Source organism: Lygodium microphyllum, chromosome 17 (assembly GCF_053477565.2).
Source record: "Lygodium microphyllum isolate KBCC chromosome 17, Lygodium_microphyllum_v1.1.10, whole genome shotgun sequence".
Lineage (NCBI taxonomy): Eukaryota > Viridiplantae > Streptophyta > Polypodiopsida > Schizaeales > Lygodiaceae > Lygodium > Lygodium microphyllum.
In genome coordinates, this window is record NC_141151.1 from 25,949,659 (window position 1) to 26,093,837 (window position 144,179).

At 39.9% G+C, this 144,179-nt stretch overlaps 3 protein-coding genes and 2 pseudogenes across 11 annotated transcripts; 2 read left to right on the forward strand and 3 right to left on the reverse strand.

The window, feature by feature from the left end:
- Positions 1-230: 230 nt before the first annotated feature.
- On the reverse strand, positions 231-4,293 carry LOC148021709 (uncharacterized). The gene is made up of 4 exons (XM_087696641.1): positions 4,092-4,293; positions 3,696-3,878; positions 917-1,146; positions 231-725 (listed from the first exon to the last, which is right to left on the reverse strand). The coding sequence occupies exons 1-4, from the start codon at positions 4,200-4,202 to the stop codon at positions 533-535; spliced, it is 717 nt and encodes a 238-aa protein (XP_087552767.1). The 5' UTR covers positions 4,203-4,293; the 3' UTR covers positions 231-532.
- A 17,207-nt stretch (positions 4,294-21,500) lies between these two features.
- Positions 21,501-69,710, forward strand: LOC148021710 (peptidyl-prolyl cis-trans isomerase FKBP16-1, chloroplastic-like). Of its 6 annotated transcripts, none has more exons than XR_015694382.1 (6): positions 21,501-21,850; positions 46,763-46,885; positions 51,030-51,116; positions 68,184-68,268; positions 68,545-68,650; positions 68,990-69,129. XR_015694382.1 is itself a non-coding variant. In XM_087697219.1 (5 exons), exons 1-5 carry the CDS (start codon positions 21,639-21,641, stop codon positions 68,404-68,406), a joined length of 528 nt encoding a protein of 175 aa, XP_087553345.1. In that variant the 5' UTR covers positions 21,502-21,638; the 3' UTR covers positions 68,407-68,533. The 6 variants fall into 6 exon arrangements, 4 of the variants coding, with proteins under 4 accessions (XP_087553345.1, XP_087553346.1, XP_087553344.1 ...); XR_015694383.1 differs by having other exon boundaries at positions 68,545-68,661; positions 68,990-69,123; XM_087697219.1 differs by lacking the exons at positions 68,545-68,650; positions 68,990-69,129 and adding an exon at positions 68,386-68,533 and having other exon boundaries at positions 21,502-21,850.
- Positions 34,204-35,849, reverse strand: LOC148021711 (uncharacterized; annotated as a pseudogene).
- Positions 52,570-54,419, forward strand: LOC148021712 (uncharacterized; annotated as a pseudogene).
- Positions 69,711-112,371: 42,661 nt separating the features above from the next.
- Positions 112,372-121,020, reverse strand: LOC148021713 (ferric reduction oxidase 6-like). 4 transcript variants are annotated; one of them, XM_087697222.1, is made up of 11 exons: positions 120,929-121,020; positions 120,611-120,825; positions 119,796-120,027; positions 118,513-118,597; positions 118,127-118,360; positions 117,797-118,031; positions 116,822-117,158; positions 115,647-115,977; positions 114,786-115,165; positions 113,434-113,940; positions 112,372-112,736 (listed from the first exon to the last, which is right to left on the reverse strand). In XM_087697222.1, exons 2-11 carry the CDS (start codon positions 120,611-120,613, stop codon positions 112,561-112,563), a joined length of 2,520 nt encoding a protein of 839 aa, XP_087553348.1. In that variant the 5' UTR covers positions 120,614-120,825; positions 120,929-121,020; the 3' UTR covers positions 112,372-112,560. The 4 variants fall into 4 exon arrangements, with proteins under 4 accessions (XP_087553348.1, XP_087553350.1, XP_087553349.1 ...); XM_087697224.1 differs by having other exon boundaries at positions 120,765-120,825; positions 120,929-121,006; XM_087697223.1 differs by having other exon boundaries at positions 120,611-120,822; positions 120,929-120,947.
- Positions 121,021-144,179: the final 23,159 nt, after the last annotated feature.

A 144,179-nucleotide genomic window follows, 5' to 3' on the forward strand; every position in this document is an offset into this window, starting at 1 on the left:
TTGAAGGGTAAGATTGTACATAAGAAATTATGTTTACTAGTAGTTGATACACTTCAAATTAACTTCAAAAAATTTTAAGCTTAAGCTTATGATGAACAAACTTCACAAAAGCATGCCTTTATAGGCAATGCCAAAACATAAAACTTTAAATCTTACCTTTGATGCAAAGTCTTACAAATGAAATCAAAAAGGATGACTGCAATAATAGCACATATTGAGAAGAAACACCATATTCATTATCCTCATGTTTTCTTCATGATGATCGTCATCATCATTAATCATATCTCATCCTTGTCCGATCATTCTTTCCTCCTACATGCCTTTGTGTGTGTGTGTGTGTGTGTGTGTGTGTGTGTGTGTGTGTACACACACACACACACACACATATATATATAATTGAAAAATATTCAAAAAGCATAACATGTCTACTCCACATCTATATACATGCATTATGATCATGAAATGTACTTATTGTTGCTCAAAATTTTAAGCTTAAAACTCCCAGTTAGAGAGTTATTAGGCTAGCTTGCAATTAATGAACAAGAACATCCTTGCATATTTTTTGTGATGCTTCCATTTCTATTGGTTCAACTTCCCTTAATAGAGGAGGAGTAGGCTTCTCAGGGTGCACTAATCTAGGGAGTGGTTCCCAACTTATTACATCATAGTTTTTATCACCATTCATCTTTCTGTAGATTCTTATTGATCTCATAGCTCCGCGCCACCTACAATAAAGCAATACACTTACAAGTGGTTTATTCAAGATACACTTACAAGTTAAGATGCTACATATGAACGTTATGCTAAAATAGTTCTCATGTCATTTGTGCATATTCAATTGCCATATTGATTAGGCTTTGAAAATGATGTTTTTCCTAATCTTTATTTCAATTGAACTAATGGATCTGAAGAATACCTAGCAGCAGCATCGTTGTATTTCGCTCTTTCTCCCTCATAGCCATCATGATACTTCAGAGTTATGGGATCATATGGTACACTTGTTCGATTAGCTAGGACCCTTGCATGTGGATGTTGGGTACGACACCAAGACTCATGTAGCAAGCTTCTCCTCCATTCATCTTCCCTTTGGTTTCTTGCTTTGATTTCACGTTCAGCTCTAACAACTTTATGAGACTCTAAGATTTCCTATATCAATTTCAAAGGACATAGTTAAGTCCCAACCATTTCATTGATGATGGATATACAATTAAAATGTATGTAATATGCAATTAGAATGACGAATATTTGTGCAAACATATTATACTAAAAATGATCTAATACATTGTCGATATAATAGTATAAATGAGGATTAGAGGAGGGTGAGAGAAATTGTTGGTGATGACAAGCCTTATCAAGTCATGTGCCAAACCTCTTGTCGTGAGCTCTAAGCTCATTAAGAATCCACATAGAAGTATGAAAGCATGCTTTGTGTTCATTGTGTGAGTAAATTGATTTGAAACTTCTAAGGAAAATTTATAAAAATGCAATTGTTACTATGGTTCTTCATTAGGTATGTGGGGAAGATTATAAAAATGCAATTGCTACCATGGTTTTAATTAGGTATGTGGGGAAATCCGTGCAAATCTATGTTTAAAACAGAATGTGTGCAACTTCATTTACCTAGATCAATAACTAGAAGTTGGAAATCTATATAAAGGTCCCTTATTCAATTTAATGCCCAAATTGAGACTCAACAAGATTATGTGCCCATTAGTTACAAATTTTCTCTTGCCTTAACATATTCATATCAATTATCTAAGATCCTTTTTTATTAGTATCTTAGATCAAGATTTTAATAGTTTTAGATGGAGTTACAAAAGTGATTAATGAGATGCAATATTTACAAGGTTGAGATGCCTTATTGGAGTGGGAGTCGTGACCCTATAACAAGATGGTTGCTCGATAAGGAAAAGGGAAAGTATCATGTTTTCTTTGCCTTTAGTAGATTGAATTAGTCACATTTCATGCTTCTAGAAAGGGGGGAGGGAATATAAATTGAATTACCTAAGATAAAATATGTACTTCTAATAACATGGATAGTTGTGGCATTTTGAATCTTCAAAAGTATATTGCTTATAGAAGGCATTCCCTTTTTATCAAACTCTACATCAAATTGAATATAGACTATCATATTCCAAGGTAAAATATAAGGGAGCCCCATGATTTCTTAATGTTTTGTGAGTGAATGTTTTGTTGATCCACTACTAAGAGAATAGGAAATGGGGTGAAATTACAATGCTTTAGCACATTGATTTTGACTATCTTAGGGACAATTATATGGGAGTTTTTGAGATTTTAAGCCCAAGAAATTTAACTCGATTCAAGATTGTCCTAAATTAGCCAAGTCATGAAAATTCACCCCCAAGTCTTTTTCGTTTCTACTTTTTGCTAAATTCAAGTCTTACGATAAGGGATTGCCTATTACAAACAACATAAACATTCGTGATTTGTTGATGTTTGTTTCTAAGTTGATGCTTGCACATAGATTCTTGTTTGAGAATTGGAAGTCAACTCTAACAACATTGTTTGGTCCTTAGAGAGAAAGCTAGCTAGAGATTCATTAGTAGGAGTGTGATACTCTACTTTCCTCCTACTATCAAATTAAAGAGAGTTACAAAGGCCCTTGTGAAAAAAGGTTTTGCCAAAAGTAAGGAGATGGTCTTGTCAAGGATGTATCCGCACCTTGAAGAAAGCCATGAAGTATTTTGGCTTGCCCAATAGTTGAACTAAGACATGGGACTTTATTGGAAGGGAACTAAAACATTGGTTTGTTAACCCTTCAATCTATCATAAAATTTGGATTGGATTTTCAAGGGAAAGGGCTTGACCATCTAACAATAAATAATTATAATGACTTGTGTTGGCGGATTGTTCCACCCTACTTTAGTGTCGTTTGGGACTCCATAGATTTGAATTATGATGGAAAAGGAGGTAAGGGGCTATTTAGCAAGCCTCTGTCCAATGGTTGCAAAGCTTTTGTATGCAAAATCATTGTGGAAGCATTCTCTACACATATTATGTCTAGAAGAACGAATACATTTAGTAGCACATGTCCTTGTATTGCAAATTGGTTTTGGTCACCTTTTTGGATATGGCAAACTAAAAGAAAAAAGTTTCAATTGGAAACTTATTAGTATCAAGGTCATGCGCAAGAAGCTTATCCTTTGAGCCCATCATCTCGCACATCTTTGGACTTGTTCATTGTAATCATCTTTGGACTTGTTCATTGTAATGGTTGTCTGTTAGGGCTCTATTGTATTTTAGCAATTTGGAGTTAATGTAGAAATTATGTAGGCTTTGACAAGGAACTAGAGAGCGTAAGCTAGTTCAAGCTTATGGATCAGTTGCATTGGAAAATAGAAAATGGAAAAAGTACAATGGTTCAAGATTATGGCTCACTTGCAATTACTAATGGTGAGATAGGCTTGAAGCTTGAGAGTTTGTAATGAAACTAACTTTACAAGCTCTTAAGTAACTTGACCTAGGGACTCCCGAACCTTGATGTGTTGGCAATGCCACTATAGCGAGGTGACATTGTAGCCAAATTTTCTACTTTTTAAATCTAGAAATATGTTAATGTGTGTGTGTAGGTAGAGAGAGAGAGAGAGAGAGAGAGAGAGAGGCAGGCAGGCAGGCAGGCAGGCCTATATACAGGTACATAGAGGTACATAGAGGAGAGAGAGAGAGAGAGAGACCTTCTTCCTGGATTGGGAGTTGAGATGGTCGAGTCGGGTGGAAGCTTCGACGTCCTTTCGGAGCCTCTCATGTTCGCTGGCGTAGCCCAAAGCGGAAGCTGAAGGTTCCAGGACATTCTTGTAGACCTGGTGTCGTACGTGCCCAAACCTGCGAGCGGCCAGCCTTTCCTTTTCAAGCAAATCCTGCGGGGATGTCACACAAATCAATACTAGCCAGGAAGGAGAAGAAGAAGAAGAGAGATTAAAGACGCATATATGTCTGTGTGAGAGAGAGAGTGGGCCCCTGCTCATATATATATATATATATATCCACAGCCGAGAGAGTGTGATATGTCTGTGTGAGAGAGAGAGTGTGTGTGTGTGTGTGGAGAGAGAGAGAGAGAGAGAGTATTATACATAGTCGGAAGGTTGGAAATGGCGCTTCTCGTCCCATGCAGGCGGAGTCTCAACTGCCCATTTGGGTGGTTTGCTGTGCAGATAACCATAAGGCTCGCCGAAGTAGGGCATGATAATGAACGCGCAGACAGACAGCACAGAGAGAGAGACAGACAGACAGACAGCAGACAGAGAGAGAGAGAGAGAAAGCTTGTGGAACCCTTTCGTACCACCCTATCATATAAAATGACCTTCCCACGCCCTCGTGTTCGTGTCATAACTTCTCTTATGTTTACCACACATTAATCGTGTTTACACCACCGTAATCGTATATTCCCTTGTTTTGAGCGAGAAACATTTGAAATGTTCTCCTCCACAATAATGTTCTTTGGTATAGATCGAGTATACATCAATGTTCGCGGAAAATTGTCCTTATAGTGTATTGCTATGCAGCAGAATTTTCAAAATACCAGCAAAATTTCTGAAAACTAGTCGAAATTATTGTTTTCATGAATCCTAGCCTGTTCTTTTGACAATCTACCTTTACAAGACCGGTTATTCTCCCCAAAAACAACTAGGGTTTGACATCTTCCTTTTTTCCATTGGATGCCAAAAAAGTTTTTCCTGAGCAGTGATGTAGATTTTAATGGAAATGGTGGAAAATAAGACATGTCAACAAACTCAAATTTCCAAAAAAAATGCTTGTTCTATCCTCGAATTTCTTAAATAATTGTTATTCTTAATTTAGTTTTTATTACCTAAATTGTAGCAAAAAGATTGTTCTCTATTCCTAGAACAAGTGTTCTAATGTATCAAGCCAACCTAGGTTTCTTCATGAGAAAGCCCCAAGAGTCAATTAGCCAAGAACAATTTATATCTTCTTGATCAACTACATAGATAAGCATAAGCCAAAATTCTTTCATTTGGATAACCCATTCATAGGTAAGCTAGGCTAAGCTCTCGCTTCCACTTGTATGCTTCCATTTGGGATCTACCTTTCAATTATTATCACAACCAATTACCATTCAATGAGCTTCTTCATTCTTTGCTTCAGCTCAAATTCAAAGCTTCAACTCAAGGTTTTATGAGCCATTGTTGATTCTTCTTGAGGTATGCATTAAGTCTTTCCTTCTTCTAGCTTGCTCCCAGCTTATTAGGGAGCTTCCCAAGGCTTAACTGAGCCTTATTGAGTACTTATTGAGCTAAGGAGTAGCTATTCTATCCATTTTGTTTGGATATCGAATTCAAGCGTTCTATAGCTAGAAACAAAGAGTGCACCAAGAGATACAAATCTGAGCACTCACAAAGTTGATTTTATACGGTTTTTTGTTCTCAATTTTACATAGAACAAAACAATTCTAGTTTGGACACCAAACAGTAAATTCTATAATATATGTTTGATGCTTAGAGGATGCTATTTTGGTACCCCATTTGTATGGTTATGCTTTTGAAATGCTATTGGGATTGTTTAGATCTTGATTCGGCCAGTTTTGTAGAGGTCTATTGATGTCATAATTGTTTGGATCACAAGCATATAACAACAAGCTTCATGCTTTAAATGCTTGCCGTGCCTACATGGTATTTCAAGTATGCTACATGTTTATAGTGATGTCTAGCATTGGTGTATGAGCCTGGATATAGTTATGATATGCTTTGATACTTGGATTTGAGCTATATTTGATGTACTTAGACTTTGGTCAGTTGCTTTGAGCTTTTACACTTACCCACTTTTTACAGATATTGAAGCTTCATTTGATACGTATGCTCCCGAATGTATTTTTTATGTACTTGGGCCTTTTGGATGTTTTGATGTATATGTCTTGAGCTTTGCTTACTCATTTTGCATTCCAAATTTGCTTCTAATGGGAGACACTTGTACTTACTTGGCAAAGCTTGGTTCTTTGAGACAATGGAGCTCTTAATTCATGTATATACTCTCTTGTATGCCATTGGACGTAGTTAAGTATGCTTATGGGCTAATTTGATTCCATATGCTTTGGACACTAGTACTTATATATGTTAGCAGTTTGTCATTGATGTATATGCTTATCAAATGTATGGCTTACTGATAATTTGAGTTTGTGACAGCCTTTGGTACCGATGGTCTATACTTAGTCACTACTAGTTTTATTATTTGTATTCTAGTTTGCTACTCTGATATTCTTGGCAGTAGGAGCTTGCTTTCTTGGCTATTTTCCCATCGTTGGATTGAAATAATGTTAGCCATTGGATTGACACCTTATCTTTGCCCTTAGCATGATCTATTACCTTAGTCTTTACTATTTCCTATATTATGAAGTAGACTTAAAATGCCTCATGAAGTCGTATGCCTCATGAAGTGTAGTTATGTATGCAGTTTTAGATGTGACTTAAAAAGGTTTTATGGGTGTCTCACGTTTTTTGCTCATTACTGATGATTATGACCTAATGTATTATGGATTTTTCTAATATTATATGAGATCTAACAATTGATGCCATGATTTCTCTATATTTCTTATCTATTTCTAGCATACACTCTAATTTTTATTTCTAATATGTTATTATTAGTATTGTAGAGTGTGATTCTATCTCTGAATATCATTGTATCTTAGTTTCTAATTCATTGCCTGATAAAACATTATGTATTTTCTACAATGCCTAAAGTAGTATAATATATTCTTGTATTAGGCAATTCAATCCTATTATGCATTCTACATAGATTTGGGGCTAAAACACTTTGGTGATCTTACTATTATGCATTCTACATAGATTTGGGGCTAAAACACTTTGGCGATCTTACCATTATCATCCTAAACCTTCTGTGTGAAGCTTTGTGAAAAAAGAATTTTTTTTATAAATGAAAAATAACATTTTTCTATGTAGTTCAAAGGGTCTTCTATATATATACAACCTAACATTTTTTCTCTGTATCTCTAGTTTTAAAAAAAATGACCTTGTTTGATAACAAAAATTTGAATTTCCTATATAAAGCGGTGATACGTTTCATACAGCTCCTGCCCTCATGTATCTCTTATTTTATATCCTAACCAAAAACACCTATGTTTGATGCCAAAAATCGAAATTTTTCATCACAACCTAAAGTAGTGACAATTGCCTGAAGCAATGATATATTACCTAAAGTAGGATGATGCAGTTCACATGATTAATTTGGCCTTTTTTCTTGTATAACTAATAAATAATTTTTTATTTTTTCTAGCAACAAGTCTCAAACATTGAAGAAACCATTCGTAGAGCAATAATAGTAGGAGTTTCAGAAGATTGGAGGAGGAGGAGAAGCATGAAGATTTTCAATCCTAGATGAAAAATATAGAGGCAGGTTGTTCACAAAGATATTTCAGAATGCATGAATTATTGCAGAAATACCCTCTCTATAACAAACTCCGGCTAAATCTACTAAGAAAGAGGAAGCAATATCTTTTGTCTGCTATAGGAAGCCTACGCAGGATTAAGGAGAAAGCATTCGTTTCATTTTTAGTTCTATAGTTTAAAATTTCAATTTGATTGATTGCAATAGGTAAATCAAAGGAGAAGAAAAAGAGGTGTTGAGTTTATTTTGAGTATGGACATACTTCAAAGAATTGTTCTTATATTCATGAGTCCTGCCACAAGAAGAAAAATCTTGTAAGTATTTCTACATGTTTGATTTATGTAATGAGTTTGATAGTATCCGCAGGAGGTTTTCAGTAGCAACAAAGAAGGGTTCAAGTTCAAAGATGGATAAAGTATGGGAGAAGTTGGATTCTTTTGAGAATATACTTCATGATGCTTAGGAATAGCATGATAATCATGAAGGCAAGAGAGTGAGGTCTTTGTTCAAGTGTTAAGCATGTTGAAAGATTGCTTGCAACAATTGAAAAGCTTGAGGAAAGATATGAAGATGTTTTGGATTTCAATTTAGATTCCAACTCAAATTCAAGTGATGATGATGATGATTGGTGTTTTTTCCTCGTGGTCTTGCCAAAGTATGAGGTAAAGGAACGAGAAAGGACAAGAGCCAAAGAAGTCAAGAATCCTCGAGTGCCCCAAACCCAACAGAGTAACTTACCAATGGGAGAGTGGATCATCACACACTTTGCATCAATAGTCTCAAGGTATTTTCCATATTTTGGTATTTGGAAACTGCCATAATCAATCTCCAGTCAGCTTTAATCGAGAAGAAAACAAGCCTGAAGTTGTGAACAATAAAGATAATTAGATTCATGATTAGAAAGATCAATTATGTACTGAAGAAGATAATGTCGTTATGGATGCAACATTGAAATGTAAATTGAACAATTGGAGGACTACTTCTCTACTACTAGGATGAGCATAGCCAATCCAAGATATATATATTGATGAGTCTCAATTCTTCCATTTATCAAATCCTTTTTATATTAGTTTCAAGGTACGCATGGCACCTCTCAACATCAATGAAGCAGTGGATGCTGTGGCCGAGTCCATTGCATCTCCACATAATATCTAGGAGGACATAAAGATTTACAAGATCTTCATAAAATCTTCCCACCAAGAGTAATCCAATGAGTGCAAGGTGGATTGGTACATAGTGCAAAAGACTAGGTAATCATGCAACAATCCGCTTTAGATCTATATACGTCTAGGTAAGTTATTTTAAATCACAATTCTTTACAAAACAAGTCTACTTATACAAAAAGAAGGAAAAACCAACTATATTGTTCCATTATTTATATACAAAACATTTACTCAAAAGCCATGTGAGATATAAGATCAACCTTGGAATTCCTCTAATGAAATAGTTTGACATTTAGGCAACTTACTTATAATATCTAAGGTTAAGTACTCAGCAGTTAGAGAGATCGAAAAATCCCTCCATCTAGTATCTAGAGTGTGGGATCAATGAGCAAATACAATGCGGTTGGGTCGGATGACCTAGGTAATCCTCCTATAAACCCACTGGGCTCGAGTCATGGCCTTACCCTCATGATATTCAATAGGACCAAGGGGACCAAGATAAAAGATAAAGAGTCTAACAATGTTAAGTCTCTCAACCCAATGGATCCTCCACAGCTTATGCCATAAGTTGTTGATATAGTCCACGCACCACTGGCAAAGTGTTGAAGAACTGATAGCGAGATGGAATAAAGATCCAATCTATCAACTGAAAAATGTACTCCTATAAGAGTAGGCTACACTATGACCCTATAGGTGGAACATCATACAACATTTCTCTTGGCATAGGATAGCGAAAGGCTTAAGAGAGTGTTCTTACCAATTACTACAAGTTTGTAAATTATATTAAATATTAAATTCTTTTTATTTTCTAACAATAAAATGATATGTAAAAGATTCACAACTTATTTTAGAGATATTATCCCCTTAGTAGCACGAGCTTCTGACTGAATCTTAACCAATTATGCCACGTTTGAACATTTTTATCCAATCCCTACATACGCATAAACTGATTTGGTATTTTTCAAGAGATCACCTAGTTACAAACATGACTACTTCATTTGCCACTAGAAAGGTTGCCATATATGGAATTTAAAGGAAGCGCCTATCTAGACAAGTATACAATCTTTTGTTGCTTTCAAGTCAATACATTGAGCTTCATATTCTTTTATTCAAACCATGGGATTTTCTTTGCTTATAAAGTATTGGTTGGCCTAAAATTGTATTTTGGTGATGTATTGGCAATGGTTTTCTAGGCTCAACAATATATCCACAAGGAGAAATTCTCTTTATATCAATGATCGTAATGGGATAGTCAAGGTGACTTGATATCTTTATATTGGATATGGAAGAGTTGTGGGATCACATTCTAATGCACTTAGGATTCACAACTTTTGTGACTCATGGAATAAGCATATTAATTTTGGTTAATCACCTAATCATTTACACAAATAAGAACTTGTGAGTCTTTGGTTTCGAAGAACCAAAAGACTTTGACCAAACTAAGTTCTTCAAGGATTTGAGCTCTCATTACATCATTCTCAATGTACCTAACTTTTTCAGCATCAATCAAGTAATTTCCATCTCATAAGTTCTTCAAGGATTTGAGCTCTCATTACATCATTCTCAATGTACCTAACTTTTTTAGCATCAATCAAGTAATTTCCATCTCATAATTTCCAACTCTAAGCTTGGATTTTATAACTAACTTTTTTAGCATCAATCAAGTAATTTCCATCTCATAATTTCCAACTCTTGGCTTGGATTTTTGACCAATCTGATCCAAGGATAGACTTGAAAGTAACCAAGGGAACACTATGTTCAACAGGAAATTATTGGATCCACAAGCCACTATGTACATTGCTTGAAACATCTCATGGTTCAAGAGTTGGTTAACAAACCCTCAAAAAAAATATCCCAGCTTTAACTAACAGTACATGCACTCAATTTCCAAGTTAATGTGTTTTATCTACTAGTGCAAAAATCAATGTATGCTAACTTAACATCGTATTTAACGATGGTGCATACTAAAAGTTATGCTTTGATACCACAGGAAATGTTATATCCAACCCTGAATCGTAGGGAGGTTAGTTTGGTAGTCATCTAGCAGTTTGATCCTAACTGTCACCATCCATGCTACCTATGGGAGTACATATTTAGTTGACTAGGTGATCCCTAGGTTACCTCACAAGCAAAGCATCCAGCCTCATCCCACAAGGATTGACCTCTGGGTTCCTATATGACACAACTATGGTCTTTATAGCAATAGTTTGGCATCAAGCTAAGGTGGTCCCTATTGTAGGAGCTATTAGAGACTCGAGGCTAGGCAAGCACTACACTTGATTCAATGAGAGTGAGAAACCAGGGGACAATGCGCATCAACCCCTTTGCCCATAAGGTAGAGTCTCACATTGGCTCTTGAAACTAGTGATTAGCTGATTCTAAAACTCAACCCTAGGAATAGTTAGGTTCACCAGCCTTTTTATAAAATTTGGGGAAAGTCACCCGTCTAAGTAGGTCCACCCAATCATAGGATATTTTCATTATAGGAAGACCATCCACTCGCTTCCCTTTAATAATGTGGCATATTTTAGTTATCTAAACAATGCATGTTGTGAAACATATAAAAAACATCTTCCTTGATTAATTTTTACACAAGGTTCATTATGGCATGTTCTTAAATACAAACACAAAAAACAATCCTTTCAAAAAATATGGTAATTTGTGTTATTGTCATAATTAAAACTAATTTGAAGAACAATCTAACCCAAAAACCAAGTTGCCACCCTACCTTATTCTTCCCGAGCCTGTTTTTTATAGCTTAAAGGATTAAATATAAAATTTTCTTATTTTTAAAAATAATTTAACTAATTTTATTAATGTTTAAAATAAAATCAAATATATATTTACTTATTTATTTTTATTTAATTTAATTATTTTCAAAGTCTCCTTAAATTTTTACTTAATCAATTATAGTTTCTTTAAAGTCAAATAAAATTTGAGGTATTTTGAGAGATATTTGTGGTTTAAATTTTTGTAAAAAATTCTCAAACTAAATTTATCATGATTTTAAAATATAAATAATTAAAATTTATAATAAATTACTATAAATAAAAATAAAAATAACTTGATTCAATTAAACATCATAATTAAATCTTAATAAAATATTTTAAGCCAATTAAATAGAAAAAATAATTTAAGCTTCTACAAGGATATATAAACAAATATAAACACAAAATTTGTTGATAAGCTACATAGAGTATCTCACCTTTTGTTTCATGCATAGCTTGAACTCAATCAAATAGTTCAGTAAAGGATTAAATCATATTGAGAAGACAAAATTTCTACTCGATTTTCAAGTTTACTTATTTAGTTGAAGGCATGTATAAGTGGCTTGCTTTGGGTGCCAACAAACATAGATGCTAATATGGGCTCAAAAAGAGGTTGCTTAGGGTGCCATTTGCAATTAGAAACATTGTTATGAATTTGAAGGATAGGTAAACATATTGTTTGGCCTTAATATTCAATGATGACATATGTGGCATTATTAATAATAATGGATAGGCATTCTCTCTCTCTCACACACACACACACACACACACACACACACACACACACACACACATATTTGTTGCCATAGTTGAGAACTCCCCATTCTTGTACCTCTTCAGTGCTCATGAGTTTCACTTTCATCGTCTCCTTCCACCACCTCTACTTTGCACAAGCTAGTTCTTTCCTACCTTTTGTGGTGGTAGTGCATTGCCAAGTCCTCGCCTCTACTTTGCATAAGCAAGCGCATATTTTAATCAATAGGTATCCCACTTATAGGCTTGTGTTTATCCTCTCTTTTGTACTATCATAGGGAAGGCTTTGGTATTGTATGCAATATTTGACCTGTAATGCAATAGTGTTGATTGACATCTCATGTTGTTGCCAAACTTGTGATATCATCTTGTTCATGCTATTGCCCTTATTGGAAGCTTGAGGTATTTGCCTTTGCTACGCACAATTGCCATAGCATCTTGATATAATTGGTACATGAATCTTGGTCCACCTGTAAAGCTAGATGGCAATACTATTCTCCTGCCCACACCAATCCCAGTGATATTAGTATCAACTGCATCTGAACCATTGACCATATCAGCCAATCCCCTATACATTTCAACTTGCAATGTTACTTGATTACGATGACACCAAGCCAATCTACATTGTTCAATGCTACAATAAGCATCGACAATGTATTGTTGTAGCAAGCGACCACCACGCAAAAGACATGCATTAGTATCATCTCGAATCTGAAGTCGAAAAGCGTAATACTGCATTTGAGTGACACAATCTTTATTTGCAAGATTATTGGCATTAATATGAGCATCCATAAATGCATATGGAACTTTAGTATGCCATCCATCCTCTCCATTTGGAAAAAGAAGAACATATAACAATGGCATATGTGCCTTGTGTAAGTTAGAAATATAAATCAAATGGCCTTGTCGTGTGCAAACTTGAATGCTATGATGATCAAGTGTATCATCATCACCTTGTCCAGGCATGATCGCAACAACCTCACTTGCAGTGGGAACTGAATATCGTCTAGAGGTGGATCGATTTTGAAAAATGGACATTCTTATTTCTATTGATGGATTGCGTTGCAAGCTTGCACCAACTGCTATAAAGGCCTATGCATAAGCATTGTGATCATGCATCATTTGTTGAAGCTCTTGTAGTAAGTTTGGCAATAGCCTAGGTAAAACCCCCATGCGATTCAATAACTCATGATCAGTGTCATAAATATAAAGTTGTGCAAACTTTGGTATTTGTTGTCCATCCTCACTTGGCAATAGGGAACCTATTTGGTGATATATTGATCCATGAACTCGAAAAGTATAACCATTTCCATTTTGAGGCAAAAGCTCATCAATTTTTGCACCAATTGAAACAAAAGCCAATGCCCTATTATAAGCACATATATATTTTTTGAACTCTCTACTTTGTGGAGGTGTGCCATCAAGCAAATTACATAGAGGTTGTGGTGGCTACTGTAGAGGTGGTAAAATTACTTTCCCTTCTCTACAGCAATGCTTTCCAATCGAAGTTGTACGCATTGTTTAAGTTTCACTGTGCCATAACTTAGCCATGTAATGGTGACAAACCTTGCAAAGGGTACCAATTGCATGCAAATTTGGTTTTTGAAAGAGCAAAATTGTTACTGATGGATGAATATCCAAATTAGGTGGCATGTCATGGAGAATTGAACAAAATCCACCATTTTGAGGTAGAAATATAGGAGCTTGAATCTTGTACTGGTCATGTACCATCTCAGTACTTGCACCTGCATTATGGATAGCTTCATTCTCTTCTTGAATAATGCAAGGCAATTGAACATCTAAGGACAGTAATGGTGCACCAGGCATTTGAGCACTTATATCAATTGTATTTGTTGTAGTGTGATGCAATTGTTGTAATTGCGTTCTTGCTCTTGCCATGTGTCTACGTTCAGCTCTAGTAGCATCAAGCATTTGCCTACAATTTCTTAATCCACCATCTGGATTATTTGTGTTTCCATTTCTTTTTCGACTTGTGCTACGTACCCCCACTCCAAAGGGTAGCAATTCATGGTTATCCAACATCTCAACATCTATATTGTGGATAGTTGCATTGTCTCCTTGATGAATTGAACTTCCAATGGCAACAATGGTGCAACTGGCATTTGGACACTTGTAGCTTGGATGCCATTGTATCTATCTCTATCTATGGTAGCATGATGCAGTTGTTGTAATTTTGTTCTAACTCTTGCCATGTGCATATGTTCAACTCTCGTAACATTAAGCATTTGCTTGCACACACTCAAGCCACCATTAGGATTGTATTGTCGAGTTGTGGTAGACATCTGAACCTAAAAGGATACCGAATCATGAGCAGCAGAGCAAGATGCAACGCGAAATTGATTGGTTTGATATAGCTGATTTGGGATTTGAACATCCAGATTGTTTCCATTTGCATGATGTTGTTCATACATATCTCTTGCATGGTCACGAACATGTAATTCAGTCCTAACTCTTGCAACGTGCCTACGTTTATGTCTAGTAATTTTGAGCATTTCCCTACGTGCACGTAATACACGATCTCTAGGCACAGAATGTGTTGGAAGTACCATTGTCGAGAAAAACCTGAGATAAAAAGAAAAATCTCCTTTGATATTAGTATTTACAAATGCGAAGTTTTTTGAAACATTATTATAGTCTATACTATGATAAAGATTATAATTTCACATAGGGAACAATGTAATCTCACATAGGTAAGAATATAAATTGAAATAGCATATTACATCATTGCCGTGAGGGATACATAAGTCCAAATCACATGAAATTTCTCAAACCCAGCAATAGAATGACATATCTATTGGAGGATTTGTCCAAAAAGTCTTGAAGGAATTAGATATGTTAAGAGAACTATGCATTGGACGATGAACTCGTATGATGATTCACACCAAAGTTCTGGTAGAAGGAGATTGAAGCTCTTTGAAGTTTGATTAAACTCTTCATTTGCTTCTTAACTATATCCAACCAATGCATGAGCTTTAGGGATACAATACAATTGTTGTGTCATTTGACATGTTTGAGGGCACATCAAACTGACTTCGTCCTTGACATGCCTTAGATTTTACAGACATTCATTCGTGCGTTGAGAATGCACGAAACGATGTCTGGTACAGGAACATTGCTTCTTGCATCAGATGTTTTAGCACACTCCATATGGTCATCATTATACAATGTATTTTTAAAGAGAGAGAGAGAGAGAGAGAGAGAGAGAGAGAGAGAGAGAGAGAGAGAGAGAGAGAGAGAACATTTTAAAAAAGTAATTGCATACTTTTATGACCTAGGCGTACTAAAATTTCTTCCTGTCTCTTAGGGAAGACTTTAGCAAAGATATACCTCAAGATAAATTTGTTCTAAACACTATTTCAATATAAAATTTGAAGATTATAACATCACATAAACAACAATATAATCTTACATATGCAAGAATATAAATTGAAAGAGCATATTATGTCATTATCATGGGGGATACAAAAGTCCAAATCACATGAAAATTCTCAAACCCAACAATAGAACGACATATCTATCGGAGGATTCGACTAAAAGTTATTGAAATCCTTAGATATGCTAAGAGAACTATGCATTGGATGATGAACTCATGCGATGATTCAATAGGTTCAACATTGCAGAGAACCTATTGAGGCAAACTTTTAGAGATGTGACATGCACATCAAGGCAAATACTTTCAGGTTCAAGCACACTTGCATTCTTTTGAGCCAGTAATTCACACACTCCATCCTCTATATGATTATTGCTCTTAGCAAGGTCTCGCAGCTTTTCTACATGGTCTTCCAAAGCACACCGTGGCCAGTGCTTGCGAACCAACTCATAGATTTCTCCTATATAGCCCTTTATTTCATCTGTCTTGCAAAATTATCCCATCAGCCAAGCCTCCTTCATATTTTTTTGCCAAGATTTTTTCGATCCTTTGAAGGTGATCACCAAAGTTTTGACAGAAGGAGTTCGAAGCTCTTTGACGTTTGTTTAAACTCTTGATTTGCTTCTCAATTGCATCCAATCGATGCATGAGCTTTAGGGATACGACGGAAGTGTTATGTCCTTTGACATGTTTGAGGGCACGCTGTACTGACTTCCTCCTAGCCATGTCTTTGACTTTATGCACATTCATTCATGCATTGGGAGTACACAAAACAATGTCTGGTACATGGACATTGTTTCTTGCATCAGATGTTTTAGCATGCTCCATACTGCCATGGTTACACAAGTATTAAAAGAGAGAGAGAGAGAGAGAGAGAGAGAGAGAGAGAGAGAGAGAGAGAGAGAGAGAGAGAGAGAGAGAGAGAGAGAGAGAACATTTTTAAAAAGTAATTGAATACTTTTATGATCTAGGCGCACCAAAGTATTACAATATTTATGCATACATGAGAGAGACACAATGAGACTATGTCGAGAAAATATTTAACACATCTTTTTCTCCACAACAAAGCATGAATATCCATACACATATGAGGGACATCATAAAAGCACTAAACTATTAAAGTATTCAAGCATTAAACAAAACTTAAATGAACAAAATATTAAGTTTTTTAAGTTTTAATAAACAATATAATTACTTTATTCATCAACATTAACACATCTTTAACTCTATATTAAACCATGAATATTCACAGGTATTTGAGAAAGACAAAGTGTGTATCGATAAAGAAAAACATTTTACATGCAATAAATTACAATATTTAAATTTTAACTTTGTAACTTTTAGACAACACATAATACACATTAATTATTAGCACATATATACATATGAATACATACTATTAACACAAACATAATAACATTATCATACATTTATACTAAAACACATAACACACATTAATTAATAACACACTTAAAACACATAATACACCTTAATAATGTAATGACACACATAACACATTAATTAATAACATGCATAAACACATTAAGAAATAATATTAACACACTTTCATATCAAAAGACATGACATGCATACATTAATAACACGCATAATACACATTATTTAATAACACACATTCATTTTTAAAAGCATAATACACGTTAATTATTAGCACACATATACATATGAATACATACTATTAACACAAAAATAATAATTTTATCACACATTTATACTAAAACACATACACACATTAATTAATAACACACTTAAAACACGTAATACACCTTAACAATGTAATGACACACATAACACATTAATTAATAACACGCATAAACACATTAAGAAATAATATTAACACACTTTCATATCAAAAGACATGACATGCATACATTAAAAAATTAAACATGCAATAAATTAAAATATTTAAATTTTAACTTTTATAACTTTGAGAGAGAGAGAGAGAGAGAGAGAGAGAGAGAGAGAGAGAGAGAGAGAGAGAGAGAGAGAGAGAGAGAGAGAGAGAGAGAGAGAGAGAGAGAGAGAGAGAGAGAGAGAGATGCCTACATGAATACTTAAATGAGACACATGATCAAAGTGCTACAATTTCAACTTTCTAATTAACTTTATGAGAGAGAGAGAGAGAGAGAGAGAGAGAGAGAGAGAGAGAGATGCACTTGAGAAGTATTGACGATGACGAAAGAGTAGAGTTGATGACGAAAGCAAAAATACAAAAACTGCATGGAAAAATGGAAATGATGTTAGAGAGTAACGTCAAATATATTTAAGTGCATCATAAACATTGGCAATGTAATAATGCACATTAATTATTAACATGCCTACACACATCCCCCTCTCTCATTCTTCACAATAGCATGCACACAACACACATGCACACACTTGCACTCACACACACATGCACATACACTCACACACTCACACACACACACACACACACACACACACACTCTCTCTCTCTCTCTCTCTCTCTCTCTCTCTCTCTCATGATATCCTTACATTAATAACTCTTGTGCTATAGACTATAGAACCACCATTTCATATACCCCCGTACATTAATAACTCCTGTGCACGGAAGGGTTGAATAATATATACTCCCGTGCTATACTCCTGTACATTAATAACTCCCGTGCAAAGGGTGGAATAGTATATGAACCTTCTATAGTCTATAGCATGGGGGTATGGTTAGGCTAATGCTAGAGAGGGACCATAGAAAGCAGATTGAAGGAAAATGCAAAAGGAGAACCTTGGAAAGTCTTGCTCTTTATATAGAGCTGTGCAACTCGCTATGCGCAACTCGAGGAGGAGGGTCGTCAGCCGTGGTTGAAAATGCGAGCAGCGGGGGCAAGTCAAGGCGGTGATTGAGGCGGGGGCTCGAGGAGGCGCAGCTCGAGGAGGACAGGTCGAGGTGGTGCACAGCTCGAGGACGGGCAGGTACTGTCAATGCCCTTTTCGCGGCGAGGGCGGGCGTCGGATGCGTGGCACCCGCCCCCGCCATTCTTCGTGGGGAGGTTGGGGGCTGCCACATGGCACCCGCCCCCACCTCCCGCTTAACTAATAGTAAGGATGAAGAAACACAACAGCTTTGTGAGAACGAGTGACAAACAAGGGTATGCTTTCCACATGTCAAAACTCAAATAGTACATTTGGATGGGTGATGAGAACTCCACATTTTCTCATGTAGAAAGAGACACGCATTTGGATATATGTCATCTTTGAAATTTGTATAACTGCAAACTTGTTATATGATTAATATCACTACTGGAAAGCTAACAACAAAGAGAAAATCTCTTAAAGTTCTCAAAGTTGAATTAGAAGAGTTAAAAAACAAGGAAAGATGAGTATGTTGCAAGGTACTAGTAAAATATTCGAAAAGCTACATAAATATATGAAGCTAAAAATGCACAAGTCTATGGTGGTTTCAAAGGATGAGGAGATTTTAGAACTTGAGGCTATGATGTTTATGAGAGAGGAAACATAAAAGACATTGGATTCAAATTATGATCCAACAAATCATGAAACAATTAAGAATAAGGTGCAAGAGTTGTATATCCCTACAAGTACCTTTGCATCACTTTATCAATCCCAAACTTAATCCATTTTTTATGCTTTAAAACTTGATCTTTCAACTTTTGTTAGCATATTTCAGTAGTGATGTGCGTGAATGCACTTAGGATTGTCATGGAACTTTTTCCCTCTCTAGGGGGTCTTCCCTCCCCCTTGTATATATGCCTATTCACTCTAAGATATATTTAGTGCTATAAATTTTCTACTTTGATACCTTGCAATATACTTTATGCTGTGTACCCTTAAGCTTGTTCTTCTCAAGCTATGTATGTGCATTTTTATATTCCTCAATCCAACAATTGGTATCAAGTAGGCTTTGATATCTTGGACAAAATTATTAGTACCCTCTACTTGATTTCCTTTGATTGGGACAAGATTCAAATTCATTTCGAGACCTATTTATAGTACTACAAGTACTATGCATATTATTTCTTTTTTTATGTAGAATTTCAAACAATGGTCATTTTTGCAAGTAAGAAAACATTAAATATTGAATTGACAAAAATTACTACCAATCAAGATCTTGATGCTTCTCTAAGCTATAAGTTTTTAGCTTCCAATTATGGTCTACCATGGCCTTGAACTATATTTTGAATGTCCAAACATGAGGAAAAAACAAAAGCCCCCTAGAGTTTTTAGTTTTTTTTAAATTGTAAATAAATTTTCATAAAATAAAGTTTGAAATCTAAGGTGCCAAGTTTTAACCCATACCTGTAAGATAATTAAAAATCAACTCTCTTTATGATTGCTAGGCACATAGTCACATGTTTGTATCATCGCATACATATGCTATACTGCCTACACACAAGCATGTCTAAGTTAACCAACATTTCACATACACACATGGATTATGTGTATTTCAATTAGATGTCACCAAGAGATTGTAAGAATAGAGGAATACTCATATTTTATTCGAGTGGAATCCACTCTTTACAACATTTTCCCTCTAGTGAGCCAAGTGCTAATATTTGAACATGAAATAGTTGTACCACATCTAACCCAATTCTTTAGGGTCAAAGACATGAATTATACTTGCAAAATGCATTCTAAAGACATCAATAAAATGTTTACCACCTACAGAGGACTCATTGTTCTATGAATGCTTTATGCAACTTAAGTTGTTCCATAGATTGGCCCTCTCAAATGCTCATGTAATTGAAAAGTCAATCTTAAAGAAAATTGAGCAAGCACATTCAAAATACAAATAACCTTCACAAAGACATATGAACTAGACTTGATGATAAAGCCTTGAGGATATTGTCTTGCCATGCTCATGGCTTGCTTTCTTCCTTTGCCCCATGGCTTGCATAGTGAACTTGTGAGGAATAGCTCTCGTCATAACTCACACACAAGTAGAATAATATGATAAATGGCATTAGTTCTTTAGCTATTACTAAGTTATTGTGTCACAAATGTCACCCTATTTCACTAACATGTGTTACTACACTTGGCTCCAATACGTCACCTCATAATGCATGAGATTTTATACATTGCATCATATGTTGTGTAGTGCATGGTTAGGGTTAGGGTTTTCAATTCATATTACATACACATACAACAAAGCCTAATCCATCCACAATAAACCATGATATCTACGAATGATCCTTTAATTGTGTCATAATATTAGGAGGTTGCAACATTGTGCTCCCAAAAAAGAATAAGTAATCCATTGAATTAACTAGTCAACATGTGTGGTTCCAAAATTGATGCCCTTGCAAACCGAAATCTAAATCAAAGGCTCGAGATGTAGAGACTATGTAGCTTTTGCATAACGATTAATTCTAATCTTGATTAATTAGCTCCCTTTTTTTCTTGTGACGATAGAAGGACTTTTATCAATTAAAACCAACCAATTTCTTGGGCACTAATTATGTGCAAGGCACTCAAGAGGGAGAAGGGCACCTATATTAAATATGCTCTTATATGATTGACTAAATGGGAATTTTACCTTCAAGTTTGGTCAATAGTGACTCAAGTGATAGTGAGATGGTGTGTTCAACCTAAGGCCCATGGTAGTGGTAAATGCAACTTGTACAATGTAAAGATGTGATTATGACTCCACGCAACTGGTCACCAAGATGGACATTGTAATGGGACCACATGTTGGGTGGTAGTCAAGGGTTTGGGTGCCCCTCAAGACCAGATGTACTCCTTTTGGCCAATAATCAAGATAGAGATTGTAATGGGATCACAAGTCTGCTACTTCAAGGGTTTAAGGGCCCTTGAAGACTAGGAATGTATTCAATTGTCACAAAGATGGACATTGTAATGGGACCACATGTTGACTTCGACAATGAAAGGTTTGGGTGCCGCTTGACTATAGTCTCTACATAAGCCATAAATTCAAATTAATACAAATTCCTTTTGCATCTAAAACTTAAAATAGAAAAAAGGAAATGTAAATAAAATAATATGTAACATTGTCAAGGGGGTTGTGGCGTAGCGGTTTGAGCGTGGGTTGAGTTATGGGGGTGAGTGAGTTCAAATCCTGTGCACTACATCCTAAAGGAATAATAGTAAAGTATCTACTTGCTTCAAAAAATATGGAACATCATCAAATGTAAAGTATAATAATACTTGCCACCAAGGTGATAATGGTGTGCCATGGCTGCTACCTCCGTGTACGGGAGCGTCTCGTTATTTGCAGGTTTTGTTTCCTGGGATCATGCAAATCCTCTGAAGCGTGCCTGCTGGCACGTCGCACGTGCAGGATGCTCCCACGAGAAGGCATCCCAAATCACCCCAAACACAGGGAGAAGAAGCTTACTCGTCTTGACTTCCATCCTCGTATCAGCGGCATCAGCCGGGCCAATTCGGTAAGCTTCCCTATCATTCGTAATGTCCGTTCCTATCAGAGTTGCACATTGTTCATGAAAAACCCTATCTGCTAGCAGATGCTAGAGCTCGGGCATAACTTCCATTGTTTTGGCCCAATAGGATCTAAGAGATCGTTCAGAGTTATTTCCATGTCTGCAAAGTCATACTTATAATATATCATTCAGAGTTTCTTGCATGTTTGCATGTTTTGCTAAAATAGCATGTCTGCAAAGACGTACTTATAAGAGATCTTTCAGAATTGTCTTGCACGTTTGCAATGAGAGCCATAGGAAGCTACACTCCACTTTAAGAGCTAGACTTCATTATGTACACATTTTTGTCACCACTATAGTGGCCTTCATATACACAAAGATGTTTTAAGAGTTTGATTTATGTCAACCCCGAAGGTTCAGTGGCACGTGTGCTAGAAGGAGCAGCCGGGGCAGGAAGGGGAGGCAAAGCCCCACTTGATTGTCTAGAGGGAGTGGAGGTAGTCACGGTTTGCCGTGGTTTCTTAGCTTGTAGACCCTGGGCCTTAGTACGACACTCCTTGTCTACATGGTCCAACCTCTAGTAGTTTGTGTAAAACCTATTCTTTTTCAGGAGCTGTTGCTAGATGGATTGGTTTCTTTGGTGTCTTTAGTTCCGTCCGAGGAAAGAGTGTCACCCTTGGTTTGAGTTGCCTTCACATCTTGAGAGTTTTTACCTCCTTCGGTGTTCCCTTTGTAGAAGTGGTCACTGGATTGCTCTTTGAATAAAAATATAAGGAGGATTTCTTGTGGACTTGGTCATGCAATGCAATAACTAGCATTTGAACTTATAGAAGGTCGGTAGTCGGGGCAATGAGATGATATGCTACATAAAGTGGAATTATCTAGAAGGCAGCTTGTTTAAGAATGTAACTTGATCATCGAAGCCAGTAGTGGCGAACTCTGCAAGTAGTTGTCTATGTTCATTCAACTTGATTTTTAGATTATCCCTTTCCTTAATAGAAAACTTTTGTAGCTCATTATCAAGATTGATGTGTCGGGGTTGACCTCTCGTTGCATAAGGGTCAAGGTGATGACTCCAATGATCAGATGCTAAGGGAAAGTACTGTAACTGTGAACCCTGCATTAACTTGACATTTGTTGTAGCATTGTGAGCTCTTCATTGACAAATGTGGTCAAGGTGGGTCAATTGAGGGTTCAGCATTAATCCTTGCATTAACTTGACATTTGTTGTAGCATTGTGAGCTCTTCATTGACAAATGTGGTCAAGGTGGGTCACTTGAGGGTTCGGCAGGGTCCCAAAGACATTAAGATTCAAGTACTTGTTGCATAAGATTAGACCAAGTGTTAAAAATTTGACTCATTAAAATGAGTCTTATTCCTAAATTCATTCTTGGTGGTAGCAACAGGAGTGGTAGTGCTTAAGAGAGGAATAGCATGGGTAGGGTGGGGGAGTGGAGTACCCTTGGGAGTTACCTCTAGAATGTCCACTATGCATGTGAGATGTGCGCACAATGGATCCAAAGTTGGGTATTGGCTGATTGGATATGGACATGGTGGTTGCATGTGTAGCCCTAGGAGGAGTGCATAGTTACTTGGAACGGGGAACGGGAACGGGAATGAGACCCCCTGGAACGGGGGGAACGTCCAAGGTCGGGGAACGAGAATGGGGGGAATGACACATGTCTTAAGTGCCTCAAATATGCCCGTCATGACCCAAATCATCCCAAAGAATGTCCCTCTAATTGCCCCAATACCCCTCAATGCTTGAAATTGACCCAAATGTCCCAAAATTGACTCGATTACCCGCATAGCTTCAAATTGCCTTGAATTGCCCCAATTATCCCAATTTCCCTTGAAATTAGACAATATAAATGGATGAATACCTTGAAATTGAGGATAGGTTGAAATTTGATCATGATTTGCAAGAGTTGATAATGTATCAAATTTGAACTTTGCATGGACTCCTAATTAGCTTGTGGGTTGTCTTGACACTTTGAATCTTCAACCTGAGAGAGAGAGAGAGAGAGAGAGAGAGAGAGAGAGAGAGAGAGAGAGAGAGAGAGAGAGAGAGAGAGAGAGAGAGAGACATTAGGCAGTGGAGATGGGTGAACATGTGGTAGGAGTGTGATCCAAGCAAAAAGAAAAAACCGGAAAAAACGTCAATTTTCGGGCAACAAGACTGGAATGGCCGTTCCAAACAGGGAACGGCAGGGAATGACAGGGAACGACATGGAATGGCCTTGGGAATGGCAGGGAACGTTCCCTGGCCGTTTCACCTCCTTGGAGGGTTTGGAACGCGTTAGGCCGTTCCTACAGGCCGGAATGGCCGTTCCCTATTTCTATGGAGGAGGGATAGGGATATGATAGGCCGAGGATGGAAATCCGTGTGTGGAAGTGACCCATAGAGTGAATGACAGTGCACCATAGGCAGAGGATGGAAATCCTTGTGTTTGAGAGACCAATGGATGGGGTGATGAGTGTCCAAGCAGAGTGAGGGGGATACCTATCATAGCCGTCCCAAGATAGATAGACTTGCTCATTTGCAGGTGTGTGTAAGGCATAGTGTTATAAAGGGTGGGATCCCACTAATGATGTACCAGGGTGCAAAGTGGCATTCACCTGTGGGTAGCTAACATGTGGTGTAGAAAAAGAAAAGGTGCTAGAAACTAAAATCTATGTTTTGACTAGAAAATGAAATGATGGAAAGAGTTTGAGAAAAGTGACTACCAACACTATGCTCAAATGAAATAAAAGTACCAAACAAACTTCTGGAAGTATGTCTGCTTTGAGAGGCTTTTGATTTACATTTACACACTCAAACTTGTGATTATTCGGATCCTTTAGAGCTTTCGTCCTTCTTGCAAAATCATTGGACCAGTGTACTGAATCTAAAGGGGAAAATTCAGATTTACCTTCTAATTGTTCTTGAGCTTGATACATGAGGATGAGGTCGTACTCAGCTCTTGAGATCTCATAAGGTCTTTGGACTCCATGGTAAGTCCATGGCTATGACGGATGTTGGAGGAGTAAGCTATGAGGCCCACTCTTGCTTGTTTCTTGATGGATTTGGCTCGAAAGAATGAAGTGGTGATGTCGTGTTCAAAGTCATCTTGCCCTTCTGTTGTTCTTGCTTCTTGTTAAGGGCTTTTAGATGAAAGGCCTAGGTTTCTTTAGAAAGATCCTAGCTTTGATACCATGTAAAGAAATACCCTAATATAGAAACACAAATACAATTATATGACAAAGCATAACTAAATAGAACATTGTTAGGGTTAGGTTAACCTAGAGACACTAAACACAGTGAAGAGTCTGAAATGAATGAATTTGTATAATACAATGCTCACGCAGCAAACGCACTATACAGTGAATGAATATTGTACCTTGAACTCGTGTCTTGAGGACCGAGGTAGAGGTAATGAGCTGGAGAGTGTGTCATCCTTTGATGGATCCCAAAACGTATTTTGTCTATCTGAAATTTCAGACTATATCTCTCTCTCTCTCACGTGTCTTGACTCTCAAGTCTGACTGGCTGATTGCTGTTGCAAATTTCTTGAATTGAAGCCTGAAATTTCTGAAATATTAAGAAATTTCAGACATTAATAGTTGGTTAACTTTCAAATTATTGAGAAACACTCTTTTTTCCTTTAGTATTAGCTTAAGGATCTCTGAGATCTTTGATTAGAAATCAGAAAAATTTCAGAAGTTTTTGATATTAACAGCCACTAAACTCTGAGAAACACTCTTTTCCCCTTTAGTGTTGGCTTTAAAATATCTGAAATTTCTGATTTTACAGCTGAAATTGATATTTCAGCAAGCTAAATTAGTTGTAATGTCTTCATCTAATGAAGCTCCATCCCCATTCTTCTGCTTTAGGCTGACACAAATGGGAGGAAAGAAAAAAGTGGAATGGGAATTTGTAACAACTATGAAGCAATGTGGAAGGGGACAATTTACATGCAAGTGCAAGTGGCGTTAGTACAATTGGGATTCTAGTTCTCATTTAGCTTGTCAACTTACTTACTCAATTTAGTAGTATAAAATACTAGATTTAGACACATTCTTACAACTTTTTTAAAATTAAAATTAGGACAATATATGATTCAGCCCTAGGGAGTGAATCATCCTCCGATCATACTTTCATACACATGCGTATGACCTATGATTGTTGTTTGGAAAAACTATGCTTCAAAGATTCTCTAGCCGCACATGCTTTTGACACACAAGGTAAGGTGTCAAGTAGAGGGTTGAGATGTGAGAGAAAGAAGAGAAGAGAGAGAAAAGATGAGAGAGAAAGAGTGACAAGGAGAGAGAAAGACTAGAAAGATAGAAAAGAAGAGAGAGAAGCCATGAAAGCAGAGTACAAGTAGGTGAGATGAGAGATAGTAATTCTATTATGATAAAAGATGTAAAAAATTACATGTCTCACACATTTTATACCTATGTCAGTGTGATAAAGTATTATTAATAACTCTCTCTCACTAACATGTACAGTCCCAGCTTCTTGCAATCCATTCTTGCCCAAAAGTTTTTGCCCATAAAAACAAAGTTAGAATGGCAAAGAAGGATGGATGAAATAGAGTACTATTGTGATTTCAGCTATACAAAAGATGTGACTGGAATCAAATAGTGAAGAGTTAGTTGCTGAAATGAAGACATAAAGAAAAGCCTTTGCCAAATGCATAATTTGGATGTCTTCAAAAGGAATCGGAGCTTTCAAATCTTCAAGAAATAGCCTCTGTAAAGAGTAGACGGCTTGCTGTATAAAACAGGGTATGCTGAAGAAAACAGCCATAACTTCTAATAGAAGTATCCAAATCGGGTGTGCTACTTATAAAAAATGTAGCTACTGAAGAGTACTTTAACTCTATGTAGATGGCTGAATTTTAAAAATTAGGTAGAGTAAAATCTATTTTAAAACTACCTGCTGTCTATACCTTGTTTAGAGCATCGTTAACGGGACCCCCCGGAATGGGGGGGATGCCCAAAGTTAGGGAACGGGAACGGCATATATATATATATATATATATATATATATATATATATATATAGAGAGAGAGAGAGAGAGAGAGAGAGAGAGAGAGAGAGAGAGAGAGAGAGAATCAACACTTAAGTCTTAGAATCTAGAGATATCAATCATAATTCGTAAAATTAGAGATATAATAATCAAGTTTCAACAATAATAAAGATTCAAAACATTGTAATCAGCAATGGATTGTCACATTCAACATTGTAATCAACAATGTTGCATAAGTCTAACAAGTGTGTGTTGCAAAGACACAAAATATGCACTAAACTTTAAAGTCTAAAGATCCAAGTAACAAGAGCTCCAATTTCCAAGTCAATACTCTAAAGTTCCAAGAGGCTAGCCACTAAGTGCTCTCATTCATGGAAGATGGCTCTATTGTGCCTAAATGCTCATCTTGCTGAATAGTATCCTGGCCATCACCATCACCATTACCATCACCATCACTATCATCATCATCATCATCATCGTCGTTGTCGTCGTCGTCATCTTTTTCCCAACATATGAAAGAATCAGCCTTTGCAACTAATATACAGGCTAGCAAGTGAAGATTGGAGCTCACATAACCTAGGTCATTCGTCTTCATTGTACCAAGACGGTTTCTCTTCTTTGAGTGAATATGATTGAATGAGCTCCATAGTTGCTCTAAATAAGAAGAGCTAATTGTTTGGCTAAGAATATAAATATCCAAACTTTGCAACTCTGGAGCTTTTGCCCTGTAGTTCTCCCACCATAAAGCATCCCCAATATTTTTCATGTCCTCTAGTGCATTCTCTGTACCAAACATCCCTAATGTTTGCCGATACACAGATAGCCGATTTTTAATTTTGCGTTGCATTTCATGGCTAGGATAAAGTCTTGCAAGCAATGTGTTCCAAGCCCTTGACCACCTCAAGGTCTCTTTCTTGCATCTTTCCTTCCCAGTAGGTAGTGAAAAAGGCCTTAGAAAGGCCATCCTCTCCTGGGCATTTCTGCCCGTCCTGTGCATGGAAATTCTCCTCAAGTTTCTTCTCTGTGAAGGGGTCTAGGAGGGAGCGTCCCATCTCCTTTATGACGAGGGATTGGATGTGATCCCAGACTTGTTGTCTACATCACTGTCCTTTGGCTGAGGCTGTCTCATGCTGGAAAAGGCGTCTGCAGTACTCAATGGCAATCTCCATCATCTCATCTGGACTAGAGCGAATCCTCCCATACTAATCTCGAAGGCTGCATATTTTCTCTCCTGAGGTGCGGAGCTGATGCACTTGGAAAAACTCCCTAGACATCGTGTTCCCCTTCCACTCCCAAAGGGCTGTTGAGGTGCGGAATGAAAACTCAGAGCGCTTGTCCTCTAGGCCAACGAGGATTGCTTGTGCGCGCACCTCGTGTGAGGAGGGTGGGATCCCCTGGTGCCTCTTGTAGTAGTCTTTGCGTGGTTGCTAGGTCTCGCCGGAGTGCTCTCTCCTTCTCCTAGCTCTGCTGCCTGGCTTGTAGAGCTGCCTCCTGGCACTACTCGACTCGGCTAGGACCTCTGCAACCTCCTCTACGATTTGGTCCCTCCTGCCCCACTCCCTAGTCTAAATCAGCTCTATCTGTCTCTTCACTTTCTCCCTCTTGTAGATTGAATTTGGGATTTGACAGGATTGTGTGTCTAGGGTAGAGGTTGGGGCATGAAATGTCAGGAGAACCGGGTAGTGATCAGACAAAGTGGTACCAACCAACTGCCCTACTTGGCCTCCGTGAGAGCATCCCCACTCTCCCACATAAAACTTGTCCAGCCGCTTTGCCTAGCTGGCTGTATCCCCAAGAGAAGTCCAGCGACCTCTCCCTCTTGTGGAAAGCTGGGTTTGTCGAAGCATCGCGTGCTCCTACTGCCAGTAGGAAGACCTTCCATGCCTCTTGCTCCTCCCTAGCCATGCCCTAGTAATTTCTGCCTCTGCCCTGCTGGTCCTCTAAGGCCTCCAGGTTGTTGAAGTCTCCTCCAATAATCCAGGAGTCCACCTCTGGGAGTCCTATTGCAATCTTTGCCCAGAACCTGTTGCGTACTCTAACCTCATTAGGGGCATAGACATTAAGGACTCCAAGGCATGAGTCTCCAATATCCAATCTGATCCATAGAACCCTCCCTGCCACAATCGTCCTGTGGTCCTGTACACAGGTGGTGAGGCTTGGGCCAATAGAGGTGCATATGCCTCCACTCCTGCCATGGGCATTGATGGCGTGCTTCCAGTAAGTGTGTGAACTACCTGGGAGTACCTTCTCTACCCGTTGGGCCTGGGCGGGAGTGAGTTTATGCTCTTGCAAAAGTAAGATGTCGATCTGTCCGATAAGGGCATGCTATAGCTCCCGTCAAACAATCAACTTATTGGAACCACGTGCCCCACTGGAGTGGAGGTTGTTCACATTCCAGGATGCAAGATGTAAACTCATAGGGAAACTTGTGACTGACTGAACATGCATCTGTTCGGTGTGGAAGCTGCTGACGAAGAAGAAGAGCTATGAGGCATATGGATACGCTTTGTTGTAGGCCTGGATGGTGAACTCCATTCCCCCATAGTAGGGTGGACCATGGGGTTGATAGATGCACTTGGTGGTACCACCAGGGCATCTATCAGTGAGGCTGAGAGGCATGATTCTGTACACTGGTAGAAATGGGCTGCCTGTGCTAGGGGCCACTTGATCACATCCATCGAAGCTCTCCATTGTGGAGGGGCTCGAACGATAATGCTCAAATGTGGGACCTCGGTCCTAGCCCACCAATTAATGTCCATCATACAACCAAGCCACTGCTGGGAGAAGAGTGCTAGTCCTCCTTCTCCCATCCAATGGGAGATGTGGTTTGCCACCTGGCTCTTCACCTCCTCCTCTATCTGCGTCATCGTTCAATGTCCTGTGTGAGAGGTTTGAAGGAAGAAAGCATAGTTTGGTTCATCCGGTGGTGCTAGTAGATGGGCCTTGCCGCTCCTTGACTTGCGTACCACGAAGATTCCCACCTCTAGAGATAGTGGGAACTCTCCGCGCTATGCAACTCGTATGTAAGACCACGGACCACCGCGGAAAAACTCTTGTGGTAGCAATTGCGCCTATCTAGGGAAAGTGTGACGGGCGGCATGGGCGAATGAGCTTGTGGTTGTGTGGGGAGGGGGGGGGCTAGGCTGCTGGTGAGTGGAGGATCTTGGCATATGGGGCCCCTCACCTCCTGTGGGGGGATGGGTGGGTTGGGGGGGCGTCACTTGAACCGGGCGGGAATCACGTGAACCGGGCGGGGGACTAATCAACAGGGGGTAATGGTGGGGAGGGGGATGATCGAGGGATGGTGGGGTGGTTGGAAGCACAAGGTGGGTGTGGGGGGGGGGGGGGGCAGTGGCTGTGGAGGGGGGGGGGGGGGTGCTGTGGGCTAGGGTTAGGGGGAGGACCGTGGGGAGGAGGGGGGGGGGGGGGGGAGGGTATGGGGGATGTGGGCCCTCGGGTGAGGTGGCTTGTGACGCCTTCATGGGGGGTGGATTTGGAGGCCTATGGTTCTGTTGGGTGGGACGAGGAGGGGGGCCCGCGTGGTGCTTTGTCGGGTGGGCGACGTACGCCCTCCTGCTCCTTGCTGTCGTGGTTGTGTTTGAGGGGTTGTCTGCGGCCCCCCTTGGCGTCTCCCTCTTTGTCTTCTTTGGACCCATGTAAAGCCGTCCGTGCCCACTTGTGGGCCTATCGGCGAAGCCGCCTTGGCTCCGAAGCATGTGCAATCTATTGCTTGATGCCCAAAGTCATGGCAACACAGGCATTGCCTTGGCTACCCAGTCACAATAACCTGCTGCCTGAAAAGGAGTGTTCTCTTGTCTCAATCTCCAGAAATTGTGGTATATTTTGTCTCTTTCATTGCCACCTGTACCTTTGGGACTCTTGTCACTATCACTGCGTCTGCGAAGGAGGCGGGAAGGACAGTGCTGAAGAGCCATTCAAAGTCCTCCACTAACTGGCGATACTCTATCGCCAGTTTGGGGAAGAGTAGGGTAACGGGATGTCTAAGGAATCTATTGTGGAGCGCGAATGCCTCCACTGTGAAGCCACTGTACTAGGGAACCATGTAGATGACCCCCTTTGTGGAAGCATAGGGTGAGTAGCTGGTAGCTCATGGGCTGCGTTTGCCAAGGTGAGTTGTACCATGAAAATTTCTTGACCCATGAAAACCGCCTCCACGATCTGCGCTGTGCTAATGCGTAGCGTGGAGTGAAGCCGATCTCGAAGCTAGGCCTGGATGGGAGTGTCATACCACGTGACCAAAGATCGCTGTTTCTTTTAGCTCCAGCTCTATGGCACGGATGGCTAAGAGCTGTTTCTTAGAGAGGACGACGCGCAAGGTGTTTGACCTGGGGGCGCTTGCAGAATGCATTGGTGTCAGACCAGATGTTTCCATTGCGTGTCCCTGTTGAGAACCTACCAATCATGCTGCTGTCTTGCCGGAGGGGGGAGTGTTGCTGCAAATGGAGGGAGCAATAGGAGGGGGGCAATGGATTGGGGGGGGCGGATTCTGTTTTCCAGCGGTGGGGAAGGTGCTGGACTCCACGGATGGCCTGATCCTGTGGGTGGGGGACTTGCCGAACTAGGCTACAAGGCGAGGGATGCGGGGGCAGTTTCGGGTGTGGGCCGTGCAAGGATTTCCCAGTTGCTAGCAAGGCGGGGGGGAGTGTGAGGAGGACTTGACACGAGAAGGGGGGGGGGGGGGGGCGTGTCAGGAAGGTGATGGCGCTCAACTCGACGGAGGGAAGGGGGAAGGCACAATGGCAGCCATGCGGGAGGCGCAATGGTGGCTAGGAAAGGGGGGGTGCGATGGCGGCTAAGAGGGGGGGAAGGCATGATGGCGGCAGGAGGGAGGGGGGAGGCGTGATGGCGGGCAACAGCGCGTCGACAAGTGCCAACTCTTGCAGGCTTGGATTCCATTACTTCTGCATAGATGCCCTTGTGAACTAATGCAGAAACATAAACTAAAGTGTATGATAAAGCATAAACTCAAAAGAACACAGTTAGAGTTAGGATAACATAGAGACAATGAACATAGTGAATTTGAATGAATGAATGACTACTCAATATACAATGCTCATGTAGCAAACAAATCGTGCAAGAATGAAAATTGTACCCTGAACTCGTGTCTCGAGGACTGAGGCAGAGGTGTTGAGTAGGAGAGTGTGTTGTACTCTTGATGGATCTCGAAATGTAGTAAAGGCAACTACTGAGAGTCAAACACCAACAAATGCAGCCACAGAAGATTGGATTTGATATAGACAAGCAGTGAGGAGAGAGAAAGATAAAAAACGTAGGTACCTAAGGAGAGAGAAATTGTGCAACAACAACAAATGTGTACAAGTGTAGCCACTAGGAGCTAGGTGATAGGCAAAAGAGAGAGAAAACAACAAACTCAGATGCCAAATGACTTGGTGACAGTTGGAGAGTGATGGCGACAGCATCAACAGGTGGCGACAAGAGTAAACACAACTCAGAGGACCAGATGATAGGTCTAGAGTGATGGCGACAGCCAATAGGCAGAGATAGAGGTTGGAATCAGGCGTCAGATGGTAGCATACAACAATAGGAAGGCCTGACCACGATGTTCTCTGCAAACGGCGTGTGGGTAGCAAAGATATAGCTTTTGAAATGTGCAAAAACGAGATTGAGCCTAAATAGAGGGCAGCCGGTCTATTTATAGAAAGTTTTGGGATCTCATACCATGCATTGTTTTAAAACTCTCTTGATCAACGGACCAAGTTAGGGACTTAATTAATTAAGCATGCTTGGGGCTGTTTAAGAGGCTAATTCCATGTAATGCTTATGCTAGCTGAATAGCCCTTGCTGTAAGTAATCAAGATTTACCAATTTGCATTGATGAAGGACTGAATCTTGATTAAAGGTTTTCAATGATGGATGGGGTTGCATCCATATCCATGATGAAAGCTTTGTTGATGATGAGAAATATAAAATTTGATGCAATTCTTGAATAATCTATGTTGTTCTGTTTTCAAGAGTGTAAAATCTAAAGATCTAAGCATGAATCTTCAATGTTGATCAATAATAGGTTGCTTGAGCTTCTCCTTACTTTCAAGCCCCATGAATAGAATCATTATTGATCAACATTGAAGATGCATGCTTGGATCTTTGGATTTTACACTCTCTTGAAAACAGGACAATAGAGATTATTCAAGAATTGCATTAAAATTTTGATTCCTCTTCATGAATAAAGCTTTTATCATTGATATGGATGCTACCCCAACCATCATTGAAGACCTTTAATCAAGATTCAACCTCTCGTCAATGCAAGTTGGTTAATGTTGATTACTTATAACAAGGGCATCAAGTGGTGGATTGATCGATTGGAGCTCAACAACTATCTTTAGCAATTACAAGAGGTATCATTTGTGGATTGATCAAGTGGAGGTCAACAACATTTTTCAGCAATTACAAGAGGTACCCTTAAATCCCATACTCTCAAATCTCTCTTCTATTCACTTGTTTAGCCTATTCTATTGTTGAAAGAGGGATTAAGAGTGGTCTATGATTGAATCTCATCTTGGATAGTACATAGAACCAATTCAAGATTGCTTGAGGTTATGCTTCAAATCTTCCCTATCCTCTCCATGAAATGCTTGTATCTCATCGAGATTATGTATAGTTCATTGTTGTCATTTTATTCCTAAAGCTGACCTTCCTTGTTTGGTTAATCATTGATGTGTTATAAGAGGAAAGTATGCAAGTTGGTAAGTGGGTAAAATTTGTAATGCAGTGACTTACTGCAAAAGGGTAAAATCCCTACCATTTTTCATTCAATTTCAGTCCATTTTCCTATTTCCACTTGCACTTCATTGAAAGGATCAAAGACTCATTTCTGCCCATGCACATCATAATTGTTTGATTAGATTAGCATGTAATTGCCGTGTTAAGATACCCGTGAGGAAAAAGCGGATGTTGATTGAGATGTGAGATAAAAGAGAGGTGATCCTCCCTCATATCGAAGATCTTGACGGGGTGCACAACCTTGCTTGGAGAGGAAATTTGCACATTCTCGAAGTCTCGAAGCCCATGTAGGTGATCGTCCTATTGTTTTATTCCTTATACAAGTACAACGTTGTGGAGGAGTGAACACGATACCATGGCATTGGATTGGGTCCTATTTTGCATCCCTACAGTGATCTTAGCCTTTCCTCAGCCTTATTACAGGTTTTACAGGTTGATTTCAGCGTACTAGGGACAAAACAAGGTGTTTCAGACAGTTTACAGGGTATTTCAAGTTGGAAGGGCCTCGATGTCCTGGAGTAGTTGTACTCCTGAGGTGCATGTCACGAAGCCATCGTATCTCAAGAAGAAAGAGGCCAAGGCATCACTGATCAGTAAAATCCATGACTCTGGATAGTGGTCCAAATTCGTCTCTAAAGAGACAGTGGAAACGACCATGAACCTCATAATACGCTGGGCAGTGTGGCAGATATAATGCTCCTCTGTCTCTGGCTCTAATTGGCATATTTGGCATATGCGCTCCTCTAGTGGGATGGATCTATATCTGCCAGTCTCAATCGCTAGCCGATGTGAGGAGGTGCGCAACTGGCCAATAGTACATTTGATCCAATGGGGAAGGTGGGTGTCCATGCATCTCGGGCGAATAATAAATCCATCATTAGTAGTATGAAGGAAATGCTCACGGTAGAAAGCCATCTTTGTCTCTAGCTCCTGCCCTGGCATCAACCATGTCCGCTTGATATCCAACTGGGTAAGATCCATCCTGATGATCTTGTGGATCTCTAACCTGCTCAGATCAAGAGATGGTGTATCAAGGGAGTACTGGAAGGGGGGTAACTTGTCCATGCTAAAGCCATGCAGCTCAAACCAGGCCGACATATGTGCATATCAACATGAAGTATCACCCTCTCTGGCAAGCTGCCTAGAGGACTCAAGGGCCAACCGTGCATATCTATGTCTGGGTAAGTCCCATAGGCTATGTATGTATGCGACTGATTGGGTGAGGGACTCTATCACAATCGGTGTAGTTGCTTGCTCAGCTCTGATGATCTCATGTGGCATTGAGGCCTTACGTCTGATCATCTTGGATATCATGGACACTAGGGGTTTCTCCATTGACCTCCATCCGTCATAAGTGTGCCCTGATCTGCTATGGTGGTCAAGACTGGGCCCCCATATCTGTACTCCATAAAGTAGTGTGGATGTGACTGGTGTATTGAAGAGCCATAGCTTGGTGCGGGGTTCTTGGAATTGCACCTATGAGCACATCCTCTTCAAACCACCTAGTGTTGTGTATCCGCGAGTCAGTCTAGTGTCTGCTACCTCTCGCATAGAAAAGGTGGGCCTTGTGAATAAGACTCCCAGGTATGTATAAGAATCTACATACTTCAGCTCCTCAGATCCATATGTGAATTTAGGTGTTGATCTCCTGACCCACTATGGTGTAGTATTAAATACCATTACCTTGGTTTTACCAAGGTTCACTGAAAGCCCATTGCCCAAAGTATAGGAGTTTAATGCATCCAAGTGTCTCTGTAGACCCTCTAGAGAGTCAGCTATCAATACAATGCCATTTGCATACAATAGGAGAGGTATCCAAGTGCTGGCTAGTGGAGCTCCTCTATCTTCTTCATGTGAAATGTAATCAGCAATCCCATCAATGTACATGCCAAATAATGTTAGAGAGAGGGGGCATCCCTGCTTTACCCCAATGGTGGAGTAAATAGGTGCCGAAAGGCCCTTAGGTGTCCGGACTCTGCCCACAACTCTCTCATATAGTGCCAAAATACCCCAACTGAGCTCTTTCGGTACTCCCATGGCATGCAATCTATTTATTAGCCAGTCTCTCGGTACTGTGTCAAAGGCTTTGTGGAAGTCCACAAAGTAGCAGTAGGTCTGTCGGCCATGGGCCCTTCCCTCCTCAATGATCGCTTTGAGTGTGAGGATGTGATCCAATGTGGAGAAGCCTCTCCTAAAGCTAGCTTGTCCCTGTGCTCTAAGACCCCACATCTCTGCCCACCTGCTTAACTCATGCTCAAGGATGGAAGCATATAACTTAGCCAATGTATGCCCAACCATGATAGTCCAATAGTTATTGGGTAGAGTAGGGTCCCCTGACTTGAGAATAGGCACAATAGTGTTCGTGCTCCAGCTTTTTGGTAAGCCTTCACACATGGCTCTGTTAAACATGTAAGCTAGGAATCCTGCCACCAAATCTCTAGCATGGATCAAGTGCTCGGCTACTAATCCATCATGATCTTGTGCCTTTCCTCTGCTAAGTCTGTCAATGGCCTCTCGGACCCTACTTTCTGTAAATAAAGTGGTGGTCTCTGGACAAGGTTCAAGTTCGTCAAGAAGAGGTGGATGACCCTCCACAGTATAAAGACTAGCTGCATACTCCTCCCATACAGCAGTGGATGTAATAGGTGTGGTCGGGCAATGCTCTCTGAAAAGCCTCCAAGGCTCTCTAGAGTCCTGGCTCAAGAATAATTGATATAGGTCTTGCTCCAGCTGGGCCAAGAAAGTTCTCTTCTTCCATCGTGTGAGGCATCTAAAGAGTATTTGTGCATGTCTGTGGGTAGTGGACCCCAATGCTATCTCTCTCTGTAGTGGTGCTCTGGTCTCACGGCACTCATCATCGTACCAGCTGTTCCGAGGTGTCACCCCAGTGGAGGCTCTTTGTGTCGGTCGTGAGTGTGGGAAGGCTACACCTGCAGCTATGTGTAGGGCCTCACTGAACTGCTCATTCAGCTTTTGTAATGGAACGTTGGGGTTTGCATCATGTAACAATCTAAGGATCTCCGCCTCATAGGTATCCTCTGTCTCTCAGGAAAAGAGGTATCTCGAGTGTCGGTGAGCTGCATGATGGGTCTTCGTGTCAGTGAATTGGAGGTTGATGGTGAATGATAGGTAGGCATGATCCATTGCAACTTCGAGAAGGCGTGGGGATACTGAGAGGTCTTGGATGTGAGATATCAGCATCGGTGGGGCAAGAACATAGTCTACTGTGTTGGCAGCATGTCGGTGAGGAGGACATGTGAAGGCGCCAGCTAGGGGTATCTAGCCAGGCCATTGAGAATGGCAATGAGAGAGAGAGAGAGAGTGTGTGTGTGTATGGAAGGTTGATGCTTGGAAAAAAGAAGGTTGGGGGGTGTGGCCAAAAGTGCCCTATTTTTTAATATAAAATTGTACTTATATATACCGTACCATACCGTACGGATCATATTGCATGGATCGTATTGTACCATGTATAGAGATAACTATGTGCTCAATATAGTCATCCAAAGAATGCAGAGTTTGATGTATCTCAAGACTCTAATGGTTATCAACAACTGTGAAAGGAGGTGAAGAGCATGAATAAAGGGATTATTGAGGAAATACACTTGCTTAACGAGTCAATAGATAATAAATTTGATGAATTAATTGATGTTTTCAAGAATTTGAGAAGTCAAATGCAAGAAACAGAGCCTACAGTTGGTAGTATTTCCAAATTTAGAGACACATATCAGCCCAAGAATAAATCTAGAGCTCAATACAATCAAAAGAATGTCTCTAGGCATGAAGAGGATGCAAGAGTGAATGAAGATGAACATGGGTGCGATCCCTTATATAAGTCATTCTATACTCAATCCGCTACTATGCTACAAAGAGTGGAGTTCAATCTTTATGATAGACATGATGGTGGAGGAAGATCTATGTATGATCAACTCTCAAGACAATATCAATCACTTGAAAGACCCTCTAATCACCGGCAATGGTCAGTCATCTCATTAAGGGTTTGGTAGCAATCAAAATGGACAGCCCTATCATAAGCAACATTCGTGGAACAAAGAATCTTGAAAACAACAATCCTTTGAACAGCCTAGTTCCAATTAGTCACCTTGCAAGGGTTGTGAATGTAAGGAGAAAATCAATATTACCAACTTTAAGAGAGTTAATTCTTCGTGTATGGAATGGAAAGAATAGATTGATAAGCTTGAAATGTACTTCACTTTACTGAAGGAGCGATGAAGCTAATATTCATTATGTAGCCCTTCACCTTGAAGGTTATGCCCATACCTGGTAGAGGTATATGCAAAAGATTGTTGGTACTTGGGATGAATTTAAGGAGGTAATGCTTGATGTGTTTGTATTTCCAGTGGAGAAGGAAAAGTTGTAAAGAAAGTGGTACGACTTGAAGCAAAGAGGGATGTCGTTACATGATTATTCAAATATGTTATTGGATCTATCCATGTATATAGAAAGAATTAGCGATATAACCAAGTTGAATAAGTACATTTACGGGCTTGATTTACATATTTCTTCGAAAGTAGGTGCAATACAGCCCAAGAATATATGTGATGCAATTCAGCTTGGTGAAAGATATAGCCAAAAGTATCGTAAGGATATGGCTTCATTTTAGGCCAAAGTTGTGGAAAGTACACTTTCAAATCAATCTTCGAAGGTGGGATAGCAATTCAGCTAGCAACAAAGGGAGCCATTTAGACAAGAGAGCAGGTCTCAAAATGCTTACAGCAAGGCTCCAACTTTCCCTACAATTTATGGCACAAAACATGGAACAAATCCAAGGCCTAATGTTGAATTTAAATCAGGTTTAAAAGGACAGATTTTGGAGGGAAACCTACAGCCAATAATTCACAACGAACGCATGTGTTTAATGACAAGTTGAAAGAGATGTATACCAAAGGCTTATGTTTTAAGTGCGTGGAGAAATGGAGGGCCCTTGACTATAAGACAAAATGTAAATCAAAGGGAGCTAAATTAGCATGATCATAGAAGAGGGATCGTGTGAGGAAGTAAATGAGAGTGAACTTTTTCAAATGTCAGCCTTACCTACAGTATAGGAGTTACATGAACTTTTTCAAATGTCAGCCTTACCTACAGTAAATGAGAGTGAACTTTTTCAAATGTCAGCCTTACCTACAGTATAGGAGTTACATGAAGATGAAGCTGGAAATGAAGAGTTTTATGATCCTATGGACGGGTTCCCTTTTGATCCGGGTGGTTCTTCTATGTTATGTATGATATCTCATGATGCATGAATAGGTAATAGAGGTGAAAATACTCTTTAGCTTAAAGGGCTTGTAAATGGCAAAGCTGCATATATTCTTGTGGAATACCAAATCTTTGGAAGGGTTGAAGCTACTACGTAAGGATATGGATGCACCCTTGAGGGTACAAGTTACCAACGTGGCTTTTGAAGCCAGCTATGAAGTGTGACCATGCACTTCTATCAAGTTTTCACCGTCATGCACTATACAAGCTGATCTTCTAGCCCTGGAAATGAGACCCATTGACATAGTCCTTGGATGTGATTTGCTGAAAATAGTTGGAAGATTTACCATGGATTTAAATCCAATGCAAATGGAATTTTCTTGGGATGGACAGCCAATTACCTTGCATGGAGTGGATCAGAACTATATGGAGCTTATTCCCACGAAGAAATTAAAAAGAGATCAATGCCAAGTCTTATGTATTCGCTCTTTTTCTTTCTAAAGAGGATGAAGATCAACCCATACCTACTCAAAAGAAGAAGAATTCAACATTGAGTCATTTGTTAGAGAAATACAAATACATATTTTAGTCATCTTTATTGCCACCTAAGAGAGAGGTTGACCATTTGATTGACTTGGTCCCTAATATCAAGCCTATTAATAAACCTAATGAATAAGAGGGGGATGAGTATAATACTACATTTAGAACTGAATGGGGATTGTATTAGTTCTTAGTGATGCCTTTTGGACTATCAACTGTTTTAGTCACTTTTCAAGTCCTAATGAATAAGATTTTGTAGCTATTCTTGTTAAAGATAGTCCTTGTCTTTTTCGATGATATCCTCATTCATAGTAAGTCCAAGGATGAGCATTTATAGCATGTAAAGGAGGTGTTTGACACATTAAGAAAATCACAAACTCTTTGCAAAAGAATCCAAATGTTCTTTTATGCAGGATGAAGTAGAATACTTGGGCCACATAGTCGGTGAGAGTGGGATTAGAGTAGAGCTAAAGAAGATGCAATGTGTCAAGAATTGACATATCCCTACTACTTCCACTTCTTTGAGAGGATTTCTTGGATTATCTTCATTCTATTGGTGGCTCATCAAACATTATGCTCATATTGCAGCTTCATTAACAAACAAGATGAAGAAAAAATATTTCTTTTGGGATGCCATAGCGGACAAAAGTTTCAATGAACTGAAGTCTTTGTTAGTTTTAGTAACCATTTTAGTATGTCCAGGTTTTTTAAAGGAATTCGCTATATGTGTGGATGCTAGTGGAAGATATATTTGGAATTTTTAATATTAGAATCATGGAGTAATCACTTATGAGAGTAGAAAATTGGATGAAAAGGAATGTCAACTACATGTTTATGAGCAAGAAATGCTAGCTATTGTTCATGCAATCAAAAAGTGGCATCATTAAATGTAATGATATCATTTTAAGGTTAAGAGTGATCATAGAGTACTGAAATACTTTCTTTCTCAGTCCACTTTATCCCTTAAGCAATGATGGTGGTTGTCTACACTTCAAGGCTATGATTTTACATGGCAGATTATGACAATATTATGGTAGATACTTTGTTATGGCCATGTTCACTTTCTTGTATCTCTACCTTTTTTTAAAGAGTGGATCTATCATATACAAGAAGAGTGCTTGCGTGAGAAAAACACAGAGTATCTTTATTTTGTATGGCATAATGTATTATTGTGGTACAAAGGATAGGTTTATTTGATGCCTAGAATATCCTTCAAGCATTACATTTTACAAGGAATGTATTCTTTACCTTTAGCGGGTTACCATGAATTGTTTAAGACATTTAATACTATCTAAAAGAGTTTTTATTGGAAGGGTATTTGGAGGGATGTTTAAGATTATGTTATGCAATGCCTTTTGTGTTAACAAAATGGAGATTCCACGCTTTTACTTAGTGGACTACTTCAGCCATCATCTATTCTTCAAGAAAAATGTATCAATATAAGCATGGATTTCATCGTGGGACTGCCAACAACAATGAAGTATGGTTGGAATAACATATATGTGGTTGTTGACCGGTTGCCAAAATTTACCCATTTCATCCCAACTAAAGTCCAATTTGGAGCCAAACAAGTGGCTAATCAGTTTATGAAGGGTGTGTACAAGCTTTATGGGATGCTATAAAGATAATATTCAATCGTGATACTAAATTTATGGGTAATGTTTGGTAGAGTCTATTCTCTTCTATGGGTACTAAGTTGACTCCTAGCACGGCCTCTCTTCCCTAAATGGATGGATAAACGGAGCGTGTCAATAAGTGGTTGGAAGCCTATCCTTGCCATAATTGCCACGATACTTAAGCTTCTTGGGACCAATGGTTACATTTGGTTGAATTTTGTTACAGTAACACTTATTATATGGGTATTGGTATGCTGCCTTTTGAAGTGCTCTATGGGTTTAAAGTGCAAATACCTTCCACTCTTTTCCATGATGATGCAAATCCGCAACCCGAGGCCGAAGTTGAGAAGATGAAAGCTTTGATGAGACGATGCAAGGCAAATATCCACAAAGATCAAGATGTCATAAAAGCTTATGTCCATGAGAAACGACGACCATTGGAATTTGATGAGGGTGATTGGATTTTTCTCAAAGTACCTAAGTCTAAGTATGCACCTTTGAACGGGGCCAATAATAAGCTCGCTCATCAGTTTTATGGCCCTTATTAAATCCTCAAGAGAGAGGAGAGCTTGCTTGTAAGCTTGAATTGCCTTCTTCAATGCGCATTCATGACGTCTTTTATGTCTCTCAATTAAAGAGTATGTGGGTCTAGCCATTACAATTTTGGAAGAATTGCCTTCAATTGATGAAGATGGTCTTATCATTTATGAGATGGAAAGTCATTGGAAAGGGAGAGAAGGCTTTGAGAAACCGAACATCGTTAGAATATCTTATTAAATGGCAGAGTTTGTCTTTTGAAGAGTCTACTTCATATACATCCTCATATCTTGATTTTAGCTTTTACATGAAAAACAATGATCTTCAAAACAAGGCAGCTTGCAGCTTGCTACATTAAAATTTTGTCATGAAATTAATTGGTCTAACTTCTTTAAAATGTCTCTTTTATGGTTGGACCAGCTTGGTGTCTATTTTCTAATGACACCTCTTTTAATAGATTTGGCCAAGTATACACCCAAGTTACGGCATTTTTCCTACTGACTACCCCGATTAGATAGTTACAGCAGTTGTACCTATTTCACTTCCTTCAGCTTTATGCTTCATAAGGGATCTTCTTGGGATTATGGTCTTCTCTCTTTGCATAGATCTACTTTGTCACAAGCTCTTCTATATGTTCTTTGTAAATCTCATCTCTATTCCAAGCTTTGAGGATATGCCCATTATCTTTCTCACAAAGTTTCTTTAGGTCGAGTTGGCTTGTAATGAAGTATAGGACTTATTGATAGAAAAGGGGGGGTATATAAAGTTGTGTGGAACACATGTTTTGCCAATTAATCAAATCTTGTTCTTAATGCTTCCTTGTGTGGACCTTCCACCATAGCTAAGGAGTGAGTACCTTACTACACCATTGCAAGGGATGAGTTCCTTGCTACCATTACCATTACTCTTGATGTATTGTTCCGGCATATTAATTAGATCATTGGCTATGGTTATCTTGATCATGGCTTTCATAATTTCTTGAGTCTATTTTGTACTGGCTTTGTTATAGTTTTCAAGCACTTGGGTTATCTTTGGGAGTGCAGGTTTTGCCTAAAGTGCAATGACAGGTTGGCTTAACAAATTGCCTTTCCAATCCAAGGTCTTCATTTGGTGAATGCTGATTGGTGCGCTTCCTCTTGCCTCTGCACTCTCCAAGTGCAGGATTTTCAATGATTGTTGCTTTTTTTGTCAGACGTCGGTTGAAACCCCCCCACTATCGATTCCTTGCTTCCCTGGTGGCACACAAGGTTTGGTCACTACCATTGGCCATTTGGTTCGGAGTGATTAGGCTATTGATGTTTCCAAAGGACTGGGTCTTTAGACATGTCACATCCCAAGTTTGTGGACCTTACGTAGGCTGATATGAAAGTGCTCTTTCCTTTCTTATGCTTCTGGGATTGTTGGCATATATGGATCATGAGTTATGCATTCATCTTTGATGCTTCATTGGGTGTGCAGAGTCATGTAGCCCACTCGAAAGGACTTCATTGGTAGTTCGACTTGATTGAGTAAACAAATTTTCTCCCTAGATAGGATTTGCTTGCTTGGCATATTGCAGTTTCTTTTGGCTCCCTTTAGTCACTTTGCTTCCTTTGTACCGTGACTATGATGTCTTAGATTTTATGCATGATAGCCTAGAGCCATCTTGTACCTTGTAACCATGTAATCTTGTACTTTTTTCGTAACTAATACAATTACCTTATATGGAGAGAGAGAGAAAGAGAGAGAGAGAGAGAGAGAGAGAGAGAGAGAGAGAGAGAGAGAGAGAAGATAAGATCTATTAACATCTCTAAAAGGCCAGAATGGCCTATGGGATCATAACCAATACATTTGATATCATCATCTCTCATCAGAGAAGAAGGGATAGAGATAAATTTATGTGTAGGTCTACTTGGTAGATTGGGATGAGAAGTATGGAAAACTGAAAAATCTGAAAATGCTGAAAAAACTAGGTTTAAAAAGATTAAAAGAGTGTAGAGTATCTCCCCCTCAGTCTATGGAATCCACCAAGACAAGCTACCTTCGATTGAGTTAGTGCGCCAATCTGCATATGTAGTGAGCAATCGTGATGCGAATGTGATGCATATAGGCATGCCTATTTCGCCAAGTAGGTAGTCTGGAGAGAGAGAGAGAGAGAGAGAGAGAGAGAGAGAGAGAGAGAGAGAGAGAGAACGTCTCTAGAAGGCTAGGATGGCCTATGAGACCATAACTAATACAACTGGTATCATTATCTCTCATTAGAGAAGAAAATACAATTAAAGGCCTAGACATCTCTGGTCCTCATAGTCCATCACCCGTCTCAATGGTCCAAAGCTCTCCTTAAAGATGCGATGGTAGCAGCCTCGGATATCATAGTATACAGTGCATCTACAAATGTAGTGTTCCTTCGTCTCTAGGTCCTATCCACAAAGCTGGCACATTCTCTCATTTGCTGCAACATGGCTCCATTGACGTGTCTCAATCATCAACTGATGTGATGAGGTGTGGATCTACTTGATAGCAACTTGAAGCCCGTGAGAAAGTTCAGCATTCATATATCTTGACCTCACTATGAAACTATCATGGGAAAGCTACAAGAAGTGACAAGTATTGTGCCATCTTCGTACGTAATGGAAAAGGGGGACTTGGACCAAGTCCTCTCTGTCTCCACTTTAGTGATGTCTGCTTTGATCACTTTATTATACTCTGAATGACTGAGACTCAAAGTGGGACAATCAAGACTGTAATCAAATGGTGGCGATTTGTCTATATTCATGCTATGCAAGTTCAGCCATGTGCTCATATGTGCATACCAACACTGTCTATCTCCCTCTGTTGCAAGTTGCCTTGAAGACTCCAGAGCTAGCCTAGGGTATCGGTCTTTAGGGAGCTACCATATCCTTTGGAGGAAGGTGATTGCCTGGAATAGTACCTCCACTACCATGGGTGTAGCACCCAACTCTGCTCGGATGATCTCTTGTGGTACTGAGGCTTTTTCCCTTACCATACATGCTATCATCATGACCAGCGGTCTCTCCATACGTTCCTAGCAATCATAATGTTGTGCTTCAGGTCCATTACAGTCCATGAGAGGTGCTCGTCTAGTATGATAAAGGCTTAGGTCCCAAATGGCTGCTCCATAGAGTAGTGTGGGCATAACTAAAGTGTTAGAGCCACAACTTGGTATGGGGCTCTTGGAACTGTATGTGTGCACATTGTTGCTCCCTACAGTGCATCTCATGAGGACATGTATTTTTGAAACCTCACTTAACATGTGGATTAATTTTTAACCACATGTTTAAATGTTGCACATGGTTGGTGTAATTGGGGTTAGAGTAAATTTACGAGCTCGAGACTTGAGGAAATCACGGGATATCAAAGGAAAAGTGACATTTAATGGTAAAAAAGTGACATTTAATGGTACCTACTAATACCAATCTGATGGTCAAAGATGGCACAGAGACACTCGAGAATGGAAGTTGGTGATACTAAAAAAGTGACATTTAATGGTACCTACTAATGCCAATCTGATGGTCAAAGATGGCACAGAGACACTGGAGAATGGAAGTTGCTTAGCCAATTTAATTATTGGCCAGTCAGATTATTTTTCAGGGCATTAAAATAGTTATTAGATTAATTTTCAGTATTTTAAGATTGAAAATTAATATTTAATTATGGGTAATGCTGGAAAAACTATTTTGGAAGGCTGCTACTTGTCAAAAATGCCCATACAAGATTGAAAAACTTCTTTAGAGACTAGAGAGAGGCATTTTTAGTGTATTTAGCTTGCAAGAGAGAGGGAGGAGATGTTGCTTGTCTGATTTGCAACCATTGGAGGACCTTCTGAGGCAGCTAGGGGCAGGAGAAGACCAATCAATAGTAGGTGACAGCATCTACAGGCTCTTTGCATCTACAAGCTGTTGAGATAGTGCAGCAGCAGTAAATGACAGATTTTATTCAATTCTTCGCGAAGAAAGTCTGAATTTTTTCTCTCTCCTCAACATTCTCTCTTATCTCCCAGTCTTTCTACAGCCTTGCTCCAAAGATTACAACATTGAGATCACCAGAGGCAGAGAAATTTCAGATTTCTCTTTGTAAGCCCTAATTTGCAGAAGGAATTAGGGTTTACTAGCAACCTAGGGAAGTGTGCTAGAAATTGGAAGCTCCAAGACCTGGATTCAACATGGCTGAAGTTGTGTTTAGTCAAATTCAAGTGGAGGGACGAGCAAATCAATGAATTTGGGGCATTTTCAATCTCCATCAAAGCAGGTGAAGGCCAATTGATTGTTTGAATCAAGGGGCGAATCAGATTGAAGACTTGTTGGTCATTTTGGATAGCAAGAGAAGTTGGAATATTGAAAGGGATTGGGAGAATCCTATTGTACATCAACTTCTTCAATTAAGTTAAATAAATACCGAAAGGGGCGTTAGTTTTGGGGCCAACAAGGTGTCCAATGTCCAAGATTATATGGTAAAGTGTGCATTTCAGTTTTGTGAATTTATTAATTGCTGTACATAGTGCTTAATCAGGTTATTTACCGCCCTATCCAAGGAGGAAGGTTGGTTTCAGTGCCCAAAGCTATAGAGGCCCGGGCAAGCCTAGCCTTTGAAGTCTGCTTCCATGAAAACTATGGCCCTTTGAAAGTGACCCCAAGAGATACATATTGTCTAACCATTTCCACAGACTGACCGTCATACATAAAGTGATGCTCTGAGCATGTCACCCAAGCTGTTGAGGTGTTAAAGACCATAATTTTAGTCTTTCCAAGATTAACCTTGAGGCCTTTCTCTTCACAAAACACATGCAATGCATCTCAATGTCGTTGTAGCCCCTTAGGTGAATTTGAGATGAACACAATATCATTTGCGTATAACAAAATTGGTATCAATACCCCAGCCAAGTTGGCTCCTAGACCACCCCATCTTTATATGTGATCTGAAATCTCGTCAATGTGCAATCCAAACAGCAAAGGAGAGAGCGGACAGCCTTGCTTTACACCAACCGTACTAGAAATTGAGTTTGTTGTGCCTCCAGGCACTCATAGTCTACCTGCCACTATCTCATACAGCACTTGAATGGATATATTTGGACTCATTTATGCTTTTTGGTGAATTGTTGACTAATTTGCTTGATGCTCTTTACTTTTCTAAGAGTGAAAATGGGTAATGGCTACAGTTTTGTACAGCCTGTTTGACAAGTTAATATTTCACTTTTAGCTATTCCATTTTTCCAAGCATTTGACACTTTTACTGCAGGGTGGCAGCTAAAACACAAAAGGTGATTACCAATTTGGAAGAGGCTCGAGAGGAAGGGGAAAGACGACGTGAGGAAAAGGAGCTGGCAGAGGGTCCAATCATCACTCTTCCATCTGGTGTCAAGTACATTGTGAGCTTGTCCATTACTTGTTTATTTCTATGAAAGACTCAAAAAGGCTGCTGCAAAATAGCATTCGCTATTGCAATGACAGATTATGCTGTTTAGTATACATTAGTTTTAGCTAATGAGTGATTCCTGCATCATGTTGAAGATAGCGGAAGTCAAGAACTCGAGTTTTGCATTTTTCTGAAGAGATCAACTTGAATCTATGACCAATAGCTTCTGGTGGGTTATGTTAGTGCAATCATGGTTGCCTGGAATAGAAAGATGTAAAAATATCTGCTGTCAAATATTTCGAGTCTCTAGATTCTTGGCTTTGATCCATGTTTTCTTGCAATTATGATTTTTTCAGTGCAACATTTGAAATCCTATTGTTATCGGTTTTAACACAATGATTCGAATATATGAGCCATTCTAAAATAGTCAACTATAGTATGGGTATGTTTCCCATATACTAGCCCAAGATCTTTGTTGGAGGTCACATATTAGTCTTTTTATCATTATATTCTTTTTCTTAGCCATAGTTGCAACCTCTAAATTGATCAACTTGAATCTAAAAATCAATAGCTTCTGGTGGGTTATGTTAGTGCAATCATGGTTGCCTGGAATAAAATTATCTGCTGTTAAATATTTCGAGTCTCTAGATTCTTGGCCTTGATCCTTGTTTTCTTGCAATTATGATTTTGTCAGTGCAACATTTGAAATCCTATTGTTAGCTGTTTTAGCACAATGATTTGCATATATGAGCCATTCTAAAAATAGTCAACGATAGTATAGCTATGTCTCCCATATTCTAGCTCAAGTTCTTTGTTGGAGGTCACATATTATTCTTTTTATCATTATGTTCTTTTTCTTAGCCATAGTTGCAACCTCTAAATTATGGTGCAATTGAAGGATGACGCGTAAATGGTTTGGATATAATATAGATCATTGCTCATGGACGGTTTCCCATATATGAGCCCACTATCTCTGTTGCAGGTTGTATATTGTTCTTTAACCATTATGTTTTAAAATTCTTGGCCAGTATTGCAAGTTGCACCCTTCTGATTCCATGGCACAATGGAAGGGTGCTTTGTGAACACCATGAATGTAGTAGGGTTTACTATGTATGGATGGAAATGGAGGTGCAAAAATAGGTGAATAGCATAGGAGAATTCAGCACAAAGATGTCTATGCTGAATGAATGGCCCAAGATGGAACATGAGAAATATAAACACCAAGTGAGTAAATTTTTTTGGAATATGTGTATTCATGATGCCTATAAATAGGTAGAGAGAATGAAACTGGCCAACGTGATTTGGATATAGGAAATATGGTTGACCCAACAACATGCAAGTGACTGGTCCTGACTCCTACGTAATATTGGTCATGATGATCTGTGACAAAATGTGTACTTGACTGAGCACTACCTTACACTAAGGCTGTGGATATATGGAGCTGGACACTAACTCTCGACACCTCTCAGCCAACATAATTGTCCAAGACTATTTTTGCTCAAAGAGAACAGCCAGAAAAGTGGCTCTCCTTGTCAGCACATTATTTTGAATATTCAATACATCAAAACTTCCACTCACAAAACTTTTGTATGAGTTTCCATAAAAGCTCCATTGCTTTAGATATAAACAGATTTACATCTTCCTTGGTCTAGGTCAAAAGAGGCAATAAAATTGCCCGTAAGCCTTAACACTTGATTGGACTACGAACATGCAAAGGCCAAGTTGATTGCTTCAAGTATTCCAATTTTTGTTGTAGTTTCAGTAACACCCAATTCATTTGTTGCTTGAGAGTAACTTTCCAACCAATAGGATATACTATGTCTTACAACCTCATGTAGTTGTGAAATTTGTCCAGGCCAAAGCAAAGCATGCCAGTCACATGACTTCAAAGTGAAAGCTTTGATTTGGAAAAATTAATGAACAGGCCTGCTGTGAATCCAAGCATAGATAATATCTGTAAGTTTTTTGACATCTCTAGAGTCGTTTTCAGGCATGAAAAAGAGTCAACAACAACATAAAAGCCTGAACCAAAAAAAGTTGTAGGCCATTGTGGCTGATGCAACAATCTTACGTGTATGAGCCTATCCATGTTTAACAAGAAGGGATACATAGCAATAGCATATAAGGAATCACTCAAAGGGAAACCCTATCTCACAGATCTATCTAATGTCCAGAGCATCAAGAGATTCCCTGCCACTGATGCATAGAGCAGTTGCACCTATATATTGCCAATGAACCACATGCACCAATTTCTGACTGACACCCCATTTCATCACGGTTTAAGACAATCCTATTGGACTATATCAAATGCTTTTGCCATATCCAGTTGTATAGTCAAAACAACTTGCGGCTTATATTTTGGATACTCAATAGCAATAAGGATGTTCTCTATGTTATAAGGCAACAAAACCGTGCTGCCTTGGATGCATTATGCAACCCTCCATGCCGAACCAAAGTTCTAGCCATTAGCTTATATATCACATGCATAGTGCAATCAGTTGCCAGTCATTGAAATTTTTATGTAACTACCTCTTCAAGGTCAATTTGACCAAACCATGTTTGCTTTGTTCAGTAATTGTTGATGTTGCTAGGCATAATCTATCATAAGCAATGTATGTCTTTCAAATCATTCCAAAATGCCAAATAGTATTCTATTGTGTGATCAGCTAGCCTAGAAGTTTTTATTTTCCCAAGGCCTTTAGAGTATCATCTTGCTACTTTCAATGGAGTCAGTAATTGCGTAAACAATATAAGAACATTTCAGTCAAGCATTGATAACATCAAATGGAGTAGGCAACTGAGAAAACAGAATTTTCAAGTGCTGAGTACGTTCATGTGTGAGTTGCAATTTAGATTGTGTCTATTACCATCATTCTGCTTACCTCTGAAGATGGATTGGCTCTGTTGAATAGCATGCAAGCTTTTAAAGATATTTTTTGAAGAGAAACCTTGATCAACAAATGGTTTTTCTCTTGCTGAAACTGCCATTTTTTGAGGCTTGTGTTGGTGATTTCTTGTATTACATTGTTCTCCTAGAACAAAAGATCTAGCTCTAGTGAATCTAATTGATTGATGTGACTAGACTCTTCAAGACTTTGACTGTGTTTTAGCCAGGATAATTTTCTTATTTATTCTTACAGATACTATTTTTCCATTTTCCTGAATGGTAGCCTGCATCTAGAGGACAAAACTATGTCATGCATACTCCAAGTCCTCTTGAACACATAACAAGGAAGGAACAGCAATTTGCACCATATGCTGAAAATTTGGATGTGAAAGATGAGCACTATTTACATGCAACAATCTTTGATGAGGTAGAGGCATATCAGCAAACATTTTGAGTATGTGTAGGTAAATGTAAACATCCACAAACTACTTCCATAGCTTCACGCTCAAGCATGCAGCCACGATTATGCAGAAATTACAACAAGGAGATGATGGGGAATTTCCCAATTATAAGTGGCATAATAGTCTTCTGTGGTACAAAGGTTGAGTATACTTAAAGCTTGAAGTTTATTTGAGACACTATTGCCATGATATAACATTCTTGTAGGGTTGTTACAAGGATGTCATGCTCCCCTAGCTTTCGTCTTTGTGTCAGAAAAATAATAAAATGAATGCTTTAAATAATCTCATTTCCTCCTCTTCCATTGAATTCTTGATATTACAGGGGGTGTAACAACTATGCAATATGCAATGTTTTGCAAGCACATTAAGACCCATTCACATAGTTGAGCTCTGATATTCCCAACAATAACTTGTTAGTGATCAATGATCTATCTTGCTGTTTTTTCCTCAGGTTATGATACAACTTACATATGTACCCTTGCAACTAGTGGTCTATCTTACTTTTTTTCCTTAGGTCGTCTGATATATATTGAATATTGTGAGCTAGAGTAGTTTTAGATAGTTGAATGATTCACATAGGAAACGTGACTTCATCTAAACCAATCCTAGATGGTAGATATGGTCTAGGGTTGATCAAGGAATAACCATAGAAATAGCTTTCAAACTGTAACATCCAAAAATATATTGCATTAAAAAATTGTAGACATGATTACACACTTTACATTGCCAAATGCAATGTTTCTATTTGCAAATAGGAGATTCTAAACTTTTGATTGTTTGTTTGATAATTTTAATCCTGCAGATTTAGGGAACTAAGCCGAGGTTTTGGAAATGCACTAGCTGTGGGTGATTTTTGTTCCCTCTACTACACAATCTATAAACTCAATGGGTATGTTTTAGTTCTCAACTTGTGGATCAATGCTTCTCTTTCTTTTTTCATTATAGGTAATTGTACTAATTACAAAAAAAGTACAAGATTACAAGATGTAGGGTGGCTCTAGGCCATCATGTATAGACCCTACTAAGTTGCTACAAGGCTCCATGTTGCTGTTCTTCAAATGGATCTCAACATGTGCAATATTTACTTAATCATGTGATTAAAAATTAATCCACATGTTAAGTGAGGTTTCAAAAATACATGTTCTCATGATATCCTCCTTGGATTCCATCTAGTTGGCAGCCCTCTTGGACTGATGGCCCCTCTTTGACCGTTTGATCCTTCTCTCATTTACAAAAGGTGCTCCTCTTCTCCATACTTCCACACCAATTCAATAAGCACTTGCCATTCTCATCTCCCTCTCTTGGATCTTGAATTGATTTATGATTTGTCATTCTCATCTCCCATCCCCTCTTTCCCATACGCTATCAAAGCATTTGTCATTCTCATCTCCCATCTCCTCTCTTACTCATGCTCTTTTAACTTTATCCCAACCCTCGGGCCTCTCCCTCTCTTTCAAGTTTCAAGAGTCAAGACTCAAGCATCTCACTCTCCCTTCCTCCCCTCCCCCCCCTCCCTCCCTTCTCTCTCTCTCTCTCTCTCTCTCTCTCTCTCTCTCTCTCTCTCTCTCTCTCTCTCTCTCTCTCTCTCTCTCTCTCTCTCTCTCTGACGGGATGCTGGCGTGATGACTCTCTCTGACAGGATGCTGGCGTGACGGGATGCTGGTGTGATCTCTCTCTCTCTCTCTCTCTCTCTCTCTCTCTCTCAGGCCACGTCAAGTGGACATGCGTGACGGGATAGGTTGTTTTTGTCCGATAACTCCACGTCAAGTCCAGCTCTACGTTTGGTTGCGATCCCGTTCCGTTGACAGCGCTTGCTAGCCAGCTCCTACCCGTCGGCTCTGCCGTCAGATTCCTCGCTATTCCGTAATCCCTCGTCACCTGTGCCACCTCATCTCTTCGTCGCTTGCTTTATCTGCGCCACCTAACGCCAGCCTTTGCCACCATCCATCAGCTCCCCACCCACCACCTCTGCAACCCTCATTTCCCTGCTGCCATCTCCTAATCACACAATCCCTCCTATTGTAGACAGTAAATCTGCTATGAAATGGCTGTTCCTCATATACACTGAAATGGTTATCCTTTATTCTGAACTCTGAATCGAGCTCCCTCACAGGCCAACATAACAAGACGGAGTTCGCCCCCAAAATGGAGAAGGTTAGATAGAGCAGATGATTACCAATGCCATCAAGAAAGTCAAGGAGTATGACAACGGACTGAGCATAGTGAACAGACAGATGAACGATACGATTAAAAAGTTGGAATTGAATATAGAAGCCCAAGATGGGGAGATTTAATCACTTAGGTAGCTACTGACTGATATTCAACTCAGCCCCAAGCTAGAGGAAGGAGAAATTCAACCTAGCATGACTGAGGAGCTCACCCCATCAAAGAGGAAGTACAACAACTTCAAAAAAAGGAGGAGACGACGAAGGAGGCTGTTTCTTGGACAGAGATGCTCAAGAAAACCCAACAGCAAGTAGAGGAGGCGGAGCAATGGATTCAAATTGCAAAGAAGGGGAAACACCTAGCACACGCACCTACAACAACCATAATCAATGACACATTGGAGGAGGAACAAAAAAGGAAAATGAGAGCACTCCATGTTCGGGTGACGGGTGTGAAGATGCATGAAAAAGTGGATGAGGACACCAAGGTGCTATACACGTTAATGAATATTAAGAAAGACACGTATGTCTCGGCTTGGAGAGTGGGCAAGAAAAGCATAGAAGGGGAGAGCTCAAAAGAGCATGCACTCATTCTCCGCTTCCCCACCATGGAGGCTAGGAGAGACTTCCTAGCTCAATGCCGTACATTGAAGGGGACCAATGTGTTTTTGGGGTGATGATCTCATACCAACCCAACTAGCCCACATGAGGGAGTGTATGCCAAAAATTAAGGCAACCAAGGAGGAGGGCAAACTCGCCTTCTATAGAGGAGGGAGAGTGGTAGTCATGGAGAGGCACCACAAATGATGGTGTGAGACCTATGGGACCGGCCTTGCAGTGGCAGTTTGGAACTGTAATGGAGCCCTCAGATTGGATGTGGAAGCTTTTGAGGAGACATTCAGAGGGAGAGATATAGTGTTCTACTCAGAGACACATCAGGGACCACATACTACACTTCCACGGGTGACAGACTATAGGTGGGAGTTAGCTTGCAGGAAGAAGACATGCACAGACCATAGTAATCGCGGATCGGGAGAAGTGGCAGTGTTATTCAGGGAGGAGCTACATCAGATGATCCAGGTAGTCCGCAGAGATGAGCAAGCCAGATACATGTGGATGAGAGTACGTGGTGAGGAACGCACTTTGTATGTTGCCATATGCTATTTCCCTCCTATGACATCCCGATACGCCCCGCCCAAGGGGCAATCACCATATGTGGCTTTGGATGAGGATATTTGGGAGTTCTCGAAGGAGGGAGAGGTTATCTTACTAGGAGACTTTAATTCCAGGATATCCTTCCATCAGGTGTCTTTCTTTGATGCATTTGAGGAGATGCTACAGGAGTAGGATGTGTCAGAGCTACAGCTGGAGAGGACAGCTCAGGATATGGGGAAGTCATCAAATATGGGAAATACCTTGTGGAGATGGGCACAACACACAGGTTGGCCATTCTCAATGGCATGGCTAGATACCCCCTATTCGACGCCTTCATATGTTATCCTCACCGAAATAGTGCCAGCACAATAGACTATGTTCTTGCCCCACCGATGCTGATATCTCACATCCAGGACCTCTTAGTATCCCCACGCCTTCTCAGAGTTGCAGTGGATCATACCTACCTATCATTCACCATCGACCTCCAATTCATTGATACGCAGATCCATCATGCAGCTCATCGACACGTGAGATATCTCTTTTCCAGAGAGACAAAGGATATCTATGAGGCAGAGATCCTTAGATTGTTACATGATGCAGATCCCGACGCTCCATTACAGGAGATGACTCAGCAGTTCAATGAGGCCCTACACATTGTTGCAGGTGTAGCCTTTCCACATTCACGACCCACACAGAGAGCCTTCACCGGGGTGACACCTCGGAATAGCTGGTATGATGATGAGTGCCGTGAGACTAGAGCACGGCTACAGAGAGAGATAGCACTGGGGTCCAGTACCCACAGACATGCACATATACTCTTTAGACGCCTCACACGGTGGAAGAAGAGAACATTCTTGGCCCAACTGGAGTGAGGCCTATATCAGTTATTCTTTAGCTAGGACTCTAGAGAGCCTTGGAGGCTTTTCAGAGAGCATTGCTTGACCACACCTATTGCATTCACTGTTGTATGGGAGGAGTATGCAACTAGTCTTTATACTGTGGAGGATCAGACACCTCTTCCTGACCCACTTAAGCCTTGTCCAGAGACCACCACTTTCTTTATAGAAAGTAGGGTCCGAGAGGCCAGTGACAGACTTAATAGAGGAAAGGCACAAGATCATGATGGATTAGTAGCCGAGCACTTGATCCATGCTAGAGATTTGGTGGCAGGATTCCTAGCTTGCATGTTTAACAGAGCCATGTGTGAAGGCTTACCAGAAAGCTGGAGCACGAACACTATTGTGCCTATCCTCAAGTTAGGGGACCCTACTCTACCCAGTAACTATCGGACTATCATGGTTGGGCATACATTGGCTAAGTTATATGCTTCCATCATTGAGTACGAGTCAAGCAGGTGGGCAAAGATTTGGGGTCTTAGAGCATAGGGACATACTGGCTTTAGGAGAGGCTTTTTCACATTGGATCACATCCTCACACTCAGAGCGATCATTGAGGAGGGAAGAGCCCATGGCCGACGGACCTACTGCTACTTTGTGGACTTCCGCAAAGCCTTTGACACAATACTGAGAGACAGACTGATAAATAGATTGCATGCCATGGGAGTATTGAAAGAGCTCAGTTGGGGTATTTTGGCACTGTATGAGAGAGTTGCGGGCAGAGTCCGGACACCTGAGGGCCTTTTGGCACCTATTTACTCCACCATTGGGGTGAAGCAGGGATGCCCTCTCTCTCCGACATTATTTGGCATGTACATTGATGGGATTGCTGATTATATTTCACAGGAAGGAGATAGAGGAGCTCCACTAGCTGGCACTTGGATACCTCTCCTATTCTATGCAGATGACATTGTATTGATAGCTGAATCTCGAGAGGGTTTATAGAGACACTTGGATGCATTACACTCCTATACTTTGGACAGTGGGCTTTCAGTGAACCTTGGTAAAACCAAGGTAATGGTATTTAATACTACACCATAGTGGGTCAGGAGATCAGCACCTAAATTTACATATGGATCTGAGGAGCTGAAGTATGTGGATTCTTATACATACTTGGGAGTCTTATTCACAAGGCCCATCTTTTCTAGGTGAGAGGCAACAGACACTAGACTGACTTGTGGATACACAACACAGTGGTTTGAAGAGGATGTGCTCACAGGTGCAATTCCAAGAACCCCACACCAAGCTATGGCTCTTCGATACACTGGTCACATCCACACTACTTTATGGAGTATAGATATGGTGGCCGAGTCTTGACCACCATAGCAGATCAGGGCGCACTTATGATGGATGGAGATTGATGGAGAAACCCCTAGTGTCCATGATATCCAAGATGATCAGATGTAAGGCATGAGTGCCACATGAGATTATCAGAGTCGAGCTAGCAGGTACACCGATTGTGATAGAGGCCCTCACTCGATCAGTCGCATACATACATAGCCTATGGGACTTACCCAAACACAGATATGCACGGTTGGCCCTTGAGTCCTCGAGGCAGCTTGCCAGAGAGGGTGATACTTCATGTTGGTATGCATAGATGTCGGCCTGGTTTGAGTTGCATGGCTTTAGCATGCACAAGTTACCCCCCTTCTAGTACTCCCTTTATGCACCATCTCTTGATTTGAGCAGGTTAGAGATTTGCAAGATCACCAAGATGGATCTTACCCAGTTGGATATTAGGCGGACATGGTTGATGCCAGCGCAGGAGCTAGGGACAAAGATGGCTTTCTACCATAAGTATTTCCTTCATAATACAGATGATGGATTTATTGTTTGCTTGAGATACATGGACACCCACCTTTCCCATGGGATTAGATGTACTATTGGCGAGTTGCGCACCTCCTCACATTAGCTAGAGATTGAAACTAGTAAATATAGATTCATCCCACTAGAGGAGCGCATATGCCAGTTATGCCAATTAGAGCCAGAGACAGAGGAGCATTATATCTGCCGCCGCTGCCCAGCGTATTATGAAGTTCGTGGTCGTTTCTACTGTCTCTTTAGAGATAGATTTGGACCACTATCTAGAGTCATGGATTTCATCGATCAATGATGTCTTGGCCTCTTTCTTCTTGAGATACGACGGCGTCGTGACATGTGCCTCAGGAGTACAGTTGCTCCAGGACACCGAGGCCCTTCATAGAGGCAGCTCAAAGACTTCTTTGCAAAGGAGACTTAGAAGACTTTAATACAGTTACTGCCACAGTCCACACGAGAGCCTCTCTCATCGCCACAGTCCACACATAGATAAGGAGTATTGAATGATCGAGCCGTTCAACTTAGCCGATCCAAACCTCCTAGGCCTCGACACAGACACCGACGACACCTTCATAGGTGGATATAGGGGATTATTGCTCGGGCTAGAGCTAGGCCCTTCATACCCACATGAGATTGTACCATTTGGAGCTCATTGTTACTAGATAGAGCTGTATGTTTTACACATAGCCATAGTTAGTTTCCTTTCTTATTTTTGCTTTGTGCTACATATTTTGCCCAGACAGTTGTACCATCATATACATGATTATAACTGATGGTCTCATAGGTCATTTTGACCTTTTGTAGACGTTAATACATATCATTTCATTTTATCATTTCTCTCACACACACTCCCTCGGGCCTCTCCATCTGTCATTGGCACCATGAGTCGTGAGAATCATGAGGCCTTCAATTTTCACGCGATCCATGTGGAGAGGAACACAAAGAAGTCCAACTCCCACCATTGGACATGCAAGTATTGTGGAAAGCGCTATGCAAGTGGTGCAACCTGACTTCTCCAACATCTTTCCAAGACGGGGGGCAAGTTGCTCCATGTAAGGAGATCCCTCAAAACATTGTAGATGAGATTCTCGCCAAGATGAGAGGGGGTTTTACAAGAGGAGGAAGTGGCTTATTGGCACAAACTCCTATGCCTACTAATAAGGAAGCATCGAATGTGAGCGTATCTTCAACTGATGTAGGAGAGTTCTCTATCGTTGGGGGTGGGGGACTCCACATCCGCATCAGGCTTTGGTAAAAGATAGAGTGGAGGGTCATGGGGCACCTAATAGACAATCCTTTCTCTCTCAAGCTCTCGGTCATGTGCGTGGATTTGTTGCCTTTCTTAGAGAAAGGCAACGACTTGCGGACATTGAAATTGCATGCACGGTGATTGAGTGAAATCTTGCATTCAATGTCCTAAAGCAAGAGCAGCGGAAGAAGATGGTAAAAGCCATTGGCAATGTGGGTCCTTGTGAAGGATGGATCGGTGTCATATACAACAATATGAGGACAAAAAAGATTGATGAAGAGAAGGAGAGGATTGATAGAGTCATTGATCCTATTTGAGCTGCATGGATAAAATATGGTTGCTCCATTCTCACTGACGGATAGTGTAATTGTAAGAAAGGGGGCATAATCAACATACTCATCTCATGTCCACTCGGCATTTACTTTTTTGCGGGCCGTAGATATCGACAAGAGGGGGAGGAAAACAATGAATGCATTTATCTACTGCCACATTTGGCGAGCTATCATTGAGGTATACATTGGCTTTTAAGTTTATTTCACTTTCTTTCATTATGATAATTGATTTATGTATAACTATCTATCTCCCTATTCTAATTTCTTTCTAATATCTATCTCGATTCTCTCTTTTCTCCTGGGCCCCAATCCCCATCTCTCTTCATTCTTGAATCTTAAAAGTTGAAACTTGAAAGGTTCAACTCTCTTTTTCTCTCTTTAACATCCATGTATTATTAATATACTTGTAATTTGTAAATTGTGGTTGTAGGTGGGATCCTCATGTTACCGACAATGCATGGAATTGTCGGTGCATGGGCCGTTTACTTGAGGTCGAGTTTCCCACGATTGTGTGGACTTCATGTGCAAGTCATTGTTTGGACTTGCTCATGGAGGACATTGGAAAGCTTAAGTGGGTGAAAAGGGTGGTCCGCAAAGCTACATCTGCTATCACCTTCTTCACGGTAAAGGTAAAGGTGCTTGCGATGTATCGTGAGCATAGCACATTGGAGTTGAAGAAACCTTCTTAAGCTCGGTTTGGTTACATGTGGTTATTGTTAGAGTGTCTTATGAGGTGCGGTCTGTTGCCTTGCGCCAAGCACTGGTGTCCACTCTATGGAATGAGTGGGACGAGCATGAGACAGAGGAGGCCAAAGCCATGCAACGCTTGTACCTTAATGAGTAGTTTTAGCAGAAAGTTCATATTGTTGTCATTGTTGTGACTCCCTTTTATAGGGTGTTATGTATGAGTATTTGTGAGGGGTCCACCATGGGTCTTCTCATTCACTTCTTTAGAGTGGCATGGTGGAGGCATGTGCTTATACAGTGATCAAAGAAACAACGTACATATGTTTTAAGAGATAATAGAGAGGAGATAGGCATGGATGCATAAGCCTATCCATGGTTTTGCCGCATTGGTACATCCGGTCTACAAGTCGCTGACGGTCATGGATGATAGAGAGCTCCGTTAGGACGAGCTTGCTTATTTGACTCGTATGGTCCTTGTGGATAACCACAATGCAGTGTTGGAGGAGCTAGGATACTATGCAAATCAGAGAAGGCATGTGGCTTTTGCTTCTTCCACTTGTTGGAGGAGAGAGTCACTTGTGAAGCCTTTATTTTGGTGGCAAAACTTTGGATACGCATTGGAGACCCTTTAGCTCTTAGCCATGAGGGTCCTTGCTTAGGATTGCTCTTCAGGTATATGTGAGAGAAATTGGAGTGCTTATTCTCTTATTCCCACAAAGATTCGCAATCGGCTTAGCACACAATAGGTAGAGAGGCTAGTCTATCGTCGCACTAACTTATGCATGATGAGGGCTATGATGAGCATGGGTAGTCCGAAGCATGCAAAGTTTAAACACTTAACCATAAAGTTTAAAATTTGTTGTTTTAAACGTTGAATTTTGAAGTTTATACTTTACAATTTAGACTTTAGCGTTTACAATCTATATGCATTATGTAGGTGAATGTTGATACATTCAAGTTGACGGGTGACACTCTTCCGAGTGTACATTAGGAGATGGACAAGGAGGAGATGATTTTTGCAGAGCTCTATAGAGAGCTTATAGTAGTAGATACTTGTGACACTTGTAGTCAGCATGCTCGTAGGCGAGGAGTTCGAGTAGTGGGTAGTAGGGGCATGGTCATTCGGTGGCCTCCAACATTGAGGAGGGGGGGTTTGAGTGGCTTGCAAGCATGTGTAAGATGGGGCTCTAGTAGCTCACATCTTATGTCTCATGATGACATCCCCCCCTTGCCTACACAGCCATCACCTAGGGAGCCATCGTTTGATGAGGATGGTAACCTCATCAGTGAGGATGAGTATGAGTGTGTCTCATCATCCGATACCGAGGAGTCATCTTCAGACTCTTGATGAGTACTCAGATGGTTTTGGTGATGATGATGATGATGGTAGCAATGCCTAATCATAGATTCATAGGTCTCTCTCTTTTTTGTATCTACTGTCATTGTATCCACATGCATTGTGCCACTATGATATACTACATTGTAGTTGTAGCGCATGTTTTGTGAGGCCCATGTGACCGCAATGGTTACCCTCATGTATTCATCTTATTTTATAATGAAATGGCTATTTTCACTTTGAATATGTATTCTATCATTTAATGATTTATGGTTTTTTAAAAAATCATGTTAATTTTTTTTTCGTACTAATATTGTACCGTACCTTATAAAATCATAAGGTATCATTTAGTACTGTATTTTATCGTACCGTACCATATCGTATCTGACAACTGTGGCAAAGGTGAATATTGAACCTTGAACTCCCTTGTCTCTAGGACGAGGGCAGAGAGTATGAGGTGGAGAGAGTACCGTACTTTGACGGATTCCCAAGCGCAGTAGGCAACCTCCGAAAGTGTAGAGCAGCAGCAAATGCAGATTAGAAGAGTCTAGATCCATGGCGAACAAGACTGGACAGCTCAAAAGAGTGGCAATAGGCTGAAATGTTTGGAATTGGCAGGCGACAGCTGGTGTTAAGAAGACTGCTAGGGTTTGCACTGAGGACACATAGAGTGTACGATCACGACAGAAATACAAAGAGACAGACACAGACACAGAGGGCAGAACTCAAACCCTAAACGCAAAACTCAAAACTCAAAACTCAAACACAAAAACTCAAACACAAACAGAAGAATGGAGAGAGAGAACACAACTCTGAAGTGAATGAATGCTGTAAATGAATGTAAGAGTGTACAATGTGCTCAAGGGCAGAGCAATGTCGGAGTGTGACGTTCACCGAAGATGGATCCCAAGTCTGTGACCACAAGTCGGACTGTAGGAGTGCTGAATAGTGAATGGCAGCAGGCTGGTCACCAAAACGCAGTAGTCTGGAGGCTGGAAACTGGTAAACGCAGCAATGTACCGTCGATCGGGGGCCAGAAATTGTGCACAATTTGCTGTAAACAGCAGGCTGAAACAGTGTTTGAGAGTATCAGGGCCTGCAATGCTGAAAACGCAGGCTGGCTAACCCTGGAGATGATGGACAATAGGCTGAACAGCAGTTTGGGGCAGTTTGGAGCAGCCAGCAGCTGAGAGTTGTCGCCTACAGCAATGGACAGGCTGAAGATGATGTGGTTGCAGTCGATGATGGCTGGACAGCAGATGGAGGCGGGCTGCAGGCTGGAAACTGGGTGCCAACAATAGCAGAGGGTGTGTGACCTGCAAAATAAGGATGATGGCTGAATGGGGGCAGTCTGTCTATTTATAGATGTGGAAAGGCGCCCCAAAAATTAGGGTTTTCGCTAAGCTTTCTTGAACCGCTCCCCAATTTAGGGTTTTCACTAAGCTCTCTTGAATTGCTCTTCGTTTTAGGGTTTTACTCTAAAAGAGCATTTTTAGTGTGTTTTGGGGCTGTTTAAGAGGCTAATCAGCAAGTAATGCATAGCTCAACAGTTGGCAGCTGCAAAATGTGGCAGTATGCTGCCCCTGTTAGTGATGATGTCAGTATGAATGCAGCAAACATAGGCAGAGAACCACCTTGCAGCAGCAAATGCAAAGTGCAACAGCTCCTCTGGCAGATGGCAATGGCTGAAAACTGCTGCCAGCAGACTGTAGACTGTTGCCAGGCAGCACATGCAGGGTTTGGAGGGCTGAGGACTGATCAGCAGCTGATGGAGAAGGCTGGTCACCGCCACGAACTGAGGTACCTGGCATGGAGGGTTGTAGATAATAGTGGAGAAGTTGGTGCCAATAGATAGAGGACCTAAAAATACAAGATTGGGCCAGTATGTCTATTTATAGAAGTGTGGATCCTCCCAAATTAGGGTTTGGCTTATGGGACCCAGACACTTTCAAGAAGACACACTGTTTAGTGAAACTTTGGGTTAGTTTGAGATTTGGGGCTGTAATTTAGAGCTAATAAGTTTATAATGCATTTTTAAGCTCAACACCAGGGACTATTGCTCTTGCCGGAGGTGGGCCATTGTGGCCTGTAGCATCCACTAAATTTCTCAATAAATCCAATGTGTAGGATTTGCAAAGGGTCAACTAAACACTGTAAGCTTGCTGTCCACAGGGTATAATAGCAAAGAACCTTCCAAATACTAAACTAAACAAGCTCTAATCAATCCAAAAGCCTTTCACTAGCATCAATACATCATCTAGGCATAACAAACTTGCCCCATAAGCATTAATAGAGCATTAAACTAGTCAAATACTTGCTGTCCAGATAGTATATAGTAGGTCTGTCCTGAATAATAGTGAACAACAAGTCTGTCTTGAACATAATGAATAGCAATTCTGTCCACAACACAATATAGAGATATAACACACCATTGCATAGAGGACACACTTTTGGGGGAGGTTTTCTTTGTAGATAGCTTCTATAGTGGGTGATTGGTTTGCCTTTCTTGAGCTACCAACTCAGTCATCAAGAGAGATGCTTCATGGTGTTAGAGGGGCTAGAGGCATAATGGAGAGCATTAGGGAGGTGGTATCCTCGGAGTGGAGGACTGATACAAGAACTTGCCAGTCATGGATTGTGCTCTTTACTAGAGGATACATTCTTTGTACAATCCTATGGCGTGCTCCCAATAAGTGTGCGAGCTGCTTGGGAGTACCTTCCCTACCTATTGGGCCTGGGTGAGGGTGAGCTTGTGCTCTTGTAGAAGTAAGATATCGATCCGTCCGGCAAGAGCAAGCTGTAGCTCTTGTCAAACAATCAATTTCCTGGAACCATGTGCCCCATTGTAGTGGAGGCTATTCACATTCCAAGATGCAAGGTGTAAGCTCATAGGGAAACCTGTGACTGCCCGAATAGGCATCTGTTCGGTGTGGAGGCTACTGATGACGAGGAGGAGCTATGAGGCATGCAGGTGTGCTTTGCCGCTGGTCTGGATGGCGAGCTCCATTCCCCCATGGTGGCCCTTAGCCGGACCATAGGGATGATAGAAGTTCCAAGTGGTACTATCAATGCATCTATCAGCCATGCGGAGAGTCGAGACTCTGTGCATTGGTAGAAATGGGCCGCCTGTGCCAGGGGCCACTCAATTACATCCCTTGGAGCCCTCCATTGTGGAGGGGCTCAAAAGATGATGCTCAGGTGAGGGACCTCGGCACCAGCCCACTATTTAATGTCCATCATGCAACCATGCCACTGCTGTGCAAACAATGCTAGTCCTTCTTCTCCCATCCACTGGGAGGTGTGGTCCGCCACCTGACTATTCATTCTTCCTCTATTTGTGTCATCGTCCACTCCCCTGAGTGAGAGGACTGAAGAAAAAAAGTGTAGTTTGGTCCATCCGGTGGTGCTAGAAGATGGACCTTGTCCCTCCTTGACTTACGAACCACGAAGATCCCCACCTCTACAGGTAGTGGGAACTCTCCGCGCTTCGCAACTCTCAAGTAGAACCATGGGCCACTGTGGAAGAACTCCTGTGGCAAAAAGTCTGCGTGTCTCGGGAACTTGTGATGGGCGGTAGGGGTGGATGAGCTGGTGGCTGTATGGGAGGGGGAGGACTGCTGGTGCGAAGAGGATGTAGGCGTGTGTGGCTCATCACCTCTTGTGGGAGGAGGGGGGGTGGGTCTGGGGGGGATCGCTTGGACCAAGTGCGGATCAGGGGGAATGCTCGGTACGGGAGGTGGTGGGGGGGAGGGTGGTCGAGGGATGGTGGGATGGACGGAAGTACATGGTGAGTGTGGGGGGGGGGGGGGGGTTTGTGGTCCTGGAAGTTGGAGGCTGCGGGCTAGGGTCAGTGGGGGGGGGGGGGGGCATGGGACATGGAGGGCGGTGGGTGTGGGGCTGTGGGGACTCAGGAGAGGTAGTCTGTGGCGCGGATAGTGGATGTGGGGGGGTTGCAGTCCTGTCGGGTGGGGCGGGTAGGGGGGCTGTGGAGTGCTCTGCCGAGGGGGCAATACACGTCCTCCTACTCCCCGTTGTCGAGGCTGGGTCCGAGATACTGGCTGCACCCTCCCCCCCACCGTCTCCCTCTCTGTCGTCTCTAGACCCGTGTAAAGCCATCTGCGTCCACCTGCGGGCCTATCGGCGGAGCCACCTTGGCTCCGAAACGCATGCAACCTGCTGCTTGATGCCCAAAGTCGTGCTGCCCCGTCACAATGACCTGTTGCCTAAAGAGTGGCCGCCCGCCTCGATCTTTAGGAATTGTGGGATATTCTTGACCTCTTTTCACTGCCACCTATACCTTTGGGACTCTTGCCACTGTCACCATTGCATCCGCGAAGGACGTGGGAAGGATAGTGCTGAAGAGCCGACCAAAGTCTTCCACCAATTGGCGATACTCTATTGCCAAGCCGGGGAAAAGAAGGGTGAGCGGGTGCCAGAGAAACCTGTTGTGGAGTGCAAACGCCTCCACAACAGGGACCATGTATATGACCCCCTTCGTGGACGCATAAGGTGGACACGAGTAACTCACGAGCTGCGTCTGCTGAACTAAGTTGGATCATGAAGATCCCTTGGCCCATTAGGACCGCCTCCACGATCTGTGCTGTGGCGATGCGCAGCGTGGAGTGAAGCCAGCCCCGAAGCTGGGCCCTGGCTAGGGAATGTCCGGCTAAGAGCTGCTCCTCAGAGAGGACGATGCATAAGGTGTTTGACTGGGGGGCACTTGCTGAGTGTACCGGCGTCTGACCAGAGGTTTCCATTGCGCGTCCCTTCTATGAGGACTACCAATCACGTTGCGGTGCTACCTGAGGGGGGGAAGTTGCTGCAGATTGAGGGAGCAACTTGGAGGGTGGGGGATCAATGGCAAGGGGGGAGACCGCTTCTGTTTTGACACACTGCGGATGGATTCGGGGTTGTGGACAGAGGCAGCACGCCGGCGGGGGGGGGGGGGGGGGCAGCGGGCTATTGGGGCAGGGAGGACTGTCTCTTCCAGGGCGGCCGGGCGTTGGGGGGGGGGGGGGGGGGGCAGCGAACTGTTGCCAGGAACAGGTGGGGCGGGCGCTGCAGGGTAGGAGCAGGCGATGGGCGGGCTGGCGGTGGCTAGGCGCAGGTGGGTGGGCGAGGGGGAGCAGGCGATGGCGACGGGCAGGAACAGGCGGGCGGGTGTGTTTCTGATTGGATAGCCCATAGTGTGTGCAGGCTACAGTTTCCTAGCTTGTTTTCTCACTTACACAAGGTACATATTTCTTATGATGAAAGAGTAAAGGAGTTGGCTGATGCCTGGAAAGAGAAGGGTAACTGTCATCAATCTGCAGCACGATTGACAGTAATGTTGTCTGCAATTACATGTGTTAGGTGAGAGGGCTTGGTGAGACGGGGGGCCAGTTGCAGGATCATCCAAGATCTTGTTGTGACCGCCTTGCCATCCTCGAGCTACAAAGAGACTCATTGCAGAGCCTTAGGGATGCCATGACAAGGTTTGCTGCAGCTGTTTTGCTTCGTGACAGGTCTAACCAGGAGGTTCTCTACCCATCCAGCCTTGGCATGTTGAGGTTGGAAGAAGGCAAGCTGAAACCTGTGTCCATGATGAAAAAGAGGATATCAGAGGCCATAGAGCAGTTTGATGCTGGGAGTGAAGAGGCTGGTGGGCTGTGGGTAGGCGCTTAGGTAGACGGTCACAAAAGATCTCTTTGTCTAGATGGCCAAGAGAAGAGATCATGCGTGGGGAATTGGAGACCATGGCCAGGAGGCATCCTTGAGCACATCCAACAGGTACTATGGCCCGAGAAGATGAGATTATCAGTAGGACTGAAGAGTGCCATTCACATTTGATAGTGATTGCATGGTATCTGCAGAATCTTGACACCATGCAGAGACGCTCCTCATGATCAACACCTAAAGGAATCTTCAGCCTCTAGCTTCTTTTGCCTTCTTCAAGATCAGATTTCTTTTCCTCTTCCCTATTTAAAGAAAACTCTGTTTTATGAATTGCAATGAGCTGCAAGGAGGACCAAGATGGTTAAGCTTTAGTTCCAACTGTTGGCATAAATGGGATTGGGCATTGTGAAAATAGGTTTACTGCTTGTGCCGCATGTCACAGAGGGTAATGGCAAGTGTCCTTCAACGTATCATATTTTACGCATCCACTTTAGAATGTTCCATAAAGGTTTTCACCACTTACAAACAAAGGAGATCACATTAGCAAGGTTACTCACACAAGAACCACTTTATTTGGTACTAGGTAACTAAACCTTTTAGAGGTAGTTCCGATAAACACACCAGACAACTTTTACATTGATTTTCCTTCAAACAGTAGATTTGTAAGTACGCTTTCCCCACTTCTACTTTACTTCTTCCACTTTGGGCTCGTGAAGAAAGCCATGCCAATGTATTGGTTGAGAACTGTTAATCAAAGACGAATTTTCCCTCACCTGCTTTCTAATTTGCAAATAACCAGCTGCTTCGTTCCAAATTAGATATAGGCATGTGAGCATGTGTGCATTCATACGCTTTTGCATGATGTGTGAATGAATGATACTTTCTTCATTCCTACTTGATTGCAACTAAGCTCATTCCTATGGGATTTGATATGGGTTTGATGAAAATTTATTCTTTCAGGGGGTGGGGGACATTGCCCATCTGTCAATTTGTCTGGTCTCTTTTATGTGCCTATGGATGTAGTCATTTGTGATAACTTCTATGGTTTTTTCGCTATCATTCCTACTCCAAGTGTCAAGTTGATCTCATAATCTACACATACTCAAGGAATACCTCAATTGATTCCTCAAAAAAGATATTTGCATATTCACTTAGCCATGAAGACTCTAGCTCATCCTCAGTGTGTTTTAACTTTTACTCTATTGAGTTTGATTACATAAATAGGGAGTCCTTCTCTCATTCCTTTTAGGATCCATCTTGCTTTACTAGGTGATTTTTGAAAGTGAATCATCCTTCTCCATAGTGTATGTTTTCCTAATCAGTCCATTCCTAACAGACATCATAAACTCCTAGTGGTATATCCCTAAAATTGGTTTTATTGGTTTCCCTACGTAGTTGAAACTAGGTATTGTCACTCCTTGAGTGGATAATGTTTCCCTTCCATTTTCTAATTCTACCAAAAGTTTCCTAGCTAACTTTGCATTTAACTTCAACCTTTTCATGCAATAAGAAGAAATAAATGAATGGATATCTTTGCAATCAATTAAGTCAGCTTTAAGCATGTGTACTATCAATTTCCTTGAACTATTAGTCACAGAAACAAGCCATATCTTAACTCTTAAGCATGCTACGTTGTGCCAGTTTGCTTACAATAGCTGAGAGAGACGGTGGAGAAGACCCTACCTGTGCCTCTGTATTCCCCAACCAGAACTGATAAAGGTGATTGTGAAGAGGGCCCATTAACATCTGGCCTCGAAGGATGGGCAGAAGTGGAAGTGGACCAACTCATCTAAGGGTAGAGAGTAAAAGAGTCACGTATGACCTTGTCCAATTGCTCCTGTTGAGCCCCAAACAATGCTGGTAAGTGGTCGACCTACTATTGGTAAACATGATAAGGCAAAGAATCAAGAGTGAGAACTCAGAAGAGGCTGCTCCACATGGTGTGGAACTTTTGGAGTGGCTGGTCCACGTAAATGTCAGACTCCAAGCAAAAAGAATTCAGTTCAGAAAGAACAGTCTCAATGTCCTGTTCTGCCGACTATGAAGTCAGCTGCAGTTGGGCTGAGGGCGTCTGAGTGAATCAAGCTATAGAAACTGGTCGAGAACTAACTGAAGAGGGTCTGTAAACAGGGGGCATGCACCGGGGGCGGGTTTGGATGATGTGTGGGGGGGGGGCATTACTGAGAGGAATGCAGCCCATCAGGGTGTGCCTGGTGTACATGTGGATGATGAGAGGCTGGAACTGAGATGAAAGTGTGGATCTGTTGAAGGAGAAGAGCAAAACACAGGTTCTGGAGCCTACTTGAGAAACGGGTCAGTGGGGGAAATTTGAAGAATGATTCGCAAACGGAGGGGCTGTTGTCATGTACAGAAAATGTGGCACTGCTGAGTGCCCTGTTTAAGATGACATGAAAACTGGCTAACATTCATTTATATCTTTGTGTTATCAATTTCATTTCACTACTTGGTATGTGGCAGAATGATGATGGTAACCCTTTGACAATCTAGTTTCAAGTTTGACTCATAAATCAAGCACTTAAAACTTCCATCTTTTGTGCTTTTTGAGACTTCCTATTCATGCATTTGTTGTGACCTTAAGGTACTAAGAGCATTCGTTATATCTTTGTGCCATCAACCTAATCTCATTACTTTGTATGTAGCAGGTTATATCTTGATTCATTGGGTTACGGAAAAGAAGGAAAGAATGATGTTGGTGATACTTTTACTTTTCAATACGGGATGGGATTGGTGAGTTATATGCGAGTTTTTAAGCAAGAAAGAAAAAATAACTGCTGTTGCTAATTTTGTAAAGCATGGTCTTCAAAGAAATTGTGGCTGACTACATTGTGGCAATATGTAGGGCAGCTATTGACAAAATCTCCTTAGATACACCTAAGATTCCCTTTTTCTAGTGCTTGGCTGCAGTGGGTGTCTTTTGGCATGTGGTCACCTGCCCCTCAATTGTCTTAAATTCCACCATCAAACTGAGACCCAAAGATATTACATGTGGTATGGTTCTTGCAGAAAGCCCTTAAGATCATGTCCTTTTGAGTGGATGGATAGATGACAACCACGGTCCACTGGAGCACAATTGTGTGGTCCAATTACCTCAAGCTTGGTATACGATTATGTGAGCACCAAGTTCCTATCTGACACTTTTCTGGTGGAATTGGTAGCCCAAGTTAGATTTTCTTGAATTTATAGGAGGGGATTATTGGTTTCAATTTTGAATTCATGGGACTAGCAGTTTGGCGGTAAGAGAGATTTTGGCACCAGCCATATCTTTAGCTCATTCTCACTTTTGTTTCCTCTCTTGACTGATCTTACCTAGTTTAGGATTAGGGTATTGATGTAACTAGTAGGTCAACTCTGTATTGCCTTTTGAACAGTTGTTTGATGATCTTCTTTATAGTTTTTATCTATCACTGCTTGAATTTTAAGGTGTTACTTACCTTATTATCTGACATAGGTACCAAAAGCCATTGATCTGGGCATGGAAGGGATGCAAGCAGGGGGTAAGCGGCGGATTTTAGTGAGACCAGAACTAGGATGGGTCTCTCCGATGCTGCTACCTCTTCCAACATCCAATGCAGCTGAACGAAGACTAAACAACAACAAGAAACAACCTCTTTTGTTTGAAGTGGAGCTTGCAAAGATCAGGAAACCAACATGAAGCTGAACTTACCACAACCAATCAACAGGAATATGCTCTCCTTGCTTATAGATCCATTGTATTAATTAAGATAATGTGACTCATTGCGATCAGGGGAACATTAAGCAACATAGGCCATTTTATGCATACTAAAGGCCAATCTTTTCTTGGTTTTTTTCCAGAGAAAAGAATGATTCTATTGATAAATCCCCTCTGTGCGAACTACTGCAATGAGTATTGGTTGCAATGCTTGGGAAGCATGCCCAAATAAGTCCACCTCTAAATGAGCATTTAGTCTGGAGGTTGCTACCATGCTTCGATTTTCAATGGCCTTTGACATGTTTGTTTGGAAATTATTTAAAATGGTATATGTCTGTCTTAGGTAAGTTTGCCCGATAATATAAGCAGCCAAAATATATCAAGCTAGATTGCTTGGACTGGATTAATATGTGTAGCTGGTCTTGTTTGGTTTGAATTGGGAACTTCCAATATTCTTGCAATCAATATGCAAACTTCAATGCTTAAACTAAGCCAGACCTTAGCATGCTCATGAGCATGCACGCACACATGTAGGTACACGGACATGCACATGCACACATGTGCTCACACAATGTGTTTGTGTATGTGTTGAACTATATTCACACAGAGAAGGTGAACATAACAAATGGCAAAAACATGAAAAAGAAGGGCATTGATTGTGTTTAATATCATAGAGTGTATAGGAGTTCTAAGTCAAACTATAAAGATCTTACAAAAGGAATAGGGGTCGATAGCAAAATCACGAAAGATCACAAGATTGTGAGATTTTCATTTTTCTCCCTTTGTTTAATTTTTGAGAAGATATCAATTTCCAACTATGTAAATGTATTGAAAAAGAAAAACTAAACACATATTTGGGGCATTATCTCCTATGTGTTACTAATTTTTATCATTGATGAAATGAAGAGAAATTTATCAACAAAATTAATATTTACAATTAAGTCTAAGATAATAATACCATGTGTTATATCAAACTTGGGGATGTTACTTATATATGTGAAGAAATGCTCTAAATGCAAAAAAAAAAAAAAAAAAAACCAATCGTAGGACAAAGCATAGATTGATAAACTTAGAACACATTTAGGATTAGGGTTAGGGTTAGGGTTAGGATAATTCAGAGACAATGAACACAATGAATAATAAAGTGAATGAATAATGAATATACAATATTCATGTAGCAGACATAATATGCAGCAAACACATTATACAGTGAATATTGAACCTCTAATTTTTCTATTTTTGGGATTAAGAGAGGTTATGAGTTGTAAGGTGTGTTGTACTTCAAACGGATCTCGAATCACAGCAAAGGTAGCCTCCAGTGTCAAATGTCAATAAACGTAGCCAAGGTAGATTGGATTTGATGTAGGTATAGAGAGAGAGAGAGAGAGAGAGAGAGAGAGAGAGAGAGAGAGAGAGAGAGAGAGAGAGAGAGAGAGAGAGAGAGAGAGAGAGAGAGAGAGAGAGACTTAAAATGCAAGTACTTGAGGAGAGAGAAAATCGAATGACTTTGCAGAATAGGTAAATGCAAGTTGATTGAGTTGGGCGGCATGTGAAAATTAATGGCGACAGTTGGAGGAGAAATTGATTGTAAATGCAAACAGGATGATGATGACGACAGCTTCTACTGATGGCGATTAGATACAGATGATGACGTCTGGCCCTAGCAGTATCAAACACAAATTCCATGATGTTGGTGATAGCTCCATGAGGTAGGTGACGGTTACATAGGTTGGAAATAGGCTCTAGTTGATAGCACACTATGATGGAAGACTTTGATTGCGATGTCCTCCATGAACGGGGTGTGGATAGCAGAGATACGACTCTTGAAACTTGAATAAACTAGATTAAGGGAGAGGTGGGCTACATGCCTATTTATGAAAAGTTTGGGGCACCGAAATTAGGGTTTTGCATGTGGGACACAATAACTCTTTAGGATAATGTTTATTTTTAAAACAAGAGTTTTTTATTAATTAAGCATCTTTTGGGGCTATTTAAATAAGATTTATGCATTTTTACATCTACTTTCCTTGTTAGGCTCAAAATTGAGCTATGAGAAATAAGGTGATATATATTTTCTTTTATTCCAAGGCATTCCAATCCAAAGCAACCAAGGCATCGGGCAAAGGGTGCATGTCCGCTACTGAGTGATCTACCAAGACTACATAGGTGATAATGATCTTATCAAGAAAGCCCAAGTAATCACCATAGAGAGACCAGGGTATTGGATCAAGGCTATTCATCGACAGTTAGGGGTCTATCAAGTTCTACAAAGGCGAATGTGCTCTATTCCCCTTATCCAAGAAGGTATGGAAGAGACTATGATGTTGAGAAGCATGGTAGCCATAACTTTTTCAAAATTCCAAATATCAATGCTCCACATGAGAGTGAAATCTATCACTTCCAATTGTGTGATCTACTACCCTCTTTCAATAGTTCCCTTAAACTGTGCTCAAATGGCCCAGATCCTGCATTCATAGTTATTTGCAATTATCTCCACATCAGAGTCAAGCTCTTACAGTAACCAACCCCTATGAGGATGGCCTGCCATCTCTGTTCTTCGACATCAACATAGGGATTGACTGCATTACCATGGCAAGACTTCTTATTTGAGCTATACTATTTTCATCTTATTGTGTGTCTTTACTCAAGGATATGGTGGACAACAAATTTGCATGATGTGTACAACCTCTTCTATCTAGAATCACCCATTTACCTTTGAACCTTCCTTAAGCCACATCTTTTGAGAAAAGGATGTCTTTCACTCACCTTGCGGCCACTTCTCAAGGAGTGAATCACTTGTACATCTCCTTGGGGGAAAAAAAACAAAGAAACAAAAAAAGAGAGAGAGAATAAAAAAAAACCAACCAAACAACCAAAGAAATAAATAAAACAAAATAAAGAAAAGAGAGAAAATGCTCCATGATTAGTTAGGTGCACTCTATAGCATTGCACTTAGGGGTTCTCAAGTTAGGTGCATTCAATGGCTTCAGTTGGCTAGCTCTATCTCTAACCCCCTGGCCCTCCTGCCACTACACAACCTTAGGTCACCTTAAGGGTAGGATATCATGGGCTTGCTCAAATGACCTATCGCCCTGAGCTTAGCACCGCACAATAACTTTTCACCCATTGGATCCTCAAGTATGGGATAATACTTTGGGCCCATCTTCGAGTTCCAGCTACATATGCCTAGATCACTACATTAGTAAGCTAACCACACCCCTTAGGAAGAGCACAAGTTAGCTTACATGATTTTTGCAAAAAACCCTTTGAAGAATTGACAAACCGTCAACGTCGATGGTCTCTCCTTTCTTACCATTCCATGATTTCTTCTTCAACAGAGCCATTATTGATCCTTCATGTTATCGTCATCTTTCCATCATTTGGCCATATCTTTTGGACATCATCTATAACAACAATAGGAGCATCATTATCTTTAATACAATTTTTTTGTCGTTAAACACTTCATTCTTCATCAGTAAGAGTTATTTGTCAGTAGCATTCATCACTTCTCCATTTGGACTACTTCTTCATGGACTGTTCATAGCATTCCACATCTACCTTTGACATGAGTGCCATGGGATTAGCACTCATCTTGGAGGGGGCTAATGTTAAAAGTTTTTTGTGAAGGCTAAAGTCCAGCACGATCAAAGCAAGGTCACAGTATAAGTGCTGAATTTATTTGCTGGTGGATATATATTTGGTGGAGCTTCATTGTATTATTTTTGGCACTTGTATATTATTGTTGTACTTTATGGACATATGATTATTGCGGTTGTATATTTTTTGGGAGCCGAGCTCACAAAACCCGTGCACATTGTATTCATCACCTGTAGTAGTTGTATTTGTCACACCGACATGATGTGTTGCATGGGTTGTGCACAAGTATTTGTGTAGGCATGGTTTAATAAGGCTAAGGTACAAGCATGCTTCAAGGAATGGCCAAACTAGATTCTAGAAAGGGGGTAGGATGCCCAAAAGAGAGTGCAAATACTAATTCATAGTGGTGAGAATCCTAAAATGCAAAAGAGATGCAAATTCTAACCCTAAAACGGGGCGTTGTCCTAAAGAGGTCGTCTAATCCTATTCCGAATTTGCGTCTATGTAAGGGTGGGAGGTCTCAGTTGTATGCATCCTTCTGGTGCATCCATGCTATGGAAGCTCTATTAGTGCAACTATTGAATATTTCTATTCTCTTTTCTATTCTATCATCTTGCCACCATTATTGAGAGTGAATTAGAGAGAGTGAGTGAGAGGTGTATTGATCAAGGGACTGAGGAAAGGTAAAGCTCTTTATCATCTTCTTGCTTTTCTCCTCTTCTCTACTAGCTTCTCGACTCGTTGGTGTGCTTGGTGCTGGATACAAAGGAGTAATGGCATTGCATTCTGTTGGGGGTAAAGGCGCCTCTGCCGTGCCGCCCCGTGTATTACTACACTGACAGTACCCGCCATTGCACACTGCAGGTGGCGGGCACCCGTCACGTCACTTTATTCTTTATTCTTTTAGTGACAATTTGAATAAAGGAAGGCCCGATCACACATTGTGACTGTTGGAGTTCCCATTTCTTGTCTCTCTCTTTCTTGCTCTTGCTCTCCCGCCATAGCTCGCGTGCAAGCTTCGATCCTTCTCACCTTTCAACTGGTATCAGAGCTTGGCATTCTCTTGCTTGAGCTCGACTTGGTGCTTCCCGACCTTCGCATCGACTCGCTTCACGCATTGGATCTCCATCCCGGCAGCCATATCCGATCTCCCCGAGCTCCTGTCACTCCCCGGCTTCCTGAGCACCTTCCCAGCCTATTGAAGCACCTTCAAGGCATTGATATTGAGGTATTTGATCATTCTTTCAGGGTTTTATTTTAGTCTACAGGTTGCAAACAGCAAGGGCAGCCATGGCTTCAAACTCTTGAAGCTTATTCCCCTCATATTGTGCCTTACACCTATCAAGGCTCAAAGAGGCTTGTCATAGGCCTTCGATAGGCCCTTCTTGAGCCCCCCATTACCCCCTTTTCAGCCCATGTGGAGCAATAGCAAGTTCAGCACCAACAGGGCAGATTGCATCATTTTTTTCCAGGCTGTGAGCACTCATCTACTTCAGCTCCACACTTGGCCATTGCTTCTTGCTCTCTACCTTGATCAAGAGGGCTATAGACTTCATGTTTGATGTCATTCAAGCTTTGGGCATTGGTCTTGATCATTCGGGGTTGATCTCTTCAGATTTGGGACTGTCATAAACTATCATAACAGGCTGAAAACAGGGCAGCACCATTGGCATTAGCATTTATTGCTTATACTCCATTTCGGTTGTGCTATTTGATGCCCGTATGCAGTCTACATGATGCCTAGTGCCTTGGGAATGTATGCACATGATTATGCCATGATTTTGGCGTGAAATATTGGCTGATTTGGGACTGTTATTTACTGTTATACAGTGCTGGAAACAGGGCAGCTACACTTGGCATTGGCATTTGATGCTTATACTCTACTTCGGTTACCTTATTTGATGCCCGTATGCGGTCTACTTCCTACCCGGATGTATTGGGGATGTATGCATTTGGTTTGACCATGATTTTGGCTTGAATTCGGAGCTGAAATCTACTGTTTAGAATAGTAAATACATGCTGGAATAACAGTGGGCTGAAGGTACTTTACATGCTTTGGCACTTACCTACCGATACCGGATGTATGCTTTGAGCTTTGGCATGATGTCTCTGACATTTGGGGACGACTTGGAGCATATGTATGAGATTATGGGATGCTTTTGAGCTTCGCATTACCTCCGTCTTCACTAGCATTTGGACCAACTTGGCATGCTCATGGACCGCCTATGCCTCATGTCTCTGCTTGACAGTTAGGCTTTTGCATTACATGCTTTGGTTCGTGACTTATGCTATTTGGTTCGTGTATGCCATACCGACATTTGGAGCTTGGATTTGGATGTATTTGAGCATTCCCAGCTTACTTGATCTCACTGATCTTGGTTGCTATTTGGATGTCATTGAGTTGATTGAGAGCTTATTTGGGCTTATGTATTGCTTCACGGTTAATACGACCGGTGCTTCATGTATGTCATGCTCTCTTGGATGCGCTTGATGCATTGACAGGGTCACTTATCACTAGTGCTTTCTCTTGGGTTGTTTGAACTTCTGAGCTTGCTTTGTACGCCTTTTGTGCCAGTGGGAGCATTTTACATGCTTGCTTGACCTTTGACAGTTGCATGCTATTGGAGCACTTACATGTATTTGGAGCAGTTTATGTCTTGAGCAGCTACATACGCATTGAGACTTTGGGATCATACTTCGATCTTTATGGATATGCATTGATGTAATCTTGGTTCACATGATGCTTATGAGCTGAGTCTCATATTTGGATCTTTCTCTTTGAGCAGATACCTATTTGTGTCAGGTTTTGGGAGTTATAGGAACACTTTGCCTAGAGTGTCTGGGGGTGTGCCTTTCACTGGCAGATGTTATTTTGACATGCTTCGGTGTTGAGCTCATGTTCTTTTCACTGTCATTGGCCTTGCTTATGTCTGTTTTATGCCGGCTTTGGACCTAGCATTGTTTGCTTGACATTGGATCCTATTTTGGGATAGTTTGCTCTCTAGACTGCATACCTGCAATTTATTACAGCAAGCAGTTATTGGTGGACTGAGGTGTACTTTTCATGCTGAAATATCTTGATTTGGTGTACCGCACCTAGTACTAAGTGGGCAGCAACTTTTGGCACACTTTGCTCGCCCTTTGGACCCCGTTTTGGTCATTTTTGGGCAGTTTCTGCAGTAAAACAGCAAGTAGTTTTGGACTGTTTGGGCACTTCCAGCCTGCATAATGGCGTCATCTTCGCATGATAGTGCCATCTTTAACATTACAAAGTTGGATGGTACCAACTACTCTTATTGGAAGAGTCAAATTTGGCAGGTCTTGGTGCAGAAATCTCAGATTAAGCCACTTCGGTTGAGTGGGGAGCAGCCTGAAACTATGGACAATGACGACTGGCTTGAACTTGATGAGCTATGCAAGTCCATGATTGTATTGTCTCTCACTGAACAAGTACATTATAATGTATTTGAGGAAGTACAGAGTGCATGGATCTATGGAATAAGATCAAGAATCTTTATGATAAGAAAAGTCCGGTGAGTCAGATGTACTGGTTGAAGCAGCTTATGGATCTGCGCATGAAGGATAATGCGACTATGTCTGCTCACTTGAGCCAGTTCCATGCTATACTGAAGAACCTGACTTCGCAGGATATCACCTTTGGAGAGGAAGTAACTCCTCTTTTCTTGCTTGGGACTCTGAATGAGTCATGGGATGTATTCCGCACTGCTCTTTGTGCCTCTAGTGCTACTCTAAAATTGGCAGATGTTGAGAGTGCTCTTCTTTAGGAAGAGGTGAATCGCAAAAACTTGGATGCCTCTCGTGGTAGTCATGCTTTGACAGTTAGAGGCAGGAATGACAAGAATGACCGTGGTAATAACCGTGGTCGTGACTCGCAGAAGGGTCGATCTAAATCTCGTGGCAAGTCGCATAGTAAGTCGCGTGGACGCAATGCAAATGTCACTTGTCATCATTGTGGGAAAAAGGGCCATATTAGACCACAGTGTCATGAGTTGCGCAATGAGAAGCGCAAGGATAAGGAGAAAGATAAAGTGCAGGAGAAGTCCTCTAATCGCAGCATAGTACCTGCGAAGTCCAGCGTCAAGATTGAGGAAATTAATGTCACGCAGACTGAGGAGTCCGATGGTGGTGATGAGTTTATACTTGCAGCTAGTTCTTCTGATGCTTCACACTTGACTGAGACATCTAGTATGTATGCACAGTGCTGGTTATTGGATTCCGGAGCATCCTTCCATGTGACGCCTTACCATGAGTGGTTCCACTCTTACCGCACTATATCTGGTTCAGTCAGACTTGGAGATGACAGGTCTCTTGACATTGTGGGCATGGGTGATATTCAGTTGCAGTTTTCCACTGGCAGTTCATTTTTGCTTAGGGATGTACGTCATGTACCTGCGCTTACGCGCAGTCTTATGTCTGCAGGACAGCTGGATGATGCAGGATTTCATGTATGTTTTGGGGATTCTGCTTGGAAGATTACTCGTGGCAGACTTGTGCTTGCTAGAGGCACCAAGTCTGACAGCCTCTATCCTCTTGCTGTATCTGGGTCCTTAGTTGACCATGTTTTGGCAGTGGGTTCTATCCCACATGTATCACTTTGGCATGCTCGTTTAGGGCACATGTCTTTGAAGGGAATGAAAATGTTATCTGGTTTGCAGTATCTTCCGCCTTTGGATTATGCATGTTTTGACTCGTGTGATCATTGTCTTTATGGTAAGCAGAATAGGTCTACGCATAAGAAATCGGGTAGGCCACACATGAGTGAGCCCTTGGCATTGGTGCATTCCGATGTTTGTGGGCCTATGCCTTGCATGTCTATGGGTGGCGCGAAGTACTTCGTTACCTTCATTGATGATTTTTCTAGGAAAGTGTGGGCTTATCCCATAAAGCAGAAGTCCGATGTCTTGGCAGTTTTTCAGAGATGGCTTACTCTTGTTGAGAACCAGACTGGGTATAGGCTGAAATGCCTTAGGACAGATAATGGGGGAGAATATGTCTCGCATGCTTTTGAGCAGTTTTGTGATGACAGGGTTATTAAGCGTCAGTTGACCGCCCCTTACACCCCACCCCAGAATGGTTTGGCTGAGCGCATGAACAGGACTATTCAGGAGCGTGTGCGCTCTATACTTAGCCATGCAGGCCTACCCTAGAGTTTTTGGGCTGAGGCAGTTAGTACGGCAGTGCATGTCATAAACCGATTGCCTTCTAGTGGATTGGATTTCCAGGTTGCAGAGGAAGTTTGGACTGGTAAGCCACCCTGTTATGCGCATCTCCGTGTCTTTGGATGTGAGACATTCTGCCATGTGCCCAAGGACAAGAGGAGCAAATTGGATCCAAAGAGCATTAAATGCATATTCCTTGGCTATGGTGAGTCAGGAGAGATGGGCTATCGCCTATGGGATCCGCAGTCGCGGAAAATAGTACGCAGCCAAGATGTCGTCTTCCATAAAGACAAGATGCACAGGCAGCCTGAGAAGGTGGTTGAGATCCGCAAAGTGATCTTTCAGGAGGAGCCTAGAGCTCCAGCACAGCCAGTAATACAGCCTGCAGCAGTTCCTCCACAGGGCCAGGGTGTTGGACAGGCAGTAGAGCCTGCGGTGAGACGGTCTGCTAGAGACAGACGTCCACCTGACAGATTTCAGCCCTCTATGCATTATGTTTTGGTTACAGATGCAGGAGAGCCTTTCACTTATGATGAGGCTATGCGCAGGGGTGACAGTCACTTCTGGGAGAGGGCTATGCAGTCTGAGATAGACTCCCTGCATAAGAATGAGACTTGGGATTTGGTTGCCTTGCCTAAGGGCAAGAAGGCTTTGCCATGCAAGTGGGTATACAAGCTGAAAAGTACCCCTGGACACCCCAAGCCGGCATACAAGGCTAGATTGGTAGCAAAGGGTTTTAAGCAGGAACATGGTGTGGACTTTGATGAGGTCTTCTCTCCTGTGGTTAAGATGACCACCCTGCGCTTAGTCTTGGCTTTGGTTGCACAGCTTGACTTAGATCTATATCAGATGGATGTCAAGACGGCTTTTCTACATGGGGACTTGCATGATGAGATCTATATGGATCAGCCTAAGGGCTTTGTAGAACCTGGCAGGGAGCACCTAGTGTGCAAGTTGAAGAAGAGCTTGTATGGCTTGAAGCAGGCATCGAGGGAATGGTATCATAAGTTTGATGCCTTTATGCAATCACAGGGCTACAACAGGAGTGCTATGGATCCGTGTCTTTACACGAAGAAAGCCCGTGATGGCAGTTTGCTTATCTTGGTACTCTATGTTGATGATATGCTGATAGCAGGGAAAGCTCATAATGACCTAGATGCTCTTAAATCTCAGCTGAAGAAGAGCTTTGAGATGAAGGATTTAGGACAGGCCTCACATATACTTGGGATGCGCATTAAGCGCGATAGGCATTAGGGGCTTTTGTATCTCTCACAGCGGGAGTACATTCATAAAGTCCTTGAGCACTTCCGCATGCAGGACGTAAAGCCTATTGGCTGTCCATTACCTTCTTATGTGAAGGTATCACAGGCTGATTGTCTGCAGACAGATGAGCAGAGGGCCGAGATGGCCAATATCCCTTATGCTTCAGCTGTGGGCAGTTTGATGTATGCCATGACAGCCACTCGTCCGGATATTGCACATGCAGTTGGTGTTGTGGCATGCTATATGGCTACACCTGGCAGCAGACATTGGGATGCCGTGAAGGGTATCATGAGGTACCTGAAGGGCATAGCAGATATGTGTATTTGCTATGGCAGCCAGGATATAGGGGTCGTGGGGTACACTGACTCCGATTATGCAGGACATGCAGATAGTAGGAAGTCCACTTCTGGCTATGTATTCATCTATGCTGGAGGGGCTGTCTCTTGGATGTCCAGGGTTCAGAAGTGTACGGCTTTGTCTACCACTGAGGCCGAGTATGTTGCAGCCACTGAGGCTTGCAAGGAGGCCATATGGTTAGGCCGTCTAGTTGTTGCTGACCTTGGGATTGATGCTACACCTACACTGTATTCGGATTCTATGAGTGCCATTCAGTTGGCTAAGAATCCGGTCTTCCATGCGAAGACGAAACACATTGAGGTGAGGTATCACTTCATACGTGGTGTCATGGAGGACAGGTCTGTTGACCTTGTCAAGATCTCCACTGACGAGAATCCTGCAGATCTGCTCACGAAGAGCCTCACTACTGAGCGCTTTGCCTTCCTCAGGAGGTTGATGGCCGTTGGATGAGATGTCGCCTTTCCTCATCCCTTGTACCTATGTACATTTGTACTGTCTTTTCTTTTTTTCTTTTCTCTCTCACTAGGGCAGATTCACCTTTAAGTGGGAGGTTGTTGGGGGTAAAGGCGCCTCCGCCGTGCCGCCCCGTGTATTACTACACTGACAGTACCTGCCACTGCACACTGCAGGTGGCGGGCACCCGTCACATCACTTTATTCTTTATTCTTTTAGTGACAGTTTGAATAAAGGAAGGCCCGGTCACACATTGTGACTGTTGGAGTTCCCATTTCTTGTCTCTCTCTTTCTTGCTCTTGCTCTCCCGCCATAGCTCACGTGCAAGCTTCGATCCTTCTCACCTTTCACATTCTGTTGTTTGAGATTACAGAACCATCTTCGAGCTTTCAAGATTTTGGACTACAATGTAGGAAAGTAAGTTGGTGAGCTCACTACACCTCAAAGCTAGTCTTATATTCTTGCTTTCTTGGTTTGGAGAGAATGATGCTTAGCTAGTTAAAGCAACAAAGTGTTGACAGACAAGGTGAGATATTGTCATTGAAGTGAGTTGTAGCTTCTAAAACAATAGAATTCCATTGAAATTCTTGACTATTGGTGCATTTGGATCAACACATCTTTTGAGGCTTTGTATGGATATGCGGTACCCCACAGTCATTTTCAATGATAAGATAAACCCTCAAAGAAAGAAAGAATTGGACCATATAGAAGATCTCCTTCAATAATGTAAAGTGAATCTAAATAAAGATTAGAATCAAATGAAGCTTTATGTAGATGACAAAATGTGGAATCTAGAGTTTGAAGAAGGGGATTTAGTGCTTTTGAAAGTATCTAAGTCTTGTTATGCTACTCTTAAAAATGGTTCTAGCACCAAATTGCTCATAAATTTTATGGCTTCTACAAGATTTTGAAGAGACTGGACGATTTGGCATATTGGTTGACACTTTCCTCATCCACTTTGCTTCACAATGTCTTTTATCCAAGTTTGTTGAAGCCCTTTATTAGATCTACTGTGGGTTATATAGAGGAGCTTTTACTCATGGATGAGAAGGGCATCATTCAATATGTCCCTAAGGAAGTCATTGACCAGTGAGACAAGAAACTTATATTAAGAATGATAAAAGAATATTTGATCAAATGGCGAGGATTATCCTTGGAAGAAACTTTTTGGAGACCAACATCAATTATGGAGGAGTTCCCTTACCTCAAGGAAGCAATCTTGGCTGAAGACTAGTCATTTTATGGCCCTATTCTAGCTTAGATAAACTACAAATAACTCTTTGTTTTCAAGTAATTTTTACTATGTACTACGGATAGAAAAAGAAGAATATGCATGGACCAAAAGTGTTCAAAAAGAGCTTTGTTTTTATGTATAGCATGCCTTGATCAAAGCTTTCTACTTGAAGTTACTTTAAATTTACTACAATAGGGTACTATAGTAGACAACATGTTGTTCCATGTTTCTAGCTCTCCTTTGGCTACATATTCACGATTAAGTTTTGGATTTTCTCATTTCTCACACATATATATATAATATACTTCATCGTAGCTCCTTAATTCATTTCATATTCTTGGACTATTCATTGGTTCATCCCTTGTAATGGCTAAAACAATGTAGTACTCTATTTTGCTCTATCCCATACTTTGTAATAAGTTTCAATTTATTTTTGTGGGCAAAAACATTCAAGTAGAGATAGAATGTAAGAGATTGTAAAGCATAATACTAGCTACATTGGCTAGTATATAAGGTGTAAGAGACTTTTATTTTCCTCATTCAGTTAATACAAAGTCTCTTCATCTTACATCTTCCTTGTCTCAAATTCCATGGCTTCCTTCACCTTCTTTTTAATCTCTCTCTCTTTTACACTCTTCCTTTCGCTCTCTTGTAGCCTTATCTCTCCTTATTTTCTCTCTTTTAGCTCACTCATTTATAGTAATGCATATCTACCTAATTGATTGTTGATCATGTGCATGTAACTAAATGTACAATGTATTTATGTCATGGAGTTGCATTCACTACAAGGAAACAAAGGAATAGCGATGGCGGTTAGCGACGCAGAAATAGCGGTGTTGCTATTAGCATCGCTAATAGCGACGTAAATAGCGAGGGCGATTAGCGACGCAGAAATAGCGGCGTTGCTATTAGCGTCACTAATAGCGACGCAAAAAGTGACGCCCCACAGAGAAAAAAAAGCTGGCAGAAACCCGAACGTGTTTCGTTTCGTGCATTTGTGAAACTTTTCGAGAGGGAGAGAGAGAGAGAGAGCGACTGTTTTTCATAGAGGGTGAGAGAGGGAGAGAAAGAAGGCTTGTCACTGCCACCGCCGCCACCGTTCGCGAAGGAGAGCAAGAGCCGCCATCGCAAAGAGGAGCCGCCAAACCCTCCTACAAATCTTTACGGTGAGTCCATTCTCTCTCTCTCTTTTACTTGTTTAGGGTTTAATTTGTGTATATCGAGAGAGGGAGAGGAAATGAGAGAGAAAAAGAGGGAGACGGAGAGGGAGGTGGAGGAAAGGGAGAGGGAGAGGGAGGGAGAGAAAGAGAAAGAGAGGGGGAGAGAAAGAGAAAGAGAGGGAGAGGGAGGGGGAGGAAATGAGAGAGGGAGAGGGAGGGAGAGAAAGAGAAAGAGAGGGAGAGGGAGACGGAGGAAATGGAAGAGGGAGGGGGATGAAATGAGAGAACGCGAGGGAGGGAGAGTGTATTCTCTCTCTTTTTTATTTATTTTTGTATAATTTGTGTATATTGAGAGAGGGAGAGGAAACGAGAGAGAAGGAGAGGGAGAGGGAGAGGGAGAGGGAGGAAATGAGAGAGGGAGAGGGAGGGAGAAAGAGAAAGAGAGGGAAAGAGAGGGAGAGGGAGGGGGAGAAAATGAGAGAGGGAGAGGGAGAGGAAATGGGAAAGGAAGAGGGAGGGAGAGAGAAAGAGAGGGAGAGGGAGGGAGAGGGAGAGAGAGAGAGAGAGGGAGATATTAAACATAATAGGAAAATGAGAGAGGGAGAGGGAGAGGGAGAGGGGAGGAGATGAAAACATAATAGGGAAATGAGAGAGGGAGAGGGAGGGAGACGAAATGAGGGAAGGAGAGGAAGAGAGCAAAAGGAAATGAGAGAGGGAGAGGAGAGAGAAAAAGAGAGAAGATGTTAAACATAATAGGAAAAGAGAGAAAGAGAGGGTGTGGGTGAGGGTGAGGGCGAGGGAGAGAGAGGAAATGAGAGAGGGAGAGGAGAGAGAAAAAGAAATGAGAGAGAGAGAGGAGAGAGAAAAAGAGAGAAAAATCATTAAACCTAATAGGGAAAGAGAGAAAGAGAGGGTCAGGGTGAGAGAGGGAGAGGAAATGAGAGAGGGAGAGAAAGAGAGAAAAGTAAATAGGACCTTACAATAAGCTCATCCTAGGCTCATAGGGGTTAAGCCGATCCTCAACAAACCTAAGGGATATATGGCTAGAGAGCCCTAGCATACTTGTGTCTCCTAGCATAATGTTATTCTTGGAAAGAGACCTCTCATACATGGGGCTTGTCCTAGCCTCCACCACGCAAATATACAATGAAGGCAATCAGCATATCAATATGAAAAACATTCATTTTTCATAATGTAATCCCAAAAATAACTTTGGATATTCCATAAAAATCAATCTCTTCTTAAAAAGACAAATACAGAAAACTAAAACAGCATCATTCATATATATGCTTCACAAAACTAAAATAGCATCACCACAAGATCTCTTAGGAAACTCATCTTCAACTATCAATTTTAATTAATAAATATAATATAAAATCACTTGCAAGGAAGGACATTCTTTTATCATTAACTCTCTTTCTTCCGTAGAATAGTCTTAGGAACAAATTTATGCTCTAACAAACATATATTTGAGTATAATAACTATTTTAAGGTTTATTCCATGAGTAGTAGTACTATATATGCAACCATCAAGCTAGAGATCATGCTTTGGTATCTGTGGAGATTCCAATCTCATGCCCTTATAGAGATTGTAGTGTGCAATAGTGTGGAGAGAAGATGGGTGAGTTGTAAATGGTAAAGGAGAATTCTATTGATGATGGAGAGAAGATGAGGTGAATCACCAATCCTATTCTTAGTGAGTACAACCTACCCATAGTCATGGTCGTCGTGGTTGTGGTCGTGGTCGTGGTCGTCGTAGTCGTAGTCGTAGTCGTAGTCGTGGTCGTGGTCGTGGTCATAGTCATAATTATATTCGTAGTCGTGGTCATGGTGGTCATGGTCGTGGTCATGGTCATGGTCATGGTCATAGTCGTGGTCATGGTCGTCGTAGTTGTGGTCGTGGTCGTGGTCATAGTCGTGGTCGTGGTCGTGGGTCGTGGTTGTGGTCGTCGTAGTCGTGGTCATGGCCGTGGTCGTAGTCGTAGTCATAGTCGTGGTTGTAGTTGTCGTCGTAGTCATAGTCATAGTCATAGTGGTGGTGGTGGTGGTGGTGGTGGTGGTGGTGGTAGTGATGGTCGTAGTCGTAGTCATGGTTATGGTCGTGGTCATAGTGGTCGTGGTCGTGGTTGTGGCCGTGGTCATGGTCGTAGTCATAGTCGTGGTCGTCGTGGTCATAGTGGTCATGGTCGTGGTTGTGGTCGTGATCGTAGTCATAACATAGAAAAAGAGAGAGAGATGGAAGGAGAGGATAACAATTTAAGAAATAAAAAAAAAGAGAGAGATAGAAGGAGAGGATAACAATTTAAGAAAGAAAAAAAAAAGAGAGACGGAAGGAGGGGGTCATCGTGCAAGATATGAGCAGGCGCGATGGTCGGCGGTCAGCCAATATTCGAGTCATTCTCATGTGGATGATGCATGACTTTTTGGGATTCGAAGAATGCTTAGGTGAACAGGCCTCCGTTCTTGTTGGTAATATCTATATTTTATCTTGTTCAAGCTTGTATTCACTGGGTCGTGGTGTTGGAACAGGTCTGGTTACCTCAGGTTATCATGCATGTCCATTGTGTGGGCCACAGTTAGACTCCCGAAGGTCATGAACCATGAAGAAGATGGTATATTAAGGACACACCGCTTTCTTGCCAGAGGATCATGAACTCAGGGAAGGTTTTCTTGGATGACCTTCAACATGTATGAATGCCACAAGCTGGTACGAGCTGAAAATGGTCCACGCGGAGTCACATCCAAACGGAATGCGGTGGTTCTCAATTTTCTACGAGTTGCCATATTGGATTCACTTATAGGTTAACCACTTGTTGGATCCCATGCATATTTTCAAGAATGTGGGCAGCTTGCTATGAGACCACATCACAGGAAAGAGAGACACTATAGGGGTACAAATGGATTTGAAGGAGGTAGGTAAGATGGAGGCGCTTTGGCCGCAGTTGAGTGCTGATAGTCACGTGCAGCTACCTCGCGCTCCTTGGGTTTTATCTGCTAAAGAAGAGAGCATTGTGAAGCAAGTAGTCAAGTCTATCCACACTCCGACGGGTATGATGCGTTCTCTCAAGTCTACATTTGCTAAAGACGACCAATTATCAGGGCTAAAATCCCATGACTGGCATAAGATATGTTAGGTTTGTACTACGAATGAATTGTAATTGGCGTGCGCATTTTGCTATTTGGAGTGTAGCCATTATTCATAATGCTTTCTCATTTGTGGCAGTTTGTACTATCGATCACGATCGTAGGATGTCTTACTCCAGAAATACACAGGGCCATTTACAGGTTGTCGACTTTGGTACAATGGATCTCACAGAAGGAGATTAAGACGTCCTCTATTGAATCCGCGAGGCTGGGAGTAGTGGAGATGGTCTGTCTCTGGAGAAATACCTGCCCACCAGCATGCTCACGATACAAATCCACCTTCTTGTGCATCTTGTAGATGAAGTGGAGATTGCTGGACTTGTCCATACGAGATGGATGTTCTTCTTGGAGCGCTTCATGAAAACCCCGAAAGGCTTTGTGCGACAACGAGCTCGGCCAAAAGGTAGCATGGCTGAAGGTTGGTTAGTGTCTGAGACACTAGTGCATATTTCACAATGGCTACCAACGGTGGATCCAGACAACGAAATGCTATGGTCGCTGAAGGACGATGATAGACTGACTGGAGATGTGGTGGTTGAAAATGGGGTAGAAAAAAGAATGGATGCCTCAATGGAGGAGAAGGTGAATCACTTTTGTATGTTGCACGATGCCTCTATGGAGACGTGGCTCGCCAAGTACCAGATCGCTAGGCAAGATCGAGAGGAAGCGCGATTTGAATTCCGGCATAGTATGCGTCATCGACCAATTCGATATCCCGAGGGCATGGAGGAGATGCCGCGGTTCATGTCAATGCGATGGTTGCATGGAGCTTTGACCGCAGTGGTTCGCGAAGGGACAGAGGTCTCAATGGAGGAGTGGGAATTCTCGAGGGGATGTAGTTCAAAGGTGATGAGGTGTTTAGGATTTTTCGTATCTATATTTTATATACGACATCTAATTTGAGTGTTTCAATGTACATAACAAAATATATAGTGTAGCGTGGTCACGTGGACGGCATTTTCGCGTGGAGTATATTGACAAAATGCGCTCCACAATGGACTGTGGTATCATGGCAAGGTTCGAGCAAGAGAGCCGGCGACGAGCAACGGATCCAAACACGGTTGTAGATGAGATGGAGTATTTTGGAAACTTGCAAAGTATTGTTATGGTGGATTACCATAGCTTCTCCATGATACTATTCGATGTGCAATGGTTCAAAGTGGTACTTGGAGGAGCTGGAGCAACAATTCGACGAGGTCCATCTAAATTTCTCGAAATAGATTCCTAAAAAAAAAGGACGGATTTGCGTGACACCTTTGTGTTACCAGCCCATTGTGAACAGGTGCATGGACTCATTTGTTTGTTAATTGTATTACGACATGGTACATGTCACAATGGTTTAAAATCTCTTGTACGTGTTTGTGAATAGGTAATCTTCTATCCAAACCCCCGACAACCTCGATGGTGGTATGCTATACCTTCAACTCCCTGAAGTGTGAGAGTATATGATCAAAGCGATGTTCTGAGCATAGATGAAGACAATATGTAAATAGAGGGGTCGATATTGCAAGGGGTGGAGGCCTCAAAAGCTTGGAGCTAGCATCGGCTAACAATGATGGAAATACAGGAGTCCAAGAATTCTTTGAGAACGAGGTGGACTCATCCTTTTGTGGTGACATGTCTATCGATCTTCCAGTGTATATGGAGTTGTGTCAGGAGATTGACATGGAACCATAGGATACTTCATACTTGGAGCATCCACTTACTCAATTCATTGATCAATCGCTTATAAGGATACATAAGATATGCATTTTAAGTGATATTTTTTTAAAAAGGATTTATATTACTGTGCTTTGTATGATTTAAATTGATTATTCTAACATCATTTTTTATCTGCGCAGGTGACATTTTCAAGATGAGTCTAGGGATGAGCGATGAGGAGTTACAGGATATCTTCACATGCATGTCTCCAGACCAAATTGCGAGATTCAAAGATATGGTAGACCAAGAGTTATCTCGGTCTTTGTCAGGGTGCTCTGCTAGATCTACTTCAGCGCGATCGAATGCTTCAGCTTCGAGCAGACGAGCTCGATGCTCCAGACTTGGGCCAGAGGGAGGGAGTGCTTCAAGGTCAGGGGGATGCTGTAGAGATACGGAGGCAGTGAGCCCGTGGTCAACACGGGATACAGGTGTGACTCCTCGCTCTCGTGGCGGTTCCAGGGAGCGTGGCTCAGGCTTAGGTGGAGGCTATGGAGGCACGGATGCGGTGTCTCCATCTCGTCGTTCAGTTGGAGTTGTGTCACCTCCAGGATTTTTCACACATGTGGGGATGTCTAATCTAGTTACTCCAGCAGCCGTCAGCAGATGGCACCCCTCTAGGTGCCACTTCAAGAGATATTACCCCGGTCGGTACACCGGATGCATAGGCTCTCCTAGATATGCCCAGGAGCATGGACACAGATGGGAGAGGACCCATCTTAGGCAGACCCTAGGGGGATATGAATATCTAGTTGATGATAGGTCAGGAGCCATCATCATGAATGATGAGGGGAGGAGGGTGATGGCTCGCATGAGAGAGTTGTGCCAACAAGTATTTCGGCACAACGTCTTAGATCATTGGAAAAACATACCGAGGGGGAGCAAGGACTACATAGTAGCATCCTTGCATGAGGAGTTTTGGGTTCTAGCCTCAGTAGATAGATTTTCTACGGGTTGGATGATGGATTGCATGCGTGCATATATGTCACACAGACGATCCGACGCATGCAAGGCAATCAAGAGTGGGATTGCAAAGCCCGAGTGGTTAGATGCGGACAACTGGCGCCGACTGAGGGAGGAGGCTACATATTCTCCAGGATGTTGGAGTCAGCAGCGCAAGGCGGGTGAGGGCACGACTCGAGGCCGAGTGGTCTATCATCTTGGGAGTGGCGGCCACATGACATATTTGGAGGACTTTGTAAGTTTTTCTTTTGTTTTGCTTGTTTATTTTTTTGCAATATCCTTTGTACTGACAATCATGTTTCTAACAGTTAGCATTTTATTTTATTTGCAGCACTTCATTACAAATAGCGATCCGGCTGGCCTTGAGACTCGATATGCAGAGAGGCACGGTCTCACTTCATTGATCGATCGATTGTGTAGACGCGGCAGCCCTGTAAGTCACTCATCTTTCTTGTCCGTAGTTACCATGTTTAATTAGAATGCATTATTGTATGGTGGATTGATGTGTTGTTGTTTTTTTTTTTGTAGAGTTCGTTTGATGCTCCTTCGCGGTAGGACGAGCTTTCGGAGGGCGAGGATATGTAGTTTGCCCTTGGATCCCTGGAGCTCACATACCTTTATTTTTTGGTCGCCTGATCTGTGTAGACATTTTCTATGTATTAGTGATATCTTGCCATGATTGTACCAATCGCTTATTATGCGATCATGTATTTATTTCATGTATCAGTGTTATGATTTCAGTATACTTTGTTTTTGTTTGCAAGAGCATTGTACATAGTGCAAAAACTATTTTGTATGGCTCAAATAAAGCACATAGTGCTATGTGTGTCACAAAATTTTTTTCCCCTGTTACCGTCGCTATTAGTGTCGCAAATTTACTGATCACATCATTATTGGCGTCGGCAATGCGACGCTGATATCGATGCCAATACCGACGTTGATAGCGACGCTGATACCGACTGTTCTATGGCATCACCAATAACGACGCTTTTTGCGACGATGGAGGAAAATTTTATTATTTACATTTTCGTCGCTTTTAATGTCGGTAGTGATTATATTATTGTATGCAAATGTACTATGCAATATTGCATGTAAATACATATTAGTAGGTCACATTATTGTCACATGCATATACACTACACATTTATTTAATAAATCTAGAATTATTCAAATGAAGTAAAATAGTTTATGTTTTAAAAAAAATGCTATAACATGCTTAACTAAGAGTGACTAGTACAAAAAACATTTCTGTAGACCCTAAGCAAAGAAACTCAATGTTTCATTGTTTTCTTTGATGGCAAATACAAGGGCCTTCAGATGATGCAAGCAAGAGTGGTTTCTTTGACTCAAACACAAGGCACTTACCCTTCAACTTTTCTTGCAAGAGAAGTGGATGAAATACCTTGCCAAGCTCACTCAAAGTAGCAACTATGTAGATTGCTCCACCACACGCTTCATGGAATAAGTGTAGAAGCTTTTTGTGCTTTGTGAGGACCACCTTCTCCATGCTAGAGGTTTTAGACATTGTACAAAATGGTGGAATTTTTGTCAATGCTCAAATCTTCATTATTTTCTTGTCCCCTCTAGGTAAGCACTTCTTAAGGTAGATGATCAGATTAGTAATCCTAAGAGACTGATGTACTCCTTTAGGACTGAGTCCTTGTGCCGATCTACATGCCTTGATCCTCCTTGACACAATGCAAACTCATCAATGTAAAGTATGTCATCGATCAAGTTTTCAAAACAAAAAGATGATTACTAACTCACTAGAGTTATCAGATTGTGATAAAACTTGACCAGGGGATGCATCGAGTTCGAAGGATGCCATAGAGAAAATATTATTGAAAATTGTGAGTTGTATGGTCACGGTTCCATCCGATACACCCCTTGTTTAAGTTTGATTGCAATAGAATATACTGAACTTGGAAAAGTTACTTTCTCCAGCTCATTTAGCATCTTCAACTCCTCATTCATTAATGAAGCTCCCTTTTGAGCAAAGGGATCAATAAATTATCTCATTGAAAATTAAGGCCTTTGTTCGAAGAGGCCATGTTGCAAAGCTTCAATTCGGCATAAAAAATGTTATAATCTGCCTTTGTTGCTGCAACAATGGACTCTTAGGCAACTATGATAGCACTCATTATGTCTACACTTGTGCCATCATGCCTTTTAGTCTTTGCCATTGCTAGATGCATATCCAAGTACTCGTAGTCTCTGATGTCATCCATCAAATCTCTAATGAGATTTGAGAAAAGTTATTCCTCCATCTTCAAATACTTGAGCACATTAGAGAGTACGATATATTGTATGCCCTTTATCTCTATATACAAGTCAAGGAATGAGATTGGGTTTGCCCAGGATTGACTCTTTTGAGAATGATGACACTATGAGAGCTAAGCCTTGATCTATCACCATATGATACTCCTCTTTTAAGGTCAATGGACTCTTCAACGGGCTCTTCTTCGTTATAAGAAATAGTGAGAAATGTTGAGCCTGCATCTTCATTGTTCTCATCCTTGATGGGTATGTCCAAGGCAATAGGTAGATGGCCAAGACAACGTGACCTCCATGATCTCAAAGGGTGATGTACCTAGAGCACTGCATATAGGTATAGTGCATGCTCTATGCTAGGAAGCCACATGGACCAAGCATCTATTAACCACTTTTTGCTGGTTCTTCCCATGTTGCATGCCCACTAACTGGTTCAAAGGTACCTATGATAGATCAAATTCATCAATAAAGTATGAGTAGGTAGCAAATGTGCTCATAAATTCTTCCATGACTTGGAGATTGAGATCTATTACTAATCGAATATACTCTAGCTTAAAGACCTTTGAGAAAACCTCAAACATCTCATCACATTGGCTAGTGAACCGTGTGTCATAGATCCACTCATCAAGTTGCACCATGGGAGCATCCATTGCAGCAAGTAGAAGGGATGTGTTAGACGTGAAGAGATAAAGAGAGAGTTTGTAAAATGAAACAATAAAACCAAAAGTAAAATATATCTATCATAAAGACCCTAAACTTTTTTAAAAAAGATCTTTTTCACACATGTTTTCAACTAATATCTCTAAAAATTTAATATGTGTGTATCAATGTACCAATGTGACACTTGCTCAGTATATTAGCTAATATCATATGGAAGTTCCCCTCTCTCTTTTCCCTCTCCTTCCTTGATACATGGGTGTTCATGTATGCATTGTACTTCCAAAAAAAAATATGGTACACATGTTTTAATAAATTCATTGTATAGTGTAAGAATACACAAGTAGTATGTTAGCTAATTTTTGAGGGAAGATGTATCCCTCCTCTCCCCCTTAGTGGGTGTAGTACATATGCTTCTTATCTCAATTTAAACATGTATGTTTACACATCAAAAAATACAAATTAGTGGAGGTATCCCTTCTTTCTTGATGGACATTCGGGTGCATGTGTTTTTCAAAAAAATAGAAATATGTATAAACATATTGCTCAAATATTGCCAAATAATGTGTAGAGCATATGATAAGTTGGAAAATAAAAAAGTTAAAATATTATAAGCAAAAGATATTGCAAAATACTTATATTCTATCAGCCAAAAATACAAGTACTTGTATTCTATTATAAGCATCAAATATTACAAAGTACTTGTATTCTATTGCAAGTGTAGGATATTGCAAGATATTGCAAAGTACTTGTATTCTATTAGCCAAAATTCTAAAAAGTATAATTGTTGGTAATACAACATGTGGAGTTGGGTTATTCAAGGAGACTCCACAATTTCTAAGATGTGTGGAGCCACACACTTTCCACTAGTAATTGTACTCTAAGCTCGCCTTTGAACCTTTCTTCCTATCATCTAATTTGAAATTGAATGTTAGCAAGTGGATTCTCTAGTAACATGATTTCTTAATGCATTACACTCAAGGGCCAATCATCCTCCATCTGTAACACTTGGGGCTCATGACTCTCTCAAATGACAATAACATCTATAGTTGCCCTATCATGTGTGTATTGGTCAAGGCACAACCATCCACCCTTTAGCATCATCCATCTGTAATACTTGAATAACAAGCATAAAGTTTGGTGCATGACAAAGTACTTGTATTTGGAAAGGAAAGTTAGCTAAGCAATATAGTGCTTTGATGATACATCTCCTATTATAGATGCTTCGATACATCTTTGATGATATATCTTTCCTATTATGTAGTTTGATTGAGAGAATATTTGTTCTTCTCTCTAGCATTATGACTAGGAAATTTATGTAAAGAGTTATATATTAAACCCTAAATGTTAATAGCTTTAATACAAATCAGCAATCATTATTTTTTATATAAATCAACCATGGCATGAAGAGGTATCAACCCTTTTATAATCAGACCCATGCATTGAAACAAAAATACATATCATTATGTATATTGATACAAACATATGTTGAATTTCAAACCATCACTTTGATCAATATGTGTACATAAAATAGAATGAAATAGGCAGTATAGGAATACTCAAAAGGATACTTTTTTAGAAGGAAAATTTATTATATTTAATAGAGTTTGTCTCACTGATTCAATATATTGCATGAATACATAGGTAGTACACAGTAATAGTTACAAGGATACTACCAAATGGCATGCTCATCTGAATGGATAGTTTTGATTGGCAAGTGAGATGTTCTGTGAATCAATACATTATATGATATATGGATAGTATAATGCAAGATTTATAGGGCTCAAATCCAAATGGCATGTAGATTCAAATCAGTCCAAGGGATTGACACTTCCACTACAAGACGAAGTTTCCACTACAAGATATAGGCCTTATACCAACGTTAAAAGCGACGAAAATGTTTATAAAGAAATTTGCCCCCCTCGTCGCAAAAAGCGTCGTTATTGGCGATGCCATAGAACATTCGGTATTAGTGTCACTGATATCGATGCAAATAAGAATGCTGATAATGACACTTTGCGATGCATTTTGCGACGCTAATAGCGATGCATGCAGTTAAATTTGCGACGCTAATAGCGATGGTAACAGGGAAATTTTTTTTTGTGGCAGGGCAGCAAGCTGTCCTGCCACATATAACACTATGTGCTTTATTTGGGCCATACAAAATAGTTTCAGTAATGTGTACAATGCTCGTGTAAATAAAGGCAAAGTGTACTTAAATCATAACACTGATACATGAAATAAGTACATGATTGCATAATGAAAGCAATTGATACAATCATGGCAAGATACTACTTCTACATAGAAAATGTCTACACAGATCACGTGACCAAAAAAGAAGGGTATGTGAGCTCCAAGGATCCAAGGGCGAGCTATTGATCATCGCCATCCGAAACCTCGTCCCGCCGCAAAGGAGCATCGAACGGACTCTGTAAAAAAAGAAACAACTACACATCAGTCAACCATACAATAATGCACTTTAATTAAACATGGTAACTACGGACAAGAAAGATGAGTGACTTACAGGGCCCTCGCGTCCATACAATCGGTCGATCAATGCAGTGAGACTGTGCCTCTCTGCATATTGAGTCTCAAGGCCGGTGGGATCGCGATTTGTAATGGAGTGCTGCAAAGAAAACAAAATACAACTGTTAGAAATATGATTGTCAGTACAAAGGATATTGCAAAAAAATAAGCAAGTAAAACAAAAGAAAAACTTACAAAGTCCTCTAGATATGTCCTGTGGCCACCACTCCCAAGATGATGGACCACTCCAGCCTCTAGTTGTGCTCTCGCTGCCTCGTGCTGCTATCTCCAACGTTCTAGAGAATCTGTAGCCTCCTCCCCGAGTCGGCGTCAGTCATCCGCGTCTAGCCACTCGGGCTTTGAAGCCCCACTCTTGAGTGCCTTACGTGTGTCCGATCGTCTGTGTGACATATATGCATACATGAATTCCATCATCCAGCCTGTAGAAAACCTATCTGCTGCGACTGGTACCGAAAACTTCTCATGCAAGGATGCTACTATGTAGTCCTTGCTCCCCTCCAGTATGTTCTTCTAATGATCCAAGACGTTGTGATGAAAAACTTGTTGTCACAACTCTCTCATGCGAGCAATCACCCTCCTCCCCTCATCATTCATGATGATGGCTCTTGACCTATCATCTATAAGGTAGGCATATCCCTCTGGGGTATGCCGAAGATGGGTCCTCCCCACCTGTGACCACGCTCATGGGCATATCTAGGAGACCCCTGTACATCTGGTATACCTACTAGGATAGTATCTATCGGAGTAGCACCCATAGGGGTGCCACCTGTGGACTGTTGAGCAAAAGCCAGAGTGAGTGGAGTAGACATCCCCACAGGTGTGAAAAATCTCGGATGTGACGTGACTCAAGCAGAATGACGAGACAGAGATACTGCGTCTGTACCTCCACAGCAATCACTTGAGCCACACTCTCTCAAACTGCCACGAGAGTGAGGAGTAGCACGTGTATCCCAAGCCAACCGCGGGGTCAGTGCATCCGGATCTCTGTAGCATCCCCTTGAACCACTCCCTCCATTTGGCCCAAGTCTGGAGCGTCGACCTCGTCTGCTATAGAAACTAAAGCATTAGAGCGCATCGAAGTAGATCTAATAGAGTGGCCTAACGGTGTCCGAGATAGCTTCTGGTCTACCATATCTCTGAATCTTGCCATCTGATCTAGATACATATGCGTGAAGATCTCCTGCAGCTCCTTGTCGCTCATCCCTTGACTCATTCTGATGATTTAAATATCCACAAAGGTCACCTCCACAAATAAAAAATAATGTTAGGATAATCAATATAAATCATACAAAGCACGGTAATATAAATTTTTAAAAAATGATCTTACTTAAAATGCATATATTATATACCCTTATAAGCGATTCGTCAACGAATTGAGCAGGTGGATGCTCCAAGTATGAAGTACCCTATGGTCCCATGTCAATCTCTTGATACAACTCCGCATACACTGGAAGGTCGATATACATGTCACCACAAAAGGACGAGTCCACCTCGTTCTCAAAGAATTCTTGGACTCCTGTATTTCCATCATTTTTATCCGATGCTGGCTCCTCTACATGCTCCAAGCTTTCGGTGGCCTCCACCCCTTGCAATATCGACCCCTCTATTTGCATATTGAATTGGGACATAGCACATTTTGTTGAAACCTGTTATGTGTGTCAAAATTATTCTATGGTCAAGGATCGAGATGGGTTACAACCAACTTACATCGCTTTGATCATATACTCTTGCACTTTGAGGAGCTGAAGGTATAACATACCACCATTGAGGTTGTCGGGGGTTTGGATAGACAATTACCTGTTCACAATCGTATACGAGAGAGATTTAACTATTGTGACATGTACCATGTCGTAATACAATTAAAAAACACATGAGTTCATGCGCCTGTTTACAATGGACCGACAACATAAATGTGTCGCGCAATTCTGTCTATTTTTTTTTGAAATCTATTTCAAGAAATCCAAATGGACCTCGTCGAACTGTTGCTCCAGCTCCTTCAAGTACCACTTTGAACCACTGCACATAGAATAGGATCATGGAGAAGCTACGGTAATCCACCATGACAATACTTTGCAAGTTTTCAAAATACTCCATCTCATCTATAACCGCGTTTGGATCTGTTGCTAATCGTCGGCTCTCTTGTTCGAACCTTGCCATGATACCACAATCTATTGTGGAGAGAATTTTGTCAATACGCTCCATGCGCAAATGTCGTTCGTGTGACCATGTTGCATTATATATTTTGTACTGTACATTGAAATACTCAATTAGTTGTCGCATATACGACAAACCCTAAACACGTAATCACCTTTGGACTACATTCTCTCGAGAATTTCCACTCCTCGGTTGAGACCTCTGCCCCTTTGCGAGATGTTGTAGTCAAAGCTCCATGCCACCATCGCGTTGATATAAACTGCGGCATATCTTCCATGCCCTCAAGATATCGAATCGGTCGATGGCACGTACTACGTCAAAATTTAGATCGCGCTTCCTCTCGATCTTTCCTAGCTTGTTGGTATCTAGCGAGCCACGTCTCCATAGAGGCATGGTGCAACATACAAAAGCGATTCACTTTCTCCTCCATTGCAGCATCCATTCTTTTTTCTATCCCATTTCCAACCACCACATCTCCGATCAGTCTATCATCGTCCTTCAGCGACGACCATAGCATATTGTTGTCTCAATCCATCATTGGTAGCCATTGTGAAATATGCACTAGCGCCTGAGACACCAACCAACCTTCAGCCATGCTATCTTTTGGTCGATCTCGTTGTTGCACAAAGCCTTTCAGGGTTTTCATGAAGCGCTCCAAGAAGAACATCCATCGCATAATGGACAGGTCCCAGCAGTCTCCACTTCATCTACAAGATGCACAAGAAGGCGGATTTGTATCGTGAGCATGCTAGTAGGTAGGAATTTCTCAAAGAGATAGACCATCTCCACTGCTCCCTACCTCGCAAATTCAATAGAGGACGTCTTAATCTCCTTCTGTGAGATCCATTGCACTAAAGTCGACAGCCTGTAAATTGCCCTGCGTATTTCTGGAGTAAGGCATCCTGCGATCCTGATCGATAGCACAAACTGCCACAAATGAGAAAGCATTATAAACAACGAATACACTCCAAATAGCAAAATATGTAGGCTACTTACAATCCATTTGTAGTACAAACCTGACATATCTTATGACAATCATGGGATTTTAGCCCTGATAATTGGTTGTCTTTAGAAAACGTAGACTTGAGAGGACGCATCATACCCATTAGAGTGCAGATAGACTTGACTATTTGCTTCACAATGCGCTCTTCTTTAGTGGAAAAAACCCAAGGAGCGTGAGGTAGCTGCAAGCGACCATCAGCACTTGACTATGGTCAAAGCACCTCCATCTTGCTTACCTCCTTCAAATCCATTCGTGTCCCTATAGTATCTCTCTTTCCTGTGATGTGGTCCCATAAACACCATATTGGGGAATATGGGAATTTCCCATAAGTTTGAGACACGTGGTCAAATCTTTGTATTTTTCATAACTTGAACACTATAACTCCAAATCAAGCGCTCTATAGCTCAATAGATTCCATTTTTCAAGTGCTTTCCAATGATAGGTCACATCATATGGTTTTGAGAAACTTATGGGCATGTTATCTGGGTGCCACCTTTTTAGGATTCAAAAAATGGGAATTGGGAGATTCCCAAACTCATTGATATTATGTTCATAGCAAGCTGCCCACATTCTTGAAAATATGCATGGGATCCAACAAGTGGTTGATCTGTAAGTGGGTCTAATATGACAACTCATAGAAAACTGAGAATCGTTGCATTCCGTTTGGATGTGACTCAGTGTAGACCATTTTCAGCTCGTACCAGCTTTGGGCATTCATGCGTGCTGGAGGTCGTCTAAGAAAATCTTTCCTGAGTTCATGGCCCTCTGGCAAGAAAGCGACGTGTCCTTGATATACCATCTTCTTCATGGTTCGTGACCTTCGAGAGTATAACTGTGGCCCACACAATGGACATGCATGATAAACCGAGGTAACCAGACCTGTCCCAACACCTCTATCCAGTGAATACAAACTTGAACGAGCTATGATATATATTAGCAATGAGAACGGAAGTATACTTACCTGAGCACTCTTCGAATCCCGGAAAGTCATGCATCGTCCACATGAGAATAGCTCGAATATTGGCGGACCGTCGAATATCGCGCATGCTCATATCTTGCACGGTGATCCTCTCCTCCCACAAAATCTGAAGCTCATAGACTAATGGATGAAGATACACGTCCATATTTTTGACTTTGTAGCGGCCGGGAACGAGTAAGCTAAGGATGAGATGTCCTTTCTTCGTAGAAAGCCATGGAGGGATATTGTAGTTGACAAGGACTATAGGCCACATACTATAAGAAGTTGAGAAAATACCGAATGGGTTCACTCCATCCATAGCAAAATCGAGCCGAAGATTCCTTGGCTCTCGGGCAAAGCCTGGGAAGGTAGAGTTAATGTGGCTCCATGTGCGTGAATCTGCTGATATTCGTTGAACTCCATCTGTGGACCTATTCTGCACATGCCACATTGTCAAGCTCTCTATACTGGATGTATGAAACATGTGGTTTATGCCGGGGATAAGTGAAAAGTGTCTCAGAACTTTTTGAGGGATGGTTTGCCCTTGCAAGTCCTGTCGATACCTGTGAGCACCACACTTTGGACATGTCTCCATAGTCTCGTATTCTCCTCGAAACAGTATGCAATCATTGATACATGCATGGATGCTATTGTAGTCCATGCCAAGCTTTCGTAAAACATATCGTGTATCATCACAAGACTCAGGGATGGTATTTGCAAGTGGTAATATATGATACTTCAGTAACCTGAAAAAAATCATAAAACACCTTGAAAAAGCACAAATGTTTTTAATGATAGTGTCGAAAAGAAATCAACGAAGCGTACGTACAAGGTACCTGAATAACTTGATCACACTCGCATTGCTCCACTCGTATTTTGCTTGCACACTTAGGAGTGCAAGCAGTGTCTTCAGGCGAGATACTCGGTACCCATCATATAATGGTATGGATGTTTTCTCTCTAAGCAGATCAGAAGTCTTGACATCCATGGGCATCAATGCATTGTTCATTGCCTCCATCTTAGGCTCCAAGATTGTAGGTAAGTCCGAAAGGCTGTCTGTCTCCTCTGGTATTGACGGTATAGATTGGGTAGTACCTTCCAAGTGGTGGATTGGCTCAGGCACTCCATCTATCGCACGCCCACGAACTCTTCTAATTGGCCGCAAAGGGTGCACCCCTCCTTGGGACGAGACGTCACCTCCCTGGATAGAAAATTTGCCAACCACACACAATGTTTTTGTATATGGTATTCAATTAGCTTGCGAATATAATGCATGATTGATATACACTTTTCTTACCGTTTACTCCAAATCTGAGATCGCCTGATCAATGTTCTTAGATTGAAACTCGCCGAATCATCGTATGTGTTCTATAGACAATCGACGTTTTCATCTAATTACTAGCTTCCATTGAGAGCAAGGACATGGGACACGCTGATTAAGATACGTCTCGCGATCTTGAACATCACGACCTTCATTGTTTTCCATTTTGTCTACGTATGACAAACAATTTGTTTTTGTTATCATTCTTTTTTTCTTTCTTAAATTGTTTGAGAAGGGATTTCTTCTCTTGTAACTTAGAAAAAATTAACGTATGTAAAGTCTCCATCCACCCACAAATTAACGTATGTTGGAGTGTTTCCCGTCTTGTGGTATTGCACCGGACCTTGCCACCACTCTCTCTTTGTTTTTTATCCATTCATTCTCTTCTCTCCTTCCATCTCTCTCTCTTTTTCTCTTTCTTTATTCTGTTGTATGTTTATTCCCTCTCTCTCATTCCTTCTTCTCCCTCTCTCATTTTCTTTAACTGTAATATATTAAAAGGATTTTTTTTTGCCTTCACGGCGGCCTGTCGAGCGGGAGCATGTGAGGTGGAATGGAGGAGCCAGTAAGCTCCTCGCTGGAGCTTGCTTGGCTCCCTTGCCATGCATGATGATAGGTAAGGGGGGAGGGATTCTCTCTCCCCCCCTAAAATTAGGGAGGGAAGAACGACCGAGGAGGTTGCCATATCCTACTGAACAGACGAGGAGAAAGGAGAGAGGGAGAGTTGCTCGTGAGTGCAAGGGGAGGACGCCGTGAGTTGGGAGAGACTATGGTGGATGCAGTCGACGGGAGGGAATGCTACTCTGTGCTGCTGTCGTGACGACGGAGCTGCCGCGGCCATCTGATAATAGCCCCCCCCCCCCCCCCCCCCCCCCCCCGCCCGGTTTTAATCCTCCTAAGGCCCTTTCATCCCCCTTCTTGTGCCTTTCCAAAAACCCTTTCATACCCCCCCATGATTTAACCTTTAAGCCCTTTGTTATGGGCTTTGAAACCTTCCCCCCCCCCCATGTGTCTAAATCCCCCCTTTTCGATGGGTGTTAGAACCCCTATGTTTTACCCATGAAGCTTTTCCCGTAGGCCTTAAAAACCCTTTTTTTTTCCTCCCTGGTGGTAACCCCTATAAGCCCCCTTCCTCTTGAGCCTTGGAACCCATTCCCCTTCGTGTTCTATAATCCCTTAGACCCCCTTTTTGCGTGGATATTGGAATCACCCTTTTTTTCTTCCCCCCATGATTAAACCTTCTCTAACCCTTCCCTTGTGGCGTATTGAGAACCCTTTCCTCCAAGTTGACCTAAGGGTCCTTCGACCTTACTTATAACCTTTATGGTTACTATATTCCCTTAGAGTTCTCTCTCGTACCTTGTGTCTTTTCCATCCCTTTTCATTCCTCGTTTGAACGAGTCATTAAAAGGCCATTAAGCCTTCCCCATGGCTTCAATGGGTCTTAGTCATAAAAGATTCTGAAACACCCTTTCGAATTCCCCGACTTCAAGGAGGGAGCCTTCCAAAAGCTACGTTCGACGGATGGTGCAAGGAAGCGACGGTGGAATTTTGAAAAAAAGAGTGTAAAGCTGCTTCCATGTTCGAAGGACTACAACTGATTATCTATTTACTATAGTAGTATATTTTAGTTAAATCCTAAAGGTATAGAAATTATATCTTGCACCATTAGTCTTATTCCTTTTCGCAACGAATCATTGTAAATGATTAAATTCATGAAAGGTTTCTTTCATTGCTCAAATTACTAGGAAGTTATCATTGCTAATTGCACATCTTAGCAAGGGAAATGTTTGTTATTTGGCATGAGTTCATCTGCAAGGAAAAAGGAAGTTTAAATTGAACTATATTGACTGAAAAGTAAATTGTCACAAGGATAGTAAAACCATGACAAGACGATTAATATTACCTTCCAAAAGATAACCAAACCAATCTAAACATAGAAATATTCATACCCTAGGCACTTGACTACTTTCCTTAATGTAGGGTAAAAAAAATTTCGTAAAGATAAAGAACTAGGGCTGTCCTCGAGATCCTTAAAAATAAACCCTAGGCCCGACATACATAAGCTTAAAGGATCTAAAACAGATTATTCCATTGCAGGACTTGTGCAGCAAGTACGAAATCATTTAGTCTTGTGATTGATTCACAAGGAGAAAGGGTAAAAACCCTCAACAAGGATGGTAGATCCCTACGCAAGTTATCTTGCAAAAGGACGTATTTTTGGATATCCTTCTAAATAAGGAAAGTTGTAAACCGAAAACTAGCATATCTAAGGAACTTTAGGGTTGAACAAGTTGGGTTAATAAGGTACGCCCTACACCGGAATGTAAAGGACCTTGCCAATTTACAAGACACCTTGGGAACGAGTGCTGATACACTCAACACTTCCTTAGCAGTTTACCAAACAACACGGTTGATTAATGGAAATGTTTGTGCTTGCTAGAGATTTTAGGGATTTGTTTGAATTATGAATTACAAATTAAATGAGTACCTATACTTCAGGTTAAAGGCCTGAAGGAAGAGGCAGTTTCAGTTACCCCCGACTACCTGCCTAACCCTAACCAAGGGGGTTGTTCACCGCGCTGGGAACGTGGACCAAACCTGTCGTGAGAGGTCTCTCCGTTGAGCTCTACTTGGAGTAGGAGGACGCTTGGGTGCCAGGGGGGGCTTTGTCCGTAAATCCCTCGCCTTCTGGGTCCTGCACAAGAGGCTAACATGACTCGGGATTGGATCTCGAGGCCTGCATACTAGTTTACGGGCGGAAGCTTGCAATAGTGATCCCTGTGGATTACTGGATAGCCTTCGGGCGGATTATGGACAAGCCTACGGGCGGAACTCCTTGTATTTCAAAGATAAAATGATAAAATGTTAAAAAAAGAACTTGCTTGATATTGGTTTTCTATGTCACGTGATAAGATTACGTGAAGGAACCAGTGCTTAACAGGATTAATTAAAGAAGCTGATTGTTATATGTTAAATTAATGTGTTAGATAATTACATAACTAAAATAAACCGAGGAAAGTGCGGAGGATGGGCCATGGGTCCGTCCTACGGTTGGGTGGTCCCGGTTAGCCGGGAACTTTTCTCAAAAATCTCGAAGAACAGCGGGATGATCATCATCATCAAAACGAATAACGAGAGCGATGACCTAGAGTTATGTCTTACCCGATTTACGCTGTTTTAGGGGAACGGAATGGGACTATGCCTTATGGCAGAGAGGTTGAGCCTTGCATCCCTCTCGTTTCCCATTCTCCTTGAACCAAGTGCAGCGTGAATCCGCTTCGGACCTAGCGTTTCTGCGTAAAGTAGTTCGCTCGGGTCTGACGCTAGTTGCTGTTAGCTAATGACCAATCAGGAAAACCCTAATTCCGGTCGATCCTAAGTGGGAACGGCTAGGATACTTCCGCTACGTGGCAGACACGGGAAGACCTAGATCGCAAAACCCGTAACATTCCATGGGAGTGCCAGGCAGAGTTTTCTAGATATCCTTTCCGATGGACTGCTAAGACGTGTCTTGGATGATACTAGCGGACACATTACATTAACAAAACATCTCTCTCTCTCTACCACTACTACTACCACTACAATAAACAAGAAAAGAAGAAACAACAACAACAACAATAACTACTGCTACAACAAACAAGAAAAAAAAGAAAAAACTACTACTACTACCACTACAACAACGACAACAACAAACAAGAGAACAAAAAAAATATGACAACAACAACAACAACAATAACAACAAATAAAAAAACCACCACTACTACTACAACCACGACTATGATGACTACAACGATGACTACGACTACGACTATGACTACGATTACGACTATGACTATGATAAACCACTACCACTACCACTACCACTACCACTACCACTACCACTACCACTACCACTACCACTACCACTACCACTACAATAAACAAGAAAAGAAGAAAAAAGAACAACAACAACAACAACAACAATAACTACTGCTACAATAACATCAAACAAGAAAAGAAAAAGAAAAAGAAGAAGAAAAAAAAAAAACAACAACAACAACAACAACAACAACTACTACTACTACTACTACTACTACAAACAAGAAAACTAAACAACAATAAACAAGAAAAGAAAAAAAATACTACTACTACAACAACAACAAACAAGAAAACTACTATTGCTACTACTAGTACTACTACTACAATCATGACTACGACGACTACAACCATGACTACGACTACCACAACAACTCTCTCTCTCTCTACTACTACCACTATCACTACCACTACCACTACCACTACAATAAACAAGAATAGAAGAAAAATCAACAACAACAACAACAACAACTACAACAACAACAATAACAATAACAAACAAACAAGAAAAGAAGAAAAAACTACCACTACTACAACAACAACAAACAAGAAAACTAAACATTAATAAACAAGAAAAGAAAAAAAACTACTATAAGAACAACAACAACAACAACAACAACAAATAAGAAAACCACCACCACCACCACTACTACTACTACTGCTGCTGCTGCTACTACCACAACAACAAACCACTACCACTACAATAAACAAGAAAAGAATAAGAAGAAAAAAAAAACAACTACTACAATAACAACAAACAAGAAAAGAAGAAAAAACAACAATGACAATGACAACAACAACAACAATAACAACAACAACAACAACAATAACAACAACAAATAAGAAAACTAAACAATAATAAACAAGAAAAGAAAAGAAACTACTACTACTATTACTACTACAAACAAGAAAACTACTATTACTACTACTAGTACTACTACTAGTACTACTACTAGTACTACTACTAGAATCACGACTACGACGCTACGACGACGACTACAACTACCACAACAACAACAAACTAGAAGAGAAGAAATTAAACAACAATTACTACTATCACTACCACTACCACTACCACTACTATGACTACCACAACAACAACAAACAAGAAAATAAAAAATTAAACAACAACTACCACTACCGCTACTGCTACCACTACCACTACCACTACCACTACCACTACCACTACCACTACCACTACTACTACTACGATTACCACAAAAATAACAAACAAAAAAATTAAAAATTAAACAACAACAACTACTACCACTACCACTACCACTACCACTACCACTACCACTACCACTACTTCCATATTTTCTTTTCTCTCTTTCTCTCCCTCTCTAATTTCCTCTCCCTCTGTCTATACACATGATTTTTAACGAAAACAAGTAGAAGAAAAAGAGAAAAAACAAAAACAAAGAAGAAGGAATAATGCACTCACTGTATAAAGGCCGGAGGATGGATTCCAGGGCTTCTCTTCGCCCTCCGTATACTTCCTCTTTTTCTTCGCGAACGGCGGTGGCGGTGGTGGCGAGAAGCTTTCCTTTTCCCTCTTTCTCTCTTTCTCTCCCTCTCCCTCTCAAATGCAAGATGGAGTTCACTCTCCCTTTTGCTCCCTCTTTCGTTTGTTCGCGCAAAATAACACGCTGAGTTTCAGTCCGTGTTTTTTCGTTTGAGCACCGTCGCTATGTGCGTCGAAAAGTGTCATCGCTATGCCTCCGTATCCTTGTAGTGTTCAAAAAACATTGTGAACCTCAATCTCCAAAACACCCAATACATCTTGCACGTCAAAAGGAGAACTCACGACATGAAAGTGGATTGAGAGTTACATCAAATGCGACACAAATAGCGACATCACTATTTTGTGTCGAAAAGCGCCGTCGCTATGCCTCCATATCCTTATAGTGTTCAAAGAACATTGTGAACGTGAATCTCTAAAACACCGAATACATCTTACACGTCAAAAGGAGAACTCACGACATGAAAGTGGATTGAGAGTTACATCAAATGCGACACAAATAGCGACATCACTATTTTGTGTCGAAAAGCGCCATCGCTATGCCTCCATATCCTTATAGTGTTCAAAGAACATTGTTAACCTGAATCTCTAAAACACCCAATACATCTTGCACGTCAAAAGGAGAACTCACGACATCAAAGTGGATTGAGAGTTACATCTTCACCTAAACTCTATGTTACATCTATATATTGGCAAAATATATTATTTCAAGAAAAAATAAAAAATAACTACTCAAATACATGAGTTATGGCAACACAAATATAGAAAATTTTTGCCTTTAAAACAATTTGCAAAAAACAATACGGAATCTATAGCCTACCCTATATTGATCACTACAAGAAGAATTGATTATATAGCTATGATTATCAAAACCTATTGAAATGATAGATATTGGAAAACATAATTTCTCATAACTGAAAATATCTAGTTAGTCATATGAATTTTGGCCATATATAAGAGAAAAACTTTATGTATAAGTTATTTTGCAGAAAAGAAGCAAGAATCGCTACTCTACCCTTCATTGATTACTATAATAACAATCAACTTTAAAATTAGAACCAATATAAAATCTTATTATATAAATAACAGAGAAGAGAAAACATAGATATACATACACACACAGATGAGTATCTATGTAAACTTGCCTAAATTGATCTCTACAAGAAGATAATACCAAGAGTTATAATTGACATAACACTCTACTAAAAAATAGTGATTAATAAAAGACACAAAGACAAAGGAAGAAAGAGATATTGCAACTATGTAATCTTGGCCAAAATGATCTCTGTAAGAAGACAATAATATGAGTTAAAACTAACTTCAAGATCTATTGAAAAAAAAAGTAGAAAAAAACGAGAGAGAGAGAGAGAGAGAGAGAGAGAGAGAGAGAGAGAGAGAGAGAGAGAGAGAGAGAGAGAGAGAGAGAGAGAGAGAGAGAGAGAGAGAGAGAGAGAGAGAGAACCTATGCATCATGTCCCAAATTATCTTTGCAAGAATAAAACACTTAAGAGTCAAAATCGATATCAAATCTTACTTAAAAAATAGCACTAAAGAGAAGGCATAGAGAGAGTATGGCACCTATCTTTTACCCAAAATCTACAATTGTATGGAGAAGACATTGCAGAGGTAAGTGGAGAGATCAAAACCATGATTAGTTTCTCCACAAAGCTTCAATGGCAATGCTGGATTTTTGGATCAAATTCATTTTGTGAGAGTGATTGTAGCCCCTCTCCATCACAAGCCCAACCACATAAAGAAAGACTAGCTCAAGTCAAGTAAGAAGAACATAGACCACATGTGTAATACACATTGACTAGTACAAGTGGATTCTTCCAAGACCATAGGGGAAAGGCTCTTGAGCTTCATGAAAAGCATAACACATGCTACCTGTAGAGATTGCTTTAGATCCTTCTCTAACCAAGACCCTGCTAAGCTCCAAGTTGTAATTTCTATAGTGCAAGAGAAGTTTTCTAATCCCATGCATTTGAGATTTGTGATCACTAGGCATGAGAGAAGATATGAAAAAACATTGCTAATAAGAGAGTCCTAGTTAAAGTTGGAGTAGTGCAAAACAAGAGAGGGCAGAATAAGACTTAGCTCTCGTAACTATGCCAATTTGTGCACATAATTCAAGAGCAGGTTGAAGCACAAAGCAAAGTGGAGCATGGGATATTCAGCTCAAAATAGAGATAGGTGTGATGAATCCAAATGAAGCAATTCAGACCATTGCACTTTGGATCAGGAGGAGTCGATACATGGCATGGGAGACAAAGTTTATAATTTATAAGTATTTATATTGTGTTAATTTTTTTCTTAAATTTATGATTTTTCTAATTGTTATTACCATGAGACAGTCTATAAGAAACATCATAATCAACTCAACATATGGACACACTTACATGTAGAGGACATCATCATGAAGACACAGTGGAGAGAAATTATGGTTGGTAGAACGTGTTAAGTTATTTCCTTTAACATTAAAATGGAGCATCTTAGCCATTTCTAAGTTTACATATTCAACAAATATAGGGACAAAACAATGAAGTAGAAAGAAAGGAAGGGAAGCAAGTAGAATGTGATGCAAAGCACAGTGAGGAGAACAATGAAGAGAGTGATAAGCAAGGAGATGGTAATGATGGCACCTCCTCCTAGGAGATATGATCCATATACATAGTACAATACATAGGTTGCTTCGTACTAATAGTCACGAAGGGAGGCTTTAAACTAATGTATATGTTCTCTTATACTCCCTTGTATAGTTATTGTAACATAACCTAGATTGGATCATTCTCGTTCTTATTTCACGTCATTATTCAATATTTTATTGTGTCAAAATTTATTATTCTATGTTTTTAAAGATGAAGTGTGGCTTTAGGTACTGCTTTCTGTAGTTATTGTAACATATGCTAGACTTGATCGTTCTCATTCTTATTTCATGTTGTTATTCAATATTTTATTGTATCAAAATTTATTATTCTATGTTTTTAAAGATGAAGTGTGGCTTCAGTTTGTATATAATAAGATACCCAATGAGTATATAAGAAAGTGTGAAAAGAAAACCCCAGGGAGTTCCTGGTTGTAGATCTGGTGTGAGTGGTATATAACCAACATCTTTCTTTTTTTCGTATAGTAGGTGCAATTATCTTTTCGTGATAATATGTGTGAAAATTACAGACGTAGTATGGTACAAACAACAATTTTAGATTTCCATGAGAATTGCAAACATAATGCATTTATATATGCATTACAATTCATGCTTATTTTTTGACAAATACATGCAGATTTAGACACGAGTCTTCGGACATAAATATCAGCATGATGATAACCATGTGTATAAGTCTTTTTCTAGTTCAAAAAATGTATCAATGTAGCCGTCTATGGGGCTAATCCCTTGTAATGAAATCTTTTCATACATTTTGGACACTGCTATGCTCTACACCCTCATAGTGTAGTAACTAGAACTTATCTAAGTGTACATGGCCTCTTTCTAGGGAACCAAGGTATAGAACCTAATTGTCCTACACTATATTGGCATATCCACCTTATTTACATGTGAAATTTGGGCTATGTACATGAATACTAAGTTTTTTTTAGTATGATCATCCTAGCTACATATATAAGCTAGATGTGGGGACATAATAAATGTAATGAAAAGAAATTAGAGAAAAATTGTAGGAATATATCAATAAATACTTGTTGTCAAGATGGCACAAGTATATAAGATGTAAGAGGTTATTTGGTCATAATCATTTATGCAATAGTACAAGATCCTATTCATCTCCAAGCTTCTTGTCCAGCTTCTATGGCTTCCTCTCTTTTCTCTCTCTTCTTTTTGTCTTTCTCTCTCTACTTCTAATATTTCTCTCTCATAATCTAAAATTTATCTATACTCTATGGAAGTTTTCTCTCCTCTTTGTCTCCTCCTTTACAACAAGTGGTATCAGGGCATATGTCTTTGATCCATTTTCATTTACTTTTCTTCATATCTAGTCTCATTCTAATTGAAATAAATCTATTTCAAACATGTACTATAGGTATAAGACATGGAATTTTACTAGCAATGACTTGTAGAGGAACTATAGTTAAAAGACACCAGAGCTGAAGGCATTTATAGGGGATTGTGATAAATTTGGGGGTAGTGAGACCAAAAAAACATGTCGTGTACAATTTTTGAGCCATTTTGATAGGTGGTTTGGGGCCTTCATTGAACTTGGAGAAGGGAAAAAGGCATAATTACTTTTGAAATAGACTTCTCTTTCCCTTTTCTTTCAAGTCTTGTAAGTTGCCATGGAAGAAATGTGTTCATATCACTTCACTATCCTTTCTAAGGCATACAAGAATCATTGAAGAGCATTCTTACCTTCATTCTAAATAAGCTGATAACCATTTTGAAGGGCCTTTGAAGAAGGATTGATGGCGGTAGTTCAATGCTATTATGATGATCTTCTAGGATTTTTTAAATTGATCTGCAACAAGGCAATCATCAACCATTGGTTCTTCAACCCTCAAGCATCTCAGGCTTTAAGTCCATAAGTATTTCGATGCTACTTCAACAAGATTTAGTTTCTTTTACTTCTTCTTCTAAGTTTGTTTCACCATATATGAGGATGATAACTTATTTCCCTTCAAAAACCTCTTAGAAGCACCTTTAGTTGTTTGCTAGCTTGTCTAAATCAGTAGCATTGGCCACAAAAGATGAGTGAGTGGGAGTTTGTGAAACCATCCCTCTACTAAAAGTACTAAAAGAGTTTTGAAACGCATCTTAAGGGTACCGAAGAAGGTCTATCAAGTTAGATAACATGAAAATATGTGTGTCTTCTCCTTGCATCTTCAGAATCATGCATCTCTCTTGCATCTTTTACTTCTTGAGTTGAACCTTCTTTAGGGGTGTCTTGACTAATGCAAGATGGGCAGTTTATGAGCTCAAGCAACAAAACTCGACCAAAGAGGTAAATGTGTTTCAATAAACTTATTGTGGTATCCTCTCATGCACAATCTAACTGATATCCATTAGCACAAACCTAAGTGACATTATCTAGCATAAAAGAACTTGCAGAGGTACTAAAGTGCAAAACTTCTACACTAGTGTGGTCATAAGTGAGTGTCTCAGATGCTTCATTTGCGTGTGTATCATTATCATAATTGTTAAATTATTAGCCATGGAAGAAGCCTTTAACTTTAGGACATTTGGACCCTTGCTTGGTCCAATACCACCACAACCCTTGTAGAGAAATGGTTTTACCTCCAAAATAGGAGCCACAACACTTCGCCCTGTGTATGATGTTGGAAATTGTGGCTAACCTTTTTGTTACCCAAAACAACTGAAAGTGAGATTGGCCACATTTGTGGTAAAATCGTAGATTTGGTCCTACTTTCATGAACCAGCCAATAAGCCACAACTTGCTCCCTTCTCAATCAAATGGTAGTGTTATCAGATATGGCATTGTAGTACTAAGTTTTTAGGCCTTGATTAAATGGCAAGCAAAAAAGGGTAATACCAATAGCAGATGGCAGTGTTATGCCTAGCTCTGAAGGTGTCACTACCCTTTCTAACATTAAGGATGGCCCCTCAAAGCACAATAGTTTATTACTTGTTCAAGCTACAATTTGACCTAAACTCACAACTTTATAAGTAGAAAATTTTCCCATCCCAAGCAATAGTAAATTCTCTGATTAGCATTACAAGAGCTTGAACAATAACAATAGCAAAAGTAAATTTATCATGGAAATACCTACAATAGTAGCAACTTCAATGTTAGTTGCTATAGCTAGAATATTAGTACAAGCTTCATTGAGGTGGCTAGGATATGTTATTGGGATCTAAAATACATGTGAAGCAAGTCAATTCATATATATACCTTGGAGATCACAAGAAAGCATTAAGATGAGATTATGCAATTAGTATAGAGCTTCCCATTCCTTTTATAGAGCAATGGAAGTTGAGCATCTATACGTAGTGAGATCACAATTTGGAAGAAGCTTGATGTCTCGGATATAACATGGATGCCATGCAGCATGAGCATTTCATGTAGGAGAGAAGTAATACTGTATAGGGATGAAAAGAGACTCGAAGCTGCAGGATATGTTGGCATCCTATAATGGATGAAAAGAGAGGAAGCCACAAAAGCTAGACAAGGATCTTGGATATTAACATGATATTGTATTATTGCATGAATGATTATGATGGAATAACCTCTTACATCTTATATACTTGTGCCATCTTGACCAATTGTTGAACTAAACAATGACTATGTGGGCAAAATCTTATTTAATGCTATTAGAGCTAGACGATTAACTAGTAAGCAACTTAGAGAATTGCATGGTCAAGGGTTATGTTATAGATGTGCTAAATCAATGTCGTCCAATCAAAAAGCTAAATACAAGGTGAAGAGCACAAAAATACCATTGGTAATTGAATCTTTTGATGAGAGAATGAAGATGGTCATGTTGAATAAAATCTTGATATAGGTTAAGAAGATAAAGGGTCTAAAATAGCAACCTATGAAGCTTTCAAAGATTGTGTTGGGAAGTTACTTGAAGACCAACATGAGGAAGATTATGAGGATCATGACCAACATGAGAAAGACCATGACCATGAGTTTTTATGTGATTCAGTTGCTTACGATTTTGTGGTCTAAACATACATGCATATGAGTCAATCATGAATAATGCTAACTATGGCTTGGTGGCCAAGAATTCATTGCATGGATGGGATGACACCTTTTCTTTTGATCCTAGAGGATAGATGATTACATTTGAAAAGGAAACATCGATTTAGACTAGTGCTTGTCTTAGGATCATTCCCATACCTTCAAGGGATCATTTGGAGGAAGATTATATCATGTTAATATATCAACCGAGATATCAACTCACGAGCTTTGTTTCACTACAACCGCTTACAAGACAATTCTCTATTTTGGGATAGATTTCATACTACATTAATTACAAAGATGTCACTCATACACGTGATGAAAGTTCTTGAAGAGAGCTATGTTTGAAGCTATAGCATACTTGATTTGGATAAGTTGATTAAAAGTTATGGTGAATTTAGTCCAGCATGGTCTCCAATAGACATCATTATGTGTACCTTTTGCAAGAGCTCATTCATGAAAAGTTTTGCACCAAGTCATCACTTTTATGATGCAGCATAGCTGTACATACATTATACTTGGTGTTCAATTTTAGACTTCTCTACTCCCTTGAAGATTCTTGAAGATTAGAAGATATTTTATCATGTCTAAACAGAGTGCTCTATCTTCTCCACCATTTGGTATATTTTGTATTAGGCACTCATTTGGATTTTGAGGGTAAAAATATCTAGGTGAGGATAGATTTTAATGAAGTGAAATTAGATACATATTTTTGGAATATGCCAATAAATACTTGTTGCCAAGATAGAAAATTACTCTCAATATAGGAAATTAATTTTGCGATTGACTACAGGTTGTGGAAGCTTTTATTGATTGCAAACATCACTCAATCATCATAAACATCCACAAAACACTCTATTTACTATAGTTCGACAATGAAAGGACCACCAATAATTGTTATCACATTCCGTTAGTAGAAAGTAAGTCGATCTCATAACAGAGATCTCAAAATGGAAACACATAGTTGACATTTGCATCATTGCTAAAGCTTATTTATGTAGATCCTATTATATGTGCAATATAGTGCTATGAGTGCATAACCATATTGCAATAAAGCATTTGGTTTTGCAAGGTAAAAAAGTGTTAGTTGCATTTCAAGATTTATTGTTTCATTGCACAACTTCGATACAAAAGTCCAATTGCTTGAAGACATATGGGTGAAGGTTGTCCTTAGTAATAAATAAACATAAAGCCAATCATTATTTTGAATCCATGAAAATACAATGTAGGCAATGGTAATTATTTAGTAGACTGGCTGCACACGGAATAAGGTACAACTATATAATTTGCTTGACTTGTCAAAATGACAGTAATTGACTATAAGACAATGTCTACAAAATTTGATGACACATATATCTACTAAAGCTCAAAACTAATTGAGTGGTAATGGAAAGCCACTGAAGAAGTCTTCGTGTAGAATAATGGTGAATGTCTCCGACATTCCCTTGCAATATCTTGTTGCATGCTCTTTGAACCAGAGACGAGCACTCCAACATTTTGTCCTGCATACTCCTTAGCCAATTCATGAAACACATCTACACACAATAGGCGAATTGTATCATCATAGGTGTTTTGGTTTATTTGTTAGCTAGGATGCCATTTGATCAATGGCCATTATATTAATGAATTGTATTTGTCTCACATTCCTTTGAGAATTTGAAGTAAAGATTGGGAGCACCATGAGAGTGGAATTATGGAAGTGTAGGAGTGCAAAGTGCATTAGAAGAAGAAGAAGAAGATGATGATAATGATGATGCTGATGCCTATTAGGATGAAGAGGACAATGTTGATGATAATGATGATGCTGATGCCTATTAGGACGAAGAGGACAAAGAAGACAATGACCACAAGAATGAGGATGACAATGGTGAGAGTGCCACAATGTGCTGCAAAGAAGAAGAGAATATTATATATGTGTTGGAATTGGAAGAAGAAGAAGAAGAAGAATAGTAAGAATAACAAGAAGAAGGCAACTACTATGGAACACATTGGAGATGAATAATGTTCGGCAAAATCTTTTTGATAGTCGATAGAGAAACCTTCAACCTTACCATCTGCATGGCTTTTTCAAAGTTCCAAATCTCATTGTTCAAACGATCTAAGTAAAATGGAGTCACTTTGATCATGATAGTTCAATCTCTTCATATTTCTTTGTCCTATTTTTCAAAATGTGGCAGACGCTAAGCAATTAAGAACAGCTAGATGAAGAAGCGGTAAAAGTAGTAGTGATACCTGGCCAGGTAGGGCGTCCACCAAAGTGGAGGAAGCCATCCCAATTAGGGGTGGTGATGGAGGTGGCAACGACGTTGTCATGCGCCTCCACGTCACGGTAAAGAGCGGGTGAGGGGGTGGCACTCACACTCATGACACGGGCACTATTGGCGGCAGTGTTGCTACTAGCTGTGACCTGGCCAGCCGCGTGGTGGGTGGTGCTGCTACTGAGGGCGCGCCGCCAGGCCAGCACGACGGCCCCGCCCAGCACGCACGTGCTAAGGAGGACAGAGGCGGCCACTACGTGGGCCCGGTTGAAGTTGGGGAAGTTGTCACCAGCGCTGTAGGGCCCCACCACTAGCACGTTGAGCAAGCCCGACAGAAGCAAATAGCCCACCATGGACACGAAGATCATGGAGCCCACCCACGTTTGCATGCTGGACGAGGCGCTGATCCCTGACACGCCACGTAGGAGCTCGCCGCCACGGATAACTGCCGGTTCCAACAATAATGCATGGCTAGCTTGCTCTGCATATCACAAGCTAGAATTTTAGACCAAATTCTCAGTATAATTAATACAACATTGTGAACTACCATAATATCATGAGCTTATTGGAGGGAGGCAATGGATTATGTTTGGTTAGAACAAGAAGTTTTATATAAATTTTCACCATAATTCTCACATTGTGAATATCGACGGAATTGCGAGTTATTGAGGGGCAATGACCTAATGCCTAGCTAGGTGTGGTTGGGCCCATTCGCGCCCCACCGCCTCGCGCGGAAACTACCACCCAAAAAACAAACCCACCCCAATCCACCTCCAAAACCACACTTGGCTAGGTACACTGTACCTCCCAAGCAAAAGCTCGTTGAACACTATAGGGGGGAAAACAAGAAAAAAGAGCCCCTTCTCTCAGAGGTTATAATATCTAAAACTTTTATGTTGGTGTAGTTGGAGGCAGGGAACTGGTGGTTGGGGTGGCTAGCAGCCCTGTGCCTTCAACCACACGTAGCTAAGTGTGAGGTGCCACTTGAGCCAAGAGGGGCACCTAGCTAGGTGTGAGGTGCCCCTTGACCAAAACAACTGAGGCCAACAACCCCACCCAGCATCCCCCTACCTTCAACTACACCTAGCAGCTAGGTGTGAGGTGCCTCTCAAGCAAAGCACCTCACGCTAGCAACTTCCTACCTTTAAGCACACATAGCTGCTAGCTAGATATGCAATCCCTCTGGAGCAGAAGCTCATGATGTTAAATATAACAGGGGACAACAATGAAAACAATAAGAGCTTATGTAATTATGTGTGGTGGAAATGGCCTAAAGCCAATAGTAAACTTCTTGTGTATTGATAGCTCCTGCTGTAGCTGCAGTACCTATGTAGGACCCTAGAGCGGCGCCATTGTAGGGTTCCCTCCGCCGCTTCATCGTACTATCTTTATTCTCAGTCTGATCCATGTTATTAATATAATGAGCTGGTGTTGTCATGTACACCTCCACTTGTATGTCCAGGTTGGTCAGCTTCTTATAGTCCGGGAAGATCTCTTCTGGGTTCATGTTGTTCAGCACGCACAGCTCCTCTGGCGTCCTCACACAGTGGTACAACTTGATGGAAGTCGGAAGATCAGTATAATTTTCAAATTGATCCTGCCCTAATTTGCTCCTGATTATCCTGTGCCTGTGCAATATGTCCCTCATGATCGCCAATAGGGGAGTCACTCCTATTCCACCACCCACCAAGATTAGCGACCGGTACCTGCACAGTAAGAGAATATACATCAAGCTTACTAGTTATGCAATTAGCACTAATTACTCACCAACCTAACTACCTTAAGACTATGAGTAAAATCTCATGAGAGTATTAAGATTGTCAATGGAAACTTCTTATAATATATTGAAGTAGTGCATCTTCCTCAGCTAGGTCAACACAAGAGAATATACTGCAAGCTGATTAGTTGATTACAACTACTTACGGCATTAATTTCATTAAGATTATTATTGGAAGCCCCTTATAATATTAACGTTATTGAGTGGCAGGTCGCAGATTAGTGCAGCTTACACTACGTAAACACAAGAGGATGCACTACGAGCTAATTAGTTATACAGTCAGTACTAATTACTGGAGTAATTACGTTAAGATTATTAATGAAAGCTCCTTATGATATTACAATAATTAATGCAAGCTCCTTAATGAGTCCTAATATTGTGGCCATATGTGGCGGATCAGTCCAGCTTACCCCAAGTAGAAATCTGACTCGTCCCCATAGGGTCCCTCCACGGCGGCCTTGAATGAGAACGGGCAGTAGTTATACTGTCGCGACGATAGATTGGAGTTAACATTTGCGCCCTGCAGCTGCTGCTTTTGTTGCTGCAGTCGATCAATGGAGTCCTCGAGCTGGCGGCGCAAGCTCTTCGTCCACCCCCCTAACGGCTTGATGATGATCGTTAGTGCCTTCAACTCGTCCAGGGGGCTCGACGTCACGCTGAAGAAATGCCATTGAAGCTTGTAGAATCTCGAGAGGCTTGGCAGTCGGATGTACCAGCTGCTCAATGCATGATCTTCCAAGCCTGCAAAATTAATGATCAATTGTTGCTTATACATCTTATGCACCTCGAGTAACTTGTGGCCGAGGGTGATTATCAGCACAGTTATAATTTTTATTGCTTTATATGGAGATGATGCTGCCTAATTTTAGCTCAACTACTATTATATGTTTGATGTGCGCAACCACCAGCGTAACAATATGATAATCTCGACCAACCATCACAAGAAGTTTTAGACATGTTAATCTCACTATAATTCCCGCATTGTGAATTATAATAACAACATCATAAACTTGTGTAAGGGAAAGATCCTAAACCTACCTACGTCTGGTTGGGAGCAAGACCCCTCTAGCACCTAGCTCCGTATTTGGTGCTGGAGGCTGTCGGCCCAAGGTGAGGTCTAACGATCCCTTGCCCCTGTGACGATGCTGTCTTGGTCCCACGGGTCCACAGTATGGGGCCGGACGATCACACCCCCAACTGCACCTAGCTAGGTATTTGGTGTTGAAGGCTACTGACCCAAGTTGGGCTTCCATAGCCCCCTACCCCATCTATGCCTAACTAAGTATTCGGTACCTCCTGAGTAGCTCATGTCCATGTTGAAAACTATTGAGAAAAACAAGGAAAAAGAGCCCTTATTCCCACTTGGAAAAATGTCAAAAACTTCTTTTGCATGTAGCCCTTGAGTCCTAACCAACCCTTTTCATTAGGTTAGGAGAGATGCATGACCTAGAATCTAATATAATACATGTGCTTATAAGAGATGGTAATCAACACAAGTTTGCACTGTAGTCAATTAAGTATAAGTATTACTCCTATGTAGTCAAAAGTACATTATCATCACAATGGAGATTCTATTATTGCATACCGTCGCCATGGTTCCTTGCAATTCTGAGCTCCACAGCACCTGATTCTAGAATCTTTGCTGATAATACGTCTACGACTCGCCATGATTGTATCTTTCTGAGGAAACGATCAATCGTAAATAGTAGGACCGGTATGATGAAATAGTGGTAGCTCCACACAGCATGATAGAGCCAGAATAGAACGAAAGGGATGTAGAGATGGTGTAGCCCGAAGAACAACTCATACCACCTTCGTCGAAAGAATGAGAGTGATGTTGCCCACATCACCAAGCCAAGGATTAGATCCACCAATCCAGCCACCATGGAACATTTCTCGTTAATGCTTGCCCACTCGATGATCTACTCAATCATCAATGTAATCATGGATTAGGGACACAACACATTTAGAAACCAAAATTTACTCGGTAGAGATCTACATACGTATCATATCTAAAGAGTGCTAATTTCCAATGCCAATATAGCTTTTGATTATAATAATGCAACATGAGAATTTGCTAAAGCCCCAATTAGATGACAAATATATCCTCTCATTTGAGCCCAACACATGGACTTAAAACTTCTTTGGATTGAACTATTTTAGAACTATATGTGCAAACTTTCTTCATCCATGCAATATATAGCTAAGTTCCTTAACGTCTTTTTGTTGCATCTGTTGTGGTACATATAGTTTAGATGTTAATTGCAAATGACATTACATTTGTATGTATAATGTTCAAAAGGGTATTGTGGACAATGGTGTTAACGTGGAAAGACATGGTGATTAGTGCTCTTTTCTTATCAAACATTGGCTAGTAAGGGTTCATCAATTTTCACAATGAATTGAATAAGCTAGAAGTATCATGGCAAGTGGACTTCATAGCTTTTCTAGCTTGCTCAACTTTTTACCTAATTATACTTACAAGTATAATGTTTCCATGAACAACTTGCAAATCCTAAATAATTCAAGTATTAGTCAACTTAGCAAGTTTGTCTCTTACTTGGTGTGCTTCGTGGCCAACAATGTACACCATTATATAGCCAATGCTATGAAGTGTGAGCAAAAACATCATAAGCACAGCCAACCAAATGTGGTACTTAACAGCATGCTCAAATGGGATCCTCATAAGGCGCAAAAGTGGGGATCCCCTTGAAATAGGTATCCACAATAAAGTAAATGGAACAAGTGATGCAGTAGCCAAATAATATGATGCTTGTCTGACCTTATACCAATTCCTATGCAATCATTGATAATTAGTCACATGCACTATTTTAATAAGTAAGAAAACTTGATAAAAATACTAACATGAAATAAATCGAAAAACACTTACTTTGATATGTGGGGCCCATGCATATGCTGAGGTGATTTGTCTATATAAGCTAAGTGGATCATTCTACTAAAGTGATAGTATACAATGAAGAGCACCATTGCAATAGATATCGCCTCCATGATGGTAAGAACACCCATTAGTGGAACATTGACAAATAATGGATAGGTGGAGAGTTTTGATCGGACATTGCTTTCATTATTTGACTTGCTTGATGCATGTCGTCTTTTGGTTGCTCTACAATATCCAAGTTATGTAAAAATTAGTTAACTTATAGTTGCAAACTTGTTGGACCAAAAGTAAATTATAAGTAAGATAACCTCTAACTAGCTAGTTACATGAGATTATTTAAAGTTACATGAATTGATAAAGCTCCAAACTTGACTTACCCAGCCATCTTACGTAGCTTGATCACCAAAAGACTCAAGACAACTAGAAGCACAAATGGAATGGTCTGATACATAAATATCATTCCTAAAAATATTAAAATCAAAGCAAACAATCAATAACAATATGTAATATCTCTTCTAAGTCAACACTAGAAGACACAATCAACCTCACAAATGAATGGTATACCCATAAGGTAACAAGAAATCTATCTAGCTAGTCCCATGAAATAATAGTGTATGTGGTGATTATACCTTGATAAAACTTGCAAAGCTACATATAGGAACACATTTCACTCATCCAATCCTCAACTGATCTTTGGTGAAATTTCTTCAATAGAAGCTAAAGCATTTGTAGCTTTCTTATTCTTATGTCATGTGTATTTGTGCACAAACACCTTTTAAAGGTAATGAGACCATGACTTGGCATTAATTATTTATAAAGGCTATAGGAGGCTCTACATATATATATTCAATTATTTTGTGAATGTAATATGATTTCACTAGGTTAGATGGCATAACTACACAAAAAGTGGCATGAATGATGTTTATGAAAACATGTAATAAAAATACGTGAGTATAAAATTTAAATGGATTATATTGAGAAAATCATATAATAAAGTGCTATAGGAAGCTTTTCTAAATATTTTCGGGCTTATTTTAGTATCTTTGGTTTGGTTTTGAAGTTAATCCTTTTGGAGGGAGATTTTAATTTTTCTAAGGGACCATTTTAGAAAAAAGAAAATAATTATACACACATCCAATACTAAAAAATATAAGTGATAATTAATTATGCTAGTAATAAGTTATCTTGGTTAGCTTATATATCGCATCTATTATAGGTGATCTCATTTAGTAAGTGAGTTCACATTCTTTGATGAATCTTCTAGGTTCATTGGTGAGCTTCATATTGTTAGACATCGTGTTAAGTAGTTTGGCCCTTTGGTTGGCATTGTTTACAAAGCAATAATGATGGATCAAAAATAGAAGTTCTAGAGAGTTGGCATCGAGAAGTTTTGAGTGAATCTATCATGATATATGTCATATTCATCAACAGTTAGACAATTGTTTAAACAAGTACATTAAAGTGAAATGCTTTCAAGCTGTATCTCGATCTTAGTTTTGTCACTTTGAGAAGAGCTATACAGAGCATCGTAGACTTACTTCAACATATTGCAAACTGGGCCACGAAGGTCCCCTTCTTAGTTGTTTGGTAGTTGACATTATTTCTACGACCACAAGTTATGTACCTAATTGTACAATATACTATGCAAAAGTTCAAATACCTTCACGACCATCAGTGCGAAAGAAGCGAGACTTCACATACTTCTGTAGTTCATCCACATACTTCTTTGACCCAATGGGCTCCGTCGAAACCAACCACCAACCAACCCATACAATACATATAGCCACAATAAGACATTCTAAGACTTGCTTCAACGTTAGTGCCAACATTTGACCGTGCTTGATATCCATATTGAACAATCTTTGCTGGAGGATCGTTATTCTATCTTTCACCTACAAAAAGGAAAACAACCAATTACATGATTGGAAATTTAATTAAGAGAAACGAATTGCATATTATTAGAAGTTCCCTTCTAAGCATGTCACAAAAGTTGGGACATGAAAGGGTACACTAATGTTGTGTGTTCAAAAGGGTACATTAATGCTATGTGTTCAATAGAGATGTTGTGAGTGTTCACTAAGAATTGTTGTGATGAGGGGAGGGAAAACATAAGGGTACAAATTAAGTAGTACAAGAATGTGTGTGCAGTGTGAACAATACAGGGAGAAAAAACATATTTTTAATGATGACATTGCTTGACCAAGACAATCTCAAGCATCCCGTAGAGCTGAATATTATATCCCAAATGCTTAATAAAGTTTTGCTGTATCGAGCTCATAGAGCTTAATACAGCATGCTGCTATATAAAGTTATGAGATCTTTACTACGACAATAATGTTCGAATAATGAAGCTAACTGTGGACCTTGGTAAGATAGTCCTTAAAACAGCGAATATGGGCTTACTGCAGCGTACATATACATACATATATATATACACACACACCACACACACACAACGGGTAATAGGCTTTAAACCATGGCAGCATGCAGAAACAGCTCGAGTAATTAAGCTAATGAGCTGATGATCAATATTGTATGTTGGCTCTTGCAGGCAGCTATGTCTCCTGCAGGAGCTGGAGCTGGATGCCGATATAAGCAGAGTCGTTTATCGGCAGAGAATTAGTAAGACCTGCTGCGTAGAAAGAGCGAGATAAGTGGAGACGATAATCCACAGAGGTTAGTAGCTGCTACTGCATAACAAGAAAGATTTCTAAGTAGAGACGATAATCGACAGAAGTTAGCAACTTGGACTAATGCATGAATCGGATATGATAACGATAGACATAATTAAACCTGCTAAGCTGATTCATTTCAGAGTGCAGGCGCCTGAGAGACGCATAGTCTGACGGGTTTCATTGTCTCTTCGACTTATATAGACGCTCGAGAGTCGAGAGTGAGTGTCTGCAACTACGTGCGCGTGTATTGACTTCCCTCTCCTTTATTGTACTTGTCCGCTTGTACTACCAAATCCGCGAGTACCATCAAGAGGTAGTCAACGCCCCCCTGCACCAGCAAATTGCACCAATCTACACTGCCACTGACCTCCCACAAAGCCCTAGCCTCTCACAAAGCACCACGTTGCTTCAAACCCTACACCAGTGCTCACAAAAAACCCTCCTTTAATGCATTTTTTCGAGGCAATATTCTTAAAAAACCGGTTGAAATTGAAGCTCGTCTTGACGAAAACCGACTATTTTTTTTAGCACTTTAGTTGTAAAACCGGCTATTTTCCTCCCAAAACCAGTTGGGGTGAAGCCTGCTCCTCTTTTCCATTGGATGGGAAAAAAGTTTTCCGTGAGCACTGCCCTACACCTGCAATGCATTTATAACACTACATTTATAACAAGCTTCACTACAATGGGTCTAACATTTAACATATCCAAGGACCTCCTTGCGAACAAAGTCAAGGCCACCTTCACTTGATTCTCTCTCTTGGGGCCTCCGAGTCCCAATGCTAAGGGAATGTTTCCATTTCTTAGCCCCTTGTACACCCGTGACCCTGCCAAAGGTCATCGAGGCATGGGTTGTACTTTGTACTTCCTCATCATGATTCTGGCTCCTTGTTAAAGGTTATTGAGGCATGGGTATAGGTACTTACACATTATGATTCAGACTTTGTGCCAAAGATTAGAGAGGCATGGGTTGTACTTTGTACTTCATCTATCAACTCAACTAGCTCTGCATGAGGCAAAGGGTCAATATTGGGATCATACATAGCATTGTTACCACACCCTATGAAACCTACTGAACCACCACTTTAGGATCAAATAATGGCTCATGAAAAGGCACAAAAGTATCTCTTAAAAATCACAGAGTTTTTTTTTTTTTGTGGAAAGGATAAGCTGTATTGGTAAAGGTCAAAAAGAGGGATACTACATTGTTGGACTAAAGCAGGAGTCTGTCCTTTGACATATCAGAGAAGCTTTTTACATACAATTTCACTCCTTGGCTTTGTTTTCCATTACACTGAGTGTATTGAGAGTAGGTTTTTCAAACATGGCTAAGAACTAGGCTTCCCTACACTCCATCTTCCTTCTTCTTTCTTCATGGATAAGGAACTTCCTCATTTCGAATCCCAAGCCTTCTTATGAATCATCTTTGAGTCTTCTTGCGGGCAAATGGACGTTTACTGCAATATTTGGCCAGCTACTTTCCCTTCTTCTTAGCATGCAACATAAATTCTTCTTTAAAGCCATAGTAGGCAGGATTGCTTTGGCTAAATGCTCGATATAGCCAAATCATGGTAAACCTGTATATCCACTGATGTTGGTTCCAGTTTAGGTGCCATCTTTTGTTTAGCTTATTAAAAATCCTAGCAAGTTACTCCTTTTTCTCTTGGATAGGTAGTAATGGCTTATCATTTAGCCATCAAATGCCTCTGCAGTTGAACTCCTTATTCAGTTGAATTGTTCGGCATAAATGAGTCCCCCCAACAATTTCTCATTTGTTGGAGGAGAGTATGTTTATCCCTTGAAAGATGAACCTGATTATCTGGAGCATCCAGGTCCTTCCAACCTCCTAGATTGTAGTCGCACAGGTCAGTCCATTTCCTAATGCCCTTTTTGAGAATCTTATGAGCAAGAGGAAGTTTGTCCTCCTCGACTATACCATGGAATATATTGAACCAAATTGAGTCAAAGGCACTCTAGGGGAGTGTAAAGTTACTGTTTGGAGAGATTTCGACTTGATCTTTGAGGGAGAGCCATGCACACTAGATACTTCTCATCAAATCTGAGCATTCTTTGATGTGCACTTTGACTTGGCTGAATGCTACTATAATAGGGTCCAAGTCCTTCCACCTTGGATAATTGATTAGTAAGAATTTCCTATACCTATGCATGATAAGCATAGTCTAGTCTTCTTAGGTAAGTTACTCATGAATATATGTGTGCATCACATGGGTTCAAAATAAGGTATTTTTAAAATACCATTTATATATATATTTTTACATACAAAAGTGTGTAATATAGAGGCGTTATTTACAGATTGAATAGAAAAGGGTTATATTTTATTCAAGAAAAATTCATAGCTAAGGATATTCATAAATAGGCCTTGAACGCACATGATGTAGAGAATATACATATAGTAACTTCCTCAAGCTAGGCTTTGTGTTCATGAAGGAATATCCTAGGAATCCACTTTGTAGCCATCTTGGTTGCTATCCTGTCCAAATTTGGGAGTCCAAGACCTCCCAACTCCTTTGGAAGGATGCAATCCTCCCATGCCACTTTCATTATTTTGAATTATTCACTATTGTCTACCCATAAGAAATTTCTGGCTAGTGACTCTAGCCGTTTCAGCCCAACTTTGAAATCCTTCCAACAAACTAAAAAGCATATTGTCGAAGGTATTAGAATATGTTTTAGTACCACCATTCACCGAGTGAATGAACTTTGTAGTCCATTCAAGTACTCCAGCTTCTTTTTGACTTTGTTTAGCACCCATTCCCAGCTCTGCTTCAAGGATACACCAAATCCCATGGGAATTCCAAAGAGTTTGAATACCTTTCCTTCTTCCAATTCCTTGCTACTTTCATCCAAGAGCCACAATGGAGGAGGATTAATGAGTGTCTTAATACTTGTTTTACTGGGATTCACAACTGACCCTAAGGCAAGACAAAACTCCCAGATGCATCTCCAAAAAGCTTTTATGGATGATGGGTTATTAATTGTTCCATTCATGTCATCCATGAACAGATTAAGCATCATCTCTCTATTTTTAGGGAGATGTATACCTCTAAGCCTTCCTTCTTTAACCTCTTCCTCTATTAACCAACCCAATGCATCTAAGACTATTGCAAAGAGTAGGGGGGGCTAGGGGACAGCCCTGCCTTATCAATAATCTGTACAGAGGGAATGAGGTAGAGAGCTTCCCATTTATAGCTACTTTGGCACTAGCATTCCCAAATAAGGTGCTTACATATCATACGAATCTTCCTCCAAGTCCCATATCTCGTAGGGACTGAAGTACAAACCACCAATCCATCGTGTCATATGCCTTATCAGAATCTACTTTGAGGAAAAGAAAATATTGTTTCTTCTTCTGGGCATACTCAAACCCTTCCCACTGGCTAATGGTGGTATCGAGGATAAATCTACCTTTAACTAGCTGCAAGCCTTTTTGTTATTTCCTTAACGATCCATCAAGGTGGGGGCTAAGCCTTCTCGGCAAAGTTTTGGCAAAAACCTTGTAGGCTGATGATAGACATGTGAGAGGCCTTCAATTAGATAGGTTGTCTCTTTTCTCTCTCTTGTGAATCAATTTGATGACCCCTTGATTAATGTCTACAGGTAGGGCACCATACTTCATGGACTCCTTCCAAACCTTAAGAAGTGGGATTACTAGTGAGTTCTTGTATTCTTTGAAATTTTCATTGGGCAATCCATCAAGATCTAATCTCTTACCATTGGATAGACTATCTATGGCGTCTAAAATCTCAATCTATGTGAGATCAGCCTCCATAATTTTAGCTAATGAGCTGGGCGCGACTCTATGTCTTAATTTGGAAATTTTGGCTCTTGCCATCATTGCCTCTTGGGACTGCTGGCTAGGAGGGGAGAATATATCTTCAAAAAATAATCTAGTTGTTTCTAGATTGTCTTTCTCGGTTGTAGCTAGTGATCCACCTTTCTTTTTTAACATAGGCACCAAGTCCCTTTCTTTCTTCTTCTTTATTGTGTTAAACATTTCTTTGGTGGGCTTATCAAAATTTCTAGCCCACCATGTTCAAATATAAAGTTGTATTGCCTCTAACTCCTTCTCCTCTGGCTTTCTTAAGCTTCTTTTGACTTTTTAAATTTGGTCTTTGCATCTATTCTCCCTAGGTCTACTTCTTTTTCTAGTTTAGCTAGAAGGGCATATTTGGAGCTCCTCTCAAGTTTCTTACTATCTATTTTCTTTCTTTTGACAGCCTTAAGGAGTGATTGGGTTTCCTTTACAACCTCAGTCCATGCTTTTGCTTGGCACCTACAATTTGTGAAGGTGGCCTCCCATATTTTATTAATTTGATCCTTAACCTCTCTATCCTTAAAGAGAGTTGGATCGATGTGGAACCACCTAGCCTTAATTACTTCAGTGTTAGTGGAAAAGAAGGTTAAGATAGGATAGTGATTAGAAAGAACCAAATATTTGCTTACCTTGCAATTATACTGGCATAAGTTGAGAGCAGATGTGATGAGACATAGGTTATATCTAGTCTTCCTTAGGGTGTTACATTTTTTATTGTTTGCACATGTATATCCTATGTTGCAGCTAACATCCATTAGCCCATGAAAGGCTGTTAACTTCACCCAGGCATCCTTTTCTTATCTGGTTATGACATGTCCCTTTTTTTGATACCTGTTTGATAAATCTTCAACCATGTTAAAATCTCCAACCATAATTACAGGGCAATGAATTTGAATTAGATAATTCCATAACATAGTTTGTTTTACTGAGGAGCATGGAGCATAAATTGAGACAATAGCTATCTCCTCAGCTGACTTAAAGTGAGCAACAATCCATCTGCTATTGGAGTCTACTAAAATTTTACTCACCAAATTTGCTAACTTCTGATTAAACCCAATGGTTGTTACTCCACTCATTGCATTGTGCTTTATAGCACTCCAAGTAACGGGGAGGATTTTCTTAAGGTTAGTGTTAAGATTTTCTCCTGCCACTTTTACTTCTTAAAGGCATAACATATCAGGAAGAGATTTTTGATCCCTTAACCACTTTCTAATAACATCTGCTCTACCACAATCGGTAAGTCCTTTGCAGTTGAGGGAGACAATTTTAAGTGAGTCAAATGACATGGTAATTATTTTTTGTTTTTATTTTTCTTTGTCCCTTAGCTATTCTTACCAAAAGGGTTATTCTCATTGTGTGTCCTACTTTCAAGATCCTTCTTTTATTTGCCTTGGAATTGTTAGAGTTGATCTTCTAAGAACTCATGGAAAACTCTAGTGGTTGTAGAAATTGGTATGCATCCTCATTGTCTCCCTCAACATCCTCAATAATTACGTCATCTATTTTGTCACTTAGATTAGGTACATATTCCTTTTTTTAAGAACTCTCAATTACTTCATCAGAATCATTAGTTTCTCCCTCCTTTGTTGTCCCTTCAACAGGTTTGAGGCTTGTGGAGTCATCAGGGACTTCTAATAAAAGAGGGGAATATCTATTGCTATTAGTACCAAATTTTTTTGTTCCACTAGTTCCTGCTTGATTAGCATTAGCAGATTTTTTACCTTTTTTTAAAAATCTCTAAAAACCATCCTCTGGGGCTTGTTTCTCTTCCTGTATAGCAAGCTCCTTAGGTTTCATTTTTGAAAAATCTCTAATAAAGTGGCCAATGTTTAGACACTTGAAATATGCATTAGGAAGATTCATATATGTCAGGGGTTGCTTGATCAAGACATTTCCTTCCATATCTGTGATTAATAGAAAGTCGAGAATTCTTTGAGAGAGATCCATCTCGATTAGGACTTGTGGAAACCATCTTAGTGTGATGATATTAGTTGGACAATGTCCTAAAATTCTTCCTAATGGTGTTGCGAGAGATTTAACAAAAGGACATAAATTCCTAGGTAGATCAGTGAGCTCCACCCATGTGGGAATTTTCAAAGGCTTATCAGTTCTTGGGTTAAAATCAGGTGTCCATTTGAATAGAGTGAGAGGGGCATTTTTAATCATCCATTGATTGATTCCCAGGACATTCAAAATCATTTCATCTATTTCAAATGAGAAGAAGAAGAAGTTGTTAGGCATGTAGTTGATTTCTACAATTCTACAATCAATAGCCTCCTAGTTATTCCGAACATGTATTCAATAGGGGGTTGTGGCTCATGACAGTAACCAACCAAAGCTTTTCTATCAAATTCACTATTCCATAATGACTATTATTAGACATAGCTACATGTATTACTACCTCACCTTCATTGCTTGAAGCTTCTTCACCTTTCTTGTTGTTGTGCTTCTCCATTTTCATTCTCTAAGTCGCTTCTTTGTTCATTGCTTGACTCGTTTGGTTGATTCGATCTATGTTGACTGGTTTTAGAATTTTTATGGCATTGCTCCACTCCTCATTGGGTTTCAAAATCCACTCCACTTGGTGGAGCTCCTCGAGAGAGAAATCCTTCATTCGCTTGCTGCTACCCGATGCTTCCATTCATAGTCTTCCAGATGTCTTGCCTAAGAGAGTTTCTCAGAAGGTTAGTGTTGTAGAGAGGATTGAAAGAGGACTTCAGCAATTCTGCAATCCCTAGCCCTTCTTGGTTGAAGACCACCCATGTTGAGTTCATCAATCCCACAAGGATTGTTCCGAATTGTGGCGCATGTAAGGGGATTCCAGTGTTCATGAGATATTGTGGGAGCACCTACTTCGAGTTTTCTCAACACACACACTCTCACTCTCTGTCACTCACTCACTCTAGAACACTTGTTTGACCATGCCTCTTTTTTTAGCATATATATATATATATATATATATATATATATATATATATAGAGAGAGAGAGAGAGAGAGAGAGAGCCACAAAGAGTTAATTGATCCCTTGAGTTGCTCACTTTTTGTTGATATTTTTCTTGAATGAAGAAGTATAGGGATTAGAAATCTTGTTATAAAACCATATGATACCATTCTTAAGTTGCAAATGGGAAATTTCTTCCATCAATCCATATTATAATTTTTAAAAAATAGGAATGAATTCTTCATCTAGAAGATAAGCCTCCTATAACTTGTCAATCGAATCATTATGCAATTCAATCATGGAAAATACTTTACGTACCAACATTCTTGAGAGATAATTAGCCACACTATTTTCTTTGCCCCTAGTGTGAGTAATATCAAAATCATAATTCTACAAAGCAATCGCCCATTTTCTTTGCTTAGGAGTAAGGTTGGATTGTGAAAGGAAGTACTTGAGAAGTTTATGGCCACTTTTTACTCTGAAGAACCAACTACCATAAAGGTAGCAATGCCACTTCTTTATTTGCATGAAGAATAGCCAACATTTCCTAATCATATACATTCATTTCCATCTCCTTGTTGCTTAACTTAGGACTTTCAAAAGTAATGAATCTATGCTCTTAAAGTAAGAGTGCACCTATGCCCCATCCACTTGCATCACATTCAATAGTAAATTCCATAGAGAAATCAGGGCAAACCAAAATAGGGGGTTCAAGTAAGAAATCCATTCAGCTAATTAAACTTGCAACTATCTATGGTGTCCTAAAAGAAAGCTTCCTTCTTAAGCATGTCTCTATCAGACTGACGTACTACAATAGTCACATAATGCCTAACAAATCCTTGATAGAAAGAAGATAAAAAAAGAAAACCGCAAAGGGAACTAGTATTGGAAGGTGTTGGAAACATTTTATACAATGCGCTTTCTTTGGGTAAGCCTTAATGGCTTCTTCATTAACAATGCGTCCCAAGTACTCCACTTCAGTTTGGATAAATGCACATTTGGTCTCCTTAGCAAATAGCCTATTTTCTCTCAAAACATAAAATACCTTCCTTATCTAAAATAGATGTTTCTCCAATGATTATTTATAGATGAGGATATTATCAAGGAATACCAATGCATACTTGAAAAGGAAGGCTTGCAATATCTTGTTCATAAGACTTGGAAAGGTGGCTGGAGCATTTGTTAACCCAAATGACATAGCAGGGAAATGATAAAGCCCCCTATATGTTCAAAAAGTAATCTTTATCTCATCACCCTCTCATCTTGATTTAATGATAACCCAATCGAGACCAACATCTATATTGGAGGAGTGTCCCTATCTCAAATAGGAACTTTTGGCTAAAGATTAGACAGATCTAGCTCCTATTTCACTACATAAAGCTTTCAAGTACCTCACTATTTCAGAACAATTTTAATCCTAATCAATCTTCATATATTAATTGCCTACACGGGTTGAAAGTACATGTCATGATCTTTCTTTTTATATATGGCATGCTTAATTTGGACAAGTCTATTAAAAGTCATCTTAGTTTTATTACTACAAGGACTATTGTAGATAACATGTTGTTCACTATTTGCATGTGGATTTCTATGAAGATATTGTGACCAAGATTTCATCCTTATGGCCTAGGATGAATATGCATGTGGTCTGCATGATCCTCTACTTCAATTCCAATTAGTTTTATGAAGATTTGTTTAGATTTTCCCTATTTTTGTAATCATTTTAAGAGAGTAGTACTCTATTATTCTCATTGTGAAATCATTTCTAATAAGCTTTGTTATTGCTTTTAAGAGAAAAAACTCTTAGATGGTTATGGAATGTAATGGATAGGAAATATCTATTTAATCTCTAATGAGAGAATAATACTCTATACATTGGCATGAGTATAAGATATAAGAGGATTAGGTTTTTCATTATTCATTCAATAATACAAGTTTTCTTCATCTCCAACCTTCTTGCTTCAGCTTCCATAGCTTCCTTTCCTTTCTCTCTCATTTTTCTATCTTTCTCTCTCTTCTAGTCTTTCTCTCTCCTATTTTTACTTTCTTTCTCCCCTCAAAATCCTTCTTCACAAACTATGTATTGAGTTTGGACAAGGATCGTAGTCAAAATCAATCCATTAGACTAGATATAAGAACCTTTTTTTGTGTGTCCCACTTTTATGGTGACCTTGGAAGATAGAATGCTCTGAAGATGAAAACGTGCTATTATTGCTAGATGAATTTGAAAAGGCATTCCATTCTAGCTACATGAATATCTTATTTGTTAATACACATAATCATGCAATTAGTTGCTCCACTCCTTCCCTCACTTTGAGGCCTCTCATTGCATACTTGCATTTCCTTTTTCTCATACAATATCCATCTATCCACTTTTCCATTTGGTATTGGAAAAATTTGAGGAAAATATATTTAGTGCATTCAAGTTTTGGAGTAGCCTTGATTCTATGCTTAGGATAGGGAGATAAAAAAAGAGTAGCCTTAACAATATACTTACAATTAGTATCATTGTGACACTATTCAAACTTCTCTAAACTCATGAAAGTATGTGGAAAAGATGTGTGGAAAATTCATTGGAGGAGATATAAATAGAGAAAAACTCATAATATCAGTGCATGAGTACTATTGATGTATGATAAGTGAAACATGCTCAATGATTGACTCACATTCAATAAGCTTGATCTTTTTATCACTATATTATATATCTAGGAAATATTTTCTATTGGTTTAGAGGTTGAAGCTAGGAATGTGGAGTTAGAGCCCAAAGGATGGGATAGCTTGACATGTACATTGCTAGTAGTAAGGTAGGAAGTATTGAACTATTATGGTTGTTGATTTGGTTACCTAATTCGGGGCTAGTTCTTCATCCATTTACTTTGCTTGTCATGGCTATCTAGAGCACACCTTTGAATATTTCATCAATTCTAGCTTGTAAAAGATTTTGTTACCTAATTCGGGGCTAGTTCTTCATCCATTTACTTTGCTTGTCATGGCTATCTAGAGCACACCTTTGAGTATTTCATCAATTCTAGCTTGTAAAAGATTTTGTTTGATTCTTTGAATTAATGAGTCATTCCTCTTATTGGTGTACCAAGCTTTGCAAGCACACCTTTTGCACTTCTACATCATTATCCCTTACCTTGGTACACCATTAAGGTAGCTATGAAAATGGCATCTTTGAGATCATATTTTATCAACTCTTCAAACTTAGGCACACATTACTATAATTTGCCTCTATGGCCACAAAATTAATAATCCATAAGTGATGTCAATAATGGAGTGACACTAAGGATTACTAATGTCTAAAGAGCCTTCTCAATGAGCTTCTAACAAGCTCAATGGATTTTTGGGAGTTAAAGATTAAGTATTAGCATTATGGCTTAGAGATGCAAATACTATGAATGCCTTTGCATCAATGGGAAATGTTTGAATGGGTATTGGGCCTCCTTTAGCCATTTGTTTAAGTATATGTATAGGCATATGTGGGGATGAGGTGTGAATCTTGCATGAGAAGGAACATTTTAGGGAAGTGTGTTATTTGATAGTATGTTGTGGGTCAATTTGAGTTTGCACAAACTTTCTCTAGAATTTATACAAGACCTAGATCTTGTGCTAGCTCTATTACTCATTCACTACAAAAAAGTCTTTCGAAAAGTACAATGGATTTTTGGGCTAAATTTGGTATGAGTATTTATCATTCTTGCTCTGGATCTCAATGGGATGCTTGTTCTAGCCTTTTTCATGCTAGAAGCTTCAAGATTAATCAACACAACTAAGCATTATTTCTACCTTTCAAGCTAATGAAATCCTAGCTATGGCATAGCAAAGATTCAAATCCTAATCATAAGCTTTTGAATCTCGAGTGGTTTCATGAGGAAAACACTTCATTTTAGCTGGAGGATTTATCTTCAATAAGTATTCTTGCATATATTGAAGATGTTGGAGCAAGATTGGCAAGATTCCATCAATGCAGTCTCTCATAGAATCAAGATTTAGGGAGAATGGACATAACACTAAAATATATTATCTTTGATGCTTAGATATTGCTTCAAGGCTATCAAGGAGTGAAGATTGATTGTTTTAAAGCCATAATGGCTATCAAAAAGCATTATCAAGCATTTGAAGCATTCAAGCCTTCATAAAAGAGGTATTCTTCTTCAATTCTTCATCTCTCTCCTTCATCCTACTATCCACTTGTTAAGAGGGATTAAAGAATTGTAATTTCCATCAAAACTTTCTAATTAATTGTCAGAATGGGCCTTTTATCCATAACAATGAACTAGAAGGCTCAAACTAGCATTCTTGGATTGCAATTGAGCTAGATCATACTTAGGAAGGGTCAAATAAGAGTGATTCTATCTCTAAAAATCTTCATGCTAATCCTTAATCCATGCGTAGTTACATTCTTGATAAATTCTATGAGGGAGGTTAAATATAGTATATGATCAATTAGTCACTAATCCAAAGGGATACTCTATATCTTAATCATTGATCCATTTCATTAATCTCTCTAGTTACAGTTGAAATTTCCTAATTCTTATTTGTATATTGTAATATGACAATGCCATATTGTCATTCTCATCGAGAAAAAAGGTAGTTTCTAGGGGAGATAGTGGAACAACAGAGATATGGCCCTCTCTTGCTATCAAAGATCCTAAAGGGGTGCACAATCTAACCAATGGAGAAAGTTTGCACACCTCTTGGTTATATAGAGTCCATGCATGGATCCTTGGCTTGTTGTTTTATCCCCCATGCATGTACAATTCATGGATAATTGAAGCTTCAAATATCCTTGAAGACCAAAGACTTACAATTCATGGCATTTTTAGGGCACTACCTTACAAAGTTTATACAAGTCATTGTAGGGATACCATTCATTCCAAGAGGTTATACACATGTGTTACAAATAGTCCATGAGTTATATTGAAGTCCTTATAGGGTTTCATGGCTTGCCTCACTTGCCTCACAAGTAATCTATAGCTTAAAATATGGCTCTTATAGGTCTAGACAAGATGCATGACTACTCAATTCAAGTTTAGATTTTGGATTGTGGAATTTTCTATTTTAAACTTATTATATTGCTAAAGTACTTATTTTGAAGAGGGTTCAAAGGATTTTTTTAAAATCAATAATCTCTGCAATCAAAATTATATAGTTTTTCTTGTACTACTCGTTTCATGATAAGGGTACTACAAGACTACACTACTATGATAGGTCATAAAGGCAAGATTAAGGCCTGAGAAGAGCACATACAACAAATCAAAGAGTATATGATGGAAAAAAAATCCCATAGAATATTTGAATATATCACAATTCAAGGGGAATTTAGTGCTCTCAACAATAACATGTGTGAACATGAGATAATACATTTTGATAGGCATAGTGAACTATTCTCAAAAATAGAACATATGGTGCTAGTTGGTAACAAACAAAGTCTGTAATAGAACAAATTGTTGAGTCTAATGCCCAAATGACCTCTCAAATAACCCAATCGATGTCATTCCAAATTGATGAGAAGGAGAATAGAGAGAAGGCTCAACTAAGTACGAATATAAGAGTTCCATTCCAACCAATCCATTTGAATTCTAAAGGTGTTATTAAATGAAGAGGCATCCCAAATAGCCAATTTGAGGTTGGTGAATCTTTCCAAATAAGTGAAGAATATGTAGGGAACACAAATGGGCTGAACTCTAAAGCATATGTTTTGTGTTCTCAAGCACAAAGGGGTCCTCTACCTATGGGAAGATTTCAACAAAGCTCTTAGCCACTTTTTAGAAGGATTTCTTTAAATATTGGGGGTCAAATGGGAAATCATTGTGTGATCAATTTATAAGTGGACAAAAAACCTTTCGTGAAAGGGAGCCAAAAGATACAATTATTTTGTCAAATTACAATGGGTAGTCATCATCTTCCTTTGATCTTAAGAAGTGTTCTTCAAAGTGAGAATCCTACTTTGACATCCAACAAGTAGAAAATTCACTTTGCCACCTTATACTTGGAAGTTTTTTCCCTCACACATGGTAGTGGTACATAAAAGGGAAAAATCAGCTTGTGGATTCATGTGAAGAATTTAAGATTCTTATGACTCAAGTATTTGTTTTTCTAGTACAATACAAAAAATTTCTCAATGGTGGTATGGATTGGAGCAAAAGGGTCTCACCATGCATGAATACACTAATAAATTCCTTAATCTCACTATGTCTATTGAAAGTATAATTGATGATGCAAAGCTCCATAAGTACATGTATGGCTTAGAGCACTCTATTGGTAGATGTCATGGCCCAAAACCCTACAACTTTCTTCAAGGCTATAGAGCTTACAAAGGGGTATGGAACAGAGTATAGAAGAGAGCCTACATTTCAACCTACTTATGGATAGGTAAGGCCCTTATTTTAAAATAGAGTTAAGTGGGAAATACTTATGGTAGTAGTAACATGCCAAGTGGGAGATCAGTGTATTGGTCTATCCACCCTTTAATGCTTCTAAACATCAAAGTAATTTCAAACTACCAATCAACCATAAAATAGAAAATAAACAAGTGGGCATCAAATCAAGCTCGGAATGTGGAGTTAGAGCCCAAAGGATGGGATAGCTTAACGTGTACGTTGCTAGTAGTAATGTAGGAAGTATTGAACTATTATGGTTTCTTATTTGGTTACCTATTTTGGGGCTAGTTTTTCATCCATTTACTTTGTTTGGCATGGATATCTAGGGGCACGCCTTTGAATATTTCAGCAATTCTAGCTTGTAAAATATTTTTTTGGTTCTTTGAATTAATGAGTCATTCCTCTTACTAGTGTATCAAGCTTTGCAAGCATACCTTTTTCAATTCTACATCATTATCCCTTACCTTGGTACTAAGTAGAACCATCAAGGTAGCTATGTAAACAACATCTTTGAGATCATATTTTATCAATGCTTCAAAGGCGCACATTACTACAATTTTCCTTTATGGCCACAAGATTGATAATCCATAAGTGATGTCAAGAATGGAGAGTCCTTAAGGATTATTGATGTCTAGAGAGCCTTCTCAATGAGCTTCTATGTTTATTTAAGTTTAACAAGCTCAATAGAGTTTGTGGGAGTTAAAGATTAAGTCTTAGCATTATGGCTTAGAGGTGCAAATACTATGAATGCCTTTGCATCAATGGGAGATGCTTGAATGGCTATTGGGCCTCCTTTAACCACTTGTTTAAGTATATGTATATGCATATGTGGGGATGAGGTGTGAATATTGCATGAGAATAAACATTTTAGGGAAGTATGTTATTTGATAGTATGTTGTGGGTCAATGTGAGCTTGCATAAACTTTCTCTAGAATTTATACAAGACCTAGATCTTGTGCTAGCTCTAATACTCATTTACTACAATTTTTTTTTTGAAAAGTACAATGCACTTTTGTGCTAAATCTGGTATGAATATTTATCATTCTTGCCCTTGATCTCGATGGGATGCTTGTTCTAGCCTTTTGCAAGCTAAAAGCTTCAAGATTCATCAACCTCAAACGCATTTAACCACTACATTCATTATCCAATCAGAGTCCCAATTCACAAGGATGGTATCAAAGTGGAGATATGCTTCCAAAAAAGACCATATCCATGTTGTAGATTGCACATTTTTTAGATGCTAGGTGAATCTTTTTTCCTACCCTAAAATAGTTGTTAGATATGTTAGATACTTAGCACTAATTGATTAAGCCTAAAAGAAAAATTTCCCATAAAATCCTTTGACCTTATATATTTTGATAATATGTACGCTAAGATAACATCACAATAGGCATTCATAATAGCTATTTAATCTATGTTCAAGTAGAAGGAGGAAGAATGATCCTCTTCCATCTTTTGCATCCAACTATGCAAAGGATTCAATGGTGATTCCTTCATCTTGAATCTCTATACTCTTTGTCCACTAGAGTAGAGAAAAATATGTCTCTTCCATCTTTTTCACACAAAGCATCACTATTTATTCTAATTTTCCCCTTTGAAAAGAAGAAAAATATGTTGCTAGCATGCATTGAGCTTTTCTTTTACTTCTCCTACACCTTAGTAATAGCCTTGAGATAGCCCTTAGCAAAATATTTTTTTCCTAACCTCTCACTTCTTCAAACTACATTGTAGTGCAAGATTCTTGAACTCAAAGAGAGAAATTTTTATAACATTTACAATTTTATTGTGGCATACTATTGATATATGTGTTATTTTTAGTTTAGCTTGGGGTTTGTCCTGTTTATGGGTGTAGCCCTTGTGCATGATGTATAGCATTAAGGATTTGTGGTTCATGGGTGATTCTTAGTGTAGTTGTCCTATTGTAGAGGAAAAGTAATACTTGAATTTTCAACTTGGTTTGGTTTTTGATCTATTATTTTGAATGTGTGTGTATTTTTGTGCATTGTGTCCTCTTTGGGCAATATCTTCCCTCAAGGAGACATGAATAGTTTTGCTTATGTAGTATATTATCGAGTGTTTGTGTCTAGAGTGTACTAGACTAAAGATCAATATACTACAGTTTTAGAATTGGCCAGTAAAAATATAGGTTTCAATTGTATCAATACTTTATGTAGTGATTTGCTACTAACAGGCATGTCACTGTTCCAAAAACTATAACATCTACCATGTCATGGCATGAAAAAGTGAAAGACCATTGTTGATTCTTGTTCGTGTTCTATAGTTAAATTTTGGTCTTTCTAATAGGATGATTTTCCTTAAAATTATTGTATAAATAAATCTTTTAAAAGAGCTCAATGGGTCTTTAGTAAGTTAACAAGTCATTTATTAACCTACTTCTTATCAATCTCTTGATAACATGAATACATCTAGATGATATTAATATGCATCAATAATTGTAAAAAACCTCATGATCACATTATTTATAGATATTGGTGGAAAAAATATTAAATTTAATAAAAAGAGAAAAATTTCCATTTGTCATTTTCTTTCCATTATTTTTTATGTTGGAGCACAAACATATAGAGATAGCCAATTTGAAAGGCAAGCAAAATAGTTGAGAAAGGTAGAAGATGGTGTTGATGAGTCAAAAATTCCCTTAATTATATTATGATACAACATAAAATCTCAACTCTTGTAATAAATGTAAATAATTAATTGTGTTAACTATCATGCTTTAACTTGGATCCTCTTCCCAATACCATTCCCCATGAACCTTGAAAGATGGTGATCAAATACTATACACACATGTGCATATGCACACATATAGACACACATATAGAGAGGCCCTTGTGTGTGTGTGCGTGTGCGTGTGTGTGTGAGTGTGCGTGTGCGTGTGCGTGTGCGTGTGCGTGTGCGTGTGAGTGTGTGTGTGTGTGTGTGTGTGTGTGTGTGTGTGTGTGTGTGTGTGTGTGTGTGTGTGTGTGTGTGTGTGTGTGTGTGTGTGTGTGTGTGTGTGTGTGTGTGTGTGTGTGTGTGTGTGTGTGTGTGTGTGTGTGTGTGTGTGTGTGTGTGTGTGTGTGTGTGTGTGTGTGTGTGTGTGTGTGTGTGTGTGTGTGTGTGTGTGTGTGTGTGTGTGTGTGTGTGTGTGTGTGTGAAAGAAATAGATACATGTGTCCTTAGACACATGCATACAACCACTTACAACCCTTTTCACTTGTCTCAAAAAATTTGTAGCTCACAAATTGGAACTAGTTAGTTAAGGAGAAATAAAGCCCCTACTTACAAAATCATTTTATTTTTAATTGACTTCCAACAAGAACTTCCATTCAACTAGATTTTCCAATTAGCTTCAACTAAATAAATGTATGTTTTAATGTCCATTTAAATCTCCCTTGGAAGTTCTAGTTTTTATCTTGATGATAAGCATGCATTTTCTTTCACATCATTAATATGAAAAATGTTGTTCAGTTTATAAACATGAAGGTGGCTAGGTAGAAGGTGTCTCACTCCATAAAAACCATCATAATAACTATTAAAATGGTTAGTTAGAAGGTGTCTCACCTCCATAAAAACCATTGTAATAGCCATATAGAATTTATCTCACGTCAATACACTAGTAAATTACAAATTTCTCCAAAATTATCCCTACTTCACGAAGGGGCTTCAAAATCATTGATAGTTTTCCTGAAAACTATCCCTACTCCACGAATTGGTTTCACAATCATACACATATTTCTCTAAAGATATCCCTAGTCTATAAATTGGCTTCATCTAATTGAATGAATGTTTTGATATCCATTTAAGTCTCCTGTGGATTTTATATTTCTTATACTGAGTGATCACCATCACATTTTCTTACACATGACATAATTTTATGATAAGGTGTTTCATTTATAAACATTACAATGGCTAGGTATGAAGGTATCTCAGCCCCATTAAAACACATTCCAATGGCCATGTAGAGTTCATCTCACCTCAGTGCATTAGTAAATTACAAAGGGTGAATGTTATTTCAGATCAATGCTAGTTCAAGTTGTATGAAAATTTAACAATAATATACTAGATGATAGCACTATTGCTAAATTTTTTGAATATAATAGAAACCATAACATGGAAAGCATGGTTAAATCAAAATCATGCTTTAACTTGATGCTTAAGTCCATTTCTTACTTTAAAACAATAATTCATTTCTTCAATACAAAGTGAAATAACAATGTGTATTGACCTACAAATACTTGCATCCAACATTAAAATAATGAAAATTGAAAACAACCATGCATGAAGAGGTATGTCGTATAATAATATTTTTTATTTCTTAAAACAATAATTCGTGCCTCTAGTAAAAGCATTAAAAGAGCAATGAATATTGACATACATAAATGTGCATCCAATAAAAGTGTATAGATTGTACCCTTGCAAAGGTGCAAGCTAGGAGAGAGAGAATATTGCAAGAGAGAAAAAAAGAGTCTCAAGGAGAGAGAAGTTTGAACGAGGTGAGAGAAAGACAAGAAAGAGGTGAGAGAAGCCATTGAAGCAAGAGAAAGGAAATGTAAGATGAAGAGACTTGTATTAATTGAATGGTTGCATATTATGAACCTTAGCCTTTGCAAACTTGTAGGCACACTTGGTTGCATGATGAGCTCTATATTTTTTCCAATATTTAAAACAAACCCCCTTTTCTTTTCTTTCCTTATACAAGTCCTTGCGAATACATTTTGGATTGTCAAATGCTAAAGTATTTTTAGGCTTGTTGTCCCCTTCTTTTTTATCCATTCTTAGATTGTTTGTTGTCCTAACATTACCTTGTTACCTTCAATCATTAAAAGGTGGATAGGTAGGTATTTTAGGGCTACTAAATGACATATTAGTTCCTCCATAACTTGTTCTTGACTGGCCTTTTCTCAAGGTATTTCTTTGCTACCCAAAAGACAACTATAAAGGAGTCTCTCTTCTAAATTTCCTAGAATACCTTTCAACCAACTCAATAGCTCTAAATAAAATTGTAGAGGATTGTGACATTACATTAGTGAAAAGACTTGGGTCCAAACCATACATATATTTGTGAATTTTAGCATCACTAATAGACTCCACATACATAGTAAGGTTACAAAATTGATTTGTATATCCTCTCATAGAAAGACCCCTCTCTACTTTAGGCCGCCATACCAACATCTAGCAAGATTTTCTTTTTCCATAGGGGAAATAAAGACCCACACTATGAGCATCTTAAAATCTTCCCAAGTGTCCAATTGATAGTTTTCCTTCTTCATGTATCACCACCAAGTGTGGGCGAAACCCTCTAGGTGTACAAGTGGATCTTTTGATCATCGGCCCGAGGAAATGTATCAAAGTAATCTTCTAATTTGGAAAGCCACTTCTCAAGGTCTAATGGAGAAGATGATTGGCCATTATACTTAGATAGTGTGATCTTATCCCTCAATTCTCTATCACCATGATTTGGTTGTATACCATGTGGCTTGACCATTATTTGTACCACCATGGCTACCATTGTTAGAGTAGTTCTTGCCAAAGGAGGACTAAGGTCTTAAAACCTAGAATGGGTACTCTAGTGGCAAAGAAACCACCTCCACTTGCATAACCACCCGCACTTGCATTGCTAAATGGTCAATGCCTTCATTTGAAGCTTCACCAACCTCATAAGTGGTATGGCAATTAATATGATCAATGAATTTATCAAGAGAGAACTGAGTTTGATAGCCAATCTTATTCATTGCATCCAGTAATTCACAGTGTCTATCGGAATGTCTTGTTTCATGTTGACATAAGGTGTTATTCAATACACTATAGGATCCCATTTCATATGAATCCTCTTCATAATCATCTCTATGAGTATCTCTAGCCTTAGGGTCCTTGAAGCCTTTGATTTGCTCATGTAGATCTTCATTAACCTTGCCTTTATCCTTGTTCCCTACCATTTTTAGAGTGCACTTCCACTAGATGCATTGTCACTATTTTGGCTATAACTTTTGATAGGATATTCCAATTGACCTACTTTTTGTTCAAATTGAAGCTAAGAATCCCCTCTTCAAGATGAGCACAAAAAATCTATAATAGAAAATCAATTGCCAATTCTAGAAACAATTCTCTATGGCTATACCAAACTATCTTCCACCTCTAAACTCATTATTTTGGCATTTCCACTATCCATAGGTCCAAATTAAGGTCTCAAAACCCTATAGTAACCTAGATAGGACTTGTAGATATTGAGCACCACCTACCAAGACATGTATGAGCTATATTTAAGATCTATGATAACTTGCATCACTTGTAAGTAAGTGGATAATTCTCCCAAAAAGACTGCTAGTGCCTTATCTCACTAAAATTGCCCATAAGTACCCTATGTAAAATCTGGAATAACCCCTTTAGGATCTTCGATGAAGAAGGGTCACCTCTCTTTTGTCCCACTATATCCTTAGACATCCACCTTTTTCCTCAATAGGTATTCTCAACATGGTAGTCTAATTCTAAGCTAAGCAACCAACATGAAATACAATTCTTGAGAGAAACTTTCAACTCATTCCATGATACGAATTGGATTGGAAATTGAAATGATAAAATAAATGGGAAGAGGTATTTATTGCACAGTGACTCATTACTTAACTTACCCTTTCACATGGATTTCTCGTTTATTTTTCTATGCACAATCATCCATCAACAAATTATAGATAAGATCAAAAGAATATCCAATCCAATTCAATGCAATATTTTAAGAAGGTGAATGCTTACTACATTAAAGAGGGATTCATAATCCACACAAGCAAGAAGCTTCCATAAAATGCATGATTAATTCTTGACTCTCTTTCAACAATTGGATGATAACTCAACAAAAGGATTAAAGAAAGAGAGAGAAACTAAGAATTAAGTACCCTCTTACTGGTTAATGTAGATTGGATGCTTCAATTTCAGCTTTCAATAGCTCACATAGCTCCAATAAACTCCCATGAAATCCATGAATTCAATGCTTTGACTTCCCATTGAATAATCCTTTGATTTCAAATGCATTCAGATGCTCAAGCCTTAAAAAGATAAGAAATTTGCAAGGTTGTTGATGAATCCCCCAAATCCAAGCATATAGTGTTCGAGAGGCCTCCAATGCAACCTATGCTTGCAAAATCTTCATGTATCCCTACTATAGATAGGATTTGTAACCTCGAAAAAACAAAATCCCTCTATCTCAAAGCCTTCTTAATGAAGAACTAGTGACCATTGTTTTCCATGCTTTGCCATAAAAGAAGAATGCTCAAGGAGTAAAGGATTTAACCAATTGTTGGCTTTGATGGATAGAAGGAAGGTTGTAGGTGATCCCCGTAAGCATTTAGAATTGATTTTAATCTTCTAATTAATGACATTTAATATTCGTGCCTTACCATAAATGAAGAATGCTCAAGGAGTGCAAGATTTAACCAAATGTTGGCTTGGATGGATAGAAAGAAGGTTGTAGTGATCCCCGTAAGCATTTTGAATTGATTTTAAGCTTCTACTCAATGACATTTAAGTTAGATACTACTGTTGTCCATAGTTCACCATATCTAGGATTTGTCAAGCTTCAAAAGAAGAGAAATACTTGCCTTGAAGAGGAGTGATGGATTGCTAAGCTTATAGCTATAGTGTGGACTAACATAATAATGGACGCTTCCTAATGCTCCAAATCTTGAAAAAGATCAAGACATTTGTTGTTGTCCTAGGATTGAAATGGCTCTTGAAGAGGTAAGAGCTCAAACTTGAAAATGGATCCTAAAGTGAATTAGTAAAGCATATAGGGCCTCCTTGAAGTACAATAGCTCCCATAGAAGCAAGCATGGTATGGACATGCCAAATGAAATCGTGCCTTGTCTCTACTACTCGTGCAATTTGTGCACATTTATCTTGAAGGCATGCACTATCCAACAATGAGTCGCAAATGTAGCATAAATTTCCCTCCCTAAATAATGAGCTTAAGGTGCTAGTAGAGATAAATGGTCGAGAATCTATGGAGGGCGAGGAAAAGCTTGAAGAAGAAGGAGAAAGTTCTCTTTCAAAACATAGTGAAGACTTTTGCCTACTCTAAACTTTGATGACCCTAATTTAAACCAAAGTACCTCTAGAATGGCTTAAAATTGAAAAAAGTGCTATTATCTTTGGTGACTTTCCTACAACTTTGGTCCAAGGATCCATTAATGCTTCAAGTCTATTATCCTTCTTTGCTTGTGAGACCACTGATCACTCATATGCTCCCCTTTCGTGTTTGTACTTGCTTGAAGGTCTATAGATTTTCTAATTAGAAAATGGAGAAAATAGACTTGAAAAAGAATTAGAAATGGATCAAAGACTTAGCTCTGATATCACGTGTAAAGGAGTGAGCGAGGAGAGAGAAAATAAGAAGAGAGATTACTATAGTAGAGAGAAAAGAAGAATGCAAAGGAGAAAGAAAGTTTGAACGAGGTGAGAGAAAGACAAGAAGGAGGTGAGAGAAGCGTTTGAAGTTGGGAGAAAGGATATGTAAGATGAAGAGACTTTGAATTAACTAAATGGTGAAAAATAAAAATCTCTTACACCTTATATACCAACCAATGTAGCTAGTATTTTCCCCCATTATCATTTCTAGCCTCTTACAGCCCCATGTAGAAAAGGAAGACATGAATAACCCATCTAAAAAAAGAAGATATATTTAATCAATAACCAAAGACTTTACGAGAAACTCCCAAAGTATAGTTTCATTAACTAGAATTCAAAATATTTATAGATGCATGAGGCAAAAAATGATTCATTTTCAAGCTTTATTTCCTTTATTTCATTTGTTCTATGAATTGGCATGCATCTTTTCCACTTTAACTCATGATATGGTGCATCTCTTTCCATCTCTTGGTGGTATGGTGCTTTCCATCATTGTCTTTCACATGGCCTACCATAAAAAATTGGTGTTTAGAGACTCATTATTGAAAATGTGTAGCCAGCCATCATGAGTAGATATGATATGTTGTATGTATAATCTTCATGGTTGAGCCTCCATTTCTTATCCTTCACTTGATATGCAAGAGTTGATGTTGTGTCTTGGTAAAATTTTTGTTAAAATTACCCACTCTTTTGATTCTACCAAAAAATATATCTACCAACAATTTGGACCTACCTCAATCTACTTTGTGACTACATTCTTTGGCGTCAATCAATATTCAAGGTATCACACTTTACATGCCCTTATTGCTCTAGTAAGATGATTGTGTGTATGCAATCTTTGGTGCCACACTTCACACATTCTTTTTGGATGAGTAAAACAATGAGAGTTCGGAAAGGGTATCTAAGACATTATAAATTAGAATTACAAGAAATATTAACCAAGAGCAAAGGTATAAAGAAATTTTATCAAGATGCTAGAAAGAAGTATTGTGGATGGGAGAGATAAATATTGCAATAAGTTATAATGAGTAGCAACATTAAGCAAACACTTGTTATGTGAAGTTCCCATTCAATGGGGGAAATATTTGAATGATTAGAAACACTTAGATGAGCTTTGATATTATAGAGAATGTAACGCTTTACTCCATATCCAATTTGCCATGATTAAATGCACACAAATGAGGGGGGACATCATTTGTAACAATGCAAACATGTTTTCCTTTCCCATCCTAAAAATCCAAGTGCAAAATATAAGGCTCAAAGTTCATTAAGAAAATTATAGAGCTCAACACATCATATAAATCACAAGCTAATGATATGCAAGAAAAGTAATGAAGTTCTAAATTTGAAGCAAGCATGAAAATCATGATACATGAGCTACAAAAAAACATTGCAAAGTCCCTAACTTGTAAAAATGATCTATAGACTAGAATACGTTTTTGTCAAGAAGTAATCTTTTTTTATATTGTAAGACAATCAACAAAGATGAGTCATGCAACAACATCTTCAAATTTATGAGAATGGTAGGATTATATGTCTCCATTTGTAGATAAAAAGTTTTCAAACAAAAAAAAGACACACACATGCACATGTGCGCCCGTGCCCACATGCACACACAATATATATATTTAATCAACATGTATATTGACCAAGTTATATTTAATCAATAAGCATGCATTCCTTCATTTTGTTTTTCCTTTTTCTTATGAAATGGGCTTTATACTTTTTATTTTTATCTTAGTGATAATTTTACAACTCAAGCACCATATGCATTTTCTCCCTATCAAGGAAGAAAATGGGTATTTGAAAGAGTAA

Excerpts from the sequence above, each read along its gene's own strand:
- LOC148021709 (XM_087696641.1), bottom strand. The coding sequence starts at position 4,202 with ATGCCCTACTTCGGCGAGCCTTATGGTTATCTGCACAGCAAACCACCC. Across the intron at positions 3,879-4,091 it reads ATTTCCAACCTTCCGACTAT|GATTTGCTTGAAAAGGAAAG; the intron begins GTATAATACTCT and ends ACATCCCCGCAG. Across the intron at positions 1,147-3,695 it reads ACTCCCAATCCAGGAAGAAG|GAAATCTTAGAGTCTCATAA; the intron begins GTCTCTCTCTCT and ends AAATTGATATAG.
- LOC148021710 (XM_087697217.1), top strand. The coding sequence starts at position 21,639 with ATGGCTGCTACCTCCGTGTACGGGAGCGTCTCGTTATTTGCAGGTTTT. Across the intron at positions 46,886-51,029 it reads ACTCTTCCATCTGGTGTCAA|ATTTAGGGAACTAAGCCGAG; the intron begins GTACATTGTGAG and ends TTAATCCTGCAG. Across the intron at positions 68,269-68,989 it reads TTCAATACGGGATGGGATTG|GTACCAAAAGCCATTGATCT; the intron begins GTGAGTTATATG and ends TATCTGACATAG.
- LOC148021713 (XM_087697222.1), bottom strand. Across the intron at positions 118,598-119,795 it reads TCGCACTGATGGTCGTGAAG|GAATGATATTTATGTATCAG; the intron begins GTATTTGAACTT and ends TAATATTTTTAG. Across the intron at positions 112,737-113,433 it reads TGGACGCCCTACCTGGCCAG|ATGTGTTTCATGAATTGGCT; the intron begins GTATCACTACTA and ends TATTGTGTGTAG.